This window comes from Natator depressus, chromosome 1 (assembly GCF_965152275.1).
Source record: "Natator depressus isolate rNatDep1 chromosome 1, rNatDep2.hap1, whole genome shotgun sequence".
NCBI lineage: Eukaryota > Metazoa > Chordata > Testudines > Cheloniidae > Natator > Natator depressus.
The window spans coordinates 82,016,277-82,160,455 of record NC_134234.1 but is presented as its reverse complement, the minus strand read 5'-3'; the positions used below and the strand labels follow the sequence as shown (position 1 = coordinate 82,160,455).

Below are 144,179 nucleotides of genomic sequence, written 5' to 3'. Positions count from 1 at the left end.
ACTCTTGTTTAAACCTTTATTATGGTACCTCTGTATTTGCAATGAAATATTAACTTATTTACCATCACAATGTCTGTTTGTGTATATAAATAGAAGCTGCTGAAAATTTGGTCCTATATAATAAATATTATATTATACTATGAAGAGGGAAACTGTTTTTCATGGTTATGCACTTCATACATTTTTGTAATCAGTGTGATAGTTTTGAAGAAGCATAGCAACAAAAATTCCCTTCTAGCCTGTAAACGTGTTCTGTCAATTATTTCCCGACAGATTCTTGGTGTTTATCCAATTTATAGTTAGATCAAATTTTTTTCTGACAGGTATGTTGTTTTACTGACAGGTACTTTATATCCCATCTTTCAATTAAATGACCACTACAGCTATGTTCTACCAGAACGTTCTTGCTATCTGTCTCCAGAATTGAGCACCTAGAGGTAGGTGGCAGGGTGTTCTTGATGGACAACTGTCTGGCCGCAACTCAGCAGAGCACTTGAGTACATGCTTGGCTTTCATCACATGCTTAAATTCTACTGAAGTCAAATGGAACTACTCATGTGCTTAAAGTTAAGCACATGCTTAAGTGCTGTGGTGAGTTAGGGCCTTGGTTCTGGAAATCTCTCTCACTTAGAGCCCTCCAGACCTCAGTTTGGACAATTATTATGGTGGTGCCGAAAAGACATTTGCTCATTCTGGTCTTTTCTTAATTTGGCCCTGTAGGCAGCAGCTGTTTCACTCATCAGTAGGTGGGAGTGATAGCTATTCGGGTGGGAGTGATAGCTATTGGGGTGAAACTGATTTCACCAATTGTTGGCACGAGTATTTTTTCTGCATTATGCACCCAAGTGTCTGCATCATGTACTCAAGTGTTAGAATGATATGGGCAGAATAAATAATAAATAAGATTCTTCACACTACTCTATTTAACTACTTCTAGCATCCCCTCTAACATCTAACACACCTGCTGTTCTAATAAAAGCCTCTTGAGCAGGAAAAGAACTTAAATTGTTATTGATAGGAAATATACAAAGTATACTTCTTCCTTTTAAGCACTAAAAGCCTATTGTTATGGAGGCACCTAATAATAAACCCATAGTTAGGACTGTGTCTAAAATAGACTTATACTGGAACATGAATTCTTGTTTTTTTTCCCCTAAAAGTGCTAGCTCTTATGCCCTTTCAATCGCTATTTTGTTTGGTTTCTCCTTATAAAATTTGGTAAAGAGGTATATCATGAGGGGATTTGGTGCAGCATGTAACTTTAAAAAAAATAAGCTTAAGGTAATTTTTAGCCATTGTTAATAATTTCTGAAAGCTTCTGGGCCAATAACAAAGAGTTTTATGTGCAGCTGCTGGCACATAAGAATTTAGCTGCACCTGCGTATAACTGAGAAGGGTTCATATGCATCTGTGGATGGATACAATCTTTTCCCTCAGGAGCTGTGTGTCTACCCTCCACAGGTCTGTCCTCCTTTGCTTAAAATGGGGTGCACATGTTGGCATTTAAAAACCTTGGAAATTAATACACGAAAACTTTTATGTAACATTTTGAGTTGCTATACATATAACATATCTGAGAGGAACCCACAAAAGCAAGAAGATAATAGAATCATAAAATCATAGAAGACTAGGGTTGGGAGAGACCTCAGGACGAGATGAGCAGTTAAGCCACTTTAACAATAGAGACTCAATCTTCCACCCAGAGGTACACACCTTATCATTACCACATCTACCATATACCAAACATCCCGCATTCGCAACTTAAGGATGGCAGTCTTACATTATCTTTTTTTATCAAGCTGCCCTCACCCTTCACTATATACTACTACATGAAACATATCTAGCTGAGAATATTGGGAATGGGTAGTTTGGTAAAGGGGTGTGTCGAGGTGGGAGGAGTTAAGATTGTAGTGCATAGTATGTGGTGTACTGCAGTTGTGGTAATGGTAAGGAGTGTACTTGTGAGTGGAGGAGAATCTACTGTAAAGTGGCTTCATTTCTGTGCTTTCGTGGGTTTGTGTCAGCTATATGCATAGCGACCCTAATATCTTCACAACTAAGTTTTTGTGTATTCTTCCAGCATTAGATTTTCAGTGTAACAGTGCCCAAAATGGTTAAAAATATGTAGAAATAGATTCTGCTTACTTCCCTAAATTATTTCTTGAGATCAGTTTAGTTCAGTTCAATTTGATGGACTGTATTTCTGAGCTTCACTTTAGACTTTGTATTGAGTACTGTGTGAAAATACATCTAGCAGCCAAAGCTGCAAATAAGCTGAAGTCATAAAGAAAATATCAAACATAGCAGTTGTAAGACACAGGAGCACTACACATAAAATGAATGTGCAGTGCTCCAGCTCCGCAGGACTGGTGGTAGGGCATTCTCAGTGGAGGGCCCGTGCCTCTGAAACCTGCTTCCTTTGGCAAGCCGCCAGAGCCCGAGTTTGGCGAATTTCAGAGCGCAATGTAAGGCCTGTCTGTTCAGTGAAGCAGTTAAATGACCGTTAGATTATTCTTAGCAATAGGATATGGTGGGGTGTGTATGTGTGTACGTGTGTGTGTACATGTGTGTGTTTGTTTATAAAGTCCTTGATTATAAAAGGTCTTATATTTTATCTAATGTTTTGGATTGTTTTCAATAAATGTAGCAACACAGATGCCACAAAAGGATGGGGGGGGGGTTAATTAATTAAATAATTAGCTAACTAGATTTACTTCATTTTAAATCAACAAACATTACACGGTTTAATGAGCGTCCAATATAATAATGTCATAGATTCAGGATAACTATTTTCCTTCTTAGCCCACAGCACAGTTTTCAATCGGTTCTGAATACAGAGCCACCCCCCATATATTCCAACTGTCCTTTATTAAGTTCATTATTCAGTTTTCTAACCTGAAGTTCTCTGCTACAACTACAGATAGTTTAGTTTAAAAAAAAAATTCTTGAGTGTTGGAGAGAAATGAGGCCTTGACTTTTTGGTTCTTGGCCCCACTATGGCAGAAAAATTGACATATCTGGCCTTCTGAGGAGTCCTCTCATGTAAGGGGCATTCCCAGGTGGTGTAAAGTTCTTATAGCAGTTCCCAGTGGCATAGAGTTTACACAACAGCTCTCTGCCACTCCCTTGCAGTTCTTAATACTGAGAGAAAGCAGGTATGATTGGGGAGTCCCTACTCTCCAGAGACACCTGGTTGCCAAAACATCTCCTTGAGGTTGTGAGCAGCAGAGCCTAAGTTAAGGTGAGCTGCCCTAATTTACAACAGGGTTTGGAAAAGCCCCTGGATCAGGGGAACATATAGGTGGCTTTAAAGCATTGCTTTTACTGAATCAGAGTAATGATTACTCAGGGAACTATCTATTTTCCACTGTATATCTGTCCAAAGTCTAAATTATATATATACATTCAGTAGATTTTCATATGTACCATTGTCAACATCATTAAAATTATAGTGAGGTGTATATGTAAATGTGCATGTACACATGTGTATAAACATATACTCTAGAGCTGGTCAGAATTTTTTTCCCTGAAGAAAATTTCAACTTTTTAATCAAAAAATGAAAAAGAAAAATTGGAGGAAAACCAAAAAATTTTTAGCCAAAACCCAGAAGTTTTTGTTCTTTAGCCAAAAATTTTTTGATGAAAACTTGAAATCAGCAGTGAAAGCAGATACACAAAAAATGTCATTTATTCATAACATTTAAATAAAAAAACAAATAGTTTCAATGCAAAATTTGCAACTAGGCCCTACAAACACAGCATAGTTGTGCATATGTGATGCTATAACTCTAGATGTAGTTAAGGTTGGGTTGAGTGTTGCACTTAAAGAAGAACACAGCATATCCTCCCCAGAATTACTACATTTATTCTGTATATCTAGAATAAATTTTCTGAGCATTTACAAGTTAATCAGTTAGTTTGAGTTAAAAAGAATTTTAAAATAGGTCGTTAAAGAAATGTAGCATTCTCTGTCAGACCATATTTTTGTCCCAAATGATCTCAGTCATGATCTTACCCTTGGCTTCACTTTCACTGAAAACAATGGAAGATGGTGGCCATTTTGAAAGGGGCAAGTCTGCTTAGATTCACAGATTTTAAGGTCAGAGGAACTGCTATGATTATCTACTCTGAACGCCTGAATAACACAAGCCATAGAATTTCACCAAGTGATTACTGCATCAAATCCATAATTTCTGGTAGACAGTATATCATTTAGAAAGACATCCAGTCTTGATTTAAAGACTTCAAATGACAGAGAATCCATAACCTCCCTAGGTAAATTGTACCCATGGTGAACTACCCTCACTGGTAACAATTTGTTGCCTTATTTCAATCCTAAAATTTTCTAGCTTCTGCTAGATTAGAGAGTTCTCAACTATCAGAAATTGTCTCCCCATGTAGATACATATAGATTGTAATCAACTCACCTCTGAGCCTATTCTTTGATTAAATTAAATAGATTCATCTTCTTTAGTCTCACTGTAATGCAGATTTTCCAGATGTCAAATCATTCTTGTAGCTCTTTTCTGAACCATTTCCAATTTGCCAACATCATTTTAGAAGTATAGACGCTAACAGTGGACACATCGTTCCAGTGATGGTCTCAATGTACAGTGGTAATAACACATCCATACTTCTGCACAATATTCCCTTGCTTATGCATCCAAGGATTGCATTTGCTCTCTTTTAGACATTGCATCATACTGGGAGCTCATGTTCAGTTTATCCACTATGATCCCTGAATCCTTTTCTGAGTCACTGTTTCCAAAGTGCAGTCCTGTATACTACTAGTGTGATCTACATTCCTGGTTGCTAGATGTACGACCTTGCAATTGACCTCTCCCTACCATTATTTGCCACTCCACTACTTTTTCTGTCATCTGCAAATTCTATGATTTTGTCTGAAGGAGAAGATTCACCAGACTCTGAACAGAAACTGTCAGTTATGAAAAATGACAACAAATGGCCCTTAGTCCTAAATACTTACATTTCAAAAGTTATCCATTGCACCAGCAATGGCAAGAGAGAGTGGCAAACTGTGTGTCTGTGCGCGCGTGTGCACGCGCAAGTACAGAGACATATAGGCTGTGCAAGACGAAAGGGAAAACTGGGACATGTGTGCGCCAGGGAATGTAGCAAGTGCAGGAGGGAGGAAGGGAATATTTGCTGTAGTGCAGGGGAAGACAGGGAAGTGCAAGAGGCCTGGGAACCTAGGGGACAGAAAGGAGGGGAATAGGTGGATCACACTGTTCTGGTGAAGCAGAGTATTTGTAAGCCATCTCAACTGGCCACTCTGCTCTGGATGCTTTGCTCTGCTCACCGTAGCTCGGCCATGTAGTGACACTGTCGGGGAGGGAAGAAAAAAATCTAATCTGTTTTTAAAAATAATTTTAAACTAATCTGGGATTGAAACCACTAAAGTGCCTTCATCATAATTATATGGTGTAACTATAGGGCAGAGTTCAAGTTGCTTGCGTGTCCTGACTGCATTTCCATACCTTAAATATTTGGATTTCTTGTATGTTTAACCTTAACTCTAAGTTTTCCAAATTTAACACCCTAATTTTTGGTTCCTGCTGGTCCTGCCCAGCTCTACTTCTGAGATAGTTATACCATCAGCTGTCATGATTTTACCTTAAATTACTAATATCAACTCACAACATTAACTCCATTTTAGTGTAGTGTTTGATACTCTATGTGGCTATAGACATCACTAAAGACAGCTGGACTGAGAAAGAGAGAGAAGAGGAGGTAACATTTGTGCATGCATTAGTAACCAATTAGAAAATATCCTGCTTTTTGTCATGCAGAAAACTGAAGCTTTATCGTAAATCTAAGGCAATACCTAATAAGGATTATTTGTATTATTTTAATGTAACTATTCATTCTACATACAAAAATTAATGCAGCAGGCTCACTTTTATGGAAAACTATGTAACCTCTGAGGCAAAAAAAGTAGTTGTCTTCTTTTTCCCCTTGCTGAATATGGGAAAAAAGGGCAAGTTAAATGTTACTTTCAAGAAGTCATGCACATCTGTAGAGCTGCTTATGGACTAGGGATATACTTTGTACAAGGACACACAGTGCTTACAAAATATTAAATTTTGTTTATCAGTTTGGCAATATAGCCATTGAACTCTGAGCTCCCTCTGGTGACCAGCACCTGAACATTATTCTGATTTTATGACCACAGACTATATGTGAGAGAACACAAGGTTGATTTAGGTGCAGGATACCAGCCTGCCGGAGATTACATATATATCTTCATTTAAAAACAGATTCTTTTTTATTTTGAAGATAATTCTCTTAGTTTGAGGGGAATATAGACTCTGTCTATTTCTTCCTTTGACTATTCACCTTGTGTTCAGCTTGCCTTTTAGGAAGCCATCAGGTGAAGGCACTTCTCAGATCTCCTTTCCAGAGTCGTTTGACCCCACCTTTGTAAATAGCACTTTATCTTCTCGGTGACTGATGATCAACCAGATGCAATATCAAAAGGCAAAGATGTCTGTAAAACAATTATTTTTTAATATCCCCAGCTGGGAGAATATAGTTAAACACATGTTAAGAATAGATGAGACTTATCATACACATAGGTTACATATAATTCCTAAAATTTGACAAGAAAGATACTTCTCTTCCTTTCACTTACAATACAAAGCTGTATTTTGCAGAAACCTGAGCTCATTAGGGCTTGTCTACACACTAAAGTTGTACTGCTTGAACTATATATAATACACACTAATGATATACTTAAAGCAGTACAAAGCCCAGCTGGTAGGCAAAGTTAAATCTGTATAATCTGTGCTTGTACCGGCCTGGTTTATTCCCATAAAGAATGGGAATAAACTGTACCAATATGAGTCACCTTTATACGGGTATAGTTGTGACAGCGCAAAGGGCTGTACTGGTATAATTATTTCAGTAAACAACATTGTTGTACGGGTACAGGCCCTGGAAAAAGACTAACTATGAAAAACTTAAGTCCAAAGGACCCAAAAGGAGAGAGCTGAAGGTTACTAGAAGTATAAGTATTCTTATCTTACTTAGTCTCCTGCCCAGGGGCTGAGTTGTTGTGAGACAGCTTTTCCCTGTAAGTGAGAAAGAAAGGTAGAAGCTCACACTTCCTTAGTCAAAGTGAGAGGATGTGCTCAAGTGTGGGAAAGAAACAAATAAGTATACACAACATACTCTGTCTCTCTAGCTTTCCATACCCCTATGTTTTAAGTGAGAGGAGAGAAAATAGTGTGTTTTATTCCCCTCAAATAAAAATTACATAGCAAAAGGGAAAACCAAAAGGAATCTGCTTTATACAGTTTGATATAAAGCCCCTTTACTTTTCCCCCTTCCAGGTGCTAGCACCTTCTAGTAGGTGAAACTTGTAAGCTGCTATGTTGCACTTGTCCATACCTGAGAGAATCAAAGTGTTATTTAATGAAGGGCCAATGGACTACAGATAGCACTGTGGATATGTCATAATTCCTGGAACTGCAGCAAAAGCAGATGTCCCACTGGGTGGCCCCCAAATTTAGCAGTGTCTACACCTGCATTTTTCATGTAGGATTTATCCCAAGACCAAATTTTATTACATCTAACAAGTATTTAGGGATCTGCTGCCCTAACAAAGATTCATTATTTTTTTGCCAAACTTCCCATCTACAGACCTGCCAATATATTTTTCCAGGTAGATGGGAACACAGATTCTGAGTCTGGCCGAGTCTTACAGTCCTTGCTCAGGCAAAAATTTCCACTGACGTGGGCGAGATCCTTGAATATTGCAGAGTTACGGTCTAATGTATGTTAGTTCTCCCAAATAGGAGAAATTCACATCATTTCAGACTCTCAGCTTCATTTCCTTCCCAGGCTCATTAATTTTTAGAAGAGCCAGTTTTCTTATCTCGACTTCTTGGTAAGTGGTGTTGGATTAGCATAAATGTAACAACATTTATATTTCCAGTTGGGGAAGAAGAGAGAAGGCTGACAAAGCACAATTGCTTAACCAAAGAGGTTTGGATAAGTATTCAAATCAAAAGAAAAAAAAATCAGTGGTCACGTACGACTTCATGGAGGTCACTATGCTGCATAATTGGCCATTTGGTGCTTCTGTTACTCTGCAGCATACCATAGACACTTGGAACTTCACAGGGGTCTAGTGTTCTGTCGAGACCGAGATTCTAATACCATCCCCATAACCATGTCATCTGAATGCATAGATAGGGAGTGAACATCCCCTCCTTCTCCAAAACCACAGGCTTATCCCACTTGAGCTAATGAAGAATTCTTTTAACTGATAACAGTATAGAGCATAAGGCAAACAGTTTATGGATTCTGAATCTATCCAACAGAGGCCAGTAGAGCTATATGGATAACTGATTTTTGGTTTGGGATCCTGAAACAGAAAATGGGGGGGGGGAGGGAAATCAGTTTAGATGGAACCAGAACCTATTTTTTCATGTTCTCATTGAGATGAGAAACCAGAAAAATAATTCATTTCAGAAACACCATGGAGGAAGCAAACAAAAATTTGCTCTCTCAGGACTGGCAGCAACAGAGTGAAATTTACATTCCTGTCAATTTCACTCAGGGGCTGCCAGAGGTCCCAGGGCATTCTGCTCCAGCAGGCAGCCTCACTCCTAATGAGTCTGCCCCTAAACCATGGACCTTAAAAGCACTGTGGTTGGTAGCAGCCAATCAGGAATCCAGGAAGGGTCCAGTGGCAGCCCAGCCTTAGATCTGACAAAAGTTTATCAAACCCAGATGTTTTGGGCAAAACATTTAGGGCTTGATGAATTGGCATTTGCCAACAAAACTTTGTCAGAAAATTTCCAACCTACTCTAGAGTCCAGTAGTATACATACATATTAGTCACTTCATTACATTATAAACCTTTACAGATTCACCCATCATTGGGAAGAATCAGTTGGGAACAATTCCAATCATTCTTCTTCTGGTTTGCATGAGCATAGAGTTTTCAAACACAATGCACCAAATTGTATCCTGTCAGTGACATCAGCAGGATTACATAGTATAATTTATGCCAGAATTTGGCTCAGAGAATGAGCTAGTTGTGTTGAGATTGTTGGGTATATTTATTTTCTACCAAGTTATATCAAAGGGTTTGTACCACTAACGTGAGCTTTTGCATCCATAACAATAGTTGTAAATAGTGTTTGCTTCTGCAAGGTATTTTCAAAGGACATTACACATAGGGCACAAGTGACAAACATGTGAAGAAATTTCCAAATGGCATGAAAATCCTGGAGGCAACAGGGTCAAGAAAGTGCATCAGGTACCTCTCAAGAATAGCATTGGGTACCAGTTCTTCATCTACATATTGATACCCGTTGTCTCATTGTCATTCACATCTCCTTCAGGCCAATAAAAAGCATAACCGTTCACTACATTGTTGTCAGCCTCAGTTTCAGTGGCTTTTCTATTTTCTGAATCTTTATGTTGAGACAACTAGCACATAATATTTTTCTTCCCTTTCCTCTCTACCAGGAATTGATTGATTGATTCCTTTTCCTCACTTCCTTCTTCTGAGAACTATAGGGTTTAAGGCCAGAGGGACCACTAGATCTAGTTTGACCTTCTGTTTATCACAGGCCACCAACTCCTCCCAAGCACGAAACCCAAGAATCAAAATTAGATCAAATGCTGTTGTTCTACATACCCAAATTTTCCTATGTTCTTCAAGTTATCCTAGCAGCAAAACCTGGGCTTCTTAGGCCAGGCAAGGAAACCATACACTATGATCTGCAACACATCTCAGCGGATGCTGACTAAGCATGCTCAGGGTGATTTTTCAGTCACTTAACTTTTTCCTCCTGAAATGTAGCAAAGGGCCCATTTCTCATAAAGGATTATCTACCAGCACATGCAAAGTTTGGAGGGCTTGTTCCAGTTGGTTTTGCATTACTGGATTTAAGAAAAAAAGTCTTAACTTATTGGAAAGGTATTTTGTTTTGTTTTTCCATCCTCTAATAGCACAAATATGTACCCTCAGGAGCACAGATAAAGAATTGCACCTGCAGCTGTGGCCAGCCCTTATGTGGGACATACAGGGTGGAAGGAGTGAAGATCTTTGCATCTTCCCACCCCCTGAAGTGCAATTGCACAAGGAACAATCTTGTGTTAAGTGTGGGCACCTTACACTTGAGAATATTATGCACAAAACCACCCAACTGACTTAGGCGCACAAGTCCCATTGACACTTGTTTTTTCCCCTTTCTTGGCCCCATTGGGACTTGAGCTACTAAGTTACTTAGGTGCTTTTGAAAATCCCACCTAGAAAACATTCAGTTGTCATGGAAAACTTTATGCACCAGATGCATCCAGTTTTCAATTGTGCAAGCCAATGTAAGGGTTCAGTCAGTGCACTACCCTTGAGTCTGTTTTTCAATGAGTAGGTGAATTAACCATGCATACATACACAGCACAACTTCCTTCCACATGTTCAGCTGTCACTAAAACTACTGTTATTTAAAAACTGCTAAACATGTGCGATGTGCAGTTTGCAAGGGTTCATAACTCAACCAAATCAAAACCAGTTTTCATTAGAACACTCCAAAGCCCATCTCTACGATGGAAAATATTTGCTTGCTAAATGTCATTGTCTCTACCTCCAGCATTTCATCACTATAGGTGTTTAAAAAACAGAAAGTCACACCAATTTGTATAAGAAGGATTAGATGTTCATATGGATAAATGAGATCATCAGTGGTTACATCAGAACAGCGATCACGGTTGTCCACTGCACTGTTTTTAATTCTATCTTGGGGTTTTTTCCATTTGTTTAAAAATGTTGCAGGAGAAAAATGCGGACAACAGTGTACACAAAAGGCGAGGGCTAGTCAGACATGGATTAAATTAAAGTCACCTAAGTACATTGATTACAGAGATTAAAAGCATCATCACCTTTCATCTATACTACCCTGTAGTAGTTGTTTACCTCCCAAGTATTCGCTGGCTTTTGTGTGGTATTTTGGTTTCCATGGCCACAGAAGGCTCTTTTCCTATAATCAAAAACGGCCTCCTGTTATAAAAGACTCAGAGCCTTTGCTCAGCAGGCCATTTCCCCCTTTTATTAGTCTTTTCTCTTGCCTTCAGGGAAAGCTTTGTGTGAGCAGGACAGAGCACTTGGTTGGTTGGCAGTTGACCTCAGTTGCACACAATGAGTTCTGAGTGCTACCTGAAATGTGTGACAAAGAGAAAGGGGTCACTGGCTTAGAGCATTAAAAGGGCTTGGGTAGGCAACTGTGATGACACATGGCAAATGTCAGTGTTCAGCTAATTCAGGAGGATCCCATATGATTGGCAGTTCCTAGTTTTTCCTGTATTTTGAAAATGAAAATGTGAGTTCATTAATTAACAACATTGGTAGGCTTGGGAGATGTAAAAACAAAAACCAAAGAAAAACTCTGCCTAGGATGAAATATGTACAATGTATAATATTTTTATTAATTATTATTATTATTTTTAGAGTGGGCCTCGCTGGTTTAAAGCCACTTTAACTGCCTTTAGGCAAAATTTGTCCTGGTATGCAGCTGAGTGCTAGGTTTGCTTAAAATACTTTTGACAATGTGAGGAAAGCCTTTAAGTACTTGATGAAGGTAGGCTGGTTAGCAGGATTTGGGAACCAGTTAGCAGGTTCCAAGATAATTCCTCGGGATCCAGTGAAACTTTTGAGTGTTACATTCATTCTAATGTCTGATGTCTTTAGTTAAGGGGATTTTTTCCCCAAAGCAGTTATTTTAAATGCAGACCCATGTGAATTTTTAAGCTGTTTTCTGTCTTTGTCTTGTGATTACTGATGTGTGTTATCCTAAAAACAAACAAACAAAAAAACCAATTGCTTCATGCCCATTTCTTCCTTCTGGATATACCAGCTGAAGTCAGTGGGAGATTTACAGGTATAGTTCATGGCAGAGTTGGGGCAGCATTTATTTTTGACCCAAGAGTTGTTTGTGTGAGTGCTGCTCATGCTATAAAAAATAGGTAGACATAGATAGGCTTTAAAAATATGCAATTATATACTGTATTTATAGAATTCTAGTCAGTATAGTACCAATATACTGAACATAATAAGATGAGAGACGATTACAAATCCTTGTTCTTATGTGTTTGCAACACAGAGATCCATATAGTCAGAGTTACCAAATTTTCAATGTATCCTTTTAAGGGATGAATCCCTTAGTGTTATTCTCAGGTGCTCTAACGGATATATAGATAGGTTACATTTATTTAAGTCAGGAGGGCCTGATGAAATTCACCATAGAGTCATAGAATGGGAGGACAGATGGGGCCACCAGATCAATCAGTCTGACCTTCTGTATATCACAAGCCACTAACACCACCCAGCACCCACACACAAAACCCAACAACTGAAATTAAACCAAGGTATTGCAGCCCACAGGAGACTAGGCTATTATGTGCCACAGGCAGAGAAGGAACAGTTACTTACTGTAACTGTGGTTCTTCGGGATGTAATGCAAATGTGTACGCCACTTAGGTGTGAGATCTTCATTTTGTGATTGGGCAACAAAATGGCAAATGAAATTTAATGTGGTTAAATGCAAAGTAATACACATTGGAAAAAATAACCCCAACTGTACATACAATAAGATGGGGGCTAATTTAGCTACAGCTGATTATGAAAGAGATCTTGGTATCATGGATAGTTCTCTGAAGACATCCACGCAGTGTGCAGCGGTAGTCAAAAAAAGCAAACAGGATGTTAGGAATCATTAAAAAAATGGATAGAGAATAAGATGGAGAATATCTTATTGCCCTTATATAAATCCATGGTACACCCACATCTTGAATACTGCATACAGATGTGGTCGCCTCATCTCAAAAAAGATATACTGGCATTAGAAAAGGTTCAGAGAAGGGCAACTAAAATGATTAGGGGTTTGCAATGGGTCCCATATGAGGGGAGATTAAAGAGGCTAGAACTTTTCAGCTTGGAAAAGAGGAAACTAAGGAGGGATATGATAGAGGTCTATAAAATCATGAGTGGTGTGGAGAAAGTGAATAAGGAAAAGTTATAATATAAGAACTAGGAGCCACCCAATGAAATTAATGGGAAGCAGGTTTAAAAAACAAATAAAAGGAAGTTCTTCTTCACTCAGCGCACAGTCAACCTGTGGAACGCCTTGCCTGAGGAGGTTGTGAAGGCTAGGACTATAACAGGGTTTAAAAGGTTTCAGAGTAACAGCCATGTTAGTCTGTATTCGGAAAAAGAAAAGGAGTACTTGTGGCACCTTAGAGACTAACCAATTTATTTGAGCATAAGCTTTCGTGAGCTACAGCTCACTTCATCGGATGCGTACTGTGGAAAGTGTAGAAGATCTTTTTATACACACAAAGCATGAAAAAATACCTCCCCCCACCCCACTCTCCTGCTGGTAATAGTTTATCTAAAGTGATCACTCTCCTTACAATGTGTATGATAATCAAGTTGGGCCATTTCCAGCACAAATCCAGGTTTTCTCACCCCCCCCCCCCCACACACACACAAACCCACTCTCCTGCTGGTAATAGCTTATCTAAAGTGACCACTCTCCTTACAATGTGTATGATAATCAAGTTGGGCCATTTCCAGCACAAATCCAGGGTTTAACAAGATTGTCTGGGGGGGGGGGGGGTAGGAAAAAACAAGGGGAAATAGGTTACCTTGCATAATGACTTAGCCACTCCCAGTCTCTATTCAAGCCTAAGTTAATTGTATCCAATTTGCAAATGAATTCCAATTCAACAGTTTCTCGCTGGAGTCTGGATTTGAAGTTTTTTTGTTGTAATATCGCAACTTTCATGTCTGTAATTGCGTGACCAGAGAGACTGAAGTGTTCTCCAACAGGTTTATGAATGTTATAATTCTTGACATCTGATTTGTTTCCATTTATTCTTTTACGTAGAGACTGTCCAGTTTGACCAATGTACATGGCAGAGGGGCATTGCTGGCACATGATGGCATATATCACATTGGTGGATGTGCAGGTGAACGAGCCTCTGATAGTGTGGCTGATGTTATTAGGCCCTGTGATGGTGTCCCCTGAATAGATATGTGGGCACAGTTGGCAATGGGCTTTGTTGCAAGGATAGGTTCCTGGGTTAGTGGTTCTGTTGTGTGGTATGTGGTTGCTGGTGAGTATTTGCTTCAGGTTGGGGGGCTGTCTGTAGGCAAGGACTGGCCTGTCTCCCAAGATTTGTGAGAGTGTTGGGTCGTCCTTCAGGATAGGTTGTAGATCCTTGATAATGCGTTGGAGGGGTTTTAGTTGGGGGCTGAAGGTGACGGCTAGTGGCGTTCTGTTATTTTCTTTGTTAGGCCTGTCCTGTAGTAGGTGACTTCTGGGAACTCTTCTGGCTCTATCAATCTGTTTCTTCACTTCCGCAGGTGGGTATTGTAGTTGTAAGAATGCTTGATAGAGATCTTGTAGGTGTTTGTCTCTGTCTGAGGGGTTGGAGCAAATGCGGTTGTATCGCAAAGCTTGGCTGTAGACAAGGGATCGTGTGGTGTGGTCAGGGTGAAAGCTGGAGGCATGTAGGTAGGAATAGCGGTCAGTAGGTTTCCGGTATATGGTGGTGTTTATGTGACTATCGTTTATTAGCACTGTAGTGTCCAGGAAGAGGATCTCTTGTGTGGACTGGACCAGGCTGAGGTTGATGGTGGGATGGAAATTGTTGAAATCATGGTGGAATTCCACTCAAATAAATTTGTTAGTCTCTAAGGTGCCACAGGGTTTAAAAGAGAACTAGATAAATTCATGGAGGTTAAGTCCTTTAATGGCTATTAGCCAGGATGGGTAAGGAATGGTGTCTCTAGCCTTTGTTTGTCAGAGGGTGGAAATGGATGGCAGGAGAGAGAGAGAGATCACTTGATCATTACCTGTTAGGTTCACTCCCTCTGGGACACCTGGCATTGACCACTGTCAGCAGACAGGATACTGGGCTAGATGGACCTTTGGTCTGACCCAGTATGGCCATTCTTATGTTCTTAGGTTGCCCCACACTGCAAAGATGATGATCAGGACACTGGGCTACAGCAACCACTTGTGGTTCAGGGAAAAATTCCTGCTAAGATGGTCCGTGAGATGATTCTGGACCCTGGACAAGTGTTTGGCTATCTAAGTGATACTCTCATCGATACAGAATTGTCACAAGCTGCTTGCATCTTGGCAGAGCACCATGGAGTGAGCTCCCCCATCCCTGTTCACATAATGCGTCACAGTGGTATTGTCAGTAAGTATGTGAACTACTGAACCCTTGGTGCAGTCTAGGAAAGTGTGACAGGCATTGTAGATGGCTCAAAGCTCCTGGACATTGATATGCAGTGGAGCTTCCTGCTCTGAACCCAGGCCATGAACCTTCAGCTACCCCAAATGCGCTCCCCAGCCTCTGAGGGAGGTGTGGTTGACAACAGTCCTTGTTGATAAGGGGCTGGGCAAGGGAATGCATTGATATGCATTTCTTGCTGTGGTGGAAGGTTCAGGCGAATCCAGGATCAATGGAGGGAGGTGGACTAACCTGTCCAGGGGGTGAAGACTTGGAGCCACATTTGAAGAGGGTGAAGGCATAACCTTGCTAATTGAACCACCTGTGTGCATGGAGACATGTGGCCTAAGAGTCTCAGATACATGTGAACTGTTGTGGAAGATTGAGACTGAAAACTGAGGCAAAGGTGGTGAATTGTCTGGGAATGGTTGGTAGGCAGAAAGGCTCTCAAACTCAGAGTCTATTAGGGCCCCAATGAACTCTATTTTCTGTATGGAGACACATGTTGACTTTCTGGTGTTTAGGAGCAGACTGTTGGGTAACTGCAGTGTAATGCAAATGTGAGAAAGTTTAAAACCTGCTCTTCCAGGCTTGATTTACTGTAATTACAAATAGGGAATTTGGCACCAAATGGGAGTAAAAGCCCTCAAATCCCTGCACCAGGATGAAATAACATTTCTCCATGTGCTTTGGAATAGGTGGTACCAAAGCCAGCATGCTCCAGAGAACCTTTGCTAGCTCTATGAGCACTTCATTGATAGGGAGGGAGACTCTCCTAGACACAGGTGGCTGCAGGATATCCACTAACTTATGGATGTTCTCCTGCAGGAACTCTGCCTGAATGCCCAGGGAAACAGCCATGTGCTGAAAAAGGTCCTGATAGGACTTGAAATTGTTCAGTATTGGAAGAGAGGAAGAGCCAGGCACTGCTGAATCATCAAAGGGATGAAGAGAAGGCAGTTAACTGCCCCAAAGCTGGCTCCCATTCCTGGGCTGATGGTGCTGGAAGGGGCAGCTCCTTGGGCTCCACACAGGGAAGGCTCCCTGGTGCCTGAACATGTGGTGAGTTGAAAGTTCGAGCCACTGAAGCCCAGTAACCTCCTGTTAAAGCGAACTGAGGAGTGCAACCACCAAGGAGCATCCCAGAGATTCCATGGTGGACACTGATGAGGATAGGCCATTAGGCTCCAGGCCACAGGCCCCGATCCCAACCACAAGACAAGTGCCAATCTTGATGTCTGCAGTGCTCCATAAATGGTCCCCACTGTGGTTCAGGAGATGGAGAACAGGAGGAGGAAGATCCCAACCTCGATGCTGAGGAGCATAGGGCTTTTGGGAATAAAGGCAGAGCCAGTCCTGAGGGAGCGAGTAACTTGTCTGACTCATCTGTTACCCAGAACGAGGCAGGGACCAGCCCTGATGATGGAAGCAATACCACCAGCATTGAGTATACTCATGCCAGAAGTGGTGTCGACTCCGAAGTCAACAGCGGTACCGAAGCAGCTGATGGTGCCGAAGTGGAAGGCATTGAGAGCTGCCATGGTAACATTGGCGGTGCCAAAGGCAATGGTGCTGAGGAGTTTCCTGGTTCCAAGGAGGTCTCTTGCTTCCACAGACTAGGAAAGGGGAACATCAGGGTTTGGTGCCAACAAATTTAAGGTTTCAGAGTAGCAGCCGTGTTAGTCTGTATTCGCAAAAAGAAAAGGAGTACTTGTGGCACCTTAGAGACTAACCAATTTATTTGAGCATGAGCTTTCGTGAGCTACAGCTCACTTCATCGGATGCATACTGTGGAAATTGCAGAAGACATTATATACACAGACACCATGAAACAATACCTCCTCCCACCCCACTCTCCTGCTGGTAATAGCTTATCTGGATTTGTGCTGGAAATGGCCCAACTTGATGATCACTTTAGATAAGCTATTACCAGCAGGAGAGTGGGGTGGGAGGAGGTATTGTTTCATGGTCTCTGTGTGTATATAATGTCTTCTGCAATTTCCACAGTATGCATCCGATGAAGTGAGCTGTAGCTCACGAAAGCTCATGCTCAAATAAATTGGTTAGTCTCTAAGGTGCCACAAGTACTCCTTTTCTTTTAACAAATTTAAGGGTTCAGTGGCCTGTCCAGCCAACGGGGCTATCAATGACACAGCCCTGGACCAAGGGCGAGGTTGGGACAGAAAGGCAAATTAGTTTTGTAGCCACCTAGTATGGTGCCAGAGTGGAAACAGTCAGTGCTGGCACCTCCCTCATCAGCACTGGACGGAACAGACACACCAGAGCCAGAACCGGAGTTGATGGTACAGGGTCTCTAACCTCGATGGGAATCGGCTCCTCCATCTCTTCAGAAAGACACCAACTCCAGAGTGCAAAGTGGCAGCGCTCTCAGAACTCAAAGGACCTCCAATCCGATGAGGGCCTGGGTGCCAAAACAAGCCACAGGGCCTGTTCAAGCAGATGCTGCGTTAGGCAAAGGTCCCAAGGCACCTGAGTCCACTTTGTGAACAAACACCACTCCTTGACATGGGCCTCACCAAAGCACAGCAAGCACTACATGTGGGGATCGTTGTTGGGGATTGCTCCCCCCACCCCCTGCTGACACTGGTGAGGGCATCACAGGGGAATACTTAGTGTTAGATTAGTGTTAGTTATATTTAGCTAAGGGTACCACTAACTATATAAAATTAGAGAAAAAGACACTAAAATAGTGAGAAGTTATGAGGTTAAGACCACACAGAGCTCTGACTCCAAACACAGGTGGTAAGAAGGAGCGGATCGGGGTTGGGACAGCGCTGCCTCATGTAGCCAGGGGAGGGGCTATCGCCACAAGGCACAAACACTGCCCCCCTCCAAGTACTGCTAGGCAAAATTTGGTGGTTCTGGTGTGCTGAGCATGCACACACCTAAGTGGAACACACATCTGCATCTACTCAAAGAACAGGAGGGACCAAGGCGCACCAATGTCCAAGACCCCTGCAATGGCAGAGAAATGACTAAGTGAGATATACCCAGATGGTCCTGGCAAGCAACCTGCATATCACATTGCAAAGGAAGGTGAAACCTCCCTAAGGTCACTGCCTATCTGATCATGGGAAAAATTTCTTCCACATAAGTCAATCAGTTTGGTCCTGAGCATGTGAGCCAGACCCAGCCAGCCAAGCACCTGAGAGTGAGATTGCTCAGTACTACCTCAGAGCACCAGCCCACCCTGCCTGAGGTCCTGTCTCCAGCCATGGCCATTCCTGATCCTTCCGAGCAAGAGAGGGGCAGGGGAGAGAAGCAGCTACCACAAACCATCCAGAATTCACTGGGGAGTGTAACAGATCTCTGACTTACTGGTGCAGCGCCTCCTGCTGGTCATCTGGGAATTAGCTCAACTCCAGAGCGCCCTCTGCTGGCCAGTGTCCCTCCTAGACTCCAGTGGCCACTCATCATTGGCAAGGGGATTGGACCAGCTGCCTCTACCTAACCCTGGGCTACACCTCTGCAGTCCCCGTACCCCTTTAGGCCTTAACCCAGGCCTCAGCCTGGTTAAGCTCCTCCTGCCCTTTTCCCCAGCATTGCTCTGCTTCAGGTACCTCGCAGGCAGCTAGCCCTTCCCACTCCAGGGCTAGAGTGAGACTTCTCTGTCTCCTGGCCTTACAGCCCTTTTATCCAGGCCAGCTGTGGCCTGATTAAGCCAGCCACACCTGGGGCCAATTAGTCGCCATCCTCCCTCAGCTGCTCTTAATCCATTTTACCTTGGAGTGGGGCAGCTGCCCCACTACAGGGAGAAAAAAACATCCCTTCCTGACTCCTGCTGGCGACCAACTATGTAATTAAGGAACTATCCAAAGCAACCTCTGAACCATTAGCAATAATCTTTGAGAACTCATGGAGGATGGGTGAGGTCTCAATGGACTGGAGAAGGGCAATGATAGTATCTAGCTTTAAAAGAAAAAGATGTGTGGGGGGGAGGAATTGTAGATCAGTCAGCCTAACTTCAATATCCAGAAAAATACCAGAACAAATTATTAAACAATCAGTCTGCAAATACCAAGAGGATAATAAGGTGATAAGAAATAGCAAAAGTGGATTTGTCAAGAATAAATCATGCCAAACCGACCTAATTTTCTTCTTTGATAGAGTAACTGACCTAGTGGATGGGGAGAAGTGGTAGATGTGATATAGCTTGACTTTAGCAAGGCTTTTGACACAGTGTCACATGAGATTCTCATTAGCAAACTGGAGAAATATGGTCTAGATGAAATTACTATGAGGTGGGTGCACAATTGTTTGCAAAACCATAGTCAAAGAGTAGTTACCAATGACTGTCTGTCAAACTGGGAGGATGTATCTAGTGGGGTCCTGAAGGGGTCTGTCCTGGGTGTGGTACTATTTAATATTTTCATTAATGACTTAATTGACAGAGCAGAGTACACTTATAAAATTTGCAGACACCAAGGTAGGAGGGTTTGCAAGCACTTTGGAGGACAAGATTGGAATTCAAAATGTTCTTGGTAAACAGGATAATTGGTCTGAAATCAACAAGATGAAACTGATTAAAGACAAATGCAAAATATTTCACTTAGGCAGGAAAAAATCAAATGCACAATATAAAATGGGAAATAACTGATTACTCATTAGTACTGCTAAAAATGGATCTAGAAGTTACAGTGGATCTCAGACTGAATATGAGTCAACATTATAATGCTGTTGCGAAAAAGGAAAATGTCCTTCAGGGATGTATTAGTAGGAGTCGTGTATGTAAGATACGGGAGATAATTGTTCCACTCTACTTAGCATTGGTGAGGCCTCAGCTGTAGTTCTGTGTTCAGTTTTGGTCGCCACGCTTTAAGAAAGATTTGGAAAAATTGGAGGGAATCCAGAGCAGAGCAACAAAAATGATAAGAGGGTTAGAAAACAGGACGGATGAGGAAAGGTTGAAAGAATTGGGCATGTTTAGTCTAGAAAAGAGAAGACTGAGGAGGATCATAACAGCCTTCAAATATGTTCAGAGCTGTTATAAAGAGGGTGGTGAGCAATTGTTTTCCATAACCATTAACTATAAGGATAGTTAAGCACTGAAACAGGTTACTTATAAAGATTGTGGAAACTCCATCACTGAAGGATTTTAAGATCAGACAAACATCTGTCAGGGTTGGATGAGGTATACTTAATTCTGCCTCAGCATGTGGGACTGGACTAGATGACCTCTTATGGTCATCTCCATCTCTACATTTCTATGATTCTCTGATATACAGAACTTTAAAATATTTGAGCAAACACTGTTTTATGTGTAAATATCAGAGGGTAAAGTCAGCATGCCTTTCATTCTTAAAAGGATTTTACCAATGTTGAGACTGATATGTTAATCATAGTAGTAGATTTTCAGATGAAAGAAACATGAGCATTACTTCTTTCTCAGAGCAAAGATTTTAATAGAAATGGAAAAATTTCTCAGAAAAAGGTCTTGGAATGATGAAGTATGTCAGAAATAATAAGACAAAAATTATGTTACACAGTTTAAGGTAAAAAGGCCTTTTTACCTGTTCTGAACTTTCCAACAGAGGTGTTTAAATACTGTCAGTCAAGGAGCATTTAGAGTGGAAAACTATAGCTCATTAACATGCAAACAAAGTGTGCAAGACAAATACAAATACCTGACCACGCCAAATTCTCCACTCATTTGCACCAGCACAAGTGCACTGATGTATTTTGGTTTATTTTGGGAAATATTTAGGCACTTCAGCGCTCCCTACTCTGCTGTGAAGAGCATATATTGGCTTCATACCTAAAAACAATCCCTTTGATGGAGCATCTGGAGAATAAAAATGTCTGCCAGGCACTAGATGGTGTAGTAAATCTGTCCTGAATCTTTAGAAAGCTAGATTCAAGTCCTGTTTAGGCCATAATTAACAGTGAATTTGTCTACAACATAAAATCAGGGCATAACTGGGAAGAAATAGCTATCTCTGTTCAAGAGAGGCACTAGCCTGCACTAGCAGTGGTGATTCATGTCAGGAATGAATGGCAATTTAAAGAGTTGTGCGTGAGGAAGCTCACATTCTGAAAATGGGCCAATATATTTGAGTCTACCATACCCATACTTCTCCTCGCTTACAGCTGAACAAAGAGAAATGGAGGTGAAAGCAGGAGCAAAGAAATACCCAGCATGAAGATTATTTTTTTCACACCGAGATTTCCAGCTAAAATAAATAAGAGTTCATGGTTCACAAGCAATGCAGAAGCCATCAGATTGAAATGGGGGAGACGGGGAAGAGGTGCATGGCTTTTAATAGGCAATGCACTTCCTTTGGAGAACTAAAGCCTGGCACATTAGTGGATCACATTGCTTGAATCATCCTTTTACATCCCATTTACTTAGGGCTTGTCTACACTGGCAAGTTTCTGCGCAGTAAAGCAGCTTTTTGCGCTCAAACTGCAGTCGCATACACACTGCCAAGTCGCTTTGTGCGCAGAAACTCCTCAGCTGCAGCACTGCAAAAAAACCACCTCGCCAAGAGTCGTAAGGCTATTTGCGCAGAGGCTCCAGCGCTCTATTGCCAGTGTAGACACTTGATTGCTTTCTGCGCTGTAATCGGCCTCCAGAGCTGTCCCATAATGCCTCGAGTGACCCCTCTGCTCATTGTTTTCAACTCAGCTGCCCTGAAGACATATTCCCCTCCCCTTTCAAAGCTCCGTTTCTGACAGCCGTTGGGTGCTGTGCTGATCTGCTCCGGGACACAAAGCAAACCATTAATGTGGAATGCTTGTGCTGTTGAACACAGAGGCAGGTGTCTCTGTATATGTGTGTGTGTGAGAGAGAGAGATTGCTGTGCAGAGAGCCCAGGAAGGGATGCGGGGGCTGATGTCGGGGTTTCCCTCTCCCCTGCCTCAGGACTGGTTGCTTCCTGCCACCGTGTGAACTTACAAGACAGCATGCTGACATATTCTCTGTCCCCCAAAACACACTGTCTCTCTCCCCCAATCCATACACACACACACTCCCTGTCATACACTCCCCCCCACACACACACTTCAGTTGAAAAGTAGCTGGCAATGTAGTGGGATGCCCATGGAACAATGGGTTTGGGAAACCTGCATCATGTGACACTGTGCCTGCCCCATGAGGCACTGCAAACCCTTCCCAAAGCACCCTGCAGCCAGTTGCACAGTGGGACAGCTACCACAATGCATTGCTGTCTTTGCCGTTGCAAGAGCTGCTAATGTGGATGTGCTCCAGCGTCACAAGGAGCAGCGTGGACGCGCAACAGCGGTTTAGTTCCAGCGTTTTAATAAAAGTGGTATAACTTGTGGCACAGAAACTTGCCAGTGTAGACATACCCTTAGAATTATTAAGAATGCTGAAGCGACCTAGCCAGCATGATGTTCACTAAAGGCCCAATCCGAATGCCCATTGAAATCAAAGAAAAGACTACCATTGATTTCACCGGACATAGGATCAGGCCACAAAGTACCAATAATTTAGGAAGTATTCTATTAACCAGACAACTCCCCTGGATTCCCCTACAATAACATTTTAGAGTATTACACTAAGATGTGATACTTGATATCTTTCATGATAATAAAAAACACACCCACAGATTCTTAGTGCTTAATTCTTACTTTGAGATACACGCTCATTTTCAAGTGAATTTAAAATGTGTTAGCCTGAAGTATCTGTGTGCAAAACACAGACTTTAAAGTATAATTTTCTAGGGATTTGGGTGAGATTAATCACTATACATTGATTTGGTCTCTGAAGAAATGTTTTTCCCCTCTCCACTACTATCTTTATCATCACACCTTGGAGCTTGTTCCTCTGTGAAACCCTCTGGCAATATTGTTCTTTCATTTCCATGACAACAGCTCCATGTCAACTTCTGAGGAAACCTTCATGTATTGTAAACAACCCTCTCTTGGCAATGGCCTGCTTTCTTATTTTATCTCCTGTTCCATCAGCTCAAAGGCTTCTCTTCAAAGGGAATTAGGTTGCAGGTGTGTACGCTTTATTTTTTTTTCCCCTCTCCTTCACTGCTGACAAAGGTTAAGCCCCGAGATTAAAAAAATCTCTCAGCTACTGAGTGAACACATCAGTCTCCTATAGCAAGGACCAAGTACTAAGCAAGGACTACCTGCATCTTCATTTCGGTGCATATGTTCATTTGTGGAACCACACGCTACATTTGTATATCGTATTGCAGTTAGCAGTGTGGATATGGGTTTTCTTGTTTACTTCAATGGGAGCAGGATTGGGCACAGATCACAATCAGGTCACTGTCTTGATGGGCTTTTAGATGCTACTATACAAATATAAAAAAATATGATAACTCATAAAACATTTTATATTTTCAAAGCAGATAATTTCATCTCATTCCTTAGAAAATGTCAAACTCATTTCTTTGGCTTAGCTTTCCTACAGGCCTTTTCATTGTTTGAAACAAAAAGTTGCAACCAAACCAATGAATTACTTTTAACAAAAAGGAGAAAGGAGGAACACAGAAAGATATTGATATTTTATTTGTCCTAATAGGCACTTAATTCTACAGAGATGAGCAAAGTATAAAAACCCAGCTAGACAAGCAAATAGATCTTTACAAATATTAAATAAATAATTAATCAGAGTCCAAAGTCAAAGGCACAACGTTAGGATACAACCAATCATTTCCAGCACCAGGGTTTCCATCAACTTTTATTTTAAAATTTACCTGCCGGCAAAATCTGACCGTTTTACTCTTTCATGTAACCCCACTGAAATCAATGGGACTACTTGTGTTAACAAATTGACTAGGATGTGGTTCTAATTTTTTCCTCATTAGGCCTCTGCTGTTTTGAAAACCAACAGAGACATTTAAAAATTATTATTAACGCATTGGAAGAGCATAGTTTTGTAGGAGAAATACTATGAGAAGGTTTTGAATAATTACAGATAAACTCTGCTTATACAAATGTATGAGGAGACATCCAAAACCTTCCAGTAACTGGAGCTTCAGCTAAATTAATTTCAGTGCTTATATGATTTTGGATTTGGAGGCAGGAAATTAATTTTAGCTAGACCAACATTTGAATAATTGGGGCTCAGATAAGAGGAGGTCACCTGTATAATCATGTTTGATCTCACACAAGTTATATTTGGGAGTCACTGTAATTTTCCCAAAGTATAGAGTCCTCAAAATGTCTCTTCTTTAGCTGTGTATAGAAGTCTAGTGATTGTACCTCAATTGTAATATAGGTATGTTGGAATGTCTGTCTGATCTGTGCTTCTTACTGATTGATGCAATTACATTTCTTCACCCTTAAAAAGAGACAAAGTAGGTGTTACAGCAGACTCTTTGAGAAGTTTGGGCCTCAGCTGCCCCTGTGCCACAGCCAGCCCATCTCTACAGGCGCATCTTCACTTGCGAACGGTTTCATGTTCATTGTGCCATAGCCCCCCTATTGTTCACATATGAAGCCCTAAAGCTCATTCCTAAAGGATAGCCTAGTGCACAAAAGCTAGCACTCATGAGGGGTGTGGGTATGTTCACACCTCTGCTATGGCATGGCTCTGTTCCCGTTCTATAGTGCGGTTTGGATGGGGGCAAGGGGTGTGTACCAGGTCACAGGTATAGATAGTCCTCCAGGGCCAGTCCTACAAAGCATTAACCCCTTTGCTGTCTGACTTTCACCCAAAGGTATAAAGGTCCCTGACTTCTGTCCCCCCACCTTGCCAGCAGTAATAGCCACCTGTACTGAGCACTTCAGTACAGTTTTCTGCTGAAATCTATTGCTCGATACAGGTGATAATGGTCCAAGAGCAGCCACCCAGCCACCTGGTTGCTGGAGCTCACCCGGGGCTGAGCAATGTGTGGTCAGCGTACACTGTCTTCCATGGCTTTGCCTGGAGCAGGAACATTCACCTCTTCTGGGAGGTTTCACGGCAGCTGGAGAAAGATGGCATTTACCGGACTCTGTCCCAAAGCCGAGAGCACACCCCAGCAATACTCCCTCTTGCTCTGATGGTTCATGCATCAGCCCACCCCCCTACACATATATCACACCCTTGCTCTACCCCAACATGGTTCTAGAGTAACACATGGCTGTAACTCAGTGATTTTATTGAAATCCCATGAACTGCTGTAAAGCTAAATAGCAGAAGCTGCAGCAGGTTATTAACAAGCAGTCACTGTGCCCCTGGGTCTGTGAATTTCTTAGTCAGCACTGACAGTGATAGTCCCTAGGCCATGCAAACTGGGAGGGAAAGGGATGGAGGGAAGGAAGCGCGGGGGGGCAGGATTTAAAAGGATCCAGGTGGGGAAAGAACAGTTTCATGACACTCATGGTTTTGCAAAACCCCAACACCACTCCTCTTCCACCCTGTTATCTCCCCTTTTTCCTTCCCCTTAGGAAAGGGAGTCCACAGCAGTGTCTCTTCCCCTAAGGAATGGGAGTCACTACGAAGGAAGGTGGGGGTGACTGGTGGCTTGTTTGCAGGCCTCCCTAGGTCCAGGAAGGGAAAGGGATCATTTGGCTCTCCAAAGAAAATCAGAGCAGTCCATTCTCCCTGTGACCATTTCAAATGTTTTGTGTCATTCCCAGTCCATGGTATCTGTCCTCTCCCTGAGCTGAGCTGCTTTGCAGAAGCCAGGAGACGCAGGGTGGGTGAAGCATCTGCCCTGACAATTACACAGACACTGTGCCATGTCCCTTAGCAGTGGAGAAGTGACTGGCTCGCAGTGTTAATCTATAAAAGCGGCAAAGAGCCCTGTGGCACCTTATAGACTAACAGACTTATTGGAGCATAAGCTTTCGTGGGGGAATACCCACTTCGTCAGATGCATGTAGTGGAAATTTCCAGAGGCAGGTATAAATATGCAAGCAAGAATCAGGCTAGAGATAACAAGGTTAGTTCTAAATGAGTGTTAATCAAAAAGTCCAGGGGAGAATATACGCTTCTGGAGACACCCTCTGTTTCCCTGTCCCTGTCAAAGCTGTTCAGTGGACACAGGGACTGGACTTTCTAGCAATGGGGGTTTAGAGGGGTGGTTGATGTTTTTTATGGTTTTCTGTTTCTCTTCCATGGGAGCTCTGTCTGCTAGCATAACAGGGTTAGGGCAGGGGCATTGTAAAATGGGACACTAGTTCATGCTAAGTTATCTTGGTGGGACAAGAAGCAACTCATCTCTCACTGCCCCCAGTGTTACCCAGAGGAACAGGCTGAGCATGGTTCCCTGCCTGTGGGAAGGGCTGGGACACTAGTAAGTCCAAGGGACTTCCTTTCCCCTGATCTACCTAGCAAGGCTACACCAGCAGGGGCTTGCCCACTGGGTCCCCAGATCACTCTGGGATTGGGTTTAAGGCTGCAACTCAATTACCTTCCCTCCTGATGTCACAGCTGCTCCTGAGACCCCAGGACTGAGCCTGAAAACTGGAGACTATGGTGAGGGAGCTTCCAAATCACCTCACCCTCTCATCACAGTATCTTCTGCCCACTTGGTCCTCTTCCCTGAGTCAGATCTGAATGTGAGGTGGAGTGCTTCCATCCAGTTACTAGATTGATTCCCAATAAGTAACATACCCCTAATTGACATATTAGCTTTATCTTGAACTCACCTGTTAAAAACAACACACTCAAAGCACCAGATCAAATAAAACAGATTTATAATTTCTCAGGACAGCCTAAAAATGGGAGAAAACTTGTTACACTAAGAAAACACAAATATACTAAGCAGTGGAAAGTTTATAAAACATACTAAAGCAATCCTTACACTACTTCCTACATTCAGAAGAAGAGACATACTAAACTAATTACTCTCTATGGATACATACCAAAAAAATCCACCCTACTTTAAACAGTAACAGTCTCTTCTGCGGGGTGGTGAAACTTGGCTCTTTGCTTTGATAGTTCCAGAAAGGGTGTGCAATGAGGATAATCCACCAGGTCATAGCTTCACTTCGAGTTCCACACAAATCACCACGGCAGTGCCCAGACCCCTCCTTTTTTTCGTTTTTGTGCAAGCCCATTATCTTCCCCTAGATCCGTGGTTCTCAAACTTTTTTTTTCACGGACCACTTGAAAATTGCTAAGGTCTCGGCAGACCACTTAATGATCTTTCCAAAGGTGGGGGGAGGGATAGCTCAGTGGTTTGAGCATTGGCCTGCTAAACTCAGGGTTGTGAGTTCAATCCTTGAGGGGGCCATTTAGGGATCTAAGGCAAATGTTGGGGATTGGTCCTGCTTTGAGCATGGGGTTGGACTAGATGACTTCCTGAGGTCCCTTCCAACCCTGATATCCTATAATTCTATGAAATGTTGTTTGTACCATTAGCTAACTATCATAGAGCGCTTTGGATAAAAGCACTATATAAAAAAAACCTTAATAATAGTTAACTTTTTTGTTCTACAAATAAAAGCCCACAACTCATATTTTAATATCAGTAGTCTTACCTTTCTAATATGATGGATGTGTCCTCTCTCGCCCACCACAGCAGCCACAGAGCTGGGGCTGAAGGAGGGCTGTGTCTCCCCGGCAGCTGCAGCCCTGGAGCTGGGGAAAGTCATCTCTTTCTCTGGCCGCCACAGCCCTTCACATCCCAAATTCCCCCCACCCCCTCTTCTCACACCACTGCACCCTCCCACCTATCCCCAAGGCCACCACCTCACCTTACATGTGTGTCTTCTCCAGGGTCCAGGTACCTAATTAGTGCAGCCTCACCTGCATGGATCTACTAATTAGGTGGGTGGCCCTTCATTCTCTCATGTGTGGCCGCCCAGGCATGCACCTTAGAGGGAACTATCCACAGACCACCTGAATGGAGCTTGCGGACCATTGGTGGTCCAGGGATCACAGTTTGAGAACCTCTGCCCCAGATAATGGTCACTAGATGTTTGATGTTTGGGGACCACCAAGACCAATAACGGGTTCTGTCACCCCCTGCCTTGTAAGTTTGGCAGTCTTAATGCTATGCTGCAAGGGTTCAGTGCTCTGACACCAGTAGCCACCCTACAAGCATAAGGTCCAACCCTGGCTTCCACCAGCCTAGTTGCTTCTTGCAGGTGACTTCAACAATCCTTTCTGGCCATGAGTGCCCACAAATCCATTTCCCCGAGTTCTTAACTACCGGACACTCCTCTGGTTTGTCACCCTTTATGGTGTGAAACCTGCCCCTAATTATCAGTTCACCTTGGCACACACTCTCCATATAGTTTGCATAACAGAGACCTGCTTGGGGAAAAAATAAATAAAAAGGTTATTTAGTAGAAAAGTCATTGATTCAAAGTTGAAATAGTAAGGAAAAGCAAATCCATACAAGTCACACAGAGTATAAATGTAAAGGCACAATCTCAGGCTTTACACATCCGTATTGGCTAAATTCCCTTGACTATTACAAGTTACCTATTGCCTCTGAACAGTTTCCCAGCATGCCTTCTGTCTGTGCTAGAGTGGATCCAATGCTTCACAGACAGCACGCTGCTTAGATGCTGGCCCTCAGTTTCTGGAAAGCCTTCATTTCAAATCCTTCTCATTTTAATAGAGTTTGCAGGGCTTTTTACTGTCTCTCAGACTATGGTAATTCATGGTTACACAAAGCAAGGGAAACTCCCTCCTTTCCAAGACTGTTTTTTTTTTTTTCCGTTTCAATGTCTTTCCATTAACTGTAATGGTCCATCATTGTGTCTTCCTGGGTGGAAGATGGATGGGTACTTGAAGTTGGTTTCGTGTAAACAATGAGGCTGGGCGGCGGTTCACCCGCTGTTGTGAAGTGATGCTGTAGTTGCACCACAATTACACTTGTCCACATATATACACATACATACATTCGTAACTGTCACCTGTATACATATCTCCAAATGAAACATCGAGTTCAGAACATTACAAGCTTTCATAAAAGACCTTACTTGGCATTTGTTTATCCATAATAACATTGTATATGACCAGTTGATTCAATTGCTTAGTCTCTGGGGTTCAGACCCCTGTTCTCCCTGGGGGGGGTGTCTGGATCATGGTTGCCACCATTACCCAGTAGGCTTTAGTGAATGAAGACTTCCACTTTCCAAGCTGGTGAATGCTCTGGCCTAGTACTCACCATATGGGGAGTAGTCCCCTCCCCCTGTAGTCAAGGAGCTGAAAAGGAGCAAAAAAGGGACAAAGAAACACCCACCCTCCTCTGAGCTGCGAGCTCTCCCACCTGCTGCAAGATGGGTCTTCCGTTGACCAGGCTGTGCATGCAGTGTTGCCAACTTTCATGATTTTGTCATGAGTCTCATTTTATTTATTGTTTTTCTTAAAGCCCCAGCTCCTGGAGTCAAGTGAACATGTGATGATTTCAGCCTTCATTCTGAAAAAGGAAAAGTAAGTTTCTAGCCCACATGGCTGTGGCGAAAGCTTCAAAATGTGACCCCAGTGCACCCTAAAGGCTCAAGCAACAGAAGGCAAATAAAAAGAACACCACATCTATTATTTTTACATAATCTCATGATTTTAAAGCCAGTCTCATGATATTTGGAGCCTGACTCGTGATTTTTGAACATTTAGGCTTGGCAATACTATGAACGATTCACGCTGGTCGCAGCCTCAGGACTGGACCAGGAAAGCCTCTATAAACCCGGCTGCAGTTATCCCTCAGGACTTGCTGCCTTCTTCCTAGCCCAGGGGATTCTGGGAACTCCACCAGGCTGATGCTAATCATGGCTCCCCACACAGCTGGTCTCAGGGCAATACAGTAGGGTGGGGGGGGGCGGGTCACTGAGTGGTCACCCCCTGTTCGGTCCCCTCCCGGCCTTTATGATTATGATTTGATGTCAGAGTTGTTCCTGAGGCTGTGGATGGCATTGTGTTCTGCACGGCTGAGGTTATGGGGCAAGTGATGTTACTTTTCCACAATTTCAGCCCATGCACATTGGCAGAAGCATTCTATGTAGAAGTCCAGTCTGTTGTAAGTGAGCTGTAGCTCATGAAAGCTTATGCTCTAATAAATTTGTTAGTCTCTAAGGTGCTACAAATACTCCTTTTCTTTTTACAGATACAGACTAACGTGGCTGCTACTCTGTAACAAGTTAACTGAATTGTCTTTATGGCTTTGTTAACAATGCAAGCGATAATACAGACAAAGGAAACAAAACTAAGTGAATACTGATGATGTCTGACACTGAGCAGTCTTTAATGACGCTCTCTTCCAACCCCACCAGACACTCATCACTTGAAACCATGGAAGTGTTCATGTTGTGGGAGTAATCATGCATAGCAGCTGACAGGTGCTGTGAGTACCAGTGTCAGCCCTTGGTGGGCTATCTGACTAACCTGACTACTGATGAGTATTTCACAAATAGTAAAACTCACTGCTAGGATGACAATTGCACTGGGCTATCCTTTTTAAGTGATGGCCCCTCAGCAAGCATCACTTTTGCAAACAGCGTTTCTGGAAATAACATCACCACAATGATCAGTTAGCATTGTTTGCAATGGCTACTTAATTCCTTCTGTAGTGATGTGCTCAAAATGTGAGGAGGATGAGTGTGAAAGGTAAATATCAGGATGTGCAATGAGCACTAAAGCTTCCAAACACCCATTTGTTGCTACCATTAGTTGATGCGTTTAAACCCTGTAGACTCCTGCTCTAATTATAAGAACACAAAAAAGCCTTGTAAAAACCCATTGATTATTATCCACATTTGGTGACATCCATTCTGCTTTAATGAATTCCTTATATTCAAACATGTTTTTCTCTCATACAGCACCTTTCATCCAAGGATCTCAAACCACTTTGCAAATGTTAATTAACCAATTAAACCTTTCATCACCCCTGTGAGGTAGGTAAATATTGTCATACCGGTTTCACAGAAGTGTAAACTAAGGTTGACTTATCCAAAGCCACGGAAAACTCAATAGCATAGTTGGGCATAGAGTTCAGATTTTGTGATTCCCAGGCCTTTCTTGTAATAAGTAGAATACACTGTACAAAAGTATGTTGTCTGGTCTTCCTTTTTTTTTTTAAGTTGTATTTCACAAGCGTGAGGGTCTTTCTTTGAAAAAATCAACTATATGGTGCTTCATCATGTAAATTTCAGTGTGAACATCCTGAAAATTGAGTTTTATGAACAGATGGATCTATTTCTTATGTAAAATATAATGTTGATGAATCCTCTAAATCTGTGAGTTATGTCTTTGGTTATCTTTCAGTTACAAATGTACTAAATTATGAAGCCAAGATTTAAGTTAAGGAACATCACTTTCTCTAATCCCAGCAGTCTCTCTGTATATACAGCATATACCCAGTATTCCATTTCTAAATAGGTATTTATCCAGAGCATAGAATATCAGGGTTGGAAGGGACCTCAGGAGGTCATCTAGTCCAACCCCCTGCTCAAAGCAGGACTAATCCCCAATTTTTGCCCCCAGATCCCAAAATGGCCCCCTCAAGGATTGAACTCACAACCCTGGGTTTAGCAGGCCAATGCTCAAATCACTGAGCTATCCCTCCCCACGTTGGCTTATACTCACAAAGTTTCCTAAATTATGGTCTCAGTGATTGAAGTCCTCTGTTTAATCACAAATACTCCTAAATATAGTATTTGCTGAGATCCTTTAGATGGAAATCAAAGGCCAAATTTTCTAAAAAGAAGGGGAAAGTCTATGAGTGAAAAATCACGTGCATACTTGAGGAGCTGAATATATGCCTACAATTGTGATTTCATTTGCAAATCACAAAAATTAATGTCCAAATAAGTTGGGAATTTAATTACTTGTTAGCATGTATATTTCCAATATGTATCTGTTATTACAATAACAGTATGTAAAAAATCATATTTTGTGCTTGGGCACCTCCAGTTTCTTTTCAGGAAAATGTGGTCCCAACTCATCGAAGGCCTGACCAAAGTCCTTGTGAAGTCAAAATAAGTTTTTCCACTTACTTTAATGGCCTCAAGTACCTTGCTTCTGTGGTAGTTTCCTGTTCCATTATGTAAAATGCCTACCTTGGGCTTCAACTGAGAAGTTATGTATTTTTGCCACCTTTGCAACACTAGCTGGCATGACACTTGGCTACAAGTAACTCTTTATAAACCTGCAACAGCAGCCGCCACTCTGTGAGCTGAGAACTTGAGGCGAAGACGTGTAAAGATGTACCCAAAACACTGACAACTGCTAGAAAGTGGGGAAGATAATTTATTTACTGCAAGTTTTAAAATTGTGTTAATATCAATTTAAATCTCGAACAGTGTAACATGAAAGGAGGTGTCAATTGCAGCATCCATCTTTGTTCTGGGAACAAGCAGACAGTGAGTCTGGAATAGTGATACAGTGTCAGCCATAATTAGTGTCACTGAACTATATTCTTCATGACTTTGCTCTGCACGGGATTGTGAAAGCCATTTTCTAAGGAACACGAATTGTATGCAGAAGCTGAGGCGTATTAAAGTCCTATGACATCAGATGGATTACTTTTCTGTCTCTACATTTTTAGTGAAAGTTTCCTAAATTATGGTCTCAGTGATTGAAGTCCTCTGTTTAATCACAAAACAGTTATAGAAATGGCAGCAGCAGAGCAAGCTTCTCCCTACCAAACTGCCAACTTGCTTCAATCCTCGCCTTTGTCTAATGCCTGTTTTCCACTAGGGCCCAATAATGAACAGTCTCTGCTGGGAAAATTTCCCCCCAGAATTCTAAATGTTTTTTAAAACTAGTTCAGCTAAACCAATTTTAAAACCAGTTGGAGCAATAATGTAGACCAGGCTCCAGGTGGTCTGAACCATTTTTATTGAGTTGTTTTTAAAACCACCATTATTATGATGATTTATTTGAACTGTAGGAGTACCTAAAGGCCAGGTCCCCGTAGTACCGGACACTGTACTGATATGTAGCAAAAAGACAGGCCCCGGCCCATAGAGTTTACCATTAGTATGTTTTGAAAATAGTTCAATAAAAATGGGCCCAACCAGGTGGGATCTGGTCTACACTAAGCGCCAGCCAATTTTTAGACTTGGCCAAAGGAAAGAAGACAGTTAATTTTCCATGTCCATTCAGGATTGGGCCTCTCTGATGAGCCTGCCAACCAGGGTTGCAGTTAGTGCCCTTCTGGATGGTGGTTTTGTGCTATGGACAGCTGACTGCTAGAAATTAGACTATCACAGAATCATGGGACTGGAAGAGATCTCAAGAGGTCATCTAGTTCAGTCCCCTGCACTCATGGCAGGACGAAATATTATCTAGACCATCCCTGACAGGTGTTTGTCTAACCTGCTCTTAAAAATCTCAGTGATGGAGATTCCACAACCTCCCTAGGCAATTTATTCCAGTGATTAACCACCCTGACAGTTAGGAAATTTTTCTAATATCATTAGCTCATTTCATGTAGGCCACTGAACAGCCAACACAATGCAAAAACATTTGGTCACTGTCCATTTCTGCTGAGGATGGTTTATTTTTTAATACATTCCATGTGAATTTGAATTGAAAGTTACCATCTTTAAGCAACAGCATTCCGCAATTGCTAACATCACATTGATTTGGGATTTAGTGCCTGTATGTTCCCCAGCCTCTTCTTTCTTCTGCAGTGTCTTCCTGCCTTCCTCTCTCACTCTCTAATCTTCTTGCCTATTGCTTTACTAACATTGCTTTTGTACACCTGTTGGCTTGCATTAATAGGCCCCTGCAAACATCGTCTGTAGAATATCCTGCCAGTACCTGCTGAGCCTTTGAAAGGATTCATTTGCTTGCTACCCAGCTGTTCTCCAGTGTGTGCTTTAGTTTGCTAATTTTATGTATACTTTATGCCACAAATGGCTTACTCTTTGTTCAGAGCCTGAAAAAAGCTGGTATAAAGAAAGTGACATAAAGTTCTACAGGTTAAGTGAATTTGATCTGATGCTATTTTAAAAGATTAAAATCATAGTCTACAATCTGAGATACAACCACAGTTTTGACAATAAAGTATGTGGTTTCTTCTAGTCTTAAAGCATGGGTAAGGTACTTAAGTGCTCATGAAAGTAAAGAATTAAATAATACTAATTAGAAAAAGATATTTTCCACACACAGCCTAGTGACACACTCCCAAGTTCCATCCACATCCAAGCCCTGCCCACTTCAGATGCTAAAACAGGTAGTCGCTCATACCTGATTTTGCAGATTTCCATATTAGGAATACATCTGTTTCACTTCTTTACTGCATGTTCTATATGCACTGTCAACAGCTGCTCCTTGTCTCCTTTCTTCCATGCTTTGTTAAACAGTGAAATAGTTAACAATGTCAACATTTTAATTGTTATCACTAGACTTCAGAGCTAACACCCCATCAAGATGACTGAAGCAGTTTACACTTCTCTGAGCTGTCTGCACAGCCAGGAAGACATCACTGCATTGTTTTATTCTTGACAGAGAATTTGAAGATTACCTTCACAAATCATAGGGCTGGAGACTTTGTGTATTTAAATTTAAGCTTAGATTTTTCTAGCAAAAGGTGGAAGTCTCCAAGTGTACTGGCAAGCTGGCCCAATTCAACCCCTACATTCTCACCCCCTCCATCCATGGTATTCTAGCCCTGGGTTTCCTTAAATAGAGACTAAAAATATTCTACATTGTGTGGAGGTGTTGCAATGTGCTTGAGAAGAGGAGTAGGCAATACAATGAGTTAGTGCATTCATCAGCAGAAATCTGACTTTTAAAAAAGTTGAAGAATACAAGTAGAAGTATGTTTGTGGTCTGAAGTTAGTTTCCATTTCTCTACATAACAAATCTTGTCGTTTTAGAAGTAATCTGCTGAAGAGGTGCTCTGGACTGAAATAGATGCAATGTTACAATTTAAGGCTGAGGTGGACTTAGACTTAAAAGGGCCACATTTTTAAAGATATTTAGGATCCTAAAAATGCAGATAGGCGCCTACTGAGATTTTCAAAAGCACCTAAGCACCTAACATCCATTAATTTCAGTATCTGAGTCATTTTTGAAAACATGACTTATCCTTCTCAGTCACTTAGGCACTTTTGAAAATTTTACCCTTACTTCCTTTGATAAATAGTAAAATGCAATTAAAACATTTTTAAAACATTTTGAAGACTGGTTTGTGCCATTTAGGAGTTCAAGATGCAATTCTTAAAAAGGGTGGACATGCATAGTAAAGGCAAACTCCTCTGATGCAATATAAAAGCAAAATATAAACATGACACCTCACATTAGCAAATTATGCATCAAGCAAATTATGCATCAAGTTACCACTTGCATCCTCACTGATGCAATCTTCTGATAATGATGATGATGACGTATTTTGCTTGAGTAAAATAGCAAGCCAAATATGGGCCAAATTCATCCCTGTTGATAGCTAATTGATATCAGCCAAGTTACATTATGAATGAATGTGATCCATTGTTTGTGCAGCTGGCAGAGAGAGGGAGTGTGTACAGAGGGATGGGGAAGGATGGGGGAAGGGGATTTGCTAACCAGAGTGTGCAGAAGGAGCCTGAGCATAAGTTTAGACACATACTGCAACTAAAACAACAACATTAGCTTTGTCTGTGGATGCTTCTAAATAAATGAAATCCAAAAGAAACATAATGAGGGAATGTTTCTCCTGGCTACTTCTCTAGTTTCTGTCAGCATTACTGCACTATAGGGCATGATCATGTGCCTGTGTTTTTGAGGTACAGAACATGGGAATAACCCTTTCTAGTGACGTGTTTCCAGACCATAAATTCTAGCCAAGCCAGGGGTCCAGTTTCTAGCCAGAAGTTGCCTGGCACTAATTGAAGCAAAGCAAAAAAAAAAATAATAATAATAAAAAGTCCACATGACCATTTCAGATATCTTTGGTGGTTGGTTCCCAGGGAGTAGATTAAGTGTCATGCTGTTTATCCGGTTTTCTATGGTACACAAAAAGTTTTACTTACCTCCTAAAGAACAATTATCTGTAAAAGGATCTTGAGAGCAATACAGGAAGCTAAGGCACAAGCATTATCTTCATGTTCTGGCCCTTGGTAATGCAGCTCAGTTGGAGCTACACTGACAGAGACTGAACACAGCTACCCCCAAGACCTCTTGGTGTGGGGGCCCCCTCACATGGGAGGTCAAAGCAAACTGCCCCTCCCTTCCCCCTGACTACTCAGCCCTGACTGCAGTACAAGATAAATTAAGAGACTTGTCCAAGTTCTCACAGGAAGTTTGTGGCTCATCCAGGAGATGAACACATGTTACCTGTGCCCCAGTTTAGTGCCTTATGCACTAGCCCATCCTTCCCACCCCAGCTGCCAGTCTGCCCACTCCTCCCCTGGCCAGCCCACTGAATATCCACTGCTTTGTAAAGCTCTCACAGCACACAGAGAGCCCACATGGTGCCTGGGATAGGGGACTCTGCTATGAAGGTGGCTTTACCCCAACTACACAGCAGGGGCAGACCTGCACAAGGATGGTCTCTTCATGCACAGATATGTAGACCACAATGGAGACCAGCATTTTGAAGAATTTTATTTTTAAAAATACTACAGCATTCGACAGTATTGATCACAAAAACTCTAGTCCACTGTGTAAAGCTGTTGTGATTTTGGACCATCTGTGGTAAACTATATTTATTTATTTGTTTGTTTGCTTTTTAGAGGGATGGCCTCAAGAACAAGATTCTGATGCCCTTGTCCTTGGAAAAGATGAAGGGGAAGAAAAACCAGGTACATTTCCAGGGAACCTCCGAACACATCTGAGCATCTTGAAACGTGCTGGGGTGTATCTGAAAGCGCTCATCTTATTTCTGATTTTGGAAAATAAAAATGCAGTGGATCATTATTCACAGAGTGTATACACCCTCTCCACCTATTCTGTCTGTCTCCACACACACACCTCCTACAGTTCAAAAAAGGTAAAAAAACAAAACCCCACCAGACTTAGGAAATAGCACACAATAAGTTTGTTTATGGCCTCAATTTTATTAATAGTGGCAATCAGGGAGCTTTTATGGATATACTTTGTTCACTCCAGCCCATGCTTTGTCTGCTAAGTTGGTGGGAACCCCCGCAGGACACTCATAAATGGACAAATTTACAATCTGGCCTGTGTAAAGTGCCCACAGCAGCATCTACATCCAACTTGTCTTTGTGCTTATGCACCACCTGTGATGCTGGAGGGCATGGGGTCAGAGCAGAGGGCTTCCTCTGGCTTTCTACAGCTCAGAATCAACCAATCTTCATTTATCTACAGTTGAAGACTTGTTTTGGTTTCTGAGATCAAAACTCCACAGAATTGTTCCGATATTTTTAATTGAAAGGCAAAGTACTTCCTCCTTAGAACTTGGCCCCTGAAAGGAAAACAACAAACTAATCATTCAAAATAATTAATTCTGTCAGCAAAATCTCTGCAGTTCTTACTAATGCTAAATGAATTGATTTTGTAATCCTAATGGAAAGAAAAAAAACCTGTTGCTGTGAACATTTTCAGCTGATCCATTTTCTTTAGTGTTTGGGGGGGGGGGGGAGGAAGGGGTTATGTCCAAAGCCAAAATCTACGAAAATACAGGATGTTTATGACATCTTTAGATACCATGAAATCAGAAACCTTAATCCTGGACTCTTGACTCAGGCAAAAGTTCCACTGAGAATTGCTTACAGAATTGGTACTTCTGGAAAGGACCTATACTAGGTCACCCATGTTCCTCCATACATAAGCAGAAAGATGCTCAGATCATCTCCGGATTTAGTCTCAAACCACCCGTGGAGTAGGGAAACTCTGTCATTACCATTTTACAGATGGGGCACTAAGGCACAAAAGTCTATGGCAGAGTGAGGAGCTGAATCCAAAACTTTTGAATTTTACTCCAGAGACCTAAAAGTCATCCATCCACCTAACAGCTGGAGTTGTACAATAATTCTTACGAGAATGTGCAGGAAATAAAATTGCAGTTATCAAAGTTTATAAACTCTTCACTACCAATCGCAACAACGAAATATCAGCGTCAGTACTTCCAAGAAGGAAATAGTGCGACAGGCAGCAGAGGATACACGAACCACTTCCTATAGGCTCAGGGAGCTCATGAGCATAGGCATTCAAATTATTTCAGACATGGCAAACCAAACTCAGATCTGGCAGACATGGTCTCACCTCTCACTGCAGAAAACTGAATGGAATGGGAAATCTGTAGTGCAATATGCAGTCCTTCCCTTCTAGGTCACTAATTTGAATCGATCCCAGATCAATAGTGACTGAAAGTCATTCATATCTGGCAGCTGTTCTGTGGCTTGTGCAAAATGAGGCAGTGAACTCAGTTCATTCCCACGAGACGGCTGTCTACATCATAACCGTAACTGGCTGAGAGTTGTCGCAGAGAAGCCATGGATTGATTGCACATGGTGAATGAGCTACCATTCTCTCTCACTTGCAGATATCTGAAAAGTTATTAACCTGCTTTTATCATATTTATCAGAATGGTATTTTTAGGTTTTTTTGCATTGTCCCAAATTCATCACTGAGTGCTCTTCTAGCATTAGATAGCACTCTGTGCCTTTTGCAATGCCTCACTGCTTGCCTATAAATGGATTTTGTCTCATGCAAAACACTGACATCAGATATGAGTCCATCAGTCATGTTCAAAAGCCCATTCTTTGCACTCCCAAAGCTCTCCTTGATCTCAAAGGGAGTTTGGGGGATGCAGCAAACATAAGATCATAGTCCCCAGATCTTCAACATTCTGAACAGCCTACGCTGAATCAGCTGCATAAGGGAAGCTAAATTTGGTTAATTTGTAAAGACTGAAGTGTACCAATCTTTTAGCAGATGTTATTGTATTGCTAAGCAGGGAGTTGGGGGGAGGTTAGATTGTAGTAATTTCCCCATGACCTGATCCCTGAAGAGTAAGTGAAGATGATGAAATGTAGTGTCTCTTTGTGATCCTCCCATGGGGCATGGCCTGCTGCAATGCTGATGTACGGTACACAATATACAGTATTCCCACTTCTAAAATTATCTCTGCTGCACTGCTTTGAAAAGAGCCTTCCACAAGCTACTTACCATCTCTGGCAATTTACTGAAGCCTAATCATTAACCCACCCACAAAAACTTCTAGCCTTTGTTACCATCTTCTCTTCCCTTTTTCAGGGTACACATTAACACCTGCTGAACAGAGACAATGCTAATACATTAATAAATAATAATAATAATAATATGTATTTAATGTCACTGGTTCCCCATCAGTCACAGAACAGGTTGCTGGGGCTTTCTTCTGCCATTTTGGTAACAATACAGGTTAGCCCAGTTGCCTAAATGTATTAAAGCAGTAGTCAGAAGTGTTTATATCTTGACTGTAAAAATTTACTGAAGAGCTGAAACTTGGCACACAGGGTCTTAAACGAGGAGCAAATTTACTTTATAAACTATAAAATTCATCTCCCTCTCAAACTATTTTCATAATCAGATCATTTTAAAAACAGCATTCATTGCTTTCAAAGAGAAATTGTGTGTAGGCCATTAGCCTACAATATATCTAAATATGTTTGGGGATGGGAGGGAAGAGAATGAATCTCAAAATGACAAGAATTTCATGCAGATAAAAGAGCGCATTTTTAAACAGTTACATATAATCATTTTAATAATACAGTTTCAGGCAGACTTGTAGTTCACAGTCTGAGGGCATTTTCCTAATACCCATATGTTTTTCTTAAAGCTCCAGTTCCTGGAATCCTGTGATAAAGTGAGAATATCAGGGTTGTTGTTGTTTTTTTAAGTAAGTTACTGGTCTTCATGGTGTGCAGAAGAGTTTGAAATGAGATTTGAAAAGTGCACTCTAAAAGCTCAGAAACCAAAAGCCACATGAAAAGAAAACATGTATTTACTTTTTATAAATCTCAATTTTAAAGTCTATCTCATGATTTTGCAGGCCTGACTCACAATTTTTGAACTCTGGGGATTGGTGAAAGATACAACCTGACCTCAAGTCTGTGCAGGAAGGACCGCTATTGCTTAAATGGTTTTAAAAGTTTTAGGAATTACTGGGCCAAAATCTGCTCTTGGTTGTATCTGTTCAACCCCATTGACATTCGCGGTTGACAGAGAGCAGAATTTGGCCTGAATTCAGAGACAGTTTTTTAAATACAGGTTTACATGGCAAGCTGATTCAATGATTAATTTTAAAAGCATTTCCAAGATGTAAAATACTATATAAATGAAACATAATGCTATAATTACTGTGATGGTTCCTTCCATTGGGAAATAATATATGATTTGAAAAGTCTAGGGATATCCATTTACATGACAATCTGCACTCTAAAAGTCTATAAATATATGATATGATTAAGCCTGGAAGGATTAAATTTTTATCGGTAAGTGTCAGTAAATGTCGATTTCAGTATACACACGCAGATGAAAGAATATTTCCCTTGATAAAAATAGAAATGTACAGACTGGCAAAGTAAGAAAAATGCTGCTTAGGAACTTATAAGAGTTTGATTTAAGGATATTTACTTTATATATTTTGACATGTGATTTGACAATTTGTGTTTTAAAGTTATAAAGCCTTAGCTTTTTGAATCTCAACTTCTACTGTCATTAAATAATTATCAGACCTCCACTATTGTCTGTGCCCCCATAATCTCGCTCAACTGAGAATTTAAATTGATAAAAAAAATTTTAAAAGGCTAAAACTCATAGTTTTGAGCAACTGAAAATGCACATTGATTAAAAATAAAAATATGCTTAAACATAAACCATGATATTATCTATCAAAATTATAAAAAATAAAAATTGAATTCTGCAAAGCCTAGATGTGATGAAGAATGGTTTAAAATGTTCCTCAAACATTTATTTCTATAACACTTTAAATGTGTGAGTTTCCATGAGAAATTAATGCAGAAAACCATGCACTACAATAATGTTAAAGAAAAATTCTGCTTTCCTTTACACCAGCATAAATTTGGGGTACTGCCATTGAAGTCAGTGGAATTGCTCTGGATTTATCTTGGTGTAACTGAGAGCAGCATTATTATTTATTTGTATTACTGTAGCTCCTAGGAGCCCACATCCTGGGCCAGGACCCCACTGTGCAAGGCAGTATACAAATACAGAACAAAAAGATGGTCCCTGCCCCAAAGAATTTACAATCTAAATATAGTACAAGTGACAACAGATGGATAGAGACAGACGCATGGGGCAGTACAAGTAGACAATGAGACAATACGGGGCATCGCAAAGGCAGCAGTGTGTGAACGGCAATTGCCTACATGTGGTCAGTTGTTTGTAGGCATCATGAAAAAGGAGAGTTTTAAGACACATTTTGAAGGAAGATAATGAGGTAGCTCTGTGAATGCTTGTGAAGAGCTCCTCCCAAGTGTGAAAGGCAGCCCAGGAAAAAACAAGAGATTGGCATCGTGAGGCAATCAGAGGTGAGAGCTGACATATTCATAGTGAATGAGAGACAACAGTTCGGACAGGGATAGGTCCTGGGAAGTGAAGTAGAATGTGAAGACAAGTAATTTAAGTTTGATGAGACAGAGAAGGAAGAGCCAGTGAAGGGATGTAAAGAAAGGGGTTCCCTGGTCAATGTGATGGGCTAGGAGAACGATCTTTGCAGCAACATTCTGAATGGCTCTGAGCGGGGCAAAATTTGTAAAGGTAAAAAAAAAAGAAAAAGCTGTTTTCGTAATCGAGACATAAGATGATGAGAGCCTAGACGAGAAAGGTTGTATCAGAGAGATGTTACACAGAAAGAACTGGCCAGATATAGACATAACCTGGGTGCAAAGACCTAGAGAGAGAGGTCCAAGTAAAAGATGATGACCAGGTTATGGGCCTGAGTGACAGGCAGGGTGGTGGTATTGTCCACAGTGATCGAGAAAAAAGGGAGCGGGGAGGGACTTGGGGAGAAGATTAGGAGCTCTCTTTTAGCGATGTTGAGCTGGATCTAAAAGCTAGCCATCCATGAGGGGAAGTCAGCGAGATAGGCTGAGATTTTAGTTTGGACAGTCTGGAGAACAGAATTAGATCTGTGCGTCATCCACATGGAGATGATAGTTGAATTCACATTTGTGGATATGATCGCCCAGCATAAGGTGCAGAGGGAGAGGAGAAGGGGACCAAGGATAGAACCCTGTGGAACCCATACAGAAAGATAGTACCTTACTCCTCAGGCAGTACCATTTATTTCAGTGGGACTATACATTGAGTAAGGTAGTGCTCAGCATCAGTAAGAGTGGCAGAATCTGCCCCTTACTGCCACGAAAGCCAAATCATGTAGCCTTAAAGAGGGTAAAACTCTATCTTTCATTTTTCTTTTATCTAAATGGTGCTGATAACTTCCAGGTACTTTAATGAATGATGGAATTTCTGGGCCAGATTCTGATCTCACTCCAGATTTACACTAAGGTAGCTCCACTGACTTCTGTTTACTGGTGTAAAATCAGAGCATCAGCCATTACAACACTACAGACCAAATTCAGAACTGGGGTGAGCATTTGCCGTTCCACTGACATTTAAAGGACTGGCACCTCCCTTCAGCATATCTGATTTGGGCCCATTACATCTTTACTTTGATTTTTGTTTAAACATATTAAATATAGCAAATGTGTAACAATTTAAGGTTAGATTTAGCTGAACTCAGTGGAAGTCTCCGGTTTCAACCAAGGGTCTACCATGCAGGATTTTTCTTCCTCATATCCTTCCAGAGAGGCTTGTTTCTCCTTCAGAAGTGAATGCATTTTGCAATTGCATGTACATAAATAAAGGACTACAGTTTTCAGCATTAGAACTTCTTTCTCAAACTTCTCTGCAATAACAGGACTTTTCAGCCAGATGCACATTTATATGTATAGTTTTTTCTACCCTAAATAGGAAGAATATATTTTTGAGAATGCCTCATTGGTGCCCCTAATGACTTCCCCTAATGAAAGAGAGCTCCTTCTCAGCCTCTTATATATCACAAAGTGCTTCTATTGATTAAAGTTACATTTTTTTTATTCTTTGACTTTTATCCTTAGTTTTTCCCTTTAGTGAAATCCCCACTGCCTTTCTCTGCATGTAATAAATCAAGTTACTTTTTCACTGTGGACTCCATTACGGGATCACAGTGGCTATACAAACCTCACAGAGTTAAGCAAACAAAGGAATTTTTCATCTTCTCTTTCATTCAATAAAGTGCCATTTTCTGTCACCCTGCAACCTTTTGACCTGTATCCTAATGGCACTGGTCACTCAAGGGCAAAAGTTCAGCGGTAGGTTAAGTCTCTATGTGTTTGTGTTGGGGAGGGAGACAGTCTGTTCCTACTTCCTGTTGTCTCTTTCTGAACAATGTAATTGCTCTCAAAAATTCAGAGTTCACTCCTGCTGAGAGAACTCCCTCCCCTGCAATGTACGCTGTGTTATCTTCTTCCCGTTTCCCAAACCAAAGCCTTTTGTTTTTGTGGCAGCTGGACAACATTAAGCACAGTTCTGTTTTGTTGTTGTGGAGTAGTAGAAAGAGGGGATAGAGAGATACCTAGTAAGAGCACTTGAATTTGTCATTTAACACTAACTTCCTGCTTTGGGTCATTGAGGATATGTTGGGGCATTTTTGTTTGTTAAAGTTTCCTCTCTGATATCCTGTATGTCTTCTATGAGCTATTTTCTCAGGGACAGGAACCCCTTGCTCATACTGGTGAGCACTTAGACATCCTGTCCCATTGAAGTTAATGGAATTATGTTTGTGAATACTGGCTCACTCATGTGAGTAAGGATTTCATAATCCGGCCCTCTGCTGTTATATTTTGCAGAGAAGTGGGCCCTAATCCTGCAAGCACATATGTACATGATTAATTTTAAGCATATGAGTAATCCCATTGGTTTCTATAAGACTAATCATATGCTTAAACTCATGCATAAAAGTGCTTGCAGAATCAAGGCCTTAATGTTGGGGGAAAATGCTTGCTGCACAGATAAATAGGGTGGTCCAGCATTTTCTAGCCAACTTATAGTTAGTTAATAGCACTAAGGAAAAAAATACTCTTTTGCGTGCTTTAAAAATGTTGTGTGCATAAGAACTGTTATTACTAAGGCTTCAAACTGCTCAATTCATACAAAACTATTGGCTCTTGAAATGTTTGAAAGGAGAGGGAACATTGATTAAGAAGGAGAATACAAAGTAAATAAGAGGACATCTAGTATTGTGTTGTTTTTAAGTGTTGTTTCAGAAATGAGGCTTATAAAAGGGACTATTGATACGTAAAGAAGAGTGGAAGAGGGAACGAAATATACTTTTGTTATATTCTCTGTACTGCTAAGCCCAAGCATTCAAAAATCATCAGTACCCTCAGAAATCAACCAACCATCTCTAGAAGCTGATCAAACAATATTTATTTAATAATTTATTGACACCCAAGGCAAATAATTTTTTGAAAGTCATTTTACATTACTAAAGCGGGTGAAATTCAGTAATACAAATTCCAGCCCATCAAAAACTGTTAAAATAACTAGTTATTTGTTTACAGGTGCTTATTCTTCCTTGAATCTTTTAGCAGGAAGGCTTTTCTGTATTGTACATCACCTTTGTATTTAAGGAAGGAATATTTTTTCAAATCATATTTCTAAAAATAACTTTTAGGATTCTTTACAAGAGAATCTGTGTCCAGGAATGCTCTTATAGGCTATACACTATGAGTTGGGGTGTGATTCCCAGCTCATTTACACATATTTGGCGAGCTTGATTTATTTAGTGTTAGCCTATTCGCTGAGCCAAGCAATCGCGTTCTCAATAGCCAAGTGGAGCTCTCTGAGCCCACCACTGCATTTGGTTAGTGGGCACTCCTCAATAATGCGTATCATTGTTCGAGCTCATTGTTTGACGCTAATGATCCTCCTAGCAAACCAAACTCCGCAAGTTTAGACTTGAAGAATCCCGGTATCGCCACTTTCAGTAACCCTAAGAATGTGGAATCCCGTGGCTTCACGACCGTCAGGCCCGCACTCCGAATCAGCGTTGAGGGTTTATCAACAGCCAGGCGACACTTAATCAGCACGCTTGCCATCAGCATGCTAGCTTGGTGAGACCTAGCGTTAAGTATGATTAGCAGTGTAACTTCAGTAGCGCAGGGAGTACAGTTCAGTTGTGCCAGGTACTGCCCAGCAGTTTCAGGTGGGTTTGTACTCAGCATGGCTAAGCCATGCTACTAGGGTGACCAGATGTCCCCATTTTATAGGGACAGTCCAGATTTTTGGGTCTTTCTTAAATAGGTCCCTAATACCCCCCAACCCACTGTTCTGATTTTTCACACTTGCTGTCTGGTCACCCTACATGCTACTGCAGCTACACTACTATTTGTAGCCATGCTAGCTTGATGAGAACTACTGTGAGTATATTAGCATGAGCTGGGAATCACACACCCAGCTCACAGTGTAGGCTGTCGTCATAGCTTCTTTGCTGAATTATCTCTTATAATCAAGCACCTTTGGTTTTACAGGTATTTTGGAAAAGGTGAATTTCCATCTCAGCAAACCTAGAAGGGACACAGCTCAGAGGGCAACTGGGAAGAGTTCACACTAGGTTTTAAGCTGTAGTTATGAATAATCAGTTGCACAAATGTCACTTTCAGGCCTTGGGAAACCCATATCTCACATGCTGCAAATACTGCACTGAGGTTCTCTTCGTCTTGTGGAGAAGAAAAGCACGTGAAACACTCTTTTAATACTGTTGGTAATGACACTAATTTCCTTACTCACAGAGAATGAAATTCTCTACCCTGGACAAAGTGCAAGTGCAAAGCCTATGCTCTGCCTAAGTCTCACTGAAGCCCTATGCTGAGGGCATAAATGAGATGAGACTGATGTGCTGGCTTTGGACAGACTATCTGCACAAGAGTTAATTTCATTCGGGGGCAGAACCTGCACAGTATTTCAAAATGTTCCAAATCTTTTTCTGCTTAATAGATGATCCTAATCAATAGACTGTTAGGCCTCATGGCTGAGTTAATATTCAGAACTTGTGAACCCATGTCATGGAGCAAGTACACTTCGTCCCGCTTTGGGGCGGGGCAGGGGTGTCGCGACCCCATCGTTAAGTCCACCTACCAGCCTTTAGCGTCTGGGCAGTATGGCCTAATAGCCAGAGTCAATACCGTTGCCTTGGACGTCAGGGCAGTATGGCCTAACAGCCGGAGTCAGTATAAGTGCCCTCTCATTTTGGCTGTATGTCCTCGTGGCCACAGGCAGTATGTTTGACTTCCTCAGCACCAATATATGGTCTAATGACCAGAGTCAATACAATCGCCTCACTCAGGCTGTATGGCCTAGTGGCCACAGTCAATATACCTGACCTCAGCATGGTTGTGCATCCTAGTGGCCAGAGTCAATACGGTTGCTGTCAAGGCTGATTCGCCACTCTGGCACTTCGAGTGCAGAAGGTGGGGGCCCGCAAGGATTCTAAAAATTAATACTGGCCACTCCAGGCTTGTATTAAACTCCCAAGGTTACAGCTTTTCTTTGACCTTGGATTGGTAGATGCTGCCACCACCCAAGTGCAGAACCCCTTTGAGGGACCAGGAAGGCTCACTTGGGAATTCCTTCCTGTGGGGTATCCTCAAGCCCTTTCACACACTCCCTCCGGGGAAGAGCTGAGAAAAGAGAGAAAAAAAGAAATCAGCTGTTGCCACCAGCTAATTAAACAACGTGCACAAACCTCCTAAGACACAAAAATACAATTTTGTTCTTAAAAAAGGTAAAATTTATTAATTAAAAAAAAGAAAGAAAATACATCTGGGAACTTAGGCATTTGCTAGTTTTTAAAAAAAAACACTACAAGGATTAAGCATCAAGAATAACTTTCTTGAGGTCCAGCTTAAAGGTTACAAGCAAAACAAAAAGCACCTGGGCTTAGCACAGTGGAATCCACAAGCCATAATGAAATAAAAGGAATAAACCTAATTGCATCTTCCTAGACATTTTCTGATCTACTTAGATATCTGGGGTTTTTAAATGTGTAGTTTCTAGGTATTATACTGACGGTTTTTTCATACCAGGCTCAAGCTCTTACAGCATAGCTCTGTCCTGTCAGCCTCTCCCTGAAGAACAACCACAGACAGACAAAAGGGGAGTCTTGTTTCAATTTTTAAAAGTTCTAGCCTTCCCACTGGCTCTCTTGGCCAGGTGCCCACTCACTTCCTTTTACCTATGCACGGCAGTGAGACTTTTTAACCCTTTATGGGTAGAGCAATTAGAGAATAGCTACTAAGAGGGATTTTATAGCTACTGGCTGGCTGGGTGTCCATAAAAGGGAGCTACCCCCTCCTTTTCATTTATCACAGTTGCCTTCTTTAGCAGGGCTATGGAGCCTAATGGTCGGAGTTGGGGAAGTGGGCCATCACCTGGGTCCCAGCCCAGGGCCCTGAAAGTGAGGGATCCAGCCAAAACATGCTGACTCAAGTCCCGGTTCAATAACCAGTCCACTGTCAAGTTCTCCTGGGTTACTTCCTACCATTTTCTCCAATGCTGCAATTTGGACATCTTCAGGGCCTCTGGCTTCCTCAACCTGCACTGCTTCTGGCGGCTCCAGCCTCTCTTGGACTTCCACAGGTATCTGCGTCTCGGCATTTCTGGCTCCTGAGGTCTCGGGTTCCAGCTGCTCCCAGGCTGGAGCTTGTTAGGTGTGCCCTTCCTCTCCGGCAGTCCATCTAGAATGACCTGAGCTGCTCCCTTTTATACTGCAGCAACTGTTGGAGCATGCCCAGCAGGGGCGAGGGAAAGTGGCTTCCTTTGCCCAGAGTGTGGGGTTAACCCCTTCCTTTTCAGGGCAAGGCAAATACACCCAATCACATCCCAATACACATACTCTTTGAAAGAAAAGAAAACTGCAAATTCTTGTCCTTGTCCTGAACCAGTTGAAGTTAAGGAGAGTTTTACCATTGACTTCAATGGGAGCAAGAGAGGGCCTTAAATCAGTAAAACTTCAAGGCAGGGAGACCAAACATTGAAGCCAGCAAGTTCAGTTCTACTCCAACCTTTGTGATGATGTTTGTGTGTCTCAGTAAATAAAACAGTGAACTAGGATCCTCTTATACTGATGCCTATTCCTGTAGACCTCATGCCTCTCAGACAAGTGAAACAGGGACTAGTCTGGAGATGCTACCAGGTGTAGTGCTTACCCCTGGCATTAGCTCTCTGACAGTGGTGGGCAACCTGCAGCCCATCAGGGTAATCCCCTGGCAGGCTGCAAGACAGTTTGTTTACATTGACCATCTGCAGGCACGGCCGCCTGCAGCTCCCAGTGACCACGGTTTGCTGTTCAAACTGTCTCGTGGCCTGCCAGCGGATTACCCTGACAGGCCGTGTGCAGCCTGCGGGATGCAGGTTGCCCACCACTGCTCTATGGGCTTCATCTATAATGGTGGGTTATGCATTTGTAGGATGGAGACCATCACCTCTGTATCTCAATTTCCCTTGCTGTAAAACAGGACAATGATCTTTTTCAGTTGTGTTATCTGAAAATATACTGGATTAAAGTCATCCACAGGCAAAGGTAAGTTAGTGTTAGCATCCTCCTTTAACAGACTGAGAAACCAGGGCTCAGAAAAAGTAATCAACTTATTTGAGAGGGACAGTGATCTAGCAGCCTGGAAAGTGACTTGAGATGCAGGAGACCTAGCCTTGATTCCTAAGGAAAATGCACCTTCACCTGATGGAAAATTTTGCCAGCAACCCATTAGGCACCAGCTTTTTGGAGGACACATCTCTGACCCTACTCTTCCCTCTCTTTCCTCTCCCTTCCCAGCTGAAGGGAGATATCTCTATGTAGGACAAGGAAATCCGTATCAAGGGGACTCCTCTGAGCTGCTAAGACCGGGGAAACATCTGGACCTTTGGTTCTCTATTGTGAAAGTAGAATGAATTATACTGAAATTATAATTCATTAAAGAAATGCTACTTGAAGGGTTTGTTGCAATATAGTTGTCAGGAAGGGAAACATTAAGGAGTGTGAGGCAATGGGTCCTCAAACTAATTAACTTAGAGCCCCTACTGAGCTAGGAGATTGGTAAACGATAGTATGCAAATAAGATCTGTATGTATATTTGTCAGTTTCTGCTTCCTTTTGTTTCTTGTGTTAAATTGGCTTTGGCTTATCTGTATAAATAAGTTAGCTTGAGCCTCAGAGAGGGGCTCACATATCTGGGTGCATTGGCAAAGCGCTTTGCTAATAAACAGAGTGGTCTGACAAATTATGTGAGTCCTGAATCTGACTTTGACACTATCTACTGACTAAAAGAAGAATATAAGGAACTTGAAGAAAGCTAAGAACTGCTAAACAGAGGATGATGCCATGGTGAGAACATTTATTCCTGTTCTTATTCTGATCTTCCTATTTTATTTTATTTTTATGTGATCTTCCTATCTTATTTATTTTCCTACTCCCATAGCTGTAACTGCTCATTGATTCACTATTTTTCAACAAGTTTGTGAATTTTCAAGTAGTTTTTCAATGGTTTCACTATTTTCACTACCGAACCACCATTTGCTTCTAAGAACTATTGGCAACATGACACACATGTGGTTAACATATGGATATCTGTGAACTGGTTTCTTTAACAAAAAGACCCACAGGAAATCTCTTAGAACTGCCTGTCTACATTCTGTCTCATTTGGGGGGTGAAGGGGAGGATGGAGGGGGAAGTAGTTTGAAGAGGGTCAGTTGTAAATTGAATTACTAAAGCGTATGATTCAGATTGATTGTCATCAGCTATCCCTTCCAATACTGCTGATCCAGGCCAGGACTTATGCAGACCCTGTGTGGTGACAATCTGTAACATAGTTTGTGTATAGTTCCAGCAGTTACTGTGGCAGCTAAAGAGTCGAGGAAAACTATAGGGTCCATCTCTGTCCCACAGACTCGATAAAGGATGTTATTTATATTTTTACATCTGTGGCCTGCCACATCTGAGCCATGAGAGATACTACAGCGACCACTATAAAAAGATCCTGATCATGGAACATAAAAAAGTGAAAATGTCCAGACCTGAAGAACAGCTCTGTGGAGCTTGAAAGCTTGTCTCTTTCACCAGCAGAAGTTAGTCCAATAAAAGACATTACCTCCTCCACCCTGTCTCTCTCATTTTCGTTATTGGCAATTTGAAAGAGCAATAGCTTAACTTTCATCTTTTTCTTCATCCCAAGCACCCATAAGCCAGAACTAAGTCAGTTCAGGCCTGTATAATCCTTATTTTAGAGGAGAAAGGCATAACAAGAACCAACAGTTGGAAGTTAAAGCTAGATACTTTCACGTTAGAAACAGAGCACACATTTTTACCAGTGATGGCAATTAACTATTGGGACAAACTAAAAAGGGAAAGGTTTCAGAGTAACAGCCGTGTTAGTCTGTATTCGCAAAAAGAAAAGGAGTACTTGTGGCACCTTAGAGACTAACCAATTTATTTGAGCATAAGCTTTCGTGAGCTACAGCTCACTTCATCAGATGCATACTGTGGAAAATACAGAAAATGTTTTTATACACACAGACCATGAAAAAATGGGTGTTTATCACTACAAAAGGTTTTCTCTCCCCCCACCCCACTCTCCTGCTGGTAATAGCTTATCTAAAGTGATCACTCTCCTTACAACATGTATGATAATCAAGGTGGGCCATTTCCAGCACAAATCCAGGTTTTCTGGAAACCTGGTGGGGAGAAAACCTGGATTTGTGCTGGAAATGGCCCACCTTGATTATCATACACGTTGTAAGGAGAGTGATCACTTTAGATAAGCTATTACCAGCAGGAGAGTGGGGTGGGGGGAGAGAAAACCTTTTGTAGTGATAAACACCCATTTTTTCATGGTCTGTGTGTATAAAAACATCTTCTGTATTTTCCATAGTATGCATCCGATGAAGTGAGCTGTAGCTCACGAAAGCTTATGCTCAAATAAATTGGTTAGTCTCTAAGGTGCCGCAAGTACTCCTTCTTTTAAAAAAAGGGAAATGTATTCTCCATCACTTGAAATCTTCAAATCAAGCCTGGATGCTTTTCTGGAAGATACACTTTAGCCAAACACAAATGTTATTAGGCTCAATACAGGAATTAACTGGGTGAAAGTCCATGGTGAGAATATATGATCTAACAGTCCCTTCTGGCCTTAAAGTTTATGTAGCTATGTAAAACAAACTCTATATGCAGTTTCCTCTCAGGAGCCCTTCCATTACCTTTCTGTCCTTATTGCTACAGCCCCTCCACTGGTTGATATTAGCGTCTGCACATTAAATCCTAGCATCTGACGTATGGAGTCATAAGGCAGCCCATAGAAAAGAGAGTACCAGTAACATGGTAGTCAGTTTCTTTCAATTTAAGCTATAATGAAATTCTAAAATAAGTCAGGTCTTGATAAGTTTAAGTATATAGCAAAGCAAACACTGGGGCCAAATTTTGCCTTCACTTGTATCCTTGCAAACCCACAGATTTCAAATAGAGGTAGAATTTATGCACAGAATCTATGCTTAGAATTATATATTTTGGTGGTGGAGATCTGTAGTCAGAACATCGCTCGCATAAATTTAATTCTAAAATTAGCCTTTTATTCTTATTTATGCAAACAATGCTTCAAAAGCTAACAATTATAAAAATCTACCTGAAACAACTCACTTGAGTGGTAGCAAACAGGGTCAGGCAGAGTTTCCCATGCAATTTCCTTGCTAACAAACCAGAATCACTTAAAGCACCAATCCAGAAAAGTCACTAAAGCACATGCATGCCGTTGCCTTGCTAATAAATTTACAGAGCCCAGCCAAGTAATCTTACATTAGTACCAATTTGCCTGGGCTCTAAATGATATGGTGGTAATGCATATTCTGCATCCAAACTGTCAGAGCAGAAATGGAGCAATCACTTGCATCCTTCCCATGCAGACAGCTGTAAACAAAGATATGTATCTATTCTCTGTTGAGTGGGACCTAGGTGATGGTAATCCTGCTGTAACATAAAACCAAAACTGAATGCACTCATTGACCACACTAGACTAACTACAACAATAATGTGAATATATCTGTCCTCCACTAGTTTTCTCTCTATTGCTCAGGGTTTAATTGTGGCCCTATTTCTGGGACATATGAATGTATTATTAAAATGAGACGTGTGGCAATGGCCCTAAATATCTCAATGGAAGGAATTTACTGTGTATTACTTGTAACAGTAGCCCTGTTGTTCACTTCTACAGGAGTAGAAAGGATCATGTCAATATTACAGAGTATTCACCGGAGTGGTGGAAATGCACATGCCCACAAACAAATCCAGGCATTACAGTACTTTAACATCTTTAGTGAATCTGATCAAGCTGAAGAAAGTGATTTTATAGTGTCTTTTTCATTTCAGATGAACCAGAATCATTTAACAAACCGATCCAGAAAATCACTCAAGCACATGCGTGGCTCCATTGACTTCAGTAGCAGGTTATGCGAGCTTAAAGTCGAGCACATGTTCATGTGCTTTGCTGGACTGGGTCATACTTGTTTTGTTTTTTAGAAAAGAATCTGAGATTAGTGAACAGAAATACCCCAACCCATGCAGTCAATTCACTACTTCAAGATTTGCTTCTTTCACAAGATATTTGCGACAGGAGGATTTCATTAAAGGGATGCCCAAGAGTGTCCCTGTAATTAAAGACACTCCTATTTCTATCATAGCTCCACTTCTTCCAGGCCTTATGACTCAGCCAGACAAAGTTGCTCTGGATTGAAGCTTGACATTAAAGGTCTCAGCTCAGAAATTATTATCGGTTGGGTTTTTGTTTTTCTTCTTCCCACCCCCTCCCCTCAGTCCCCTTTCACCAATGTTCTTAAATGTCTGGCAATGTTTCAGTGATAGAATTTCAAAAGTAAAAATAGAAGCTGATGAGTTTTAGTTTCTCTTTGTACTCTCATAAATAGAAAAACTGCTCCATTTGGAAAAAATAAGAGTGGGATTCTCATAATGTTCACTTTTGTATCTTAAAAATTATAACATGACAGCTACTTTTTAACAGGCCCTGACAATAATATATCATACAGAATCATTACTAATTCTTGCAGCACATTGCATATTAATATGATATGTTTTTGCTGAATATGGTACGTTAGAGGTCTCTTTCAAGAATCGTAGATTAGCAAGATATGTCCAGTATAACAACTCTTGCAGAATGAATGCTATCTGACTGTTAACAGGTTACGAATTAAAATCACTTTTAAAAAAGGTATGTACACAGGGATTCACACTGTATATTCCAGTGGCTCTGTTTCAAGCCCAGTAATAGTTTGTGGCAAACGAATTCAGTAAATATTGGCATTGTTTTCTGAATTTCCTAGGAATGTCTTCAACTTGCATTTGATTGCCTACATGTGTACAAATTGCAAATAATGTAGTTGGGTCAATGAGCCCTAAGAACATCTTTGTCTGCCTGGACTGATATACAGGTTGATCTTCCTCTCTAGAAGACCCTGAGATTCCATCACCAATTCTGATGAGCAAAAGAATGCAGCTGGCTCATACATCATGGTGTTGACTCAGAAAACTACGTTCTTGATTTCTGTAAAGATCCTTTACTTGGAAATCATTCTTCTCTTTTGGTGTTAATGAATAATCACTATGATTCCAGTAAATACATTGTTTTCTTATTGCAACACACCAGGGAACAATATTACAATCCCCAGCTCTTTAATTGCCTTTTCAACATACTTTTTATGCATTCACTTTCTGAGTGCCACACTTGGTAGTGATAATGACTTACAGTTCTACAGAGCTTTATGTACAGAAGGAGCCCTAAACACTCTAGAAATGGATTTACAAACGGAGGGCAGAATCTTGCAGTCCTTCCTCAGGCAATTGAAGTAAATTAGAGTTTTGCCCAAGTACAGACCGAGAGTCAAATCATGCCAAAACATACAAGTATCCATTAATATCATCATCGTCCATTGCCCATCCAGGGATTCAGCCAAATGGGCTACTTGTCTAGCATTCCCTTCAGCTGCAATCCCAGTGGCTGTGGTTTAAGCCATCCCAGAACAGGGAGGCTTGACACAAAAGGGAAATTCCACCTCCTTTTCATAGATAGTTTTTACTCATGTGGACATACAATCCCTGTCATGCCATGCTGTTCCTCATGGCAAGCTGCTTGGCAAGCTGCATCATAGTGTTGATGACTATGGTTGAAGGTACCAACTTTCTTTCATGTATCCCCTATTTGTGGTTCTCTGATTTGCACTTTATTCCCCACATTCTGCTGGCATGTGTTAAGTATGGAACCTAAATGCTCTCTCTCCCAAAATCACACCAGCTGCAGATGACTATTAACTGACTTTAACTGTCATTGGGGCACATAGGGAAAAGGCAGTCTTCTAGGTAGCAAGACTTTATATTTGGCTATGGCTTTATATTTCAGAACCAACACCTAGAATTGTACCAGGAAGCCAACAGGGAATCAGTATAGTCTTTGGAGAATTGGTGTGATATGCTCCTTGCCATTCATACCAGTAAGAAATTGGAAAACCACATTCCGCATTAGCTGAAGCTTCCCGGGGCTCTTCGAGGTTAGCCACATGGCAGTAACACTGTCTTGAGGTCACAACAGCAAGGTTAAGCGTAGCAAAGTCCACATCTGAAAGGAAAGGTCACAATGGTAATTAACCATTGAAATAATTGACCAAGGGTTGTGGTGGATTCTCCATCACTGGCAATTTTTAAATCAAGATTGGGTTTTTCTCCTCTCAAAGCTATGCTCTAGGAATTATTTTAGGGAAGTGCAATGGCCTGTGTTGTATAGGAGGTCAGACTAGATGATCACAGTGGTCCTTTCTGGCCTCAGAATCTATGAATCACTTTATTAGGTGCAGGGTCTTTTGCCCACTGAGAGCACCTGAGAATCCAGGAGTTACCAGGATTCCAAAAGCAGCCTAAATTACACCTTTAGGATCAAGAGAGAGTGACCCCACTGCATAATGGGGGCAGACATCATTCCTGCTATGCCCTCTACACACACAAAACTCAGAAAACCAGCAACACCTCCCATCTTTTCTGAACATAGAGAAATCACTTCAACCACCAGAAAGTCCAGCCACTTCTGGTGTGGAATGCAGCAACTGTCTAACTGTGCACACTAACGTTACAAAACAGTTTAGGGACAAGAAGCAAAGGCTGAGGTAGAATGTAACTTGAAACCTGGACAGGCCACAAGGGTTAGTATTTCTATCCTTGCCAAAAATGTAATGACCACAGGCGATCAAGACATTGATCTTATATCTGATTTGAAAGATGGCACATTTAACAGTGCCACATACCAGGATGCTGGGACACTGGTTCAATATTGACAGAGAGAAGCATGCCATCTACTGAATCATGACCTGAGTCACTCACTAACTGAACCACACATTAGAAAGTTGGAACCATATGCAGCTGTGCTGGAAACCATGTATGACTATGCTAAGCTAAGTTCCGAGGAAGGGAAACTTCACAAGTTGCAGTATTTTTGTTTTGTGGTTCCCCAGAACAGGAAACACAAAGTGTACACAACTGACTATATAATCCATTTTTAGTAGAAACCACTGAGCTTGACGTGCATGGTGTTATAAAATATTTTCCATTATCTGTAATGACGATAGTGTATACAACTTACACCTGTAAATGTAAAATACAAACTTGAATTAGCTAAACATGCACCTGCAAAACTCTCACAGCTGTGAAACTCTTCTGAGGAGCTTTGAGAAAAAAACCCGACAGTGTTTGATGCTGAAACTCAGTGAGGCAGCCTTACCAAATATAGACATTACATTAAATTAACATTACATTACAAAAACTCTAAGGTCTACCTTGACACCCCCCCCCCACTTGCCCCCCCAAATTTTTTAAAATGATGACTGTTAAGCCTCAGTAAGCACTCTTAACTCTACTCAGCTGTTGTTTTTTGGCACAGAGACTCTGCTGTTATCATTTATAGAATTGTTGCCACTACCTCTGCAGAAATAGTATCTCATGTTTTCAATTAACCTGCCCAAATTCTGCTTCCAGTAACACCAGTTCAAATCAAGACCCACTCAGTTTTACATTGGTGTCACCTACAACAGCTGGGCCAAATTCTGCAGAGATGTGAATGGTGGTAGAAAGTATATGCTGAGTGCAAGTTGGTTAGGAAATTATATTATAAGCTGGTTCAAGCAGGAAAGTGTTTCAAGTGACTAATGTCCTGCAGGTGGTTAAATAGCATAACTCACAACCATTCAACATCCAGTGTGTGTGTGTGCGTGCGTGCGTGTGTGTGAGCGTGCAAAATAAAGGTAACATACATATTGCAAGGACAGAAGTGCTGCGTTAAGGAAAACGTTTAGCAGGAGTCTGTAAGATACTGTGAGAGGCATACTTTATTTTTACACCCTCCCCCCTTGAATTTCTATACACAACTTATGCACTGAAGGGACAGAAGTTACAATAATTTTGCCTAGCCACTAAGGCCCAAGTCCTCACAGGTATTTAGGCACCTGATGCCCATTGATTTCAGTGGGAGTTAAGTGCTTAAATAGCTTTGAGGATCTGGGCCAAAGCACCAGCTTCGTGCAAGTCACCACTGAATTTTCAACTTATCTGTGAGGTGTAACATCCACTATTGTTTACATCACCACCGAATTTGGCCTAGAGATTTCCATAAGATTTGAAGGTGCTCACATCCTGGGCCTGACTCTCTGTTGCTCTGCACCTTGTATAAAGTGAGCATAAAATGCTATCTAATCAGAATGGCAGCATTTTACACAAGCTTTGCCCAGGTGTAAGTGACTAAATAAGGTATAAGGCAGTGGAGAATCAGGCCTCTGATCTAAATTTTGCCCAGAGTAATAAGTAATAACATTTTCCTCCCATTCATTCAAAGTCCAGTTCTAGAAGTGGGATTATTTGCATGAGTAAAAGGGCTCTTCAAAGTGAGACAGGGTTGCAGAATTAGACCCTTTCATTTTTGGAACTACAAGTATATGAAAACAGAACCAGGGCAGTGGATATTATTTTAAGACCAAACAAACATGAGATATTATTTGACTCATAAAAGGGATAAATGTGAAACAGTTGAAATCAGATGCAATTCCACAAGGCTAGATTCTGACCATATTGACATAGGTTTAAAGTTGTGTAACTCTCTGGACTTAACTGCAGTTATTCCTGATTTACACCAATGTAACTAGGAGCAGAATCAGGCCCACACTGTTAAAGGAGATCAAAATTGGGCTCTGAGAGTATGATTTTTCACAGTACCTATTTTTACCTCTTACCTGCTATACTTTTTGAGGAGAAATCCATTTTTCACACTTCACACTGTGTGGTGAACTAACTCAGGGCCAGATTCTGATACCCCTACTCATACTGAATATCACTTTATTGCACCAGTAGTTCCACTGACCTAACTAGGGCTACTCATGGAGTAAGGTACTCCTCATTGAGGCAGATTCCGGTCACAGCCAAAGGGAATGAGGACCAAAAGTGACTTTAAACCACCTTTGCACCACCCAGATTCTGGGCTGCTGTGGAAGCTGAAACGGCCTTCATCAACAGCTCAGTCTCTTAAGGTAGTCTCCCCATGACTGCCTATGTCTCCACCACAGCCCAGCATCTAACCCTACAAGTGTACCCCTTCCCACCCACAGCCCAGCCCTACTCCTAGCCTTGACAAACTAGGGCCTGTGAGGGGGAGGAGATAGGATGACCTCTTCCTCCCCAATCTAGCCCCTTTAGAGGTACTCTGTTCCACTACCACACTGTGCAGGGGCCAAGGTCAGAACTGGCCATAATGTGAGTAAAGATGGTAACATCTGACCCTCTACTTGCAAAGACTATTGTCTTTGGTCAGTTTAGTTGTTTCTCCGGTAGATGTGTTCTCCTAGCAATAAAGAGGTGCTTTTGTGTATGGTGGACCACATTTTCAGCTGGTATCTAACTAGTCTCCATCAATGTTTCAAAGATAGTTTGTAAACTCATCAGGACAGAGATGGTGTGTCTTCATGTGTGTTTATACAGAGCCTAGCACAATGGGGCTCCAATCTGAACTGAAAAGGAGTACTTGTGGCACCTTAGAGGCTAACCAATTTATTTGAGCATAAGCTTTCGTGAGCTACAGCTCACATCATCGGATGCAATCTGAACTGGGGTCTTTGGCCAGTCCTGTAATATAAATATGAAATAATAAGCTTATATTTGGACACAGGATTATTTGAAAATATAACTATAGAGGATATTAAACAAGACGTTATCATGATGAATCTTCAACCCATCGAGAGAAATGACTTGCTACAAGAAAGGAACATTAATAATGGGACTCAGTGGAGAATGGAACCAGACTGCAGTAACTTTAGACCGGAGATCATTTAGAGTCTGACTTATTGATAGGCCCCAGGGCTAGCTTTTGTGAATCTGCTAGACAGGCAGATTTTTATTTGCATGAAAACAGACTTTAGGAAACCACTAAAATGTAACAGAAGAGCATGTCCATGTTTTAGTAAGTGTATATTGAGTTTATATTTGCCACCTTATTCCAACAATCCTTTTTTTGTTTAACTGCACTGCAGTCCATACTGAAAAATAAAATATAGCATGGAAACACCTAACTTTCTCTGTCCCCTCTTTGTTTTTGGCTTTTGCAGCTGCTGTTTTCTCAGTGTTGTCTTCGGACAGTTTCCTGTTGCCACAGTCGATGGCCTGCCAACGCCTGCCTGGGCCTTTCAAGTGTCAACACTCCGAAGTTTGCTGCGATGGCCAAATGCTTGTTAATGAGATATAGCAGCTGGGTAGGGGTGAACCACTGAGATGTATAAAGGCATGCCGCTGGTGCAGGAAGCGATGCCTTTTGAATCTTTTCAGCACTCTGAAAGCATTCAAATCAAAGAGGGCATGTTGTATTCATTAATAAACCGAAGTTCCCATGCAACTATGTTAAAGCCAGTAGTTTAACTTTGTAATAGACAGGTGAATTTTTCACCAGTGTTTTAGACTGGAAGACAAAGAGCAAGAAAACAAGAGTTTATGTACTGCCAAAAGCATTACTTCCGAATCTAGCAGCCATACAGAATTGTTAAACTGGGCTAGGTATTTGCCCTTTCCCATGAATAAAAGCTTGCAAGGTTCCATTTTCTTGTATTTTTTATGCTTCAAAACTCACAGCCACCTGCCTGAGCTCTCCTTTCCCTCCCGCTCCCGTTTCTTAATTAAAAATAAAAAACAGGATTAAAATCTAGAATGAAAAAAACCTTGTGAAAAAAAAAAAAGTCTGAAGACTCTACAGACAGGATTAATGACCAAAGCTGCTTGCATTCAGCCTGAGTACAGCCCATGTGATCCTCAGTCTGCATCTGTTTTGCTATGACAGTAGCAATATAGGAGGCCCCAACAGCTGGGCCAAAAACAAGCAGAAAGCAAAAATAAAAGAAACTAACATACAGTGCAAAGTTTCAAGGGCAATGCAAGCCAAAGAGGATCTTAAAGACTTTTCCAGCTTTTTTTTTTTTTTAAGAGTGAGGCAGCTGGTGAAAGATTGAATGCTAGAAAAACAGGTTTAAAACAGAAACAGTCACAGGTTTCAGAGTAGCAGCCATGTTAGTCTGTATCCGTAAAAGGAAAAGGAGTACTTGTGGCACCTTAGAGGCTAACAAATTTATTAGACCATAAGCTTTGGTGAGCTACAGCTCACTTCATCGGATGCATACAATGGAAAATATAGTGGGGAGATTTTATATACACAGAGAACATGAAACAATGGGTGTTACCATACACACTGTAACAAGAGTGATCATGAAAGGTGAGCTATTATCAGCAGGAGAGCGGTGGGGCAAGGGGGGAGGACCTTTTGTAGTGATAATCAAGGTGGGCCATTTCCAGCAGTTGACAAGAACAGTAGGAGGGGAAATAAACAAGGGGAAATAGTTTTACATTGTGTAATGACACACCCATTCCCAGTCTTTATTCAAGCCTAAGTTAATTGTATCCAGTTTGCAAATTAATTCCAATTCAGCAGTCTCTCGTTGGAGTCTGTTTTTGAAGTTTTTTTGTTGAAGAATTGTCACTTTTAGGTCTGTAATCAAGTGACCAAAGAGATTGAAGTGTTCTCCGACTGGTTTTTGAATGTTATAATTCTTGACCTCTGATTTGTGTCCATTTATTCTTTTCCGTAGAGACTGTCCAGTTTGGCCAATGTACATGGCAGGGGGGCATTGCTGGCACATGATGGCATATATCGCATTGGTAGATGTGCAGATGAACGAGCATCTGATAGTGTGGCTGATGTGATTAGGCCCTATGATGGTGTCCCCTGAATAATATGTGGGCACAGTTGGCAACGGGCTCCTACTGTTCTTGTAAACTGCTGGAAATGGCCCACCTTGATTATCACTACATAAGGTCCCCCCCTCTCCCCGCTCGCTCTCCTGCTGGTAATAGCTCACCTTTCCTGATCACTCTTGTTACAGTGTGTATGGTAACACCCATTGTTTCATGTTCTCTGGGTATATAAAATCTCCCCACTATATTTTCCACTGTGTGAATCCGATGAAGTGAGCTGCAGCTCACGAAAGCTTATACTCTAATAAAATTTGTTAGTCTCTAAGGTGTGCCACAAGTACTCCTTTTCTAGTCACCATAATAACAGTGACAAAATTGCTTTGGAGACCTTATAACAAAAGAAGTGTTAGAAGCAGGAAGAAGCCACATGCCAGCCATGATTTGGTTTATCTTAATGACTTCCCTGCTTCTCCACCAAAGAATACAAGTGTCTCATAACCGTTTATACTCCCTTTCATTTGCCTTTTCTAGTAACTCGTTCCAAGGTAATTTAAGCCAAGGAACACTTTTAAGTGATATTTAGTTCTTTTCAAACAGGCTGCTGGCCTAGAATACAGGGGTCTATCTGTATTCACTACCCTGCTGCAGATACTGTATTTGTTTTCAGAATTTAGGCATACCCGTCATTAATTCCATGTGGCCCTCATAGGGGTAAACTAATGTAACAGTCACAAAGACTACGATCAAAAGCCCACTCAAGTCGATCTGTCATTCTGTTGACTTCACTGGGTTTTGGATTAGAGCTGGTTGAACATTTTCTGACAGAACTGTTTTCCCAAGTAAAATGCTTGTATCACAAAATTAAATCATTTCACAGGACTATATCAAATTCAACAAAACACTTGATGAAAAAATTATTGAAGGGTTTTGTTTTGACTTTGTTGTTTTGACTTTTATATGTAGTATAATAGTTGAAACAAAGTGTTTTGACCCTGTTGAAATTTGAAGCGCTTCAGTAAAGTGCTTTTGATATTTCTGAAATGAATTTTTTTGTCATTTTCATTTTGTGGGAAATGTTGACTCTTTAAAGGGAATTTCTAAATGTGAAATGGAAATTCTGAATTTTGAGCAGCTCTAGTTTGAACAAGGCCTGGGAATGTGCAGTTAGTTGTTGCTTACCTGGTTTCAGTTGATATTGCTCATTTCATAATGCTGGCCACCTCAGCTGCCAGCGTTTCTCTCATGACATCTATGGCATGCCCAAAAGAAGGCTGAAGAAAGGCGCACTCAGATAACCTTGGGATGAGCCTGGTATAAGAATGAAACTATAGAGAGAAGGAGGAAAAAAACATTTCCTATTAACAAAATATAAATTAAGTGAATCAAAGGCAGTCTCACAGGTATTAAAATAAACATACCATCACAAGCTTCGCCCGACTTGTCAGAACACAGCCTGGTATCATAGACAGAAGTAAGAGAAGTGTTACAAGAGCCTTGTGCTACCCATTGTGAGCTGTGTCAAAGGTCACAGAGGCCACCTGAGCCAATTGTTGTGGAGATCTTCAGTGCTTCTCTCAACCAGGCTCTCTCTACCAGTTATTTTAAAACATGATATGCTCTAGTAGTGTCTCCTCAGAAAATTCTTGTTCACTTCAAGGTACTTGGGAACTACTGCCCTGAATGTTTTATAATTAAGTGGGTAAATCAAAGAGTTACTAGTAAACCAACTCCAGGAATAGCTGGCTTCTTCTGGCATCCTAGATCCCTCCCAGTATGGCTCTGGGCAACAATCTAGAGCTGGTTGCATTAATGGAAATGCAACATTTTGTGGGAGACAAAAATATGCTAAGTCAAGTGGAATAGTGGACAATTTTTCAAAAAGTTTGCAAAAGAAGTTTTCTACAGTTTTCCTCACCCCACTTAAAAACAGTGGGCCAAATCCTGCCATTGATTTCCATGATGTTACGCAGGGCATGAGCCATAGAAGGGTTTAGCTCAGTGGCTTTGTAGCAACACTAACTAGCAAACAGTAGGCCTGATGTATGTCCATATTGCAAGCCAACCATGCACAGAACTCCCTCTCCAGTAGGAGCTGTGTAAGTAGGATCAAAGTATTGCCAAGGCATCCAGTCTCCTACTGACAGTGCAATGGTACAGTCATATCACTTTACATCAGTGGTGGACAACCTGTGGCCCATGGGCCGCATGCGGCCTGTCAGGGTAATCTGCTGGCAGGCCGCCAGACAGTTTGTTTTCCTCTGCATGGCTGCCTGCAGTTCCCAATGGCTGTGGTTCGCCGTTCCCAGCCAATGGGAGCTGCGGGAAGCGGCGGCCAGCACGTTCCTGTGGCCTGTGCCGCTTCCTGCAGCTCCCATTGGCCGGGAATGGTGAACCACAGCCACTGGGAACTGCAGGCAGCCGTGCAAATGTAAACAAACTGTCTGGCGGCCCGCCAACAGATGCAGCCCACAGGTTGCCCATCACTGCTTTACATTGTCAAAACACGTCCAAACTTTAACTAATTAATGCTCACAATACCCCTGTGAAACAGGAAAGTAATTAATGTTCATTGTTAGCGACCATGACATAAACAGCCATGTTAGCTATTATAGAGCTAGAAACACAACAAATTAAGTATTTGCCAAATTGAGGACAACTGAGTTGGGAAGGGAAGAAAAAACCTTCTATTTTCAGGTTTCTAAAAACAACCTTGTAAAGGTAGGTAGTGTCCTTTGGAATGAGTTATATTTGCTATGCAATTTAATCTATTGCATCTATGTAATTACCAATAAAGTGATATTTTATAGAGCCTGATACAAACTGACACTACATGAGGAGATATGATTTGATAGAGACCAATCCAACAAGCCAAATGCCTGTCAAAATCCCAAATTAAAATAAACGGTTGCATGACTCTAGCCTTGTAATGGCACACAAGTGCTCTGATCTGTCTCATTCTGTTTGCATTTCTTTCAGTGTCTTTAATTATATTGATTCTTATAGATTCATATAAAAATTCAAACAGATATAAAATCATAACATTTTCCATAATAAAAACAACCAGGATCTGTTCCTGTGATCACATATGGATTATGTTATTGTTCTGGCAATTGCTTATTACTCTAAATACATTGTCTTTTTCTCCTTTTTCTTTTTTTGGGGGAGAGGAAGAGGTGGTGTAGTTCAGTGAAAATATTCTAAGTGACAAAGCAAATGCCCTGTGTGAGGGTTACTTAACTTTCTGACATCAGATGTGGCTTTTCCTCAGTTTCCCCTTTCTGCTTGGGCAGGTTAGCACCACCCCCCACCCCCCACCCACAGACTAAAAGGTGATTTTCTTCTGGGGTAAACAAAAGTTCAAACTCTTTGGTCAAAGCTATCTCTCTAAGGTCTGTGTTTCCTTCTTACCTCCTTCTTGGACACAGGAGTATAACCACACTGCCTCTAGATGCTACTTCAGTGCCACAGGGGAACACAATTCACTCTTTCTACCTCTTTCTACCGATATCTTGACACTGAAGCAGACTTCCACTCCACACTCAACCACCAGTGCTTCACTTTTCCACCCAGCCCCACTTTCTGTATTTGCTTGCCTCTTAGGGCTTGTCTACACTACCCGCCAGATTGGCGGGCAGCGATCGATCCAGCGGGGGTTGATTTATCACATCTAGTATTGCACTGAGCACTCTCCCATCGTCTCTGGTACTCCACCAGAACAAGAAGCGCAAGCGGAGTCGATGGGAGAGTGTCAACTGTTGACTTACCACAGTGGAGACACCGCAGTAAGTAGATCTAAGTACATCGATTTCAGCTACGCTATTTACGTAGCTGAAGTTGCGTATCTTAGATCAACCCTGCACGGTAGTGTAGACAAGCCCTTAGGTTTCTTCCCTGGCCCTTTTTCCAGATTTTTACAGAACAGTGATTCCAAGGGTCCTTTCCATCACATTCACCGCTGGAGAGAATCCCAACTACTGTCTCCAAGTCTCTGAGGAGAAGGAAATGCTTTCATATCGCCACTGCTTTGTTACCAGCCTACAGTTCCCATCTTCCTTTCAGGAACAATACAAACCCCTTAATTCCTATTCTTAAAGGCTGTGACAGTAGCCAAAATGCTGGTCAAGAGCCTGTTCTTAAAGGGCTAGCTCAACCTGCTCCAAGTCGCCTTCTTGGATAAAACTTTCACTAAAATGTCTGGCTTACAAAAAGGAATGCTGGAGGGGATGACAAACTTTATGTTAGATCAGACAGCCTGACAGAGTAAATAGAAACCACTGAAGTCTCCTATCACCTAACACTGACCTGTAGCTAATCTGCATGATAATATATTGTTTGATTGCAGTACCTACTGCAATATCCTGAAGGAACAGGAAACTTGGGAACTGTTTACGGCCACCCCTACAAGGGTGAAAGCTGTCATTACCTTCTGCACTGCTTTTGTGAAAAGTGTGTGGCATGGCAAAGTCTTAGAGTTTAGCTTTACAGGGAAGGTCTGTTTTGGTAAAGGAATAAATTTGGGGTGCAGGGAGGGGGGAGAAATTAGGCTTGGTTGATTGCTGTCATGATTACATTACACAGGTTGAAAGACAGTTTCGGCAATCGCTTATCATGCATGGGAAGACAGAATTGTTTGCCATCAGTGTAGGCTTCAGTTAAGTTTACTATTCCTTATCTCTTGTTTAATGTAGTACTTCAAAGGAGTGCTCACTGCTTGTCCTGTGACTGAAGTGTGTAGAGCAATGTGATGCCATATGGTAGACTCAGGTTTGAGAGCAGTCAGGGCACTCCTACCCCTCAGGTCAGCAATCACACATTTTTACTGTGACTTTGGGTGGCATTTTAAAGCAGATTTGTTTTTAATCAGTGTACTCAATTAAATCAGATTAATTAGTTAATCTGTGTATGTTAGTTTGAAAGAGTAACGTTCTATGTAAATACTAACTACTAATGATCAACCAAAGAAGAAGCATCAGGTAGATGTATTTTGGACAAGTTTTATAGCCAACCAGGGCTTTTAGGGTTAGTGTTGGTGGCATCCCAAAGAGTGGAAAACAGAGAAAAGACATTTTACAATGGAAAATCTGTGAGTTCCTGAGTCTTCAGTTTAATATCAAACAAAGATGATTAATTATTGGTGGCTGGGATTTTCAAAAACAGGAACCTAAAGCTGAGGTAAATGGAAGCCAATGAATGCTCAAAAGTTTTGAAAACCAGGCAGGTGCCCAAGTATGGACTTAGGAACCTAACTTCAGATTCCTATTTTTGAAAATCTTGAGCTATTTATCTAACTTATGTCTTAGACAAGATATCAGTAGGGCACAAAATTTAATAACCAGGAAGCAGTCTATGGACCTTCCAAATGTGGATGGACAATACCACCACCAAATCTGGAAACCAGACCGTCCTTTACCATAGGTAGCATTGACTGCTCAGTGATGTGATTCTGGTGTTCATGCTCCCATCAGACTAGTAGCAGGGTCTGTGATTGGAGCAGATTTTTTTCAGCAGGACCCAGGAAAGATGGTAGAAATCAGAACATCCAACTTGGGGCTATCAATGGACTTATCACGGCTTATAACCTTGTTCCACTTGGCATGCAATTTGACCTTAATGATACTGTTGCATCCACCTGGACTGGCTCTTGAAGAAAAATCAAGCCACACAAGGCAAGGAGATTTCAGATAATTTGCTATACTGCTGAAAATTAATACTAGAATAATGAATATCCTGAGTCATTACCTCATTGTGGGCAAAGCTTCATTTATAGATAGCCAAGTCAGATTAGAAAAGCTATTCTTGAATACCTTTTGGATTCTGTCACTTCATATAGTATATATTATATTTAGTATAACAGAAACCTGTTGAATAGGTAACCTAGTAGCTGGTCTGTTTATTTAGGGCCAAGTTGTGATATATCCTTACTCATACTGAATAGTACCTTATAGCATGATTAAAAGCAATGGGACCACCTATGGAGTAACGTACTATTCACTGTGAGAAAAGGTATCCTATTCTGGCCCTAAATAGGTAACTGTTTAAAAGTGCAAGAGAGCTCTTCTATTTCATTCAACATTTCTTTAGTATGTCTGAGACCATGCTCTAGTGGTTTCATTCCTTGCTTGAAGACAAGTGAATGTCTCCCATGTCCTTGAAAACCCACTGGCATCCAGTCACTTCAGTTAAAGTATGCAAATATGAGACCTCTGTACAATTAACTCATGTTTTTCTGGTTAAAAAGAGAGAGAGAATTTCAAAAGGTTAGTGTGCATGTTTAAATCACTCATGCCTGGCATAGTTCAAGATTACACTTTTTATTGAAAAAGCATTTCACTTTCAAGTATACTAGAGTATTTCAACTATTTCAAGAGTGCTTCTTTCCACTACAGTCTAACAACTAGACATTGCTGCTACACCACCAGGGCTATTATTTAGATGTGGAAGAGCAGGACTATGAACTGGAGACTTTCTGACCTCAAAAATCATGCTTCTGCTATGACAGGCAAATAAGCAGGTCTGTTCTAACTAATGGAGCTTTCATCTTCAATTATCAGCACAATTGATTGATGATGAGCACTACTAAATGTTAGGCTAAATTCTTCACTGACTTACACCTGAAGCCCCACTGAAAAGAATAGGGTAAATGGGGTGAAAGTCAGTGAAGATTCTTCCTCTTTTAAAATTATTAATAATTATCAATATTTATATAACTCTGTAAACATGTGAACATAAAAGAAGACATGTTCTCTATCCCAAAAATTTATAATTTAAGTGAAACAAAGACTAGACAAGTAATTGGACATATTCAGATAACTGACAGTATGTGCGTTATTGATAAGGAGAACAAGGTCGGAGGGATTGCTTGAAAAAATGGGATTTAAGAAGAGGTATGAAAATATGAAAAAGAGCTCTAGCCAGATGTGGACAGGGAACATGTATGAGGGGGGAGAAACAAATTAGAAAGCATAAAGGGAGAAAGGGATGAAGGCTCCGGGAGCACCCACGGAAAAAAAATGTTGGGTGCTCAGCACCCCCTGGTAGCCATCTCCTCCTCCCCTCCCAGCTCCTCCCACCTGCCAGTGGCCCTGCCGATCAACTCCTCACCCCCAGCCCACAGTGATCCGCTGTTTCACGGAGTGCAGGAGGTGCTGGAGGGAGGTGGGGAGCAGGGACGGAGCACGCTCGGTGGAGGGGGTAGAAGTGGGTGGGAAGAGACAGGGCAGAGGCAGAGCAGGGGTGGAAAGAAGAGGGGCGGGGTGGAGCAGGGATGGGAAGAGTCAGGATGGGAGTGGGACCTTGAGGGCAGGGGTGGAGGGCAGATGGGGTTTGGGCCTAAGTGGGGGTTGAGCACCCCCAGGGAAAGGAGGAAGCCGGTGTCTGTGGATGAAGGGGGCAGTCAGAAAAAAATACTGAAAGAATGCTAAAGAGAGGGAAGGAGAATACAAATATATGAGAGCACAGAACAAGGAGTCAAAATATGATGTAGTAAGAGACAGGAAGACTATGCAAGGATTCAGTGAGGAGTGTGATGAGGCTACAGCAAAGAGACAGGAAGGTGATTTGGGGCAGATGGAGTTCAGAGAAGGAGAGGTAGAGAGAAGACACAGGAGAAAGTTACAATATTTTTTGGTTCTATTTATACACTATATAGGATCTTATACAACCCTCACCGCTGTAGTATCTGAATGCCTTCCAGTAGTGCATTAAGCAACGTGACTACACATCTGTCACATGTGGTTTGTTCTCTCATTGTTGCTCATATTAGCATGTATCCCAAATGATCTGATAAATCATATGCAATAGTCCCAGATGCTAAAAGTTTCAGTTCAGGTAAACTCCCATATTTGGACACCATATAAATATGTTATATATAGATTTAGGAAGCAGGTTAAGCTAAATTCATATTAGATAATAAAGCTGGTCAAAACTTTCACATCAAAGATCTATTTTGATGGAACATAGTTTTTGCACAATTGAAATTTTGTAAGAAAAATTCAGTTTTTCCAAAAAATGTCTACAAGGAAAATCAAAACAAAATATTTAATTGCCATATCTGTCATACTGTGTATTAACTCAGGCCAACAAGTAACTCCAGGGCACATGTCCCTCCTGTCAGGTTAGTAATAGGATCAGGGGTTTTCACAATAAAAACTACTGAATACCCTAAACATAAGCCATGACTTTAAATAATTGAATGAACTCTGCTGTGCCCAAAGAGAAAAAGTAAATGTACTTATAAAAATAGAGAGCACAGAAATGCAGAGCACCAATGAAGTGGCTACGATTGGCAGTGCCCTTCTGTGCCATCACGTGTTTAACGTGTGCAGCTCTGGGAAGAGTAGCATTAGCACTAGCCAATGGAAACTTCAACTCAGACACTCCCTTCTTACCCCTATTTGCCAGAATTGCCAACCTCTGCAACTTCCTGAGTCAGTTTCTCCCTTAGCAGCTCCCTCCCATAGGGTAAGAAGACCCCTGCTGCCTTATTGCTCTTGGTTCTACCTATCCGGGGCCAATAGGGAGGGAGAATGAATATTTTACTCTGCATGGCTCTCTGGCTATCCACCATGGCCAATAAGGAATTAAGATGTCTTCTTATGTTCACTCCACCAGATCAGAGGGAGCACTGAAGGGGGAATGTCGGAGGTAAGGAGAGTGGCTAGCCAGATGTGAACAGTCTGTTAGTAGAGGGTGGTCAGGACAAGAGTTCAATTGGGATGTTTGGAGAGGCAATAATGAGCTGGTATGCAAAAGGGAGTGGGGAGAGAATATAGGGGCAGGAGTGGCTGTGCTGGGCGAAAGGGGTGATTAGGCCATGGAAGCTCACATATAGGGAGTAATTGCCTTGCTCCAACCACGTCTTGCATGTCCCATAGAAATGTATGGGGGAAACTCCTGAAAACAATGTTAAATGATTGCATAACTGTTTTTCCTTTCTTTCTCTCCTTTAATGAATAGAATCAACTTTGTTTTCCCAACATACAGTAGAATCTCAGAGTTACTAATACCTCGGGAATGGAGGCTGTTTGTAATCAGAAACGTTCATAACTCTGAACAAAACATTATGGTTGCTCTTTCAAAGTTTACAACTGACCATTGGCTTAATTCAGCTGTGAAACTTTACTATGCAGAAAAAAAAGCTGATTTTAACCTTCTTACTTTAAATGAAACAAGCACAGAAACAGTTTCCTTACCTGGTCAAATCTTTTTGTTTAAACTTTCCTTTTATTTTTCTAGTAGTTTACGCTTAATACTGTACTGTATTTGCGATTCTTTTTTTTTCTTTTTTTTGTCTCTGCTGCTGCCTGATTGCGTACCTCCAGTTCCAAATGAGGTGTGTGGTTGCGGGTCGGTTTGTAACTCTGGTGTTCCTAACTTTGGGGTTCTACTGCATTACTGACAGAAAAACTGTGAGAACAGTAAAATGCAGTCTAATCACATTGATCAGCTTTCGAATGAATCATTGACTTTGGTCTAGACCACTATACATCATAAGAAGCTGCACAATTTAATTAGAGGAGAGGTTATAGTTTAAGGCTATGGTATACAGTAGAACCTCAGAGTTATGAACACCAGATTTATGAACTGACCAGTTAACCACACGCCTCATTTGGAATCGGATGTTCACAATCAGGCAGCAGCAGAGACAACAACAACAACAAAGCAAGTACAGTACAGTACTGTGTTAAACATAAACTACTAAAAAAATAAAGGGAACATCTAAAAAAAAGATTTGTCAAGGAAAGGAAACTGTTTCTGTGCTCATTTCATTTAAATTAAGACGGTTAAAGGCAGCATTTTTCTTCTGCATAGTAGAGCTTCAAAGCTGTATTAAGTCAATGTTCAGTCGTAAACTTTTAGAAAGAACAACCATAATGTTTTGTTCAGAGTTACGAACATTTCAGAGTCACAAACAACCTCCATTCCCGAGGTGTTCGTAACTCTGAGGTTCTACTGTATTTGATTGACCTGTCTCTGTTCTGCAATATGGATTATCTTTGGCTGATACCATCAGTTTGGCATAAAATAACTCACAGATTGGAGTGTTCCTATTCTGTGCTATCGAATTCCCTCTTTTTTGTTTTGTTTTGTTTTGTTAGTATTAATGTCCATTATCAAGTTCCTCAGATATTTGACACTTAGCAAAGTGAAGTTGCAAATAAGTGTTCCTTTGGGTGGAAAATGTAGAGAAAGTTTTTTATTACTCAACTATATTTATTATATCACCATCCCTCTTGCTGTCTTCTGTCTGCTTTAGGTGCCAAACTGTCTGATATTTCATCTATTTTCCATTCTTCACTTTTAAAAAAGATCTCAGCTGTTCAAAGTTACTTTGTACACTCCTCAGTCCCAACACAACTGGGAAAAAATGTTCTTAGAACATTTTTAACCCAGACCCAGGATCAGTTCAGCAATCCCAGTATTCTAGACTACATTATCCTGGTGACCTTGAACTTCCTGAATCCTCTATTGATAGAGATAGCAGCATTTTACATTAATGAATGGAAACATAAATAGCTCTAGGGAAAGTCAATGTTCAGTTCACAAGAATAACTCTTTAACTCTCAATGAAACAAACAGAAAATGTAGATTGTAATTTATTGTTTAATCTTTCTATCACAGTGTCTCATGGGGCCCCCCCATTAACATAATACCTGAGCACCTCACAGAAGCCCTGTAAGGTAGGGAAATCCTGTTTTATTAACCCCTGTATTTTACAGATGAGGAACTCAGGCCCAGATCTTCAACGGTATTTAGGTTCTTAACTCCCATTGAAATCACTGACAGACCGATGCCTAAATACCTCTGAGGATCTGGAGCAGAGAGACTAAGGACCAGATTTTCAAAGGTATTTAGATACTTACTGGGATTTTCAAAAGCCCCTTAGTACCTAGCTCCAACTTGCACACTTCAGCACTTTAGAAAGGTTCCACTCAATGCCTATCTGTATCTTAAGGTACCTAAAGACCTTTAAAAATCTGGCCAAGTGATTTGCCCAAGGTCATACAGGAAGCTTGTGATGGAGCAGGGACTTGAAGCCAGGTCTGCTAAATCCTATGCTCACACCCTAACCACGGGACCACCTTTCTCGTTCTCTGAGGATGAAATTTAGCATGAGGCCCACTTAAGCACAAAGGAGGAGCTCAACAGAGAGAGGAGAACAGTGAGTGTAGCGGAAGGGTTTCATGCAAAGGTTCCTGTGAACCCCCTATATGCCTCAAAAAGGGTAGCCACACCAGCCCTGCTTAGGCTGGTGTGGAAGATGCTAGGGAAGAGGCCACCACGGAATCTGTATTTGCTCGACTCTGGTGGCCTAAAGACCCAGTGAAACTCACATAGATGAGCTGCTTTAGTACATGTATTGTATATTCTTCTAAACTAGGAGTTAGTTCTCTACTTTTCCATATCATGACTCTATGTTATAACAGAACAAATGTTTCAGGATCTATTCCCATCTAGCAACAAAGAAAGGGCAGATAATCACAACCCCTGAATTGAAAAGCCATGTGCTAACTCATGTTTTGTTGAGCTCCCAGTTTCTTCCACTCTGTTCTTGTGGTCCCAAACTGCATGATGAATTACTCTTTAAACATCAATGAATGGCTCAGTTATTAGTTCCTCGTGCATTATGTATCCTCTTCTGTGCTCCTGAAAAATCGAGCCATTTGATGAAGAATACAAAAAATTCTGTTTTGTGTCAGACATCAACATTTACAACTCCCTGTTATTTTCAGGGATTTTGCAACAACCGTTAAATCTGGCTTAGATGAAGAAAATACATTGTTGAGAACAAATTTGAATTTTCAGGAGGATGAACTAGATATCATAAGATATCTTTTCCAGGATGCTCTGATTATGTTATGAGACAATCATAGTAACTGTATTCCTCTGTGCTGTGTAACTGAACTAATAAGCATCTTATGAATTTAGCAGATATTTCTGATTTAAGACTAAAGAGGAATCTTATGTTCTGTTTGATGGTCTTTCCCAGGAGTCAGTGTAATGGTAGTCTAATCAAGACAGCATCTCAGTTCTGTCCTGTACATCAGAAGAAAATTGCTCAACCATCCATTAGTATCAGGACTTGGAATCCAGTCTCGGAAGTGTAGCAGACTAATGAAATATTTAAGTTGCTAAAATATTTATGAACTCCAACTTTTTTGTTTGTTTGTTGTTTTGTTAAACGCTGGCTGCTGGAGATCATGGTGTTGCTATAGTCAGTGGTACTACATTGATTTATGCTAGCTGAAGATCTGTCCTTCATTGTTTTCAGTCAAACATATGACTCATTTAGGTTTTGGCTTAAGAAAGAGATTATTATGATTATTATTTTCCAAGTCAATTTAAGGAAATACATCAAGGAAGGTTAATTCTCATAGTGGAGCTTTAAACTATCAAAAAATTACTGAAAAAAAAGGTCAAAATGGATTTTTTTTTGTTTTTTCTATGACATCTTTTAGACATCTTGTAATTTAAACAAGAGAACAGTGTTTACTCCAATTTTTCATTTAAATTGCATCAAAGTGTAATACACGTGAGGCATAAATTCAGGCAGTTTAAGATCCTAAGTCTAGTTAATGGTAGCCTTATGCTAGCAAGCCTATTGTTCCTTGGACAAGCATACATCCCAGTTTTACTGTCAGACAATAAAATGCAGCTGCAACGGACTTAAATCTGTGAAGTCTGAATTATTTTTTTGGAATGCTGTCAAATGAAATAAAATGATAAATCTATTAAACCATTTTAAGGTACTTCATCAGTCTAACAGGTAAAGCCAGAAACAATTTATGAGAATTTTTTTCCTGTTTCACAACTCTGAAAAAATACATTTATATTCTATAGCACCTGTACAAATGCAGGATAATTTTTTTTTTTATGTTCTGTGACTAACTTCTGTTTGTCTTGCTTACATGAGTAATCCCTTTGAAGCCAATGGGGGTGTTTTTATGGGTAAGGCAAGTGAGATTTGGTCCACAATCTTAATTTCAGAACAGTGTTAATGCAATAGTAATCAGAGCAGCAGCCATGTTAGTCTGTATCCGCAAAAAGAAAAGGAGGACTTGTGGCACCGTAGAGACTAACAAATTTATTTGAGCATAAGCTTTTGTGAGCTACAGCTCACTTCATCGGATGCATGCAGTGGAAAATACAGTGGGGAGATTTTATATACACAGAGAACATGAAACAATGGGTGTTACCATACACACTGTAAGGAGAGTGATCAGGTAAGGTGAGCTATTACCAGCAGCAGAGCGGGGGGAGGGTGGGGGGGAACCTTACCTGATCACTCTTGTTACAGTGTGTATGGTAATACCCATTGTTTCATGTTCTCTGTGTATATAAAATCTCCCCATTGTATTTTCCACTGCATGCATCTGATGAAGTGAGCTGTAGCTCACGAAAGCTTATGCTCAAATAAATTTGTTAATCTCTACGGTGCCACAAGTCCTCCTTTTCTTTTTGCAATAGTAATAAATCTATTAGCAAACTCTGGGCAGAATAGCATTTGGATTTCCTATACCAAGATACATGAATCCTAATCCACATAAGAAATTGACTACAAATTCCAAAATTGCAGAATACCTGCTAGTCAGTAAGCCTTAGTTCCTCTTTCTCCAGCTCAAATATCTATTAAAATGTTATGTAACAGAAGAATGGAATACTGTATACCTCTTTTTTGGCAAACTACATTGAAAACAGCAATTTGTCTCAACAGGGTGGGGTGAGCTGAGCCCATGAGAAAAAGTGATTATTATGGAGTGTAGTTTCATTAGCTAGTTTAAAGATAGTCTCAAAATTATCATCATTTTTATAAAGAAAGACATCCGACTATGGCCATGAAACACTTCTAACCAAGTCTGGAAAGCAAAGCTCAAGCAATGAATGATCTCTATGTCATAAATCAATTCTTTGGCTGTGTACACGGGTGAGTGAAGAAAAAACATTGAATAAGCACAAGTTTTAATATTCTGACAATTATAAACAGTTCTTTGTTTTTCTTTCCTCTTAAGTGCATATGGGCGTGGGTTATGGAAGCAGAATATCCATAAAACATCTGGTGTTCAGCTTGATGCTATAATCAATGCTCTGTCTTCTTTTTTGTTATGTTGTGAAAAAATGTGTTCAAACCATTTAACTAAGGAGCAAATTTCCCACTGACTTCAATGGGAGCGGGAGCAGGCCTAAGCAACAGTATTCACATTATAGAAGAAGAGTACACATCTTCTTTTTTGTCTGATTGTTTATTTGTTAATATGCTACTGGGCTGCTGCTGAGCCACAAAGCATGTATTGGTTTGAGAAAGTGCAAACTCATCCACACTGTCCCCTTTTTGCGAATACAGACTAACACGGCTGCTACTCTGAAACTGTCCCCTAATGTTAACCAATCCTGACCAGGATGGACCATATCCCATGGTGAGATAACAGTCCAGGCCCAGATTCTGAAAGGTATTAGGCACCTAAAATCCAGGGCTTAAATTCAACCAGAGCTGTCCAGAGCACAGCTCCAGGTATATATTTTCAACCCCGATGGAGTTTTCATAGTATGTTGGGGAAGGTAAGGGGGGATCCAGGAAATGCTCTATAAGAATTTAAGCCCTGCCTAAAGCCCATTGATTTCATTGACATTCAGGCATCTGAATACTTTTGTGGATCTGGGCCTTAGTTTCTATGCCCATTCAGTCTCTAGCATCTTTGCTGATAACATTAACAAGGGGCCAGATTTCCAAAGGAGCTCAGCACACAACAGCTCCCCTATTTTCCAATGGGATAGGAAAACTGGGAGGGATAGTTTGCCAAATGAACAATAACCCATCATGATAGTAAGAAACTGACTGTGCACCTTAAAATACCTCACTTGCTCTCATTGTACTTTTGAGAAATAAGAGCCAGATTTTCAGAAATTGCGCCCAGCAATTCCCCTGGAGAACAACAAAGCTGTTTGGCACTGAATACTTTTGAAAATCTGCCTCTATATGTGGGTGCTGAACATTTCTGAAAATCTGGCCCAATGGTGCTGCTTTTTATTACCGGGATACCTGTCCACTGGGAAGTGGATTGAGACCAGAATCTTCATCTACTTTAGAAGACAGAACTTTCTAAGCACAGTTAAAAAGCAAGTAAGACCAAAGCTTTCACTTCACTCTCATTGATAGTAACAAATATAGTGATACCTGTGACATTCCTGAAGCCAAATGAAATGTTCTTTTAATCAAACGCCTTGTATGCAGAATCCATTTAGACAACTTATATTTAGGTTGCAGAATGGGTTAATAATACAAAAAAGTCCAAGAATATTCAACTTAATTTTCAAATCACTTCACTTTGTCCCTGTTCATTCCCCTTTAGTATTCATTCTTTGTTCAAAAGATTGATCTTCCCTTCCCTATTAACAGAAATTGCATTTCAAAGTCACATGTGTAAATATTAATAGAAACCAACTTGTTAATTTGTAAATGCAAGTATCCACCACAGTGGAGAAGTTCTCACATACTCAACTAGCCAGGGACTGGGAGCAGAAACAATTCTATGACTATTCTGTCCAATCATAACTAAGCAACACAGCTCAAGCTTCAAATATTCACCATCAATGCATAAAGTTAAAAAGAAAAAGACACCAATCAGATAAATGCCAATAAATAAACTGGGGGAAATCACCATCTGCTTGTGGACATTCCATGAGCACAAAAGAGGCACAATTAGTTGCATTAATTACTCACTGCAAATTACACTCTCAGCTTTAAGCGATAGTAGTCAATGTTTCTGTTCTGGGTCAATTTTAGCTCATTCATTATTGAAGTCAATGGGATTTTGTCTTAGTAACAACTGAATGAGGACGGAAGGATTTAGCCTAAGTGTACCTTTGCCTTGGTACAAAAAGGGCTGGCTTGAGACTGCATAGTTCCATTTGAAACAAATTCCCTTCACTCTTCAGGGACAAATTACCATATAAGGAGCTGGGGTTTCTTCTTTTTTTCCGTCATTCCTATTTTGTTTTTCGTACTTACTGTAGTTTAAATGTATTTCTTTAATTTATTTATTCTGTTCTTGCTTTGGCAATTTGTAGGTAAATTACTAGTTTCCTTCCATCTTTCTTCATGGGAGCCAGAGCCAGGAATGCTCCAGGTTAAGTCCAACAGGAGAATATCACTTCAGGCCCCTCAACATACCCTCTCTACCATCTACTGCACTATGTCAGGGAATGTATTACTCCTCATTTGGGATGGGGGGGTGAGTAGATACTGGCGCACCTATGGATTGTCAGTACACCGAGGTAAGAGGTTTTGCTGTGTAACCTTTAACTAATGGCACTCTTCACTTTTCTCATTTTCAGATCTCAGGAGTTTGGGAAGTGCTGAAGAAGTAGTGAATGAACTGACATTAAGTGCATTGGGGGAGGGGAGTGGCCCCTGTGCACAAGCACATGCGTGTGTGTATATACCATTGGTTTTGCTCTTTGTGTTGAGCAGGTAAATCCCTATGGGACACAAAATATGTTTATATATTTTGGAAATATTATTGAAGTTGTATTTTTCATTCTCTCGGCACTGCAGGTAACCAGCATGCAAGTGGCTGGACAGATGACAAACTTGGGGGGTGCATGAACTGCCTGTTGGGGGAAGATATCCCCTAGCCCCTCCCCTTCTGCCCGAGGTCCCAGCCCTCCTACCCCTCCCCCTCCAGAGCCCAGAGGCCCCCAAATGCGGCTGCTAGCCCCCCAGCCCTGGGCCGCCCCAGTGCCCCAGGTCCTGGCTGCAGACTGGAGCACACACCAGCTCCAGCCACCTGAATCCTGGCCACAGGCCAGCCTGCCCCAGCAGAAGAGCGGGAACTGGAAGCAGGCAGAAGGGAGCCTGGGGGTGGAGCATAGGCGGGGCCACAGCAGGCTGTTTGGGGAGTCTCAGCCTCCCCTGGCCTGTGATACCCGTCGCCCATGGTGACAAAGGCAATCTCCTGATCTCCCAGCGTTGTCACAGAATAATGAACAATAGCATGGTGAGACTGCACAGAAGGACAGAAGCAAAGATTGCATACTGGCAATGTACAGTGTGACACCATGGCCTGTAACAAAGCATAGCCATGATCAGAGCAAGTGCAGTCAGAACGGTGTGTGACCATGTTGTGTGGATATGAGTGGCTTGATGCTCCACTATCTTCTATCTTGCATAGTCATTCCCATGTGTGCAAAATGTATGTAAAACACATGGGGTGGGGGAGTTGAAATCCTGGCAAAACTTTTATTGACTTTGGTGGACCCAGGTTTGAATCCTGAGTGATTTTGTACTGTTTAGCTCTGGTAGATATAGAAATGATTAGGCAACATGGAAGGCTGGGTAGACTCAGCCCTGGGGTATGTTAACAGGTGTTTGCCACTCTAAACTGCACTCATGTAAACAAATGAAGCCCTTTTAATTCAGTCAATCTGAAAACTGGATAACAAGAACCCTACAGATTTTCTCACATTAGATTAGACTTTTATTTAAAAGAAGAACTCTGTGACCACTTTTCTCTCCGTTAGCAGCATTCTGAAAAGATTTGTGTACTTATAAACACACTCCAACAACCACAGTCACTTGTACAAGATCATGTACTGATTAAATTAAAAGCCAGGCAAGCGTCTTCACATTAAAGGAAACCTTGTCGTAGCTTTGCCTTGCCTACATAGTAATGAAAAAATCCTGTGTTTTGTAAATAAGCTCTCCAAAGTCTGGTGGAAAAGTGCTTTCTTCCTCATTTCATCAATAAGGTACTATGTGACTTAAAAAAAATTCCACTGCTCTAGGAAAACTTCTGTTTCCTTTTAATGTCCAGATTTAGCAAGTTTTTCAAAGCCCTTCTTATTAAGAAAAGTTGCGGCTGGGAACATGGATAAGTAGCTACAGCTATTCCAGAACATTATAAATATTCAGGCAAAGATATTTCAGAAATTATCCTCTAAGGTAGGCTTTATTGTCTCCTGGGGCCCACCTACAGCTAGGTAAGAGCCTCCCAAAGTGACATGGATGGCCCCAAATGATCATGGGTGGTTTTTAAAAAATAAATACAAAATTAGTTTCACACCTACTTAGACAGTTTAGAATTTTAATGTGCAAAGTCTGCCAGCTCTTTGCAGTGAAATAAGGCCATACATTCAAACTCCTTAAAGCCAGTCAGAAAGCAGGGCAGAGTACTACCCATTTGGCAATAGGAAGCACTCCTCAGTTCTAGACTTTATTATTAATGAACAAGGTATTACTTGGTATCATTTAGCATTCATATGAACAGGGATTGATTTAAACTAAAAAAACTCCAAGAAATTCAGAGATAAGAAGAGTCTCTTAATTTTACTGTGCTGAGAAGCTGCAGCACATATTGGACCAGATCCTTTGTTCTGGGTGATCTGTGCTTCCCTGTAGGGTAGGATGCCCAAAGGTAGGTTTTCTGTACACCACCTTTGCAGTTCCCCAATACGGAGGCTAGTTTTGCCCTCCAGTGCAACTTAGTGTAAACGATGCTGGCTTGGTGTGGCACTCCATCCCCTTGAAGTGGCAGCTAAGCCAACTAGATATTGATAAGCCTGCTACAGCCTTGGCTAACAGAACCAGGCAATTTAGCTCAGGCAGTAGAGGCTCATACATAAAGGTCCGAAACCCTGGATTTGATACCTGCTGCTGACAACCCATCCAGGGGTGTTGCTGTTACAATAGTGTGAGGGCTGCTTTAAATTACTCTAGGCTGTTTATGGCCTCAAGGGGCAATTGTGGTAGCCAGGGACTGTTGGAGCTTAGGGACACTCTAGCAAAAAAAAACCCTTTACTTAACTATCATTTTCCAGGAAGAGGATACAAGGCTCTGGGCCAACGGAGGATCCCCACTATGCTACCTAGGAAAAACTTTAGGAGGCCAATTAAGCTGATGATACGATTTCCTTGCACCACCAGAGAAGTATAAAGGGGCTGCAGCAAGGCTGAAGATCTGGACCATAGTAATAAAACCCTGCAGTCTTATCACGTTCTTTGCAGTCACAAATAACAAATGTCATAAGTCTAACTTTTTAGCAAGGGCTACATCTGAATTTCTTGGGTTTTGTAGGTCTAAGTCATCTAGATTTGTACAGTGTTTTAACAGACTATAACAATTATTTTATTGGCTTGTCACCTGGTCCTTAATACTCAAGGAATTAACTCCAGCTTTGGTCTCCTCTCCCTTTGCATTAGTAGTCAGGGTATATAATAGGAGTGGCCAAACTGTGGCTCACGAGCCATATGTGGCTCTTTTACCATTAAAGTGACGCTCCTGGAGCCCGCCATGACCCTCCCCCCGTTCTCCACCTATCAGTCTGGGAGGGAAGCTCGAGACCTCTGCCTTGCAGCAGGTTGTTGGGGTAGGGGCTTCTGGCCAGCACGGAGGCGGGTCTCTGGGCTTCAGCTGGAGTGCTGAAAGCCCCAGCCCCGGCATGCGTGCACCGGCTCTCGAACTTCTAAAGATTGTTGTATACGTCTCGGAGGGTCAGTAAGTTTGGCCACCCCGAGTATATAGTTTTGAAGGGCTGTATGTGGAGATGGAAAGTGGAGAATGCCTGAGGGGAGGCAGGGCTCTGCACTGAGGTGTTGAAGTAAAGGGACACCTTCCAGGGTCAGATGGTTTTGCTTATCATGACTTTTTATTAATAATTAATATTATTTGTAGCACAGTAGCACTGCTGTAAACCCCAGTCAGGGTTCAGGGCCCCATTGTGCCAGGCATTGTTTTGATTTATATGGATAAAGATTTGTTCCCCCTGAAAAAGCTTTACTGATTCAACTGCTTTATTTCTGTTGAGTCACCCCTTCAGCTTACACTGACCTATAGACCCCAAAGTGTCTGAGTTTATGAGAGCAAAGTTTTCCATAATTCTTTCATTGTCCCACATGTATTTATTTTATATTTCTAAGATTCACTCGTGTGAAGCTGTAGCCTTTGCCTTCCTGCGCCACTCGCTATAATGCTCTGCGTCTAATCTCCTTGCAATGAAGATCCTTGGTATAAAAAGGCTCCTCTGAGCATAGAGTTTGAAACATTTAAACATCCATTAAATACTCATTTAAATTATCAAGATTTTTTAAAAATAGTTTATTCCAGAAGTTTTAGCAACTTTACCAATCCTTGCCATGTAAATATCAGAGACAAAACAATAATCATTACACAGTGTGCTTTTGTCTAGAGAAACATACAGTAATATATTTTGGCATGCAGTCATGCAAGTACTCTTGCTACTGTTGTTGACAAGGCTTATAATGGAATAATTGACATTTAATAAGAGGCCAGTTCATGCCAGTAAATTCAAAGTACAGTAGGGTCATTTACATTATTCTTCATGTGTAGCAGTTACCTGATCCTCTGAAAATTAACCAAAAGTTTAGACAAGCTTGCTTATTTTTCAATTTAGATTTGAAAGAGGATATTCAAATTTGTGAACGGTGCCCATATCGTATTGGCTTACACAGTATAATACGACACAGTGTGACACAGCGCATTGTAATGTGATGCAACATGTTTCCCCTCACCCCCATACAGCAGATCCAGCAGAAATGTGGTAGATAGCAATGGAGTAAATACAAAAAAGACTTGACAAATTATTTCCAGTTCCTCCACTGCATCTTTAAATCAACTGAATTTAGGGTGACCAGATAACAAGTGTAAAAAATCGGGATGGGAGAGTGGGGGGTAATAGGTGCCTATATAAGAAAAAGACCACAAAATCAGGACTGTCCCTATAAAATCGGGACATCTGGTCACTCTAACTGAATTTAAAACCAACCAACCAAGGCAACCTTGATAACATCCAAATGTAACTTCAAAGCTCCCTTCAGACTTGAGATTCAAGATGCCTAGAATTGTAGAGGCAGATTTCATTCTGGAGTTGTCATGTTTGAGCTCCAAAGAGAGTAAGCCCAGACTGGCAGTTACACAGGACTCTACACCAGCTTTGGGAGAGCTTCTCTGCTTGCAAGAGTTAGCACCTTGACTTCTTTGAGATTTGCAACCACTTTAGCACCCGTAGCCCAAACAATGTTTAAATCTGCTTTTCACTAACAAGGTGGTATTGGGGTTTCTCTGGCCAATGTTAAAAACAATTTACTACATAAGATAGAATGCATATATGTGAACTGATTTTCAGCATGGAGTAAGTCCTGTGTACACTGGCTAGGAGCTACACAGTTCCTGCTAGATAGGAGCTAACACATTTCAGGTTTGAAATCTGTCTTTGTCTGTACAAACTTTTTCCAGAAATATTTCTCACCATTGCTAATGCAGCTCCACCAGAGTTAGCAACATTGAGAGACCTGGTGTAGATAGGACCACCAGATAGTTTTACCACTAGATCATTTAGACCTACACTGAACAGGCTTAAATGACACGGTGATTAAAATGCCAGCAGCCATTTGCAGCTCTGTCTGCACTAGAATCCTACCTCTGCTATTTTTAAAGGAGCTGCGGCAGTGTTAGCAATGATGTGGAATTTGAAGGCTAGTTTGGAAACCATGGCCTGGATGCACAAAAGGAAGAAGACATTATAATGCCGAGCACCAAAGCACCTAACTTTTAGGTGCCTAGAAAGTCATTGCACCTCACATAGCCTTAGTTAGGCACCTTGGCTCCTACACAATGAATGGGGAGAGAGAGTTGCCATCCACAAAAACCAGCATACGAGGCAGGAAGTTGCTTAAGACAGCTGATGGAAATTGCCAACCAGAGGGGTATGTCCTATGCCTGCCCCTCTCATGGAGATAGAAGCCTAAGTCCAGGCTGCAGGGAGGTGCCTACTTGTGCTAACGACTCTCAGTGTGAACCCTCTACTAGAGTTGGGCACCTACCCTGTTTTAGCAAAAAGTTGAGGGGGAACTCCCTTATCACTTTTAGCCCAAGGGTTAGGGTACTTACCTGGGATGTGGGAGACTCCCCTGTTCAAGTCCCCTCTCCACTTGAAAGAAAAGAGGGACCTGAATAGGGATTTATCACCTCTGAGGTGAGTGCTTTAACCACTGGATTACGGGATAGCCTGAAAGGGATGCTCTCAATCTCTCCTGTTGAAGCTGTTGCACTCTGGATAAATAGTTAAAGCATCATTGGGCCAGAGCAAGAAAGAGCGAACACAAGAGAAAGTGAAAACATATGAGAGTAAATCTGTAGCCCGGTGGTTCATGCACTCACCTAGAATGTGGGAAACCCTGAATCCAGGCCTCTTGCTCCAATCTGTAGTGTTGGGCCTGGTCCAGAATGCGCAGTACACACTATACTGGTTGTGGAGATCTACAAGTTCTCTTTGCTACATAGTGCAGCAAAATTAGATTTACATACGTGAGAAAGCGTGTTTCTTTAAAGCATAGCAAGTCACTTTGTTTTAGAACAGTACTCCAGTGGTACACAGGAATAGGAAGGGAGGTTATTATTTTTGTCTTTGATAAGGACAGGTACGTACCTTTAAAGCGCTGGATCGCATGATATTAAGCTTCAGTTTTGAAAGGGAAGGTGAAGTTAATTGGCAACTCTTAAGCCAGCATGAGTTATAAAAGAGCTATGGAACAAATCCTTTGAAGGACTTTGGGATCTGTGGAAAGTTAGGGTGTAGTGAGGTAAGCTGAAAGTTTGAACTGTTGTTTTGTTTTTCTGTTTGTAAAAATGTGGGAGCAGGGTATTTATTTCCTATGATAATGCTGAATGGCTAAAAGGGAAATCTGGCTACATGAATGCAGCTGCCTGAGTTAAACATAGAGTTTCAGTCACTGGAGAATTTCTTAAATGCTGACACATGAGGAGCCCTTCACAATCCAACTAACCTAGCAGCAGGAAACAAATGCATAAGGATGCAGAAAGACTATATTGTGTCTGATTCCACAACTGTTACTTGCCTTCTACACTTTGGACCTTATTTTCATTTAAATCCCTTGACATTACTCCAGCAAGGTAACTACAGGGCCCAGAAAGTTGTTATAAAGGTAATTTATACACTTTCACACTGCCAGAGTGATGTAAGGCATATGCTGCGGAGCTGAGGGAACATCCATGCTATGGCCCAACCATGTTTAAGCAAGTGCATGGAAAATAGGGTTGCCGCTTGGATAGTTTTTGACCAGCCTGGCCAGTTTTTCTACACTCTTGACAGTTGCCAGTCATAAGAACATAAGAACATAAGAATGGCCATACTAGGTCAGACCAAAGGTCCATCCAGCCCAGTATTCTGTCTACCGACAGTGGCCAATGCCAGGTGCCCCAGAAGGAGTGAACCTAACAGGTAATGATCAAGTGATCTCTCTCCTGCCATCTATCTCCACCCTCTGACAAACAGAGGCTAGGGAAACCATTCCTTACTCATCCTGGCTAATAGCCATTAATGGACTAAACCTCCATGAATTTATCCAGTTCTCTTTTAAACCCTGTTATAGTCCTAGCAATCACAACTTCCTCAGGCAAGGAGTTCCACAGGTTGACTGTGCGCTGAGTGAAGAAGAACTTCCTTTTATTTGTTTTAAACCTGCTACCCATTAATTTCATTTGGTGGCTCCTAGTTCTTATATTATGGGAGCAAGTAAACAACTTTTCCTTATTCACTTTCTCCACCCACTCATGATTTTATATACCTCTATCATATCCCCTCATCCTCTTTTCCAAGGTGAAAAGTCCTAGCCTCTTTAATCTTTCCTCATATGGGACCCGTTCCAAACCCCTAATCATTTTAGTTGCCCTTTTCTGAACCTTTTCTAATGCCAATATATCTTTTTTGAGATGAAGGGACCACATCTGTACGCAGTATTCAAGTTATGGGCATACCATTTATTCCTACCTTTTGTTCCCTGTCTTTTAACCAGTTCTCAATCCATGAAAGGATCTTCCCTCTTATCCCATGACAACTTAATTTATGTAAGGCTTTGTCAAAGGCTTCCTGGAAATCTAAGTACACTATGTCCACTGGATCCCCCTTGTCCACATGTTTGTTGACCCCCTCAAAGAACTCTAATAGATTAGTAAGACATGATCTCCCTTTACAGAAACCATGCTTACTTTTGCGCAACAATTTATGTTCTTCTATGTCAAGAGGTGTAATTTGCCAGGCTTTTTGCTGCATGTATGTGCGGCTGCATGCACAGTGATCCTGTAACTAGCGGCCACACACATCATGGCTAGGAGTGCACTGAGGCCAGCAGCTGGATCCTGCTCTGCGTGCTGCATGCCAGGCCCTCACCTGCCAGCTGCCAAAACTGCTATGGCTCCTTTTGGTGTCAGGGTCTGGCTGGGAAGCAGGACAGACCCATCACGGAAGGGTGAGGCTCGCCAGCCGGGAGAGATAAATGGAAGGAGTAGGGTGGGGGAGACAGGGGCTTCTGGGAAGGGACAGTAAGGGGGATCCCTTGAGGACTGAAGCTTCCCATATAAGGGAAAACTGGGACTTTTCAGCTTGAAAAAGAGAAGACTAATGGGGGACCTAATAGTCTGTAAAATCATGACTGGTGTGGAGAAAGTAAATAAGGAAGTGTTATTTACTCTTTCTCATAACACAAGAACTAGGAGTCACCAAATGAAATCAATTAGCAGCAGGTTTAAAACAGACAAAAGGAAGTATTTCTTCACACAATGCACAGTCAACCTGTGGCACTCCTTGCCAGAGGACGTTGTGAAGGCCAAGACTATAACAGGGTTAAAAAAAACTAGAAAAATTCATGGAGGATAGGTCTGTCAGTGGCTATTAGCCAGGATGGGCAGGGAAGGTGTCCCTAGCCTCTCTTTGCCACAAACTGGGAATGGGCAACAGGGGATGGATCACTTGATGGTTGCCTGTTCTGTTCATTCCCTCTGGGGCACTTGGCATTGGCCACTGCCAGAAAACAGGATTCTGGGCTTGATGGACCTTTGGTCTGACCCAGTGTGGCTGTTCTTATGTTCTGGGAGGGCGTAGATGTAGTGGGTCATGGACCGGGGTGTCAGATTCTGGTAGGAGCAGTGGTGCCTGAGAGGGGAAGAGCAGGGTCAGCTTGGGGGGCAGGGTAGAGGCCCTAAATAGTGCTCCACAGACCCTGATGTAAGGGGCCTTAGTATAAATGGGGTTTGGGCTCTTTATCTTTGGAGGTCAACCTGACAGTTTCACAGTTCCTACAACACTGGGTGCTCCGGGGCCTCCCTCTGTGGCACTAATGTAATATATACCACATCCATCCATGATGTGAAAAAAGTGTTATGGCTGCAAAGCCAAGCCCTCAAAAGTTTGGGTTTAAAAAAAAAAAAAAAAAAAAAAGCTAAGATGAAGATTGTCCATGACATATATAAAGATTTCACAATGGTAGTCCTAGGCAATTACATTTGAATAGCCCTGATCTTGAAGGCATAATTAGGATGAGATACAAGCTTTAAAAAAAAAAAAAGATTCAGTAAAAGTTCTGTGAGGGGACAGGGGTCTGCCCAGGCAGAATCATCTGATAAGTTGGGGAGTTGGAGTCTGAACTGTCAGTTTTTAACATACAATGGGAATTATTGTTAATTTGCCTACGCTGACAAGCAATACAAAACCCGTGCACGTTGTATTTGTGCTTTTTACCTTGCTGTAACTCACAAAGGGGCGTTGCAATTTCTTCGAAAGAACCCTTGAAATAGCAGCGTTGCTCCTAACGAAGCATACAGAAGGCAGTTAATCATTAATTTGTCATGGTTCATAGTTGCTGTCTGGTTTGCTGTAGATAGTTTGATATAGTGCCTTCCAGTAGACTTAATGCTGTCAGTAAGAGTCACAAGCTGGATCTTTATCTAAACTATTATCACAGTCCAGACGTAGCGTTACAGCCTCTTTTTTTATAAGCCCAAGTTATGGAGTTCAGAAAGGCTTAAAACTTAATAAATACCATGGTTTTTATGGTAATGGAACAGCTGCAGTGGCAGACTCAGTCACACACACGCCCTGACTGAGACGGCCTCAATGCTGTAAACAGGTGCACCTAAAGGCTGAAGCTGGGGGTTGTTTTTTTTTATCCAGGACACTAATTTCATTGTCAGCGTCTAGCTTTACAATTAAGTATGTGTTAGGATAACGTTAAGGAATTCAGACACATCTGGTGAGCTGACATTCCAAGCTCATTTTTTGTTAGGCTGAATTTTTGAACTGAAATTGCAGTTATCATTGTGGAGTTCATATAGCAGACTACTTGTGGAAAAAAATACCTTTCTTATTTCTGGTAATAATATTCCATAGGATCTGGGGAGACTGCCATCAGAATAATAATACATTATTGAAGAATGGTGTGAGCTGGGGTGCATGGCAATAAAATAAGTAATAAACCTGCATTTTTAAATCTCAGACATAGCCTGGGGTCAGATTTATATCTGCTTTGGAGGGGTAGAGTTTAGCTACATGACAGTGCATGTGCGGTGGGGAAGACACATTTGAAAACTTTGGCCTCAGTGTCTTGTCCAATATCATACAGCAAGTCAATGTAAGAACCAATATTAGAAGCAAGTTTTCTCGATCCTTGGTTTATGCCTAATCCATTAAAACATAGTAGATGCATTTCCCGCCTCCCTCCCGCCACTATCCACCTGCCTACCTTTCTCTTGGAACTTATATTTAAGTTAAATATCAACAGTAACTAACTGCATTGCATATTCCTATCAGTTTCCCTCCTTGTGAAGCTGATGCAGTGGATTTAGTTTACATTTGATGAGTCACACAAACCCTTTCATCTCTCCGGTCTCTTTATACCACCCCAAAGTAGGTATCAACAGGGCCAGCTTTAAATGTGCCTTTCCACTGTCACATAGCCAAGTAGGGACAGGACATATAGCCATAATGCAGATGCTAATAACTACATAGATTCCGTCTACACTACATGCTACTGGCTGCGGCATGTAGTGTATGTATAGCTGTGACGTTGCACTCTATATGATTTTATGTAAATATGCTAATGAGTATGAATATAATGTAACTGGAATATACTTCATGCAAAAGGTATCGTGTAAGGTATCATTACAAAGCTTATAATCTACTGAGTGTAGTCATCCTATCTGTATGTATGTATCATTATTTTATCTGAAACTATAAATATGAAATATAACTCTGAGGGCCTATTGTAATTATGCAAAGTGTGGACCAGTAATGGTGGTTTGGAATCTTGATGGCACCCATCAGCCAGGACAATTGACTGTGGATGGCTCTGTTTGCTTGCAGGCCTTCCTGTGAGTCAGGCTGGGAGGAATGAAGGCTTGGGGTCTTACAGTGACATGTGACCATGTCACCTGGTACTGAAATCCATCTTAAACCTGGTGCTTTTCCATTTAGAGGGGGAGGGGGGGACCCAGAGAGACAAAAGATTCCTGCCTTGTGCCAAAGCCATATAAGGGGGCTGCACTCATGAGAAATCCCCTAGCTAGCACCTGAGCTAGAACAAGAGCTGTACCAGGGGAAAGGATTGTGCCCAGACTAGGAAGGCATCCAGTCTGTGAAGGAAACTTATTGAAACATCTGTGAGGGTGAGATTTTATCTGTATTCAGTTTTATTACTGTATTAGGCTTAGACTTGCATGTTTTATTTTATTTTACTTGGTAATTCACTTTGTTCTGTCTGCTATTAATTGGAACCACTTAGATCCTACTTTTTGTATTTAATAAAATCACTTTTTACTTATTAATTAACCAAGAGTATTAATCCCGGGGGGGTGGGGGGGAAACAGCTGTGCATGTCTCTCTATCAGTGTTATAGAGGGCGAACAATTTATGAGTTTACCCTGCATAAGCTTTATACAGGGTAAAACAGGGATTTATTTGGGGAGATGGGCATCTGAGTGTTAGAGACAGGAACACTTCTTAAGCTGCTTTCAGTTAAGCCTGCAGCTGTTAGGGGATGTGGTTCAGACCTGGGTCTGGGTTTGCAGCAGGCTAGTGGGTCTGGCTCAAGCCAAGCAGGGCACTGAAGTCCCAAGCTGCCAGGGCAAGAAAGCAGGGCAGAAGTAGTCTCAACACATCAATTGGCAGTTCCCAAGGGGGTTTCTGTGACCCAACCCATCACAACAGCTTCACCCCGTAGTGAAAAGCAGGCTGCATCCGCACTGTACTGTATAGTGACATGTGTCAGTGAAAGGATCTGGCAGAGGGGAGGCATAGGGGAAAGGCTTCAGCAGCTCCACACTGCCGGTGTCTTTCACAGCATGTGGAGCAGGAAATGGGGAAATGTTTCCTTGCTTCCAGTCTTTCCCTGCTGTGGGAAAGGGCTTCAGTAACAAAGGCTTGCCCAAGCCTTTCCATGCTGCCTCCCCCTGACAGAGCCTATGCCCACTGCTGGAGCCTTTCTCGGTGGTGAGGAAAGGCTCCAGCAGTGGGACACTACACTGCTAAAAATAACAGTGTGGATGGGGAGGCATTGCTTGGTGAGTAGAGAGAGTGTAGGGTACGTATTCATATACCTACCCACACCCTTCAGATGTGTCTTTACTTGCCTAAGCCATGCCTCACCAGCTCTTTATCCCTCTGGCAGGAGGCAGGGGAAAGCTATGTGGGTATATACTGTACATGCCACCAAAGCAACATGTAGTGTAGCCATATCCATACAGTGCTGCACCAGCCATAGGCCCAGACTCTTCCTTATAGAACAGTGGCACTGAGGTGTATTACACATTGCCTCAGTAACCCTGGATAGCCTCAGTCTGGCCCCTTTCTGCCCTTAACCCTGTCTGTTCTGGTTTTCACAGCAATCAGGTAAGTGTTGCTATGCTGTTTGATGGGGATGAGGTGCTCTGGGCCACTGCTCAGTATGGATTACACACTGCACGTTTTCTGAGGTTAATGAGGGCAGGGTAGTTTTTTGTGCCTCTCTCACAAAATTAGATCTGTTCAAATTCACATGCATTTCATGCTTCTTCACACTTTGGAATAAAACAACATAAAATAAGAAAATATATTTATTGCATGTTCTGTACTTGCTGCTGCAACTCTGTCCATATTAGTGCATTGTATTATACTGCCCACTCCCAAATCCCTAGCCTGCATGCTGCGTGCTATCACGCACTTGGAAAGGAACACACAAAGGTTCCATTTATTAGTCGTGTTACTGAACACTACTCCTGCTTCATATTTTTTTCCATTTAACCTTTCACAACATTAAATTTCTAACTAAACTTTTCAGCTTAGACCTCTCTTTCTTGACATCATCATAGATCTGTATGTATCAAAACAAAGTTCATTTTCGTCAGCGAGACTTTTTGTTATTAACAGTAGCTCCTAGGAGCCCTGTCAAAGATCATGATCCATTATGCAAACAGGTAAAAGACAATAAAGGAACCATAGAATGCACTGAACTGTTAAATGTATCTAGTGCTTTTGAAGAAGCTGAGGGCCAGATTCTCAGCTGGTGTAAATGTGTATAACTTTATTGATGTAAACAGAGCTACACCCATTTGCATCAGCTGAGAATCTGCCCTGAGCCTTTCGCTCCTCTTTCCTTCAAAATTAGTTATAGCAATGGGATAATCCCAATGAGGTGAAGCATGATCTTCAAATGGGGAGTCTCCAGTTATCTATCTTCCTTCATGTCTCTCAGTAATTAAGGGCCTTCCTTGCCCTTATGGAAATGTCCTGTAGTATGTAATAGGGATGAAATCAATAGCGTTGTACAATAGGGATCTATAGAATTTAACAAATAATGAGCTCCTTTCTATAAATCTGTAAACCAACCAATAGTATTTAATACAGGATTGCATCCCTGCTTTAGAATTCTATAGGTTGATATACAAATTCTATAGAAGGGTTAATATTCTCTCAGCTTCTGTAGGACTTTCCCGTAAGGGTTGGATTCCTTTGTAGGAAGTACAGTTCAAAAGAATCATGTTGTTTTGGGCTTTGTGAATATTTCAACAAGTAATGAGCTCTCACTTTCCAAAGAGGACTTTATCACCCTTCCCGTCTTTTACAATGTATTTCTTGGCTTCAACATTGGTAATTGTGACCTGACTGCTTATGGAGATGTCACACTCCATCTTGCTCTGCTTGATTTCTGGAAAAGCCATCTTTACTTGCCTCTGAAAGATTAAATCCTCCAGACATTTTCCCGTAGCAGGATAAGGCATGGCCCTGGAATGTCTCAAAACTGATTTAGAGACTGTTTTAATAGAATTCCATTTACAATCTTCAATGTAAGTTGTTTTGCATAAAGCACACAGCCATTACATTGGACTGTGGGCAATAGGGTGTGATCTTCCATGTGTTTAAATCCCTAAAGTTCCACACATATTTCAAAAACTAGACCATTGAACAGTGGTCTACTGTCAGTTTTGATAAAAGTTGCAATACCACATGTGCACAATATATGATTCCAAACAGGAAGCACAGCATCCGATGGAGCGGATGAAAAAATGCCAAGAACGGATATCTGGAATATGCATCCATCACAATGAAAAAACATTTTGCCATTGGGCAACGGTTCATAGAAATCTACTGCACTTGTCTCCTTTCAGACTGATGCTCTGTAATTCAGATATCTGAATTGCTTTAGGAGTTATTTTCCCTAAAAAATCAAAGAAAAATTGACAGTGATTAACCTGTTCTTCTGCCAGTACATTAATGAATGAAAACCATATTTCCCTCTTAACACTTGTTTGATTTTCATGAGAGATTCCTGAACTTAAAAAGGGTTGGAACTTAGGTTCACTTCAGACAAGTATCCAAAACACTCATGTTTATCTCATCTTTAAGGGTCCTGTCCCTAACCATACAACCCTCTCTCCCCATACATAACTCCCCTCCTCAACAAGCCCATGCCCTCCTTCAACCTAGGCTGAAATCTAGAATGGGCAAGGCCCAGTATCCTTCTACCCTTCTCTTTCATCCAAACCACATTTCCCTAGTTTGCTGATGAGAATGTCATGTGGGACTGTGACAAAAGCCCTACTAAAATCAAGTGATATCACATCTATTGCTTCCCTTTACCCACGAGGTCACTAAACCTGTCCAAGAAAGAAATAAGGTTGGTATGGCATTGTTTGTTCTTGACAATTCCAAGTTTATTCTCTCTCTCTCTCTCTTTCTCCTTTCCTCCCTGCATTCCACCTACTGTCTCCCTTACTCCCACCTGTATTCCACTTCCTCTTCAATCTTCCCTTATCTAGTATTCTCTTTCTCCATCCATTCATCCATAATACCACTAAATCCTTTACACATTAATTGAACCAATGGCCACAGCACTCATGCAAGATAGGTAAAAAAGTCCCAAAAATAAGACGGGAAAGGAAAGAGGTGCCCAGCTTCAGGATTTGTAGCCTAGAAAGGCCAGCTCTGGTGGCTCTCCGAAGACTGTATTCATCCACTCCTGGGCTGGCCAGAAAGCATAGCTTTGTAGTGCTAATGGATACCTGTGTCCTGAGAAGAAGTGGTTAGGGCATGAACTGTGGCCAATCTCAGTTCCTTCCTTTATGCTATCTACTCCAGTGCATTGATGGTCCTCCACTTTACTCTTCTTTTAGCCCAATATTGCACTTCCATTGGGATGGACCAGTTGCTGACTTTGTCTGTCATTTCTGTTGATCATTGTAATTCATTCATTTTGTCACCGTGTTTCTTTATAAACTTTTCCTGGAATTTTTATATGCAAGTCGACTAGTTATATAGACACAGATGGCACTACTGTCATAAGAACATGTTCATTACATAACTATATTTCCCACTAGTAACACCAATTTGACTGTTCAGTTACATGGACAATACAGTTCTGATGGTGCCACCTTAAGTAGAACGTTACTAACTTTTCTGTTAATGAAGGATGATCCGAGGAATGGAAAACCTGTCTTATGAAAGGAGACTCAAGGAGCTTGGCTTGTTTAGCCTAACCAAAAGAAGGCTGAGGGGAGATATGATTGCTCTCTATAAATATATCAGAGGGATAAATACCAAAGACGGAGAGGAATTATTTAAGCTCAGTACCAATGTAGACACAAGAACAAATAGATATAAACTGGCCAGCAGGAAGTTTAGAGTTGAAATTAGATGAAGGTTTCTAACCATCAGAGGAGTGAAGTTCTGGAACAGCCTTCCAAGGGAAACAGTGGGGGCAAAAGACCTATCTGGCTTCAAGATTAAACTCAATAAGTTTATGGAGGAGAAGGTATGATGGGATAACATGATTTTGGCAATTAATTGGTCTTTAATTATTGATGGTAAATAGGCCCAATGGCCTGTGATGGAATGTTAGATGGGGTGGGATCTGAGTTACTACAGAGAATTCTTTCCTGGGTATCTGGCTGGTGAATCTTGCCCACCTGCTCAGGGTTCAACTGATCGCCATATTTGGGGTCAGGAAGGAATTTTCCTCCAGGGTGGATTGGAAGAGGCCCTGGGGGGTTTTCACCTTCCTCTGCAGCATGGGGCACAGGTCACTTGCTGGAGGATTCTCTGCACCTTGGAATCTTTAAACCATGATTTGAGGACTTCAGTAGCTCAGACATAGGTGAGAGGTTTATTGCAGGAGTGGGTGGGTGAGATTCTGTGGCCTGCATCATGCAGGAGGTCAGACTAGATGATCATAATGGTCCCTTCTGACCTTAATATCTATGAATCTATGAAGCCAGCATAAACCAGATCTAAATTAGAACCACTATACATGCTAGTGAAATTGCCAAAACTCTCCTACCATGATAATGAGGAGGAGTGCAGATGACCCAGCTCCCTTAAAGATCAAGGCATGAGTCACAAGTTCTGGAGTCACTGAAATGGCAGCATCATGGTGTGACCAAGAAAAAATATGAGGAAGAAAATAGCAAAATCCTCACCCGAAAGAAGATTATATTGCAGATTAATTTTACAGACAGTCATTTGAAAAAAATCCTCCAGCTTTTGTGGGAAGACTGTCTGGCTGCCAGATGAAGAGAAAAATAAGAAAGTTGAAAGTAATTAACAAGAACTACCAAAACTTACACAAAAGTTCCCGTCAATCCATGATCTCTGGTTTTTCACCCTAATTTATGAAGTCAAGCAGACTTTGCTCAGAGATTAAGCTAACAGCTCTAAATGAATACACCAGAAATGGGGAGCATTTGAAACAAACTGAACAGCTGTCTGTATCATCTAGACAATATCAAAAATTGCATTTCACCAAAGAAACACAAAAGAAACACCAAAGAATGAAGTAGTTTCTAGGGCTATGACAGGAGGCTATTGGGAGCATTTCCTTTTGCAGTCAGTTGGATGCCCCAGAGCTTTCAATACACTTGCTCCAAGAAGTTTCTGGGACTGATGGGTTAAAGGTGGATTCCCTTTTGAAAAGCAAGCAACATGGTGAATGATGGGCTGAGGGTGAGGCCCAAAGTTAATATATGCAAATGGCCAAGAGGAGGGGGAAGATTTTGTTTTTAAATATAAGAGCAATTTCAGCCAAATAGTACAGACATGTGACCTGCCAGCACTGGTCTTGCAAATTTTCTGCACTCTCTGCTCATTGTGTAATTTCATTTTTGTGACTAACCTCTGTTTTACTCTTACAGAGGAGGAATGGTAACCAACTCAAAAAGAGATTTCCCCTCTAACATTCAGATACACGGAGTCTGTATTCCAATATGCATTAACTCATATGGGTCATGTCATAATGATGCTTAGGTTAGTGAAAACACCTGTTCACTGTGACCTAAAATAATGCCATACAGCATTTAGTTTTGCTACATAATATGGATGCATTATATGATTTTAATTAAAATGCAGCCTCACGTACTTAATGTAGCAGGTCAAAATGTGTGTTTCACCTATGCTCTAGGCATAGCTTTCTATCTGCTTCTGAGGGCAATTCACAGTATTGGTTTCAATCTATACAGCTCTATATAATTTGGAACAAGGCTATTTGAGAGATCACCATTCTCTTTGTGCTCCATCACAGCACCTGAGATCAGCTGTAGCTCACGAAAGCTTATGCTCAAATAAATTGGCTAGTCTCTAAGGTGCCACAAGTACTCCTTTTCTTTTTGAGATCAGGGGAGTTACTTTTACTGACAATCCCTGGACTTTCGTGACTGGGGACTAGAAGGACGTCTTTCTTAATGGAGGGATACTAATGGGTCACCATTTTCCCTGTTGACTAGCCCCTAATTTCTCTGTTGCTCAGTTTTCCCATCTGAAAAATAGGCATAAAATACTTTAAGTGATTTCAGACTCTCCCTCAAATGGATATTCTTGTCAAAGTGGTCTAGTGATAGAAGAAAAAATAATAATGAATTTACAGTAAAAATGCCAAAAGTCATCAGGCGAAGGGACACATCATTTTAATTAAAATAACTTGGGGGGGGAGGTTTCAGTAAAAACTCTTTCAACTAATTTAATAACATTTCATTAAGAGTTTAAAATCATTTTAAAATAGCTACAGTGCTAACACACTGCCTGCTGCCAGATGTGCCCCACAACTACACTAGTGAAGGAAGGAGGACAGCACAATTATTTATGGGTTTCTGCTCTGTTAGCCTTCCAAAGTTTTATCTGGCCGATCTCAAGGATCTCTATAAAACTGGTTCATCTGTTGCCATCACATCCACCTAACTATTGCACACAAAAATCCCTGAGACTTGGGTTGAAATCTTAAATGCCCTTACAACAACCGATCAAGGTTTAGACCCTGATCCTGCAAGCTCCTCCAGGTGGGCAGGCCACAGCAGCTGTAGATCCAGCAGTTGCTGCCCCAGTTTCAAACTCTAGTTGAGTTCTTAACTCCATAGAGAACAGGATCAGAACCTCAGCCATATGTTCCCAGTGACGTTAATAAGGAGACTTCATCTATCATTGATGAGAGTAGGATTAGGGCACGAGTTTGGTCTTTCTCCCTTTGCTTCTCTTTCTTCATCTCTCCATCACTTGCCCTGATAAATTTACTTCCGAAGCAATGCAGATCTGGTTAGGTAATTAAAAGGTACTTCCTAAGGTAACTTACCCTGCTCTACAGTATATTAGAACAGCTGATCAATAGACTTAACTGCTAACTGACAGACTGAACCTATAAAAAAATCTTTTCTCTCCTAAGAACTTGTTCCAAGACTGCAGGACCCAGGGTAGAAAAGAACATCTGCAACCGTTAGTGGAAACCCTAAGAATTCTTGTGAATAAACAGATTGGAAACTAAGTTGGAAATTTTAAAAAAATGAAATCCAGTTGAGCTACCCAGTTTCCCTGGGAGAATTCAAGTCTAGCCAACTCAAGTATAAATACATGTGGTAGTGATCAATGTATGCTGTTTCCAGTTTACCATCAAAAACAATCATAGCTAAATTACTGTCAATGAAGTTTAGCTTTTAATGAAGAAATGTTACAATTTTCAACATGAGTTTGACTACATCTTCTTTACAATTAAAACATTAGGAAAAAGAGGGAACACACCTTTTTTTAAAGAACTTTATATACATATTTTGTCTACCTTTGCCAAATGTAACCAGAATCCTAGATAAACATTAATAAATTAAAGGTACCATTAATAGTTGTTGTTGAACAATACAGACATCTTTTAAGTTTTGGGTGAGCCAAGTATTGCACCAGTTTGCTTTTATACAGGTTAGTAAAGGTAACCGATAGCAAATCAGACTCAATTAAAAAAATATTTTCAAAAGCTAAGGTCTCTTATTCTATTGATTTTCACTTCTGCCCACACTGTTTTCTTGAATGTGCCTTCTTCATTTTAGTGGTATAATTGCTCTCTCAGCTTTTAAGTTAGCATAACCCTCTGGAGACTGTTTTCAGTTTTCTCTGATGGTTCCTACTGAATGACAAAACAAACACATTTGGGTTATATGGCTTGTAAGTTAACAGTTAGAAGTTTGCAGCTTCGTGGGAAATACTTCACTCATATAAAAAGGCCAATATTATTTGGCTTGATTTAACATAGCTTTGGTACGTAGTATAAATCAGTTACAGCTGACTTACCCCTGCACATACTCCATGGGGGAGGAACACATGCATGTTATCAATTCATTATTTGTGCTGCAGTTTGTTACCACTCATGTGCAGGACAGCGACATCACTGTCTACCCTCAATCTGGGGGTATAACATTAATGCCAACAGATATCAAGCTGTTGGGAAGAAAGCAAAAGCTAGACTGTGGTTGGATTACATTTGATTGCCTAAACAGAACAGCTCTGAAAGCATGGGAAAATAAAATAAAAAAGATAGCAAAACAAAAAACCCATAAAGCCGGCCAAGCTCCCAAACTCAAGGGGCTGGGGGGAAGCTAGTGAAGAACTTTAATTAAAGTAAATGGAGAAATCTCCCCTCCTCTTTCCAAAAGGGACTTTAAAATATGCTATTTTAGCTCTCAGCAAATAGTTGGGGGGCGGAGGGGGCGGGATTCAGAATAATTTAAAAAAATGAAATCTTCAGCAGTGTTTTCAATCCACACTTCCCTTCCTTCCCTACTAAGCTCAAGGGAGGGGAAAGCACTTTAAAGCAGAGACTGGCCCAAAAGGTTCAGCAAGATCTGGTGTTTTTCATAGATACACAGATGCACCAGGTGTTTATACAGTTCAATCGATCTTTGAAGAAATGTAATGACTGTGTGTCTGAGTTCCCCCCTCCTCCTTGCTGGCTGGAATTAGACCTATTCAAGTGACTGTGCTAATGCTGCCCTCTATTGGTTGGTGAGAAAAGAGGATACAAGTCTAAATATTGGAGCTACAGAGAATCTTCCTTCACTAGCTCGGGTGACGGAGGCTTGCTTTCTTTTGGAGCAGAAAGTTGTGAGGTTTCTTCTTCATTTTACATCTTGTGGGAGTTTCTGCTAGTGGTGATGTAAATGTGTAATCATTTGTGGCTATGGATTATTCAAGTACCGACATCTTGAATATTACTATTCCCAAAGTAGCACAGCATAGGAAACTTCTGACAGATGTTACCATGGTAGCTATTATTGGTTTCAATTATGTAAAGTATTAGGGACTTATTTGCAGGCACCAAGGCATATGAGCTACATTAGGCTGCATTCATCTCTACTCTGAAGTGTCCTTTAAGGGCACAATCCAAACTCCTGCTCTTCCTTTCTACATCACTCTGTCCCTCTGAAGCAGTGGTGGGCAACCTGTGTCCCGTGGGCCGCACATGGCCCGTCAGGGTAATCTGCTGGGGGGCTGCGAGACCGTTTGTTTACATTGACCATCCGCAGGCACAGCTGCCCGCAGCTCCCAGTAGCTGGGAACGGCGAACCGCAGCCATGGGCGGCTATGCCTGCGGACGGTCAATGTAAACAAACAGTTTCACAGCCTGCCAGTGGATTACCCTGACGAGCCGCATGCAGCCCATGGACTGCAGGTTGCCCACCACTGCTCTGAAGCCTTGGCTTCCACAGAGACAACAAAATATGAACCAAGTTAAAATTCAATGCACTCATGAAGCATTGATCTTGTTCTCAACATTAGTTTATCTTTACAGTACCTTCAGCAGGCTGAAATATTCCCTTGCAACTTCATTATAAGATCTAGTTTAAATTTTCATCCTTAATCACTATAAATCATTCTTCTCTCTGTCATTTTCTCAAAAGTCCCTCTTTAGTCTTCTGTTCCTTAAACTGTACATTTTACATTCTCTCAATCTTTCTTTAGAGCCCATGACATCTAATCCACTTAGTAGATGGACAGAATATATTGATTTTTTTTTATATTTGGAGGTGTCAAGAACTGTGTACAGTATCCCAAGACCTCCCAGAGATGTACAAAAAGAACAAGATTGGATTCTTTTAGCCATAAGTGTCAGTTGGGGCTGCAGCTGTGCCCAAATGTCTTTGCTGCTGCCACCCAAGGACAGAAAGGGTAGGATGGGCCCAACTATCCCTCAGTTCCTGCATGAATACAGAATCCCAGAGGAGTAGGACACAGTAGTAGCAGAGAACAAGGGCTGGCCATGGAATCCATGTGGACAATATATCTCAAAGAGCCTCAGTTACTTAGGACAAGTAACCATTCTTTCTTCTTCAAATGACTGTCCACATTCATTCGGCTTTTGGCAACTAACAAGCAGTTTTCTGTCCTCTTGGAGGTGGGATCTTGGATTCCTGCTTAATGTCATAATGACTGCAGACAGCCCTACCAAAATGAGCTAAAGAACAGTGTCTTGGAAACATGAGGCCAGAACTCCACACTGCTGCCCTTCAAATTTCAGGTACAGGGACATTCTCCAAACTGGACATTCTCAGGTACAGGCTGCCTGAGCACTAGTGGAATATGGCTAGGTGGGTTAAACCTGGCTAGCTCATTCCATGTTCTTATGCACTTGAAGACCCATTTTGATAATCTATGTGAGAGTATTGCCTCACCTTAACCCTATCAGCAAGGGCCACAAACAGGCTAGGCGTGTCCCTGAATAATTTTGTCCTGTTCAAGTAATGAGACAATACTCTCACTAAATCAAGTGTGTGAAGTTTAGCTTCTCCACAGGTTGACTGAGGTGTGGGGAAGAAAACTGGGAGATTAATAAATTGGTCCATACAGAACTCAAACAACTTAGGCCAGCAACTTGGGGTGAGGCCTGAGGGAAATCCTGTCCTACGAAACACTGCATAAGGGGGACCTATTATGAGGGCCTGAATCTGCCCTATCCTTCAGGCTGATGTAATGGCTATTAAAAAGGCAGTCTACACTGACAGATAGTGTAGGGGACAGGTTACTAAGAGCTCAAATGGGGAACCCATCAATCCTGTTAATACTGTACTGAGGTCCCAAAAAGGGAGGGGGCTCCCAAATTGGGGCATAAAAATGGGTTAGGCCCTTAAGGAACTTGCTACCGTAGGCTCTGAAAGTACAGTGTGGCCCCTGGTTAGGAGAGTGATGTACACATATTGCTCCTAGATGGACCTTTTATGGAACTTAGCGAAAGTCAAGGTTGTTTCAGAGCCAGTAATAGTCCAATATGGCTGAAACAGGTGATGTCAAGGGAGACGGCCGATGCTGAGATGCTCAAAATAAAAAACCCTTCCATGCAGTTTTATAAGTCAGTCTAGTTGAGACTTTCCTGCTTCAGAGCAGAACGTTCTGAACTTCAGCTGAACAGCTTCTTTTGGTGGACATCATCCAGTCAGCATCCACGTTTTAGATGTAAGGATGCTTGATTTGTGATTGTAATGTGAGACTCTGACAGGCAGATCAAGCAAAGTGATCCGGGGCTGCATTGAGAAGTTCACTGGATCCAAATAACTGAACTCCCTAGTTCATGCCAGGGCTGTCATAATCATCAATGTAGCATCTTGCCTCTGTTTATTCAGGACCCTCAGTATCTTGGGGAACAGAGGGGATGGCATACCTCCGTCCTGGTGACTAAGGCATGAGAAAGGCATCTGACAGGGAGCCTGCACCACCAAGCACTCTCTGGAGCAAAACACTTGGCATTTCTTGTTCTTAACTCTAAAGGCACCACCTCCTCCACTGCTCCAGGTTGTAGAAGTTATCATGAGTCACCATCCTGATTTTGAGATGATGGATGAATTTACTGAGGTATCAAAGGTCCAGAAAGGGATGCCTACTCCCTTTTTTCTATGCAATGAAACAATAGTTGGAATTAAAAACCCACTGCCACTGAACTTTAAGGGCACTTCCTCCATTGCTCCAAAGTGTAAAAGGGAGTTCACTTCTTGTTTCAACAATATCTCATGAAAGGGGTCCCTGAAAAAGCAATGGGGAAGGTGGGAAGGGACTGCAATAGGGTAGAATATCCCTTTTCGACATTTCCCAGAACCCACTGATCAGAGGTGATTCAAGTCCAGGCTTCCCAGAATTAAAAGAGGTTGTTGCCAGAGGGTTGGTGGTAGAAAGGAAGGATGTCACAAGAGGTTCTGTCAGGCTCTTGACACTGTCATCAAACCTCCTGCCTGGTGGAAGACAGAGATCATGCAATAGCAGAAGATGTGGAGGGTCACCATTGCTTCTCTCTTGGCAGCTCTGAGGTTATTTGAGGCTCATAATAGTACTGGCCAGCTGCCTGGAGGAATGTTGTGGTCTCACGTGCATACTTCTTGTGGCTGAGAAACAGATCCAAAGAATGCAGAGTTGCCCTGGCATCCTTTAACAAATGGAGAGCCTCATCCATCTCAGAATTTAAAAGTTCACTGCCTTCAAAGGAAAGGACCTCATTTGTAGTTAAGACCTCCCTGGAATCCCTGAGAACGGGAGCCAGGAAGATCTTCCCATCACCACAGATGTGACTGTAGTACCCCCCCACTATATCGGACTCATCCAGCTCAGCTTGTAGGGAAGTGAGAGCTATCAGTTATCTCTTGGTCATGTTTGCTTCTAAGATCCACAGATCCAGGGCAGCCTGTTAAGTGGATAGCACCTGAGCCCAGGACCCCAGGGCTTCCAGGGGCCACAGCTCTGGGGCAGTCAACCAGAAGCACTACTTGAGCCCGGATTCCATTCCCTTTCACAGAGAATTATGAAATTTGGAAGTGGGGGTGTTCCAATCCAAACCAGAGCACAACCAAATTTCAAAATATCAAAATCCTCCATGAAGAGGAGGACAGCTCTACAAATAAGAACCTCAGTAAGAAGACACCTTTGTGTCCTCTCATCCTTCTTGAAAATAAGGAAGCTCAAAAGATGCACAAACATTAGTAAGTAACTAGGCAATAGCTTTATTTTCTTCCTGCAGCAGATCAGCTATTGTAAGTGTATATATTTTTCTCAACACATAAGAGCACATTTATGATCTTCCAGATTATACAGAATGTGTTACACATGTATTGTAAGCCCCAATCCCACAAAAAGAGTTAAACACTTGCATAACTCAATGGGACTCATCATGCACATAAAGTTATAGATATGCTTAAATCTAAGCTCCATAGTTCTGATGTATTACTAATATTTTTCTTTGTCTCCCCAAAAGTACTGAAAAAACCCTCATTTTCAAATAGCCTTTTCACTACTCACCTGTTTTATCAAAAATTTGTTCATTGATTTATTCATAGATTCATAGATACTAAGGTCAGAAGGGACGATTATGATCATCTAGTCCGACCTTCTGCACAACGCAGGCCACAGAATCTCACCCACCCACTCCTGCGAAAAACCTCTCACCTATGACTGAGCTATTGAAGTCCTCAAATCGTGGTTTAAAGACTTCAAGGAGCAGAGATTACATTCATATGTATTTTGGAGATGAAGTTTTTCTATTTTAAAGCATCTTAACTTCAGTGCATTCTCCCAGGATGTCACTGTGGAAAGACACCATGAGATAACTTCTTGAACTGCCATAATAGCTGAGAGTGCTTCAGAAATGTTGTCTCTCTTTTTCTGGCAGATAATAGTTTTTATAACATTGCACCACAAAAATCTGTGTTATCATTTATTTTTTTGTATGCTGTGAAAATATCCTGCCTAAACTGAACTTGTAATTCCAGAGGATTCCTTGGTTGCTAACCACAGCATATGTTACATTTTATCTATTGATTGGGAGCATTCGTCATGCAAATTACAAATCACAACTCCTCCTCCCTTTCTTTTTCTGAGTTAGTACAAAAACACATCAGCAAAATAACTGCAGTTAAATACAATGTGATATTTAATTGAATTGGACAACAAGGTTTTTCTCTGAAAAATGGAAATATGGTCTTCTGGCTAAGGCAGTAAAATGGGAGGGGCGGGGGGCTGGGCTCTATTCCTGGCTCTCATACAGACTCCCTGTGTGACCATGGACAACTCATAAAATGACAGATTTTGCTCCTCCCCTATACTCCTCCCCTTGTCCAGGCCCCTATACACCACTGGTCATGTGCCACGGGAAGACCACAGGAGAACTCCTCCAGCACAGGGTCGGGCCATTTATGGTGGTGTGGAGGGAATGCTGGGCTGTGGCTGAGGGCTAGGAGTAGGAAAGCCAGTGGAGCATGATCTATGAGATTTCTGGGCAGCAGTGTAGCCCATATACAGCTTGATGTGTCTGTCAGATATTACAGCAGTCCTATCTGCTCCATCTTAACATGGTGGCCATTTTGACCTCATGGAGCAGCAATCTGGAGGATGCAGTGGTAGCTACCTTCACCTCCCCTATGCCTGAGCTGTACCATATGTGCTGCCCTTCCTGGAGGCACTGTATAGGATCAGACCCAGAATCTCTCTGTGTCCCTGGATAACACTTTAATGTGCCCCAGAAAGATGATGGGAGGGTAAATCTTTTTGAGATGCTCAGACAACAGGTTGGTGCCAGCCACAGAAACATCTGTAAATAAATAAAATAAATCTTTTCAAAGGTAACATTTTATTAGGGGAAAAAAAAACATATTCTTTTATCTCTGAAAAGGATATGAAGAGCTGTAGCAGGCCTAGTTCTCTAAGAACTAACTTCCACCCTCCACTGGGTCTTCACCTCCCTGCACTCAGCATCCCACTCCTCTCGTGCCCTCTCTTATACCACCACAAGCACCCTTGTGCTGATGAGAATGGTCAGTCAGTGCTCCCATGTGGCACACCATCTGGTTTTGCTACCCAATAACTCAACTGCGGCCCCTTTTTCACTGGTGCCTTCACCTGCTAGTGCTGTGTCCAGAAGCCATTTTTAAATGAGAGACTGTGACTTAAGATTTCAAGTGCAGAGTCAAGAACACCTCTTTGTGGGAACTCTGAGGTGAATCCACACTCCCATTGTCCCCATGCGTCCCCCAAGACCATGATTATCTCCTTTAAACAACATTTAGGGACTGTTCCTGCACAATGCAGGTATGGAGTGTTGGATGTATACAAGTCAAATAGGGCCAGGTAGGAAGAGAAAAGGAATTCTATCCTGATGTGGTAGAAAACGAATAATGGGTGTGAGGAGGCAAAGTAGAGATTGGCACGAGATACAAATATAATTGAGTAATTTAGAAATGAGAACAGGAGGAAGATGGAGACTGGGAAGATGCAGAAGGCAAAGCCTGATGGAAATGGTTAGGATGCAAAGAGGAAGCAGCAAAGACTGAAGAGAAGGAGGGGTTCTCGTGAAAGACCATGGGGAAGAGTGAGAACACAAATGAGGGAAGAAAGAAAAACTAAGGTAGAAAGAAAGGAAAAGAGAAAAGGAAATGAAAGAAATTAATTTAAAATGGTGTTTGGTAAAGTGGAATGTTAGTTGAAGGTGTGCCAGCAAATGAAAGCACACAGAAATGTCTGCTTTTATGTACAGATTCACCACCCTCTCTTTGAATATTCACAAAATTAGATGAAATCACCAGGTGAGTAATCCTCCCCCCGCCATACATTTTAAAGAACAATATGCATAATAGTAAATTTGTGGTATTTTGAGCAGCTCACAACACTTGACTTTAATTCCCCTCAGTTTAATCACTATCTGTGTATAATATGTACACAGATGACTCTGAGATGTGGGTGAGTCTTCAGTTTGACCTTGATCCAAACTGTGGCGATAGAAAGGATGCCCCATGTAGACCCAACCATTATTTCCCCCTCCACCTTCATTTCCAGTTCACTTGCTCACTGGCCTTTATTCTTATATCTACCCCTCCTTGCTCCTGAGTTTTCACCTGCACCTGCAACACCTGCACCTGCAACAAATACAAATGCTAATCTTAGCAATTCCAAAGAACCTGTTAACTCCATGCCCTTTGGCTAGTTTGACAATGATGGGGGCTGGTTTACACTGTGGTCTTATATGGTATGGAGATTTGTAGCTCTGAGCCCAGGCTTTGCATGTTAATTTATTCCTCCTAGATGTGGGGGAAGAATTATTAAAAGGGAGAAAAAAGACTTTTATTTAACCTGATATCATAAGGGAGTAGCGGAAACATTACAATTCCCTATGTCTCTAAAACACTGATCAGAAGAGAAAGTCATGACTTGTTGACCGATATGACTGAAGCTTTTCAAAACCAAAACGCAGCTGCCCAAGTCCACCTCTAACAATTACCCTTTTTTTTTTAACCTGTCCGAGAACTTGCTAGTAGTCATTCTTGGAGACGACACTTGTCATATGAAACATCTTACTTTTTGTGACTCAGTTTCTCAAAAGATGCAAGTCTCATCTATAGCAGTAAAATGAAATAAGCCGAAGATGTTACATTTTAGTTACTATTTTTTTCTTAAAAGTTCTTTCTTGACTGTCAGAGACTTTTGTCAGATTCATGTCCTGAATGCCACTGCAACATTCAGAGACTTGGTTTCAGCCCTGAATGTAATAATCTGTGTGACATCTGCTGTTTGCATCTGCTTCTACCGCTATCACTTAACACAGCAGAAAAAAAATCTAATGCACAATCTCGTGTGTTAACAAATGGATTCTTCCAAGGCGCCCCATTGGGTTAATCCACCTGTTGTGGTTTGGCGTAAATTAAAAGATTTATTCTAACAGCTCTGTAGTGGCTTGGAATAGTTCCTCCCTGTCTGCATCGGAGGGAGGCCACTACACCTCACTACACCACCTAACAGCTGAGAGACGATCAACAGGGGATTGGCACTGTAAGTCAGTAGAGTCTGTAGCCAGCCTTCTGGCTGTGGTGGACCACAAACACCATCAGGCTCAGCCCTCCGGGTGGGGCCAAGCAATACCCACCAGTCAGGCTCAAGCCCTCTGGCTGGGACAGAGCAGAGGCAGTCTTTGGCTCAGCTCCCTGGCTGGGGCCAACAGCAAACAGTCTTTGGCCCAGCTCCCTAGCTAGGAATGAGCAAAGCAGTTGGTGGCCCAACTCCCTCGTGGGGGCAGACACCAAAGAAATGCAGGCTGTCTGTCCTAAGGTGGGTAGGCTGCAATCCCAGGAGTGGGGTTGGCAGGAGGAGGTAAGGGCACCCGAGCCCACCCTACTCCACCATGTCCCAGCCTAGGCCCCAACAGTGTTGGGGAATCCTGCCACTGGGTCAGCAGAGATCCTGCCAAAACACGCTGACCATGACTTCAGCAAACACAACCGGACTAATGTCTGGTTTCCCTGGGCTACTTCCTACCCCTACCTGGTCGTAGGGTTTTGCCACTCATGGGCTCTCAGGCTCTTCAGGGTACTCTGCAGTCAACAGTTCCAGCAGCTCCTCAGGGTATTCACAGGGTAGCAGCTCCTCCGAATATTCGCCAAGTGGCAGCTTCTGTATATTCCGCCAGAGGCAGGGGTTGATACAGCTCAGTCCATGTTTCAGGGGCCATAAGAACATAAGATTGTCCATACTGGGTCAGACCAAAGGTCCATCTAGCCCAATATCCTGTTTTCCAACAGTGGCCAATGCCAGGTGCCCCAGAGGGAATGAACAGAGCAGGTAATCATTAAGTCATCCATCCTCTGTCGCCCATTCCCAGTTTCTGGTAAACAAAGGCTCTCTAGTCCCCGCTCTTGGTTGTTAAACTCTGCTGGCTCGTCTCTGTAAGATCTCCATATTTCATACTTCCCATCCCTACCACCAAATTCTGGTCCATCCGCTTGGTCATTTCTCACCTTGATTACCACCAACGTCCCTTCTCTGGTCACATTGATTCCTGCACTGTACCTCACAAGTCTATCTTCCCCATCGGCTTCTCCTACCATGTCAGCACCTTCCCCACAATTTGAACCCCTGCATTGGATTCCAGACTCTCCTCTTGTTATTACAATAGTGAGTTATGCTCCATTGCTGGGGTAACTATTTCAGAACTAGGTCAAAGAAAAGAGAGTGATATAGAACCTGATTATCTTAGAAGTGTAAATGAGAGCAAAAACAGGCATACAGTTTTTAAAGACTTTGTGATGGTAGGTACTATAAGGCTGTAATTTACACCATATGTGTTGCTTTTTTAAAAAAAAATTATAAATGCAGGGAAGAAATTACTCCTGTGTCCAATATTTTCATCTGAATTTTTGAATACTGAAGTATAGGACTTCTGGTGGTCAAGAATTACTTGGCTGAATAGGTATATTTGCCCTGATTTTGTCCTTTTTAACTCTAGACGTAAAAAGTGTTTAGTGAAAGTAATCAAAAAATCCATTCTAGGGTTAATTCTTGAGAAAGTAGCACAAATGCATTAAAAGCAAGTGAGACAAACATAAATCTAAGCTTACGTAACCCTACAACGCATCATAATGAAGTTTTTATTTCCATACCTCAGAGTCTACTTTAGCAAATATCTATTAAGGAAACAGGGCTATCCAAAGAACAAGTGTTCTGTACAACAAATCTGCCAAATCATACATAGCTACATTATGTTGTTACCCTATCTTAAAATGATTACCTATTTGTAAGCTAGGGGGAATAGTCCCGCTATTCTGGGGAACTTTCCTGGCTTCTGCACTACCCCGGTGAAGTGGGCTAGCAAAAGGATCTGAGTCCTTGCTCCCACCTCCTTTACCCAGAGTTCTCCCTGCCCTTGAGGACTCCCCTTCCACTCTCCTGTCTGGCAGAGTCCTCATAACCCCGACAAGGCTGGGCCCAGGATTCTTGGGGGGCTTGACCCCCAACCCTGCTGCGGTCACCTAGGACAGGGGCTAGGGTGTCCCCACTCCGAGGTACTCTCTCTGCACTGGGCTCTTCTCTGACCCACTGACCATTACATACAGGTTAAAGCAAATGCAAGTTATTTAATCAACAATTAATTTTAAAAAGAATAAGGAAAAATGGGAAAGGTTAAAGGGAAACACATCAACCCGCTCTGTGGCAGGGAACATCACAAACAGTGTCTCTGGAATGTCAGGGCAGTTCACAGTCTGTTCTTTGTAAGTCCCAGGCCTTCTTCTCAGGCCCTGGCTGGGCTGTAGGGATGCTGTGGGTTGGACACTTGCTCTGGTGGTGGCCACACACTCTCAGGCTCTAAGTGGTAGGACCCTTCTTCCCAGTGTCGCCCCCGCCCTGTTGGGGTTACGATCCAAGCCTGGCCTGCAGAGCCTCTTGGCTGAGGCGTCTCCCTGTGCTGGGCCCACTGCCCAGGGTCCCCCTCGCTCTCCCCAGCTGCTCACCGCAACCAGCTCCGGACTGCTCCAGCCCCAGCTCCACCACTCTGTCTCTGCTGCTCTGCCTCCAGCTCCCTGGGCTGCTTCTTTGGCCCCTCTGCCTCGGGTTGCTACAGCTCTGCTCCCAGGACAGGTCTGCTCTGCAGGCTGCTTCTGTGACTCTGCTCCCAGCACTGACCTGCTTCGTGGGCTGCTTTTCTGGCCCCTCTGGCTCTGGTTGCTGCAGGTCTCCTCCCAGGACAGGTCTGCTCTGCAGGCTGCTTCTGTGACTCTGCTCTCAGCACTGACCTGCTTCGTGGGCTGCTATTCTGGCCCCTCTGACTCTGGTTGCTGCAGCTCTCTTCCCAGGGCAAGTGTGCTCTCTCTGGGCTGTGCCTCTGGCTTTGGGGCTGCAGCTCTGCTCCCAGGACAGGGTCTGCTCTCCCTGGATCTGGCACAGCTCTGCTCCCCAGCTCAGCTCGGGCCCCTGCTTTCTCCTTAGCTTGGCCCCACTCTGTCTGACCCAGGCAAGTCCAGCTCACACGAAGGACGGGACCGCCCTGGCCTCCTGGCTCCCTGATTAGCCTGCCCAGCCTGTCATTCAGGCTGACCTGGAGCATTGGCCTCTCCCCATTGTTCCTGGGGGCTGTCAGTCTCAGGGTCCTGATTCCCCATTGACCCTTCCCCCTTTTAGTACTGGGAGCTAGCCAACCAAAACACCCTCACTGAATGTTAGTAAGGGGGCAACAGTCCCCTTACATATTAAAGGAATAAAGTCCTCAACCACTGCACGCCTCTTTCCCCGCTAAGGAGATCGCAATAATAATTAGCTGAGTTGATAAGAGAAAGGAGTTTGTAGTGAGATTGAATGGCTTCTCTCTCACACAAACAGGGAGGAATCATGCCCCTGGTGGGTAGAGCCAGGCCGGGCCTGCCCCTTGCACTGGAAGCAGAAGGGAGAACAGGAAATATAAGAGGCGAAGTCTCCAGTTTAATTGAGGGAGAGCCTGGGGAGGGGTCGGATGCTGCTGCCTTGCTGCTGGCTATATGCTATGGCTAAGGTCTCAGTGGCAGTTGGAAGTAAATATCTGCATGTCAGTGGAATTCTCCCTGGTTGATCATTCCAAAGGATGGTTGATATTCTACCAGGTTTGTGTGGGCTCTATGGCACAGAACATTTTTTGATTATTGACAATTTTACTTACAACCTGTATGCAGCTGGGGTAGATATAAGATAAAAATACCAACTTTTTATCTATATTGCCCTCAACACTGCATTAACTGAACCTCAGTCTTCTCTGCAAAAGTCCCACACGTATATCATGAAGCAAGCAATCCCACTTGCTCAGACACTGAGGGAGGCCACGGCCTGACCCTGCAATTGAATCCACATGGACAGACCCTTGCACTTGCATGAAGCCCAGTTGGCTCTGCATGGGCTGAGGGGCACACCCACAAATATCCAGTTATAAGATCCAGGCTTTAGAGAGCTTTTCTATTCAGTAAAAACATGCTTTAGGATAAATAGTAAATAGACTGGTTGTTCCCATCAATTGTCAAATTATTCAAATAATTTCTCTCCCATTGTTTGTCCTGCAGCAGCACTGAGCAAACACTATTAATCAAATTATTCCCAAATGTTTCTCTGTACATCTGCAAATAGTTAATTCGTGAATGAGTCTTTCCATTATTTTAGTACTTAACGTGAGCTAAACTATTCCTTCCTTGGCGGGATCTTCAGTACAGTCCTACCTGAAATCTATACACTAGTCCAGGGTATAGTAGACATGGGTGGACTAGAACTTTCATCATTCTTTCTCTGTATTTACAAATATTATGTCACACTATTTACATGTGTATCTGAACAGCAACTCGAAGAGGTGTGTGGTGGTGTAAGTAGGCTGGTTTAGTTCCCCCTGCTTCTGCAAAACATAGCAGTTGTTTTGACTATCTCCACGGCCTATCAGTAGAAGAGAAAGAAAGCATTGATTAAAGAAATTATAAATGGGTATTTCATCTCTGTCAAACATGACATATGCTACACCTTTACTCAGCTGATATATCAGTTGAGCTGGTATAATATGCCAGTGAAAAGGGGCGGGAGGTGGAGGAGGGTGAAGCTCATTCCAGTTCCTGACATCTGGTAACACCTCATTGAAGACTAAAGATAAGAAACAAGAGACATTATTGTGAGCTTTCTTTATCCTGGATAGTCAGAAGGATGTTTACTTCCACTTACCTGGTGGCTACATATCAGGAGTTCCTCAATATCTGACCTGAAGCAAACAGACCTTTTTATGATGTTTTTGTCACCTCATTTCAGCTTTACATGCAGTCTCCATGGAGTCTGAGAAGCAGGCGGATGTGAATGGTTTTGACCAACAGGTGAGCTAAAATGACCAGGGCAGGAAGATAGCATTCCTCCTTGTATAAACATACTTTTTACTGAATAGCCGTAGTGGCAGAGAGAGAAGAAACGAAGACTGTGATGGAGAGGAACAACTGGTTGAAGCTGAAGTGGCTTTAACAAAGGGCATGGGAGAGACTGAGAATGAGAAGAATGCATAAAGAACTATATCATAGAGATTAAACAGCCAAGATTACTCTTGTTTTATATGACTGGGCAGACAAACAAGGGCTCTTTAAGCCGAAGGAACGTTAAGAAGCAATTTAAAATTTAATAAAAAAGGTAGAACAAACAGTAACAGCATTTATTTTAGCAGATCTCCTTCAATCTCACTACAGTCTGGTTCAAAAATTCCTGACCTTCTACTGAACCAATGGAAGCAGGGTGTGCTGCCTCTGTAGAACTATCTGCGATAGGCCAAGATAAACAGAATGTACTTGGTGTGGAGACGTTGCCTCCCTGTTGTTAATTCTGATCTCTTCTTCTTCTACACCCAGCAGCAAAATCCTGGAATATATATTTCACTTTTTCCTTGCCGCTTAGAAGCTGGAGGTACTCTCCTTTAGCCCCAGATAGTCTGAAGGCCAACATTTTCTAAACTGGATGCCTGAAGTTAGGCACCTAAATCCATATTTAGGCATCTAAACACATGGTCTGATATTTCCCCCCTTCCCCCACAGATGAGCTGATCACCAGCTGCTCTTAAGCACCTTAAGCTCAGCACCTCTGAACATCAGTTCACGTACTCAAATGCCTAACTGGCTTTAGATGCCCATCTTTAGGCACCTAAGTTTGAAAATTTGGACCTAAAGCATTTAACTGTAATTTAGTCTGGCATTGCCCATTGTGGTTGGGAGAGTTTTATTGTTTTTTCACATAATCATTAGCCAATGATAATTTCAAAGTCATACATTTTAACCATGATGTAATTCCCTGTTAATATCTCAAAACTAGACAGCTTCATTCAGCTTATTTGACACATTTTAGTGCTGCTGCAATACTTGATAAGGAGACGGTGGGGAGGAAGAGGTGTGAGGGAATGAGCTGTGAGTGTTTGCACAATCCTTTTTTTTTTTTCAGCTCAAGTATGTAAAAAGTGAGATAAATGGTCAAACTGCAGACATACTGTACTCAGCAGGAGCCAAAAGCTGCTCTCTGGATTGGCAGCTCCAAAAGCCATCAGCACTGGATCCTTTCAGTAATTTCCAGCTCGGAAATGTCCTTCCATTGCTTGTGACAGACATAAACCAGCTGTGCTTCAAGAAAGGGAGAACAGAGAGAAGAAGAGACAGACGGGTTGGACACAAACAGTAACAAACACTGGAACCAGCTGCAGCCTGCAGGTCACACTTCCACGTCAACAAAAAATGTTATTTAGTATTTGCCAAACACTGAAGTAATTCATCACAAGATATAAGTGGATCTATAATATCTGAAATTGCCTGTGGAAGATTAACTGAACGTATCACATTTCCAATTTGATGACTTAAATGGGAATTGAAATGGTATGCGCTTTGTAGGAAAGGCACTTATTCCATCTGTGCAGTAGCAAAATTCTCATGCTGGTCAATCTCAGCAATGTAATTTAGAAAATTCTAATGTGAGAATATTTGTATTCATAAAGAAGAGGGGGCTGTAAAATTCAATGCCAGCCTGACAGAATTCAGCTGAGTCTGATCAAATATATGCAGCTGCTACTGACTAATCTAAAGCATGTATAAGACAAAACTACCGTGGAACCACAGGGTGAAAGAGGAAGATGCTGATTATTTTAAACATGGGGGTGAATTGGTTCTGAACCACTCATTGCTGGCAGTTGCCTCTAAAAATATCTGCTTTGCTCAGGGGCATTCCTCAAATGAACATCATGGTCCAGTCCAGGGCCAATGGGGGTGGGGTGGGGGGGGTGGGCAGCATTTGGCCTGGGCCTCAAGCTCAAAGGGGGTCTCAAATTTAGACACTTGTTAATTTTTTGGCATTTGATAAGTTTTGCAACTTATTTTTATGTGCATCCCTATCAGACCAAAATGTGACACACTCTCAGCTTAGAGCTGCAATTTTAAGCAAATAAGAGATGTGATCTGTAAAAGACATAATTTTTTTGTTAACGGATATAGATTTTGTCATATTAAAGAGTAAAATATGTTCATAAATATTAATAAAAATATGTCGGTTCTGATGGCACAAGTTTAGACCATGTGTCATCATTTTTTATTTGTATTATGGCTAGGGGCTTCAAAAGATGGAAGTGGCCCGGGCCTCTCTGGACCTCTAAGAGGGCCTGGTCCAGTCTATGCAAGATGGCACTTTTAAAGATAATATTGGCGCACATTACTGTAATGCCCGGGTGTTCTTTCATCATCACTGAGCCCTACTGCAACAGCATGGAAGAAAGTAAAAAACAAAACAGGACCACAAGAAAGAGAGGGGAACATACAAGAGATTTAATAAGAGAAAAAAAATTAAAGCATATCTCTTAGCTGAGCTGAAAAGGAGGAGAGAGATGGGCTTGAGACTCTTTGTTAGTTATATGTATTTATTATTTCTGTTTCCCAAGAGAGAAAAAGCATTAATTCTGTCCCAAAGAGTTCATAAATTAAGGGTCAGATTCTGCCTCCTTTTGAGTAGTATCTTACTTTGTATATAATCAATGGGACTAATGGCAGAATGAGGTACTATACCACCCAAATAAAGGTAGAAGAATCTGACGATAAATTAGACATAACAAGGGGGAAACAAGACAACAAGGAGGAGACGGTGGAAGAAAGATTGAGGAGATGGGAGAATTTCAACAAAACACAATTTTTAGCCAAAATCACCTGCTTGCATAGAAAATTTTGATTTTTTCATTGAATATCCAAACACCTGAAAACCAAATAGCTTTCTGTTTTTGGCTGGAAACTGAAAATCTTCAGTTCAGAAATGCTGCCACAATGCATCATAGGGGCTGTAATTTCGGTGCTTCATACCCCCATTATCCTCTATGGACTGGGTTCCCCAGCTGGACTACATCTCCCATCATCCATCACAGCCAGGGACTCCTATAGATGCATGCAGTGGCTCAGCAAGAGGAGAGATTATGCTTCATCATGGGATATATAATCTGGCAGAGGAGCCCACCCTGCAGAGAAGGACATGAAATTCCCAAACTATAATTCCCACAAGGCACCACAGTATTTCCAAATCAAAATTTTTCTCTTTTAAACCAACAGTTTTCAACCAACCCTTTTTAATTTTTCACTGAAACTGAATTTTTCTATGAGAGGAAAAAACATTTTCTGACTTTCTCCACTGTTGGCTAGTTTTATGTAGATGTTGTGGCAGAAGTGGAATATAATGAGGAACTTAAATGTGGAGGGGGAAGGAACCTTGCAAAACAGTTCAGGAAGGGTGTTCCAGCCATAAGGGGCATATGACTGGGCAGTCTGTCACTGAAGACAAGGAAAAGGTCTTGGGAGAAGAAGCCAGCGTTTGTTAACAAACTTGTTTTTTTCTGTTATTTGTTAGATCCCCAGCAGCTAGTTGCAGAGAGGTGGTTTCCAATTTTAGACGGCTAGACCTGGGAGCTGGGTTCCAATATAAATTTACCCTCAGACCAGTAAGTGGGATCTTAGGGCTTGTGGAGCAGAGTAGGCTGGCTCTTCAGGACAGTGGATGAGAAGTTTAGCTATGTAGGGTATGCCTGAGCTACTCCAGTAGTGGGGAAGGGGGAAAGGCCTGGCTGTCTTTCAGATTATTATAAACCACTGAGCAATCTGACTTCAACAAGAGATAAAGTTGTTAGGCATCATACATGGTCACAAGAAGGACTGAGAGCTTTTTGATACAGTGAATACTCCTACATTACTAAATTAACACTAAAATGCTACAGAAATATTTTCATAGCATCCAAAACAATAGGTCTCTGATATCGATTGGGACCTGCAGATGCTACCATAATGTAACTAATAATTGGCTGCTATTATGGTTGCAAAACTGGATAAAATGGAGCAGTACAATTTTTGGGCTGTGTTGCTATACAATTCCTTTATTAATTCCACAGAACTACAGTTTCCTATTTTAAACATGGTGGTGAACTGGTTTTGAATGAGTTGAACTATCATTGCTGACGGTTGCCTCTAAAAGTATCTGCTTTCCCCAGGGACATTCCTCAAATGAACTTCATGGTCCAGTAATTATGAAAAGTATCGAAGTTATGAAGGAACAGTAAGCTAGCAAATATATACAATAGTCATTATACTATAACTAACCCATATAATGGTTCTCTAATATAGTATTTCACAGGATTTTCTCAATAATCGCTGAAGAGCCAACATAGGAGTGTTGTGTAAAACCATAACTATTCCTCTAGAGAACTGGATGATTAAAAAAGGTTTTAAATAGCACAATTAAGGATTTAAAATAATGAAACATGTCAAGGTCACACGATGAAGAAAATTTACAGCATGCAGTGTTCTTTCATATGCCTCTCAATTTTTACTGGAATTGAATTGTATTAATTATGTAGGCTTCACAAAGGAATGTTCTACACATCCTAAAGAGGGAAAGAAAAGTTCAACCTCCCGTTTCTGGGAAGGGTCTTAAAGCATATGCCCATTGCTGTAGTTCCTATGCCTGACTCAGGCTAAGGGCTCACCTCCGGCCTTCGTACAGTGCATTTAGTAAAACATTGCAAGGTCTGTTCCTCATCCAAGGTAAAGTATTCCTTTACCTCCTCTATGGCTTTATGTATACCTTTCCTCCCCTGCTGTTCTCTGCCCCATCCTCCTATATGACCCTTCCATTAAAAAAAACCATGTATATAGGATGTTACTCTGTCTCTCGTCTCCAAAAAGAGGTGGCAAAGGTTGCTTACATCCCAGTTTTACTTGCCACTTCTGCAGCTCATAGCCCATTTCACAAGCCCATTTTGCCTAAAAGTGACTTTTTAACTTGAACAATAGCCACTGCCCTGAAATATCACAAAACACGCAGAATGCCAGGAGGCATGAAACCTCCTGTTTAGGAAGAGAGACATTTTTCACTAAAAGTACCCGTCCTTTCACACAGTTCTAATTTAAGTACAACAAACGCAAGCCATCCCTTTTTACAAACAGAGCTAGTGTAATGTAAAAGGGCCCCATCCTCCACCCCTCACTCAATCCTTCCTCTGGCAATTCTCCCATTCCCCAAGACCAAGAGCACTTTTACTTGAAGAAGTGAGTAATGACCTCAAGTCTGGCCTGTTTGAAAATTTGGATGATATCTTTAATTCCTTTAACTTTGTACTAGACGGCTTTCCTTCTTTCAGATAGAAAGAAATCCAATACGATAAAATACTTAAGTGTAGAAGTAAGTGCCCCTCTATGACATTAAGATCATACATTGCGACTGATCTGTGCACAGAATCCTGCTGATAGAAATGGCATGCACAGAAGACTAGTACAAGACCCTTAGTTTCTCCCTGGACCACTGGATCTGATTCACTGCAGGAAGAGCTGATAGCCACTAAAAATGCTTTTCACAGATAAATGCAACAGAGTACATAGCTAATGGCTCAAAGGGAGGTTTCATAGGACCATTAAGGACCACGTTCAGATCCCATATCGGAGTAGCTCACTCATTGGGGGGGGGGGGGAAGTTACCCAAACCCTTGATGAATCTTGCTGTTGTGGGATGAGAACAAATTGAAAATATCTGTATAGGGGAATGAAAGGCTGTAATAGCCACCAAGTGAACTCTGATTGAACTCACCGAAAGACCTGATTTCTTTAATTCCAACTGGTAATCAAGAACAGCTGAGAGGGGGAAATGAACAGGTGAAAACTGATGCTGAGAACAGCAATGGTGAAATCCCTTCCATTTCTGAAGGTAAATATTTTAATAGAGATCTTTCTGCTATTTAATAAGGTTTGTTTTACTTCTGATGAACAGGAATCCTCTATTCCCAAGAACCATCAAGGACCCATGCTCAGAGTGAGAGGATGGCCATGTCAGTGTGGAGAGACAAACTGGAATCCTGGGACAGCACATGGGGAATGGGCAGGAGCTGCTTTGCTGGACAAGCAACAACGTGAATCAGGTAAGGGTACCAGACCTGCCTCAGCCACGTTGGTACCACTAGAATGAGCTTGGCTCTGAATTATTTGATCTTGTTCAAAACAAAATCAGTGGTGTCAGAGGATATGCATACAGAAGGCTCCTGGTCCAAGGGATGAGAAAGGCTTCTCCCAAGGACTGAGGACCCAGACCTCCTCTCAAACAGAACCCTTTGCTTTTCCTGTTGATGGCAGTCATGAAAAGGTCCATTTATGGAACCCCCTGCATCAGGAATATCTGCCTGAGGATTTAAAGGTTCAGTCCCACTTGTCCAGAGAGCTGTCCAGAGAATGTCTGCTCAGATCATAGGCCATGATATTCCGTATGCCTGGAAGTGAAGAGGCTGAAATGAGAATGTGATTGACTACACACCAGTTCCACAGCTTTACTGCTTTGGCACATAGGGAGGAGAATTTTGGCCCTCTCTTTTTAATAGATTCATAGATACTAAGGTCAGAAGGGACCATTATGATCATCTAGTCTGACCTCCTGCACAACGCAGGCCACAGAATCTCACCCACCCATTCCTGCGAAAAACCTCACCTATGTCTGAGCTATTGAAGTCCTCAAATCGTGGTTTAAAGACTTCAAGGAGCACAGAATCCTCCAGCAAGTGGCCCATGCCCCATGCTACAGAGGAAGGCGAAAAACCTCCAGGGCCTCTTCTAATCTGCCCTGGAGGAAAATTCCTTCCCGACCCCAAATATGGCCATCAGCTAAACCCTGAGCATATGGGCAAGATTCACCAACCAGATACTACGGAAAATTCTTTCCTAGGTAACTCAGATCTCACCCCATCTAACATTTATTTAGAACTTGCAGGCCATGTTGTCTATCATGATTTTGATGGATTGTCCCTAATTAATGGAGTAAAATGAATGTCGGTATTTCTGAGTGTTCACAACTATAGGAGGTCGATATGAAAGAGTGACTCTTGAGGCAGACATTTGCCTTGATTGGCTTGTGACCCCAGATGAGCTCCCTACCCCACAAGCGATGCATCTAAAGACAAGTTATAGTAATTGTAGATGCAGGCTGGGTGAAAAGGACTCCAGCACAGATTTTGGATGGATCCTAACTCCATTGAAAGAATCTAACACCTGACGGGGGACAGATATGAACTTGTCTAACCCATGTTTATTTGGGATATAAACTGTTCTGAGTCAACCCAGAAGTCAGTTTAGATGTAGCCTGATAGGTTGTGTTATGAAAGTACTAGCTGCCAAGTGACCCAGCAGCTGGAGGCAATTGCTTGCTGTAGTTTGGGGACTTATTTGAATCCTGGTAATAAGATTTGTTAGTGTTGTAAATCTGTCCACAGAAAGGTAAGCTCTGGTTGTTGTGGCATCCAGAGAAGTCCTGATAAAGTCTATCTGTCGAACTAGAGTTAGAACAGACTTTTCAATATTGAGTAGAAGTCCTAAATTGTGAAATTATTCAAAATAGTTAAGTCCGAAGCTGACTGTGAAGAGTTCCAGGGGGATCTCATAAAATGGGATAACAGGGCAACAAAATGGCAGATGAAATTCAACATGGATAAATGCAAAGTTATGCACATTGAAAAAAAATAATGCCAACTACACATACATATTGAGGGGTTCTAAGTTAGCTATTATCACTCAAGAAATATCTTGGAATCACCATGGATAATTCTCCGCAAACTTCATCTCAATGCGCAGCAGTGGTCAAAAAAGGTTAACAGAATTTTTAGGAACTATTAGGAAAGAGATAGAAAATAAGACAGAAAATATCATAATGCCACTATACAAGTTCATGGTGCACCCAGACCTTAAATACAGTGTCCAGTTTTGGTCACCCCATCTCAAAATAACATAGTGGAACTGGAAAAGTTTTAGATAAGGCAACTAAGATGATGAAGGGTATGGAAGAGCTTCCATATGAGGAGACTCTAAAAAGATTAGGGTTGTTCAGTTTGGAAAAGAGATGACTAGTGGGAGAGATGATAGAGTTCTATGAAATCAGGACTGGTGTGGAAAAAATGAATAGGGAAGTGGTAGTTATCCTTTCACACAGTAAAAAAAAACAGGGATCATTCAATTAAATTAATAGATGGCAGGTTTAATACAACAAGAAGAAGTACTTCTTCACACAATGCATAACTAACCTGTGGAACTCACTGCAGAAGAATAGCTTTTATGTCCAAAATGGTTGAGCAGCTTTTGGTCTTTATCACTAGGGGTAGACATGGTGTGGTATTGTCTACAGCTATGAAACCAAACAGCTCCAGACTCTCCAAAAATACAATCAAGTTAAATGAAGATAAACGAACACACTAAATTTCAAAACCAGAACTTGAAGCTATAGCTACTAAGCAGAAGGTGGACACTGCCAAAAGCTCTGTCTCAGGCTGTAGAGGAGTTGAGAAGGTACTGAGGGCTGTTTGCTTGCACAGCCCTATACATCCTTGATATGGCTTATGAGGAGTAGGGTGCATGCATGGGCCAAATGGACACTGCTACCAAAAACCTCCGATCAATGGCACATGGGGGACATGCGTACCTGATGTGGAGCACCCATGGGGACACCAGTCAAAAAAAGAAACAGTTCCTGCCCACAGAGAGTTTATACCCTAAGGGGAAACAGCAACACAGAGCAATGACATGATATGCTCATTGTCAATGGCAGAGCGAGGAAAAGAATCAAGTTCTCTTGATTCCTAGCAATCCAACCACTAGACCATGCTGACATCAATCCCAGAAATCCACTAGGCCAGTGGCCCCCAAACTGTGGGATGGGCCCTCATAGCGGGGCATGGAGGAACATTGGGGAGGGCGGGCGGTGGGGCCCAGGCCACACACAGCCGCGGCCCCACCCCCAGCCCCGCTCCTGGCCCCAGACCCACCCACAGCTGCAGCCCTGGCCTCAGTCCTAGCTCCCAGCCCGGTTGCAGTTCCGGCCCCAGCCTCAGCCCCTGGCCCTGACCATGGCCCCAGCCCCAGCCACGGCCCTTCTCTGAGCCCCAGCTCCCAACCATGGCTCCAGAAGTGGGGGTGTGGAGAGGGGTAATGGGGAGTGTGAGGTAAAAAGTTTTGGGACCACTTCAGTAGGCCATGCTGCTTTTCTATGCATTCTATGGCATAGTCCAGTAGCTAAAGTAGCAACTGACACTTAACTCCAGAGGACAGTTTATGTCTTATTCACAATTAAAAAAAACCTCAAAAACCTTTAACTACATCCATGTTTAATAGAGGGAAAAAGACAAGGTGTTCAGGCCTGTGGGAGGCCTTTCTTTCCCTGCTATGCAGGTTCAGCTAAGGGCAGGTAGGCTTCCTTGTCCCACTATATTTGTCATCTCTTAATTATTTTTTAAAAAATCCATGATTAAAACCACTGATTTCTCTCTTTAATCTAGACCACTCTTCCAATAAGCATGGAGCCTAAGCCCCGGTCAAAGCAACTGGTTTCAAAATTAGCTTAGTCATTGAATTCAATGTTTAACCCTAAATGCAGCTCTTTCCTAATTTCAAAATACTTTGCTAGTGCAATAAATATTGGTTCATCAGAATGGTCTCTATAGGGAATAATTCAGACAGATTTACTCAATAGTAGAATGGACTTTATTTAGGTCCCAACAGTCTGTTTTAAAGTTGCATACATAGTAGCCATCATTAAATAATAGTACTTCTGTAGCAGCCCCTACGCACAGCCCATATGGTTACAGTTGTCATTGATCTATTTCTGATTACTTTCCGAACAATGACACAAAACCCTTCCAGAGTCCCCCAAAAACACTAAAAGCTTTGCTACAGCAATACACCTTAGCTTAGCCCGTTGAGAGTTCTACTACTTCGCTGTAATTTCAGCTGTTTGGTTTAGCGTGTGGGTTGGTTGCGGGGTGTTGGCCTGTGATATGCAGGTCAGACAGGATGATCTGTTGGCCCCCTTATGGCCTTAAATTCTGTTCTTCATTTTTAAGGACAGTCATTAATGACATGCAAGGTGAGTCCCAGGAGCCCTTTCTCAGAGTTAAGTTTGCGTATTAGCTCATTCAGGGCTCAGTCACAAAAGAATCACTTACTGGTGAGTTCACCACAGTACTAACAGAACCACAGATTTAGAAATAAAGCACATTTAAAATAAAAATTTAGTTAATGTCTTCTAACCTCTATGTCTGTAATAGAGAAGGAGGATGGTCCAGTGGTTAGGTTAGTGGCCAAGGCCTGGGGTCCTGATCTGACACAAATTTCCTGTCTGAATTTGGGCAAGTCACTTCGCCCCTCTGTGTCTCAGCACCCCAGTTGTAAAACGTGGAGGACAGTATGTCCTTACCTCACAGGAGGGGTGTGAGGTTAGATACATTAAAGATGTGGGACTCTCAGAGACCATGGCACTGCTCTCCAAGCACCTAAGATGGAACCTTGCTACTGGGCAGCAGTTAGGAAACGAGTACTATTTTTCAATGTCTCCGAGTATCGTGGTTTTTAAAAATTCAGCCTCTGCTTCATAGATCATCTGAGAAAGCAGTGCCAAATATTTTCTTAAAACAACCTCTCCAACCCCTCCCCCCTTTTGTGTAAGTGTCCACATGCTTTTTGTTCCATGTTCTACGTTGCGGAGGGAGATCGTTGACTGTATTGTCCCTTAAAGGGACAGATCTTCCACTATTTCAAGGTTTTGAAAATTTCCCCAAAACACAAGCTGTTCTCCACCCTATGACCTGCACACTTATACCCATGTAAGCGGGGGAATAGTCCCGCTATTGTGGGGAACTTTCCTGGCTTCTGCACTACCCCGGTGAAGTGGGCTAGCAAAAGGATCTGAGTCCTTGCTCCCACCTCCTTTACCCAGAGTCCTCCCTGCCCTTGAGGACTCCCCTTCCACTCTCCTGTCTGGCAGAGTCCTCGTAATCCCAACCAAGCTGGGCCCAGGATTCCTGGGGGGCTCGACCCCCAACCCTGCTGCAGTCACCTAGGACAGGGGCTAGGGTGTCCCCACTCCGGGGTACTCTCTCTGCACTGGGCTCTTCTCTGACCCACTGACCATTACATACAAGTTAAAGCAAATGCAAGTTATTTAATCAACAATTAATTTTAAAAAGAATAAGGAAAAATGGGAAAGGTTAAAGGAAACACATCAACCCGCTCTGTGGCAGGGAACATCACAAACAGTGTCTCTGGAATGTCAGGGCAGTTCACAGTCTGTTCTTTGTAAGTCCCAGGCCTTCTTCTCAGGCCCTGGCTGGGCTGCAGGGATGCTGTGGGTTGGACACTTGCTCTGGTGGTGGCCACACGCTCTCAGGCTCTAAGTGGTAGGACCCTTCTTCCCAGTGTCGCCCCCACCCTGTTGGGGTTACGATCCAAGCCTGGCCCGCAGAGCCTCTTGGCTGAGGCGTCTCCCTGTGCTGGGCCCGCTGCCCAGGGTCCCCCTCGGTCTCCCCAGCTGCTCACCGCAACCAGCTCCGGACTGCTCCAGCCCCAGCTCCACCACTCGGTCTCTGCACTGCTGCTGCTGCTCTGCCTCCAGCTCCCTGGGCTGCTTCTTTGGCCCCTCTGCCTCTGGTTGCTGCAGCTCTGCTCCCAGGACAGGTCTGCTCTGCAGGCTGCTTCTGTGACTCTGCTCTCAGCACTGACCTGCTTCATGGGCTGCTTTTCTGGCCCCTCTGGCTCTGGTTGCTGCAGCTCTGCTCCCAGGGCAAGTCTGCTCTCTCTGGGCTGTGCCTCTGGCTTTGGGGCTGCAGCTCTGCTCCCAGGACAGGGTCTGCTCTCCCTGGATCTGGCACAGCTCTGCTCCCCAGCTCAGCTCGGGCCCCTGCTTTCTCCTTAGCTTGGCCCCACTCTGTCTGACCCAGGCAAGTCCAGCTCACACGAAGGACGGGACCGCCCTGGCCTCCTGGCTCCCTGATTAGCCTGCCCAGCCTGTCATTCAGGCTGACCTGGAGCATTGGCCTCTCCCCATTTTTCCTGGGGGCTGTCAGTCTCAGGGTCCTGATTCCCCATCAACCCTTCCCCCTTTTAGTACTGGGAGCTAGCAACTAAAACACCCTCACTGAATGTTAGTAAGGGGGCAACAGTCCCCTTACACCCAAAATGTCCTGCATGTGCCTAAGGAAAGTTCTGTGTTACGATTACCATAGCAACTGCTGTCCAAGAGCTGCCTTGGTATTTGGTCTCCTGCTGCTTTTAAAATGCTTTTTCTTTTTTGCCAAAGAAAGCTTCTCTCAGTGACCTTATTTTTTAGAATATATTTTTCACTCCCCTAAAAAAAAAAAAAAAAAGAATCAAAAGTAGAGACCGCTATGGTAATCAGCAATGTATTTGTTAGTTGTCTTTATGCTTCATTTCAGCCTTATGCATTTTAAAGCTTTTCTGGGGCAGTAGGTTGTTTGGCAGTCATGTCCTTTTCGTAGACTGAGGGCCATGCTCTGCTGCATACAGCTACCATGACGTGCTAAGGGTCAAATTTAGCCACCAGGCACAGTAGCAGCCCTTCCACCTCCACACGGGGCGTGACAGCAGCAGCCACTGGGAGGTGCCTTCACAGCCTCCTGGAATCTTCATTCACTCAGGTCTGGATGCAGTGCTCTCATTTACTTTATTGCCCTTGACTGTTGTTCACCGTCCATCCTGCCTCTCACCTACCACAGCAATGGCTCTGCCTCGTTCGTCCTGCCCAATGCGCTTCTGTCCTTTCTACCTCTGCCCCTTCCGTTTCCCTCCCTCTTTGGCCACTATCTTATTTCAGCCATGACTTTGCTGAGCAGCCCAAGGTGAGCAGAGGGTAGAGTGATGAGATGGCTAAGTAGTGAATCTGTGGCTCTTCTCTCTCCTGCACTATCTATTTGGACTGCAAACTCTTCAGGGCAGGAAGAAACTTGCTTTTAAGGAGCCCAGACGACTGTTGGTACTGTACAAATAACAAACAATGATAAAAGCCACTTTCCGGATGGACAGCTGGTTTTGAAGCACGAAACTACTGAGGCACCCTTACCATTTGTAATTACAGTCAATGCCTCTTAAACAAGACACACTTATGTAGGTGTTAGGTAAAATGAAAGACATGGCCAAGAATCCACACCCTGAAATTTATTTAATAGGAATTAATTTCCACTTTATTGGGATACTTCCAAAATCTCAAACTGGATAACAGAAATGGCTGGAGAAGGATTAGCCGTTTATCACCACATAGTGTAATCTGGGGTTTAGAGCAGAGCTCAGATTCAGCTAATCAGCACTGATAAAATTTCTATCCTGAGCATTTCTGCTGGTGCCTCCAAGCAGAATGAACTTTCACTCCTTAGTTAACTCATAACATAAGTGAAAAATGTTCAATATCTTGAAAAGTCAAGTGGATTGAATCAGCCCTAATAATGACAAAACCATAGCATCCTCTGCATCTGACTCTAACCAAAGTAAATGTGTGAGAGGAGCAAGCATGAGGTGAAAGATGCCCTACCCATCTGTCACCTGCATGAAGGATCAGGCTGTTTGGACTTCCGTTGAGACACAATATCAATGAACTTGGTAGGCAGCTACAGCAAGGCACAAGTAGTTTCAAACTGACAGGTAGCTGGTTATCATGTGCATAGGCAATCAAGGCTGGAACTGGAATCAATCGGGTATCACAAGCGTAACAGCAGAACTGGGTTAACGTGTTTTCACATAACATGTACAAAGACTAGTCTGATATCCATGAAAATCAAAAAGTCCATAACTGTGATGTGATCACTAGCATCAAATCCACAGCCACAGAAATCATAAAAAACACTAGGACCTAGGAAAAAATGCTTGCCATCTGCAGCCTTATGTGAAATAAATTGAGAATTTATGTACAGATCCTACTGAATAGGGCATTACTTATTACTTAGGTCACATTACAAACACATATTTAAACATTGTACCTGCCCCAAAGAGCTTGCTATTTAAATTGAACAGGAATAAAATGAAAGTTTGAAAGAAAATGCATGGAAGTGGCAGCAGGTCCATGGAAGGCTTGATTCCACAAGGGGCCTGATTCTGATCTGATTTACACCAGCCTAAATCAGGAGTGGCTCTGCTGGGATCACTGGAGTTACAATGGTAAAAAACCTATGTGTGAGCAGAATCAGCTCACAAGTGTTCCCGTCAGTAAACTACTACTGTCACGTTGGATACTGATTAGCATCTTTGCTAATATTTTCAGCAGAGGACTCAAGAACTGAATGAATATGGAGACTGAAATACCTCCTTTCCCACCCAGATTGTCCTTTCTGAAGAAGGTTGATATGCAATAGCAGAGCAGAATGATGAAGTGTTTATTGACCTTGCCAATGCTGTACCTGCTCTGTAAATAAATAGAGGAATTCAGTCATCATGGCCATCAAGCTAGTTTCTTTCCGGAGTATTACATTCACTAATTAGGCCTACATTTTATAAAGTGACTAATGATTTGGGGCACTGCCATTTTAGGGCATCTAACTGTGACACTTTAAAGGGGCAGATTTTCAGAAGGCAGGTGTTCAGCACTTTCTACAAATCAGGAAATTGTAAGGTGTCTCAAGTCTGGCACTCAAAACTTGAGGCACCCAAAATCATTAAACCCTTTTGAAAATACAGGCTTAAAATGTAAGTAGTATCCATGTAGGGCCCCATCCTGCTCCCTTTGTAATCCACTCGAGTTTTGACATTGACAGTAATGGAAGCAGGCCTGACTCCACAGGCACAGATACAATGGTAGAAATCTCCCCTAATAAATTAAATCTTCCTGATTCTTTGTCCTTCTCTAAAATGTTTGGCGCATGTAGAAGATTTTCAGTCCGGTCTCTGATGGCCAAAACAATTGGCAGGAAAAGCCTGAAAGCCATTACTGCAGCATTTGAACATTAGCCCTGAATGCCAGTCTCTCAGATGCTCTTGCTTTTATTGTATTTCTGGCAGTGGTAACTTTTTATCCTACATCATCAAAGTGTGGCTTAAACAACATTCACTTTGCCAGTGCCAGATATCTCACTTGCCTCTCTTCAGATTAACTTCTTTGAGAAATCCAAAACATTCTGGCACAAATGTTTACTGCTGCTTGCAAAAATGCATTTCAGCCCCTTTCTACACATTCATTCGACCTACGTTTGTGTGCTTGTCACATGACAAAAAATGGGAATCACTTTTTATTGCAATATAAATGACATTAATTGGATTTCTCTCATAATAGCCATGCTATGCAACCTAATATTAATTCAAATACTAGGCTAGATTCTCAGCTGAAACCATTCAATGCTTGGCATAGTTGAAGTGGGGAGATGGTTGCAGCTACCTGATTCTGGGGGCCACTTCTATGCCAGCCCTGGCCATGGTGTAAACTAGAGCAGCCTAAGATTGGCTGTAAAGTCCCACAGTTACCTAGTGGAGGAGCAGCTGAACTATGGTAGCACTGCATTCATACCCTAACACATCTCTTGCACCAAGGGACTGCAGGAGGAGATGGCACAGACAACTAGCAGCCAGATCAGGACTCCCCATCACCCAGGGAAATCCAATGGCCTTCCATCTCCTTTCCCGTGCTTAAACGGCACAAAGAACATCATGATATTTTCTGTTTTTTCCCTGACAGCCAACCACCCTTGATTATGTCCAATTCTTTGGCACTCCCCATCTTGGAATAGACCACTGCTAGCAATAGGGGCTACATGCCAAGAAAATCAAAATTCCCACAAAACACAGGTTAACGTATGCTTCTGGATTATAGAGGCTGTTGATTTTTAAAAGATGTTACTAATATACACTAATTGACTATGTGCACAGCCAAAAATGGGCCACAGGAAATCCACCTGAAAGCCAAGTGATGCAGAATTGTTAATGTGGCTCTGCAAGAGGGATGTGCGTTGTAGGGAACAAACACAGTTAATGATCATTTTCTAGGAACAGACATCTATTAATAGTGCACGCACAAAAATAGATTTTCCACTTTGTTTAAAGAACCACTGTGGTTTCAAGTCCCTTTTTTGTCAACAGAAATAAGGGCTGTATAATGCAAAGAAACCAGCTATACAGAAAATGCTAACTGGAGATAAGAAAGGGCTTTGTTATGTATAGCTGTATTTTTAAATCTCATGCACTTATGCTTTGTGTCTATTATAGTTTTAAAATTAACAATTTAGCACCACGCATACTCTTCTGTGTTGCAGTCATTACTATATTCAAAGGCAATCATGTATAAATAGTATCAGTGGTTTATTTTGGGGGTTAAAGATTCCATTAATCTGATTTCCCAGTGTCTGTACAAATGTGTAAAGATAGGAAGACTAAATAAATGTTTGTTGTTTTTTTAAAAAAAGAGATTGAACTATTGTATATAAATTTGCTTTCATACCACAGATGGCTGCAGTACTGGGCCTGACTCTCCTCCTAGTTAGACTGGTGTAAATCAAGAGTAACTCTATTGAATTAAGTGGAGTTTTACCAGTGTGAAACCAATGTGAGTGAAAAGAGAATAAGGCTCTTTGTGCTTTTGATTTTGTTTAATGTAAACTAGAGGGGAGAAAATTGTTTTTAGCCTTGATCCTTTTTTCTCATACATGTCATTGGTTGAGTTTCATCCCTTGGAGAATTGGTGAATGTGGGAATACAGACTAATACAAAACACTTGGCCTGTTTTCAGTTCCTAACACATACTCCAGAGTTCATGTTATGGTTATCAGAAATAATCTATGAAAAATGAAGCTGCACACAACTGCAGATCATCAGCATGGCTTAACCTTGTCAAGTGGGGATGAAACAGGAAGTGCTTTGTGACACTGACTGGCAGAAATACAAACTGATGAAGAAAACACACTGCAGGAAAGAGGATCTCAGACAGTGAGTTAAAGCACAGGATGTTAACTAGAGCAATATTCTACCATGGCCAAGATCAGAGAAAGTTGACATACTTGTTAGATATTTCAGCAAAAGAATCAGTTCCAGCAACTTTTTTTTAACCTTTCTTACAACACAATTTACCAAAAGGTGGCAGAGGGCAACAGGGGTTGCCCTGAGTGATAACATTTTTAATTGTACAAATGCCATTCTTGATGTCATAATCCAAAGGTCAATGCAGCTGCAGGCCCTGAACAGATGTGCTCTACATCTGCTAAATAATATGGAGAAGTGGCTGTAGGATCCAAGTAAGGTTAAAAACATTGGTAGATCAATGGTGCCACTCATGTGGGTATTTGCCTCCTTCCTTTCCAACGTCTTCCATGTATTTCTATACTTCATTAAGAAACCATAGCAAAACAAACAAAAAAGCCCACATGCACAACTTATTGCTGAACAAGGGCCAATGTCCAGATGAAGTCATTGTGTGAAGAAAAATATTCCATGTCTTAAAACTAAGGGCAAAATCTTGCCCTTCTTTGCAGTGGCTGTGAAAGTGACGGAGCAGAATGGGCACCAATCCCGCAAATGGTGCCTGAGCCTGAGCTCCAAAACACCCTTTAATTCAAACAGTTGTACTACGTCATCGTATTGTTAAAAAATGGTGAGATGTCCTGTTAACATTTAAATCCAATTGCCAGATCTGTTTGCATAGGTCATATTTCCACGTGCAAACATGAAGACGAATTTGTGGTAGGCTGGTTGGTCAAGTGGTTTTCAGCTTTTCTTGCAATTAACGCATTCTTTTTTTGAGTAAGAAGAAAAACATTTTCTTAAGAAATTTCACAACAATAGGTGCAAAGAGAAAAGTCATCTTCAGCTTTAAATAGAATACTGTTTTATTCTATGTGCTAAACCACTGTTGATACAGAGTGTCCAAAATGAGTGTTAGCGTATACTTACTCTTTTCCTGTTTGTCTGATAACTATGCTGTGAGATTTAACACAATGATAAAAGTATACTAAAATGCTGACCACAAAAATATTAGCCCCATGGTTATACTTTGTATTAAAGAATGTTTTCAGGTATTTCTTGTTTCCTAAATTGACATCATTGTTTCAAATATCAATGTGGCTTCAGCTAGAAAGGAGTCTGTGGTCATGATACACATTGGTGCCAGTGACATAGGGAGGCGTAAAAGAGAGGTCATAGAAGCTACACTTAGATTATTAGGAGAAAGGCTTAAGTCCAGGATCTCTGGAGCCATTTCTTCTTCGATCCTTCCAGATCCCCATGCAGGATCAACTGGACAGCGGGAACTTCAGGGTCTTGGGCCTCGTCTACATTAGAAAGGGTTTGCTGATATCGCTGTACTGACAAACCCTTCTTGTGGAGACACGGCTTACCCTGGCAATTTTGTTTGTTTGCTGGTATAGCTTATTTCATTTCCCTGAATGAAACAAGTTATACTGTCAAAAGGCTTTTTTTTACTAGTATAACTGTGTCGACTCTGGGGCTCTTGGCAGTGCAGAAAGGCCGCCAAAAATAATCCCCCACAACCAACATTGTCATACCAACAAAAACCTCTAATGCAGACCTGGCACTAGTGTGTGGGTAGGAAGACATTGTAAAGAGAAGGATGGTTCTAAACATAGTGGAGCCAGGCTGCTGGTCCAGAAAACTGACAACTTTTAGGGGGAATACTAAGACTAGGACCTGGGGAAAAGCTGACAGGTGCTGAGGAGCACACAGGTCAGACAAAGACATCTGCTAGAGATGTTGATAATACAAAGCTATCTGGTAGTAAAGGGTATGATAGAAATGACAACTGAACAGAGGGAGGGAAAGACTGAGATTACAGTGGTGCATTCCAGAAAAGCAGCAGGGAGTAAAGCACAAATAGGCAAATGAGCAAAAATAAAAACTATGCATGTCTGTAACATACTGTGAGAAGCATAAAGCAAAACACCAGGGTACTAGAATGCCCAGCAATGGAAGAGAATGGTGCCATAATCAACACTTCTGAAACACAGTGGAATGGTTAAAATGAAAGTAATAGTGTACTGCATTGAAAAAGTGTCAATCAAGCCTGGATGTTTTGCTAAAAGATGCGCTCTAGCTCATTTAGAGACCATGGGCCTGGTGCAAGAACCAATTGGTGATGTTCTATGGCCTGTGTTACACAGCCAGTCAGCGGGAAGGATCATAACCACTTGAAAAATCTATGAATAACCCAGGTATAAATTATCCTGAATGGACAGATTTGCTCATACAGATGAGGAAGTAGCCGTTTACCTAAAAGATTCCACAGAGTCTAATGCTTTCCCAAATTTGCCTGTCAGTTTATTCAACTTTTATTATAACATATTGCAACACCACCTAGTGTTAATTTACTTATATGAGCAACTCAGAAAATATTAGAATAAGTAAAAAAAACCCACCACTGGAGTCTTTGTGCAATATATTTATGCTCTAATACAAGATGTACAGAACCCTTCCAGTTAATTGCATGTTTGATCATCAATTTCCTGTCTTTCGCAAGTAAATACTCCCACACAGAAAACACAAATATAGTACTTTTGAGTATAGAAGATTTCAACCACTTTTAGTTTATTTTGTGGTCATTCTACATTCTAGTGTTAGTCTCTCTTCTCATAACAGGTCCTTAAACCAATCATGTTAATGAGCTTTAATGAAAGGCAATAAACAGTGCTAACAATATAAATTGAAAGTAAACACAATACGAGATTTATAATACGGTTCACCACTCTATCAAGAGCAACAATTGATTAGATTTCTGTTTACAAATTATCAATTCCTACAGTACATGTGAGTGCATAGTACATTACCAAATTTCCAGATTTCTACAAAAGTGGCTGAGGCCTATTCCATAGTGTTCTGCAAAGCATGCTATTGAGCGAGGGTCTGATCCAACTCCAATACAATTCAATAGCAAAACTCCCATTGACTTCCGTGGTGAAGGATTGAGCTCCTGAAGCTCCTGAAGATGAGTTAGATACTTAACAAAGGCTCCCTGCCCCCTCAAAAGTGTTAGAAATTTCCTGCTTAAGCAGTTTTGTCAGAACCCATCTTAATTGGATTCAATAAAAAATGGACAATAACTTGGACACAACAGAACCTCAGATATCTAGATCTTAAGCAGGAAAATTCTATAATCTATATATATGATTGGATGTTTAATTTCAGGGATTTTTGCTCACAGTAATATGGTAGAATAAAATAACATCTGGGGCAGTAAGAAATTTCCCCCTGCTTGTCACAGGTCATATTGGGAGGGATTTTGGCTTCACCAAGATCACTATGACCAGGTAGGTATAAATCAGATAATTACTATGACTGCAGAGACTAGGCACCGGGGAAGCTCAAATCTACCCATGTACTGTACGTTCCAAATCAATGTTACATAAGACTCTTCAGTCACAAACAATGAATACTGGTAATCTCAAGAGCCTGTGCAATTTGGAGCCAAGCACTGACAACATTTGAAATCAAGGACAAAAATACAGCCAGTGTCCAGATTCCAAACAAAGCATGCCACAATCACAGATGGTTGTATAGGGCTCAGTTGCAGGGCTACAGGTACGTACACACACACACACACACACACACACACACAGTTGTAGTAGCCAGGCAAGGTACTAACAAACTTCAACAGGACTTTTATTTTTTTAAGTGGAAACCTCTTTTCCAAGCTGCTGCTGCACCTTCAGTACCTCTCCCTCAGCCTCTTCAACTCCTCCCCCCTCCTTCCTGTTTCCTGTCCTTTCAGACTCCCAAACAGCCAGTGCTCCCAGTTCTAATAACAACAAGCAACATCTAAACACCACAACAATGGAATACAATCCTTTGGTTTCATGGAAATAGCAACTAATCCACTTCAACTCATTTCCTCAAATTTCTTATAAAAATATTTTACATTCTTTCTAAATGATCTATATTATAGAGCTGGCACCAAGGAATGCTACAGTTTGCACCTCAAAGGGCCTGGCTCACCAATGCATTACTCCAGTTTTATGCCATGTAACTCCACTGAATAATAAGTAACACAGTGGTGATTCAGACTTCCATTATAACCCCCATTTTCACTCACTCAGTTTTGTGAAGAATTCTCTTTTGGGGCTTAGTCTGTGACCTCTGCCCACAAGTGAATTTTTGTTTACTGCGCATGACTTGTCCATGACTTTTACTAAAAAAACCCATGACTTAAACATAGCCCTACCCATAAGTGCATGCAGGAGTTACTGACACCCATGAAAGCCCTTCTTTGAATTAGGAGATGGGAAGGTCTGAATGGAAAGTCCAACTGAACAACCAGTTGGAAAGGGCACCTCTCGAGATACCCAGACGGTTGATGGATGGCTATGGACCTGACCCTCAAAAGACAACAAAGGTGAGGATGAGGGAACAAGGGATAAAGAGGGTGCTGAGGGAAAGCAGAAATAAGGGAGATCTCATCAGAAAAATGTGTTCTCATAAATTTTTCACCGTTTTGGTTCACATGCTAGACCTGCATTTGAAACTGGCCCACTGTCAGGATTCAGATAAAAATTAACCCTACTGAATTCTTATTTTAGTAGCACCTGGTTCCAGACATCAGCCTATCTCTGCTCTTTCAACTGAACAAAAAGGATGGGGTTTTCAAGAATGCTTAGAATTGACCTGCCTTTGCTCTTCTTGAAGTCAATGGGAGCTAAACCATTCACTTCTAAAGGACCAGAATTAGGCCAAAGCCAAGTGCTTTTGAAAACCCTGCCCAAAGACTTCTATAGTATTCACTTCTGATACACATCTTGCAGATACACATATTGTCACACCCAGTTATGTTTGTTCTTGCTTTCTGAAATAATGTTGCTGAATATATTATAAACAATCCATTCTAAGTACCCTGGAGCAAATTTTGGGAAAATACTTACATCAGTACTCCTAGACTAGAATCCCCTGTCAGTTCTTAACATTTAACAATACTATAAACCATCTTTTCTTTTGGAAACAGAGAATGCCAAGGAATGACCAACCAACTGAATTACACAACCATTGCTGTTCGGAAAAGCAATGTCCTGGAAAGAGGATCGTAAACTAGATTGTCCTTGCTGGGATGGAATGTGCATGTGCATTTTCCCCTCAATTTTCTTTGTTTAAAACTATTCAAGAAAGATGAATATGTTGGTTGTTTTACAATATATTGGCGTGAAGGGGTTCACCAATGGTGGTGATATATAGATCTTTAAGTTTATTTTAGTGTGCTGTGTTCAGTTTTGGAAGGAATCCTGTGGTGTTGATAGTTTTGATGATGATGAATCTTCTGGGGAGCTGTTGCAAGCCAGCAAGATAGTTTGCTCTCTGCCTTTCTCTCTCTAACAAGACTCAGTTCTTCCTGGGAACCAGGCATTGGTATCTGGCTCTGAGTTATGAAAGGGAGGATTTGCCTGCATTCCCTTTTGGGGCCACCTCTGTTCCAGGACTGTTGTATATGTGTAAATAAAAAAACTTATGCTAAGCAAAGACCCAGACTCTGTATCCCTGATTGCTCCTTGAATGGGAAGCCAACTTGCAGGGCCTTGCTACCATTCAGCAGATGGGTGACAATATTAATAAGTTCTCTTAATGCTCTCTTTTTTCCTATTTGTGTTCTTAACTTGGGCAAAACTAGAGCTGTTTGACTCAGCCTCATATCAATGGCCACACATTTTATGTGCCTACCTTTCAGAGACTTTGGAGGCTTAATTACTGCTTTTGCACTGCTTTGAAAATGTAAGATGCTTTGTCACTGCTAAGTATTATAATTAGGATCTGAATTCAGTCTAACTGCAAGAGAATGAACAGTTTTGCAGGAATTCTTTACACTGAGCCACTGGTTCAACCAAGACATACAGGGTTTAAAGGGCCTGATCCCAAACCCACTGATTTGAGCGATCACAGACTTAGGAAACATTTGTCCAATTTGAGGCAAGGCTCAAGGGCAGCGCATGCCGCACTCGGGAGAGGAGGGGGAGGGTAGCAGAACTCCCCAAGAGCCCCACAGGGATGGTGGTTGAGTCAATCAGCACACTTCTTGGGGCTCCTTCTGCCGAGTAGTTCCCTCTGCACTCCCTTAACTTAACTTACTGAAGAACTGCACCTTAAAGGAATAGTCCAGCCCTGGGGAAGGATTTGAGAGTCTGGCTCTGTGGAAATATGAGAAAGTTTAAAAAAATGGAGTCAAAATAAAGAGCAGACACAAATGTGTGATAAAAAAATATAAATAAATGTAAAATGAACAAAGAACAGATCTTCTAAGAAACTTGAAGCACAAAGAAATGAAGTCAGCAGAGTCTTTCACAGGGGAAGTCCTTCACTTCCCCAATCAGTTGGAACATGCACAGAAAGCAAAACAATTCCACAAGACCTACGTATATGGGTTTCTAATCCAGTGAAAGTAATACATGCTCTGTTTTCAAATCCAGAGTCAACAGTGTTTTCCCTTAACAGACACAGCACAGTTAAACTATTTGTCTAACACTGATAAGGTTATCACCCAGGAATTTTTTTCGGAAAGGGTCATGTTTCCTTTGCAGAATTAAAATGCATGTTTAAAAAAAAAAAAAAAAACAGTATGTTGAATTGGGTTCTCTCTCTTTCAACTTAATTTACAGGATACAGTGTAGATGACACTTAACGTTAATATGCTGGCAGCCCTGAGGGACAACAAATATGATGACCCTAAATTATATCAAAAATCCTATCTGCTTTGGAATCATTGGTCACTGTAAATTACCGGAAGACAACAAGACACATTTGCAAAACTTCCTTTATTCACTGCAATGAAATACTAGCAGGATCTGTATTAATTGCTAGGAACAGTTCTTGTTTTTCAGCCAATCTCTTACAAAACAAGATATATGGGATCAGACTTTCTGGATTGTCATAATTCTTCTAACAGCTCCAACCTCTTAGAAAGTATGTGGGAAATAAAAATTAATGAGCCATTGATCGTAAGCCAGAGGGCCCAGAGAAATAAATAAATAAAGCAGAAAGCTGATCTTCCCATTTGTTATAACTTCAGGTCAAGAATGAAATGATACCTGCCTAGAGCCAATTTTACATTTTTTGGATGCAGGAGTATACCTGTTTTTGACAGCTGCAAATGCAGGCATATGCTGAGGAGGAGAAGAGAAAGGAGACAGGAACTACAATTCCTAATTGAACCAAAGCTGATTTTACAGCAATTGCTTTAGATGAGGGGTGTAAAGCTCATTCAGTGGAAGGAGTGGCGTTCCATTTTTAATTATGGTCAGTGGCCAGTACGCATGCAGGATTGCATAGTATCTTCAGTGCAAAGCTGAGCCCCCACTGGCAACAATGGGAGGTTTACACAAATATCAAGTGTTGAATCTGGCCTTTAACTAAATGTTCAATTTTTACTGTTTACACTGTACTTCATTGTCATATGATACCTTGCTGAGAAGATATGCTGACCTTTAGGACCAGCACTACTTCTGCCCTTTGTTCTGTTCCTTCCCCATCCTTCTTTGTCTGTTTCTGTCCAATTCTGTGCAACTCAACACGGTCCCCTCGCAGTCCCCATTCAGCAGCTCCTGCCAACTGCAGTGGTCAGTGATTACTCAGTGCTTAATGTGCTCGCAAGAGATCTGCTTTACTCTGCTTCTGGTTTCAAGTTGCTGGCTGGGCATAAAAAGTGCTTCACAGCGTCCTGCCCAAACTCTCAATCTGGGAAGCTCTGTCCTTAAAGGCACACTCCCGAATACCAGGCCCAGTACTCGGTTTGTCTGTCTACCTATTTCTAGTAACAGCAATCTAGGCCTGCTATCTATCTCCCTCTGAGCATTCAAGAAGAAAGCCACTGATCCCATCTTGCCTTCTTTCTCCTTTCTGCCCCCAGCCCTCCCCAAGTGACTCCTGAGGCCCTGCTGGAATCCTCCAGAGCCTGGACCTTTTCCTGGTGCAGCAGCAGTGGAGAGACCCTGTGAGGGTCCCCAAATTATTATCTCATGCGCCAGATTGGAGTGAGAGCTGCTTCACGTTCTATGTGCAGGGTAGAGAATTTCACCTGTGGTGGACGTGAGGATAGCATACTGGGATGGGAGAGGGTGAAAGCTGAATGAGTGTGGAGAATAATTCAACCTCTCAGTGTAGGTGGAAAACACCACACACAAAAACATACCAGAGTTTTGTAACTTGCCCCAGGAGCCACATGAGAAATGATACATATGGCATTCTCTCCCACCCCACACACATACACCTCAATGTACATTTTACCACCTGGCATAATATACAGTCCCAAAAACTACCAGAAGGAAACTCAACAAGTATTCTTTTCTTCAGAAAGGATGTGCACATTTCTTTAAGTGGAAAAAGAAAAAGGGATCTAAGTCTCTTTTCACAGTTAGCTTCTGAAGGGTTAACATCAATGCTTTTTTTTAAAAAAAAAAACTAAACTAAAAGCTCTCAGCTCCCGAGATATTATCAGTCTGCTAAACATAGGTAAGACTATGAGAGAGAAAGAGAAAGGAACAGATATATATGTAAGGAAAATTAAAACTCAGCATGTTGGGTGTGGGGGGAATGTGCTTTGAAGTACAAAAGATCTATTGTTAATGTGGGACAAAACCTCCCCAGTATGGGACAGAGATAAAAAGGAGGGAGTTTCTAGCAGATCAAGGTCAACCAAGATATATGAATAACATAAATGCTATTAATCTCGTGCAGCATGAATCAGAGAATTGCAACAGGGTAGAGTTGTGTGGTGGGGTTCATGGCATGAGTGTTCTATGCCACTTTGTATTAGATAATGAATGTATTCATCACAGACTCCTACATACCATCCAAACTGGCAGAGAAGTAGCTTTAAGGAGCTTGAGAGAACAAATCAAAGAGCTGGCTCGAAAGCTTAGAAAGGTAATAGGGATGTTCAAAAACACTGCTCTATGTTTAGATATTTGCGGCTATCCATACAATCTCACTCTGCAGGAAATCGCGTGAGAAAGGAGTTCTGAGTTGGACAGCTTGAAGCTTATTATGCCTGATGCCGCCTCTGTCGTTATAGCTATTTTAACAGTTAGAAAAGATGCAGAGTAATGCATGAAAAGACTGTACACTGGAAAATGTCACTTTTTTCTTCTCATGACTAATTCAAAGTACAAAATGAACCACTGCAGAGGGCTACATCTAAACATTGCAGAGCAGCAAGAGACTGAGTCAAATCGTTCATAACCAAATGTAATACTGAAATCCCAGATATAACTAATTCCCTCCCTCTAAAGTTTCCAAGGGTTTCTCAAAGTGAACCTAGATTTGTATTCAAATCTGTATTTCAGTGCTGTGCAATTAGTGGAATAGGGCACCCTCCACAATGGGCTGAACTCCCCAGCTAGGAGTACATCCACATTTTTAAAATTAGGGTCTTTCAATCTCTAGATCTTGCAGCCTGGGCTCATCTCTAAATTATTCTTTATTATTTGTATTACAGTAGCACCTAGAGGTTATGACAGATGTGGAGCGGCTCTGAAAGTGAATACCTCATATTGACCTGGTTATAGGGCTGTTTTACTGTATGAATATATTGATTTAGTTTAAGGTGGGAGGGTGGTCAAGAAAAACAAGCAAGAAAGAAATAATGGCTCAAAATAAGCCACCCTCAGCAAACACTTGAGGGATGTTAAGGGACAATATCAGGACTATTAACTTTGGAGATTTTGCTTCCTGTGCAGCTAACCTACAAAACTGGTTTGAACCAGGACATGAAGAGGGCCACACTCACAGGAAATTTTAAAAAACCATGGCAGGTTTAAAAAGGAACACTCACTCAAGGGGTGGGGGGAGGGGGAGTGTTTGGGGAAAACTAGACAGATGCAGAGACCTGACATGGGTGACGGCAGAAGTTGGGATTGCCAAGGTTATATCGCCAACTTCAAGATAAAAATCATGAGTTGAACACCCCAAAATCATGAGATTAATAAAAACATGATTTTTTTGGCCAAAGACTGTATTTTTTATTAGTATTTTTGAACTCCTCCGTGTGCGTGTGGGGGGGTGGGGGGGAGAGAGAAAGAGACTTATGCCCACTCTCCCAAATGTATTGGGTAGGGTTATTTTGGCCCCCTGCTGAAGGAGTTCTCAACCCCACACATCTACCCATCCCCTGCTCAGCAATTAATTCTGCCTCCATCCAACCTCTGCCTCCTCCATTTAGCCCCTCATCAATTTAGTCCTCCAGCATCCCCAATTCGACCCCAACCCAGCACCCATCAGTTCAGCCCCCAAGCCTCCCCCTCTGCTCCTGCTGAGGTTCTTCAGCCTCCTTTAAGCCTGGAGTGGCTACAGCAGGATCCTTTCTTCTCCTCCCCAGGCTGGAGGAGGCACCTCCAAGGGCTCTTTGCACCTGGCTCTGCCCCTTCCCCAGACTGGATGCTGCAGGGAGTGGGGGAAGAGCAGAATCATCTTGTCCCCATTACTCCCATGAAGGGAAGGGAAGGGAAGGAGGGAGTGGAAACACCTTGAGCTGCTCGGTGTCTTTAACTCTCTCCTCCCCTCCTGTGAGAATGACTGCAGGTCACTTGCTGAGAGGTGGGAAGTGGGAAAAGAGAGCCTGGTCTCTAAGCAGCTCTGATTGGTTGCTCAGCCCTAGGAGGCTGCTTAATGGGGCAGACAGCCATTCACTGGAAGGCTGGAGCTTCTTGAGTCATCCTAAGACTGGGCTCAGCCAAAATTATGTCATTTGTGAAAACAATATTGGAGCTGTCAACACTCAGGTTATCAGCAGGGAAGGACAAGCCATTAGTTAAGACAGATGTGTTTACTGTTGTTTTAAAATCCTTTTTCTCGAAATGCTTTGTTCCTACTGTTAAATAAACAAATACTTTGGTTTGAGAAGGCTGTCTGATCACTATACACACCACTGGCCACACTCCACAAAAGGGAAGAGATGCAGGTGCCTGCACTCAGTCCAATCTGCTGGATAAGCAAGATTGATATACTTGAAGGATACTGTAGTCCAGGGATCAGTCTAGGAGTGAGAGAATTCCACATCAAGAGAGGTAAAGGCACAAGGTCTGACACCTGAGAGGATCCATTCAAAGAGACCACAAAGAAAACTTAGGCACAGCTGCCCTGTAACTGTGACAGAGGGCCCAACCAAGATCTGGGTACCATTGTTCTACAGAAGCCTAGCAAAAGACACACCTTGCCTCAAATTACTCACAATCTAAATAGACAGGACAGAAAAAGAAAAAGATGAAGTGACTTGCCCATAATCAGACAGCAGGTTAGTGGCAGACCCAGGAATAAAACCCAGGTATTCTACTCTCAGGTGTCTTATCCACTGGTCCACACAGCCTCTCCCCAGATGAAAAGTAAAATATTGATAATATCCTAAATATAGAAAGTCACGTTCCACAACCATTTGAGGGCTGCAGAACGAATTATTTGTGTTCATATTTTCCTGTGGCTTATGTGCAGCTTATTTCTAAATTACTTTCAATGTTTCCATACCTGTACCATAAGATGGGCCCCCAAATCAAACCTAGAGATGGTGATGCCACTATAGAAGATCTGAAAAAACAAAATCTAATGGAGGTGTGGCCTAAGGGAAAGAGGAAGGCATGATGGGAAAACACAAGTACTATGCAACATTTGATACCCTCTATGAAACCAACCATAATATACTATACTACAAGTTCACAAATTAAGATCACCTTAAGCACTAGCTTGCCATAGGCTACCAATGTAAGCCAAGGGTGGCCCCGATAACAGTACTACCTCCCCACAGAGAAGTTAAGAATAGAAAAGACTGTTTCTTACCTCTCTGTGCTGCAAAGAACTAGTTCAACCTATTGCTATGGGCCTTTTCTGAGTTACTTCTTAGGCATAGAGTATTGGGTTAATAGGTACCTCCAAGAATGCTTCACTTAATGGTATGGAATCCTGGGGACAATGTAGGCAGAGGCTCCACAGAGTAGGCTGAAGTTCTCCTCTGTATGTTTTGACCTCAGTTTATCTTCTTTCTGACTCATTCTGGGAAAACCTGTTTTCAGATGCAATGGAGAAAGAATATGCTTCTGAACAAAGTGGAGAAAGCACTGTAGAAAACAAGTGTGAGCAGGGAGATCTTACAGCCCTTGACATCAAACTATTAGTTGTGTCCTTGTGCCTCTCATGTGGTGAGGGAAAACTATATGGTCAAATAGCTCGCAGTAAAACAGAAAAGAAAAGAACTCAGAAGCTCTTCAGGAGCAGGTGAAAGGAAAATATCTGTACTATCCATCTCACTAATAACTTCACATAGTTAGATTACTATTTACTGCTGGAATTCCCAACATTTATTACTCATTAAAGAAAAATGGAAAGAGTGGCCTACAGAGAGAAATACTCATCCCTGCTCTGACCCCTTTACACGAAGTAGAAGTGCCATGTTTTAATTCAAAGAGAACAGCTTTCCAGCAGAGAACAGCAGACAGCAGCTTCCGGTGATTAAGACACTGCTTTAGTAAGACTTGGGATAAAATTTTCAAAGGCACCTTCAAAAGTGTTACTCTCACATCTCAGTTACTATAACATCCTTTTTTCTGGGCTTGACAAATGCAGTCGTGACCCACTTATATCCATTCAGAATACTGCTGCAAAGATCATTTTCCAAGCCCATCACTTTGACCACATCACCCCTCTCTTTGCATCCCTCCACTAGCTCCCTCTTCTCTAATGTATCAGACATAAGCTACTTTTCTTCACTTTCAAGCACGTAAGAACGGCCACACCGGGTCAGACCAAAGCTCCATCTAGCCCAGTATCCTGTCTTCCGACAGTGGCCAATGCCAGGTGCCCCACAGGGAATGAACAGAACAGGTAATCACCAAGTGATCCATCCCCTGTTCCCCATTCCCAGCTTCTGGCAAACAGAAGTTTCATGACCTAACTCCACCTTACCTATCATCTACCATTCAGTATTGAAAGGTCAGCTCCTGCCTCCAATCAGCCCATGATATCAGATTATATTGTCCACTTGATACATTTTCAAATAAACACCTTCCTGCTTTCTTCTATGCTGCCCCTCACACCTGGGACAAGCTTCCCACAAAACTAACTCATTATCGTCCTTCTAAACCCTGCTTTGCCATGAAACCTACAAAAACACTGACAATGGCTAATCTGCTGGTATGCTGAGACCACATCCTACCACGCTGACCACATTTTCCATTTTTCCCCCTTGTACTACCCTGTTTGTCTATATCCATATGTTGTCTCTTATCTTATACTTAGGTTGGAAGCTCTTTGGGGCAAGGACAGCACCCAGCACAATGGAGTCCTAGTCCACAACTAAGGTTTTATATGCTCTGCAAATAATAATAAAAAAATAGTAATATCCATTTGTAGTTCAATGTAACCAAACTATATACAGTCAGATGAGCTTCTTCACTGCTGCAAAGTCACTGCAGCTCTGGGTCAGCCATAGGACTGCTCCTACCCTGAATAATTCCATTCAGAGCTGTGCAGAAAATGGAAGTTCTCTTTTGTGAAGGATTCTGAGATTGAGATTTCAAAATTTGGGTTAATTCTGAACTGGATCAAAACCCTAACATTTCTAAGTTCTCTGTGAAAAAACATTTCAAACAAATTTTCATTTTGACTTTTATTTTGTGTTTTAATACAAACTTTAAAAAACTCAAAACACAGTCATTTAAAAAGAAACAATTAAAACATTCCCATTAAAAAAAAATGTCAAAGTGAGACAATGTCAGAGGTTCCCCAACCCAGTTTTCTTCTGAAATGAAATTCCAGCAAAATCGTTCTGATTTAATGTAGTGTTTTGATTTTAACGGACTCAGGCATTCCAAGGGAATGTGGATCCATTGAAGTTTCTCCAGTAAGCGCTACTTACAATAATAAAACTCTTCTTTCCCCACTGTAAGAAACCACAAAGACCAAACACAGTTGTGCAACAATGCAATCTCCCTCAGTCCTATATGGAACACTCACTGCATTGGACTTGTAACTTAAGCAGCCTTTATTCAGATAGAAAAGAATTCATAAGTGAAGGCAAACTGCAGCCTATTTGTATCACTGGCGGTGGTTAGGTAACCAGCATACGGGGAGCTATAATGATGAATTCCTATAGATCTCGGTGGGCAACCTGCGGCCCATCAGGGTAATCTGCTGGTGGGCCGCCAGACAGTTTGTTTACATTTGCACGGCCGACCAGAGCTCCCAGTGGCTGCGGTTCGCCGTTCCCAGCCAATGGGAGCTGTGGGAAGCAGCCCACGGGTTGCCCAGCACTGCTATAAATCAGTGTTTTTCAAACCAGGGGTCGCAACCCATTACTGGGTCGTGGCTTGTAAGGCGCTGGGTCACCTTGCTCTGGTCAGCACTACTGACTGGGATGTTAAAAGTCCCGTGGGCAGTGCTGCCCAGCTAAGGCAGGCTAGTGCCTACCTTTTCCGACACTGCACTGCATCCTGGAAGCGGATAGCAGGAGGTCCAGCTTTTAGGCAGGTGGGTCATGGGGCTCCATGTGCTGCCCTCGCCGTGAGCACCGGCTCCCCACTCCCACTGGCTGGCTGCCGGCGGATGGGAACTGGCGGGGTGGTGCTTGTGTGCCTCTGCCAAGAAGCCAAACCAGCTGCTGGCCACTTCAGTGGCGCAGCATAGTCTGCAGTGCACCCCGGCTGCACCACGGACCAGGAGCCGCTGTAAGTCCACACCCCCTCCCATAGCCCAACCCCTTGCCCCAGCCCAGCACCCCTCCCACACCCTGAACCCCTCACCCCAACCCCCTCCCACACCCGAAACCCCTCATCCCCAGCTCCGTTGGGTTGGGGGCATCAACAATTTTCTTCAAATGGGTCCCCAGAAAAAAAGTTTGAAAACTACCGCTATAGATAGCCTATCCCCAGACAAAATATGCAGCATGTATGATTACCTACCTTATGGGTGGGTGGCATGTGTGTGCATTCATTGCAAGGAGCTCCTGGCCCTCAGACTGCATACGGGCTTTGGAAACCAGAGTGGCTGAACTGGAGGATCTAAGGGTGACAGAGATACAAATAGATAAGACTTTCCGGGACACAGCAGAACAGTCCCACCCTCCACCCACATCTGACAGCTTCTGTGCTGTTGAGGAGGATGAAAGTCTCAGGGAAGAAGAACATCAAACCGGAGCAGAGGGAAATGATCCCCTAACTGGGACCCTCCTTCCAGATGATGTCATGGTATCCTCTCACTCTAAGGATACATCTCTGGGGGAGGAAATTCCAGTTATTAGGAAGACAGGTGATCGTAATGGTAATAGTAATGGTGGATTTGATCATTAGAAACATAGATAGCTGGGTTTGCAATGACCAGGAAAACCACATGGTGACTTGCCTGCTGGGTGCGAAGGTTGTGGATATCTTGAGACATCTAGACAGACTTATGTGTAGTGCTGGGGAGGAGCCAGTGTTGTGGTACATGTAGGTTTATTAGGAACTGGGAAACCTTTTGGGAAAGGGGGAGCCTATATAGGAAGGATGGGCTCCACTTACACCAACTGGATTGCTGGCACATAAAATTAAAACAGTCATAGAGCAGTTTTTAAATGAAGGGCTGGGGGAAAGCTGACAGGAGCAGAAGAGCACATGGTTCCGACAGAAACATCCCTTAGGGGAGAATCTATTAATGGAGTTTCTCTATATCCTAGTAAGGAGGAAAGGATGGAAGATGATAAAATACAGGTAGGATCTGTTGAGAAACAGTCAAATGAAAGAGTCCCATTCAGTTACATCACATAATGTCAAACAACTAAAAAATGACATTTTTAAGTGCGAAAATACAAATGGTTGAAGTCTAAATACTAAGATGTGTGAACTAGAGTGCCTCGTATTAAATGAGGATATTCATATGTAAGCAGAGTCATAATGAGCTCTACCCTGACATCTGGTGGTGAGCTGTGGAAAAGGACTTCAAGGGCTGATCTCGTTTGCATGAGTGCACCCACCCCGCCTAGCATGATGGGATTGCTTGCCAAAATGGTCACTTTGGCTGCTGTGGGATCCCCAGTCTCTTTCTTATTGGGGCAGGAGTAATAAAGTGTTATCCTGGTTATGTGAATCAAGGACAGTAGAACTGGATCTGGCATTTTATGACAGGGGGACTTGCCCTCAACGAAGTAGCACTTGCTAGGCAAGGGACATGGGTTCTAGAACCCAGTGAGTTGAAAGAGGTTGGGGACAGGTATGTGTATCTGGTGGTGTTTAGGGCCCCTCTCCACTGTGTAATATCAGAGCTAATTTTGATTCCATTAGGAGTCTGGTTACAGGCTGCTGAGCTGAATTCACTTTGGGCCAATGTTGCACCAGTACTGAGACTCCCCTACTATAAGCTGAAGTCACTGAGTGCTGTTAAGTAGTGGGGGGGGCCTGAAGATATATTGGTGAGGGGCTACCGGGATGTCTGCTGGAGATGAGCGGCTCTTGTGATGGCTGGTAGAGCGGAGCAGCTCGCGCTGAAGGCTGCAGCAGACCCCTGTGGAAAGGCTGGGCATTCAGCCGTCAACATAAGCAGTGGAGCACGTAAGGTGCCCCCATACCTCCCCCCTTTTCCACCCAGGCTGGGAGGTAAACTCTGCAGATGAACTTTTGAACTCTGGGGCTGCGCTGGACTTCTGAGACTTTGTGTGACTTCTGGGTTGCTGGACTCAAGAACCAAAGGGAAAGGATACAGCCCAATCTGTTTGGGGGTGGGTCTTCTGGTTCATGGTTTGTGTTTATGAACCCTAGTTGTGGTGTTTCCCTAACATAATGCCGCATTGTTTCCCTCCTTTATTAAAAGGGGTTTTTTGCTACACTCAGACTCTGTGCTTGCGAAAGGGGAAGTATTGCCTCTTAGAGGCGCCCAGGGGGGTGATATGTAATTGTCCCAGGTCACTGGGTGGGGGCTCGAGCCTGTTTTGCGTTGTGTTATTGAAACAGAACCCCTAGATACTGAACCTGGCTGCCAACTCTGACGGGCAGAAGGGTTACACATATAATAAGCATCACAGAAAATTGATGGAAAGAAGATAATCAATGGGACACAGTAATACCAGGTACAAAATATATCGGAAGGACAGAATGGGATGTACTGGTGGGGGTGTGGCACTATATGTGAAAGAAAGCGTACTCAACTGAAGTAAAAATCTTAAATAAACCAAGCTGCACCATAGAATATCTATCTGTAGTAATTCCATGCTTGAATAATAAGAATATAGCAGTAGGGATATACTACCACCCACCTGACCAGGATGGTGATAGTGACTGTGAAATGCTCAGGGAGATTAGAGAGGCTATAAAAATAAATAAAAATAATAATAATGGGGGATTTTAACTCTCCACATACTGACTGGGTATGTCACCCCAGGAGAGGATGCAGAGACAAAGTTTCTTGACACCTTAAATGACAGCTTCTTGGAGCAGCTAGTCCTGGAACCACAAGAGGAGATGCAATTCTTGATTTAGTCCCAAGTGGAGCGTACGATCTGGTCCAAGAGGCGAATACCACTTGGTAATAGCGATCATAACATAATAAAATTTAACATCCCTGCGGGGGACGGGACACCAAAGCAGCCCACCACGGTAACATTTAATTTCAGAAAGGGGAACTATACAAAAATGAGGGAGTTAGTTAAACAGAAATTAAAAGGTGCAGTGCCAAAAAGTGAAATCCCTACAA

At 42.0% G+C, this 144,179-nt stretch overlaps 3 long non-coding RNA genes across 5 annotated transcripts; 1 reads left to right on the top strand and 2 right to left on the bottom strand.

Moving 5' to 3' along the window:
- Window positions 1-24,437: 24,437 nt before the first annotated feature.
- LOC141982325 (uncharacterized) lies at window positions 24,438-26,813 on the bottom strand. The gene is made up of 3 exons (XR_012638029.1): window positions 26,616-26,813; window positions 25,092-25,184; window positions 24,438-24,556 (listed from the first exon to the last, which is right to left on the bottom strand). It is a non-coding gene; the product is annotated as an uncharacterized LOC141982325 (long non-coding RNA).
- Window positions 26,814-29,564: 2,751 nt separating this feature from the next.
- On the top strand, window positions 29,565-37,093 carry LOC141982328 (uncharacterized). The gene is made up of 3 exons (XR_012638030.1): window positions 29,565-29,593; window positions 30,976-31,050; window positions 36,820-37,093. It is a non-coding gene; the product is annotated as an uncharacterized LOC141982328 (long non-coding RNA).
- Window positions 37,094-90,617: 53,524 nt separating this feature from the next.
- LOC141993066 (uncharacterized) lies at window positions 90,618-143,978 on the bottom strand. 3 transcript variants are annotated; one of them, XR_012640770.1, is made up of 3 exons: window positions 141,419-143,978; window positions 138,393-138,525; window positions 90,618-90,910 (listed from the first exon to the last, which is right to left on the bottom strand). It is a non-coding gene; the product is annotated as an uncharacterized LOC141993066 (long non-coding RNA). The 3 variants fall into 3 exon arrangements; XR_012640764.1 differs by lacking the exon at window positions 90,618-90,910 and adding an exon at window positions 95,716-96,124; XR_012640776.1 differs by lacking the exon at window positions 90,618-90,910 and adding an exon at window positions 110,774-110,879.
- Window positions 143,979-144,179: the final 201 nt, after the last annotated feature.